The sequence below is a fragment of the Patiria miniata genome, unplaced genomic scaffold (assembly GCF_015706575.1).
Source record: "Patiria miniata isolate m_02_andy unplaced genomic scaffold, ASM1570657v1 HiC_scaffold_20, whole genome shotgun sequence".
Taxonomy (NCBI): Eukaryota; Metazoa; Echinodermata; class Asteroidea; order Valvatida; family Asterinidae; genus Patiria; species Patiria miniata.
The window spans coordinates 855,462-998,154 of record NW_024037059.1 but is presented as its reverse complement, the minus strand read 5'-3'; the positions used below and the strand labels follow the sequence as shown (position 1 = coordinate 998,154).

The 142,693-nt window shown below is 37.5% G+C and overlaps 4 protein-coding genes, 3 long non-coding RNA genes and 1 other non-coding gene across 28 annotated transcripts; 6 read left to right on the top strand and 2 right to left on the bottom strand.

Annotated features, from left to right (window-relative positions):
- The first annotated feature begins 6,676 nt into the window (after positions 1 to 6,676).
- LOC119727463 lies at positions 6,677 to 14,405 on the top strand. Its single transcript, XR_005270966.1, has 3 exons — positions 6,677 to 7,048; positions 11,489 to 13,158; positions 13,415 to 14,405. It is a non-coding gene; the product is annotated as an uncharacterized LOC119727463 (long non-coding RNA).
- Positions 14,406 to 31,797: 17,392 nt separating this feature from the next.
- On the bottom strand, positions 31,798 to 58,351 carry LOC119727464. Its single transcript, XR_005270967.1, has 4 exons — positions 58,205 to 58,351; positions 53,600 to 53,792; positions 37,762 to 37,896; positions 31,798 to 37,536 (listed from the first exon to the last, which is right to left on the bottom strand). It is a non-coding gene; the product is annotated as an uncharacterized LOC119727464 (long non-coding RNA).
- A 349-nt stretch (positions 58,352 to 58,700) lies between these two features.
- On the top strand, positions 58,701 to 68,208 carry LOC119727462. 13 transcript variants are annotated; one of them, XR_005270956.1, is made up of 19 exons: positions 60,509 to 60,548; positions 60,847 to 60,898; positions 61,410 to 61,469; positions 61,866 to 61,914; positions 62,170 to 62,206; positions 62,533 to 62,581; positions 63,071 to 63,130; positions 63,522 to 63,566; positions 63,827 to 63,863; positions 64,195 to 64,243; positions 64,725 to 64,783; positions 65,163 to 65,211; positions 65,463 to 65,499; positions 65,793 to 65,857; positions 66,179 to 66,207; positions 66,502 to 66,557; positions 67,040 to 67,066; positions 67,562 to 67,600; positions 68,026 to 68,208. It is a non-coding gene; the product is annotated as an uncharacterized LOC119727462 (long non-coding RNA). The 13 variants fall into 13 exon arrangements; XR_005270953.1 differs by having other exon boundaries at positions 63,522 to 63,570; XR_005270955.1 differs by having other exon boundaries at positions 60,512 to 60,548; positions 60,850 to 60,898; positions 63,522 to 63,570.
- LOC119729396 lies at positions 67,178 to 67,273 on the top strand. The gene has a single exon (XR_005271242.1). It is a non-coding gene; the product is annotated as a small nucleolar RNA SNORD14 (small nucleolar RNA).
- A 1,935-nt stretch (positions 68,209 to 70,143) lies between the features above and the next one.
- Positions 70,144 to 119,346, top strand: LOC119727352 (LIM and calponin homology domains-containing protein 1-like). Of its 9 annotated transcripts, XM_038199206.1 has the most exons (25): positions 70,145 to 70,570; positions 76,176 to 76,246; positions 76,811 to 76,880; positions 87,607 to 87,707; positions 89,303 to 89,351; positions 90,352 to 90,471; positions 91,495 to 91,974; positions 92,453 to 92,491; positions 95,958 to 96,100; positions 97,097 to 97,220; positions 100,253 to 100,456; positions 103,949 to 104,242; positions 105,355 to 105,487; positions 106,038 to 106,199; positions 106,303 to 106,534; positions 107,264 to 107,330; positions 107,744 to 108,304; positions 108,786 to 108,836; positions 110,055 to 110,198; positions 110,318 to 110,693; positions 111,373 to 112,644; positions 112,972 to 113,483; positions 114,493 to 114,672; positions 115,444 to 115,546; positions 115,723 to 119,346. In XM_038199206.1, exons 1-25 carry the CDS (start codon positions 70,460 to 70,462, stop codon positions 115,743 to 115,745), a joined length of 5,622 nt encoding a protein of 1,873 aa, XP_038055134.1. In that variant the 5' UTR covers positions 70,145 to 70,459; the 3' UTR covers positions 115,746 to 119,346. The 9 variants fall into 9 exon arrangements, with proteins under 9 accessions (XP_038055135.1, XP_038055134.1, XP_038055136.1 ...); XM_038199207.1 differs by lacking the exon at positions 92,453 to 92,491 and having other exon boundaries at positions 70,144 to 70,570; positions 115,723 to 115,745; XM_038199208.1 differs by lacking the exon at positions 100,253 to 100,456 and having other exon boundaries at positions 115,723 to 115,745.
- A 361-nt stretch (positions 119,347 to 119,707) lies between these two features.
- LOC119727349 (beta-alanine-activating enzyme-like) lies at positions 119,708 to 127,655 on the bottom strand. Its single transcript, XM_038199203.1, has 15 exons — positions 127,517 to 127,655; positions 126,950 to 127,231; positions 126,539 to 126,659; positions 125,990 to 126,228; positions 125,607 to 125,796; positions 125,000 to 125,247; positions 124,689 to 124,783; positions 124,384 to 124,568; positions 123,620 to 123,964; positions 122,609 to 123,312; positions 122,344 to 122,492; positions 121,999 to 122,162; positions 121,573 to 121,698; positions 121,002 to 121,133; positions 119,708 to 120,785 (listed from the first exon to the last, which is right to left on the bottom strand). Exons 1-15 carry the CDS (start codon positions 127,558 to 127,560, stop codon positions 120,096 to 120,098), a joined length of 3,714 nt encoding a protein of 1,237 aa, XP_038055131.1. The 5' UTR covers positions 127,561 to 127,655; the 3' UTR covers positions 119,708 to 120,095.
- Positions 127,542 to 131,507, top strand: LOC119727351. Its single transcript, XM_038199205.1, has 2 exons — positions 127,542 to 127,699; positions 130,025 to 131,507. The coding sequence occupies exons 1-2, from the start codon at positions 127,575 to 127,577 to the stop codon at positions 130,626 to 130,628; spliced, it is 729 nt and encodes a 242-aa protein (XP_038055133.1). The 5' UTR covers positions 127,542 to 127,574; the 3' UTR covers positions 130,629 to 131,507.
- LOC119727350 (sodium- and chloride-dependent glycine transporter 1-like) lies at positions 131,428 to 141,766 on the top strand. Its single transcript, XM_038199204.1, has 13 exons — positions 131,428 to 131,507; positions 133,431 to 133,665; positions 134,777 to 134,908; positions 135,068 to 135,290; positions 135,642 to 135,774; positions 136,142 to 136,276; positions 136,781 to 136,884; positions 137,178 to 137,302; positions 137,715 to 137,830; positions 137,977 to 138,108; positions 138,420 to 138,620; positions 139,443 to 139,619; positions 140,140 to 141,766. Exons 1-13 carry the CDS (start codon positions 131,499 to 131,501, stop codon positions 140,386 to 140,388), a joined length of 1,971 nt encoding a protein of 656 aa, XP_038055132.1. The 5' UTR covers positions 131,428 to 131,498; the 3' UTR covers positions 140,389 to 141,766.
- Positions 141,767 to 142,693: the final 927 nt, after the last annotated feature.

Below are 142,693 nucleotides of genomic sequence, written 5' to 3'. Positions count from 1 at the left end.
GCTATTATTTAAGGAGGATGAGATCACAAAGTGATCATACAGGTTGAGTCAAAAAAGTTGAACCCAAACCAAAAAAATATATATTTCACATTTTAAAAAATATGTAGCACCAAAATTAATAATGACTGGAAAGCCAATTTCATAAACTACTTTTAGATAAAAATACTGAAATTGCTCAATCCATTTAAAGTATATCACCATTTAAGCGCAATGACCCTAAAACATCTTTCGTCCAAAAATGCAATTTCAAGAATCGTTGTCACTGTTGTTTTCAAACATCACCAGCGAAACCCAGCTCGATAAACTCTCAGTTTAAAAGTTCAAAATATCAAAGAAAGTCCTTTTGAAGGCCCGCCTTTAAAAAAAAGTTGATTTTATAAATCATATTGTTTGCCTAAGCATGGTTGTTAATAAAGATATTGTGTGCTCAGTACAGCTCTGGACAGTTGTTGAAATAGTATTCTGTTTCATTTTTTTTGTCAGAAAAACAATAAATTGCTTTTTGGGGGGGGGGGGACAAAACAGGTTTAAGGTCATTGCGTTTAAGTGGTGATTATATTCTTTGAATGGATTGAGCAATTTCAGTAATTTTTCATCTAAAAGTAGTTTATGAAATTGGCTTTTCAGTCGTTATTATTTTTGGTGATAAATTTTTTTATATATGAAATGTAGTTTTGGGGGTTTGGATTCCGGGGGTTTGGATTTCACTCACCCTGTAGTACCGTTTGTATACACAAGTGCTAAAATTTGGGACTAGACAATTCAAGAAAATGGGACCCCTACTTTTCTGGCAGTATTTTACAGGCTTCTACAGCTTTTAAAGTAGACAAGTTGTGCAATTACATGTACATACTTTTGTCATTATCCATTTAGGCCCACATTGTCTACTGTAAGTTTGCAATTCATTTTGCCCTCTTAATGAGATATTGGAGCAATACATAATGAGTTCATTATTGATAATAACTATTTGAAGTACCAAAAAAAAAGGGGGAAAGTAAGGAAAATATAATGTACATAAGTTTAAAAAAATGTTCACTAAATGAAATGGTTAGGAAGTTGTAATATTTGTTTTAAGCTTTATGTTGTATTTGATGGAGCATTTAACTCAAGAAACATTTGTCTAACTAAGGGTTGAAGGCAGTAATCCAGCGTAGACGTGTTTGTGTATCTGGCAAGTGCCAGACCATACTATCATAAATTACAATAGAAAGGTTTCATTTTCTCTTGCTGTTAATTGGAGTCTTCGTGAAAGAACTTTTCTCCATTTATACTGGGGCAAGATCATCAAGTTTTTTGGGTCAATTAAAAAGGTGATATGGACAGTGTCTTTGCATTTACGATTTAATGAATCTGATGTCTTTAAGGTACTACTTGAGCTAATTAGTAATTGTTGTGGACAAATCCTATTTTTGATTGTATTAAATGAGTCGATTTAAAATGTAGTTAATTAAAAGTTTCAATGAGTGCCTTCAACTTAAAATAAGAATGATTTTGCCTGCTGTTTAAGATTGTCTGTATATAATGTGGTTAAGTGCAAAGTAAGGCCGTTATTAAACTGTGAAGGAATCATTTGTGTAAATACATGTACCTAGCTGCGAATGTTAAAAGTTGTGTCATTGAGCCAAGATTTATCTTGGGTGTCAAAGCAAAACCCCAATAAAAAGTATGGTTGTTGACATGACAAACTTATCTGGGTTTTTGTTATATTTAAATTTGTTCACTTTACACGAGAATGTCTTATACATGCAGGGGAAAGTGACATATCATGTGTGTCAGTCACAAACGAATTTAAGTTAGGATAAGAAATCAAAGAGCTCATGTTCCTTTACACATTAATTAAAAAAAAGGTTTTACAGTTTTCAAACTGGAAAATGGAGTAGGTTGGTTTATGAATTGGCAGTCTTATGGGCAAATGTAGGTCAAAACCACTTCGTTTTATTCTATAATTGTCTGTTCCTTTTTAATCAATATTGTGCTCCCACCCCCCCCCTTAAATTGTTGTTGATGACTTAAAACTTTATTTTTAGTTTATGAATAGAAAATGATACACAGTGTTTTTTTTATGCAATTTATAAATGACTATTGGGATATTTAAAAAGCCAAAGGTTTTCCATATGTTGGGTGATATAGAGGGCGCTGTTCTTTTGTTTTCTTTTTTGAATTTTTGAATCAGTGGAGGACTCGACAGAAAAAAAAGATACGAACAAACACATACACAACTCCCGCCATTTAAAAACATTGATGGCAGTGCTTTAAATTTTGTGAACATACCCGAGATTTAACAACAACCCTGCATGTAAGCAAAGGCAAGTTTCCCAGTTTTTCTTTTTTAGACTATAGGGTAACAAACAGTAGGGCGCTAACATTGTAAATAAATACTAAAAATCGAGTTATGGCGGAAATAAACGCTGACCGTGTGCCGGCAATAGATATCTTAAAAAGAAAAAAAAAAGCATAGAGCGCCCTCAATATGGACAACAACGTCAATGAGAAGGGTACTCAACAAACTTCGTGCGAGCATCTGTTACTGTGTGAAAAGGGACTCCCTTTTTTGTCTACTTAACATTTGTCCACTCTTTCAATGCACATTCCACTATTTCTTTCACAATCTTTCTTTCTTAATTCTTCGGGTTTTTTAAGTGGGCCTCCGAGTTTTTGGGGACCTATCATACGCTTTCTCTGGTTGTTCGTCACTAAATAAAAAAAAATGGCGAAGGTCCCACCATGTGTGACTAACCTGTTGCCGATTAAGCCAAAAAGCGCAGAAAGCTCGTAAACACCAAGGACCCCATAAGTTCTCATTGTTCCCCTAAAATCTAAGCTATAGTGTGCATGACCACATTTCTCGAAACAAATCCAGCAGGAGCCGCTGATTTGCTCTGTTGCTTCTATAGGTCACTGGCTCCGATCCTTTCAAGTATCAAAGCAACTAAGTCTTCATTCAAAGTGTTTCGGGTGATTAACCATATATTTCCATAGTATATCTTTGTATACTACTTCCCTTTCACGATGTTCCTCCACCCACGTAAATTCACTGTCTTGCTTCAGATGCAAAATAGACTGGTTGACTGATAAGATTGAAAGTTAGATCACAAGAGAGAAACTAAACTTCTACGCGCGTACATGACGTGTTCTTGATCGAAACTTCTTGGACGATTTTAAAGACAGGGTAGTATTGATGAGAAAGAGACAGAGCGAGAGACCAAAATTGATCGCAAGTATTGTAGCAAGATAGTCGTCGGGAACTATTGAAGAGTCTCTGCTTATCCCTGGATTTATATGAAAGGTACGTACTGCCAAAGCAAGACAGCATTAATTCACTGATGTCCTTCGATCATCTTTGCTTCTTGATTGTTGTCAAACGCTAACTAAGCTTGACTTGATTGATCAGACAGGGCTTTTATAGTGCTACCAAACTCATATGTCGTAGATGTAGGCGCTTGAAGTGGAAGCCATGCTCTTTCTGTGACTACTCTTCATTCAATATCTGTATTACAAATTTTGTCTTCATCAGGACTATGGGTTATTTTGGTCTCCAGAGAGAAAAGTGGTTCAGGATTGCCACAAGCATTGCGGCTCTCTATCTGTCTAGCAGTTTGCATGGAGCAGTTGTGCCACTGGTTTCGGAATGGGAGTGGGCAGCTACCAACATAACCTTTAACTCGGAGGAGTCGCCGACCAATGATGAGAACCTGGTAGAAACAAGGGCGACTTTCGCAGTGTCTTCGATCTTCGTCTCCACCGGGCTTGTGGAGATGTTCTTATCCCCCTTGACTGGCATGGCAGCTGACCGGTATGGGTTTGATACTGTGATTATATTCGGTCTCCTGGTTGCTTCCATAAAGTGTCTTCTTTATGGAATAATCAGTACGGATGTAACGATGGTTTTAACCAATCGTCTTCTGCAAGGCGTCATCAGTGCTTGCATGCAGACTATGGCCTTTGCTCGCATCAGAGACGTGTACGATCAAGCAACGAAAGAGTACATGAATGTAATGGCCGTGGCCTTGTGCAAATTGGCGTCTAGTTTACTGATATGATTTATCACGGGAGAGTTATACCACATCGCAAACCATTACGTGTTTTTCATATTTCTACCAATCATCTTGCTGCTGGTCATCGGGGTCGGAATAACATTCAGACCCGAGAATTTCCATTCGAGGAGCGAATCGAACACAGTAAATGACCGTGGACTTAAAAAGACTTCCAACCTGCAATGGAGGGTTGCATGCGATGTCCAACTCATCATCATTTCTTTGTGCTTCTTAGTTTCCAATCTCAGCCAATCTGCATTGGAACCCTCTCTTGCTGTGTGGATGAAATCTGCCTTCGGGGCGGGTCCTGAAACCACGGGTGTCGTTCTTGGACTTTGCGGGTTGGCAACGATTATAGCCTGCCTCGCCACCGCTCAGATCTTACCCATCCTGCAGGACCGATCTTGGATCTTCTGCATGGCTTCTCTCTGTACGGCAGGAGTTCCTTTGGTTCTTGTGAACTTCTCACCGAGCATCTTTCTCGCCAGCACCGCCCTTTGCACTCATTTCGTCGGAGCCACTGCGTCGAGATTTACCCTTTTGGTCATGTGTTCTACCATCGCCAACGAGCGGTACCCTCAAGCCTTCGGTGTGGTGTTTTCTTTGCTGAACATTGGCTGGGCGGCCTCAGACGTTTTAGGACCACTCCTGTCGTCGTATTTGTTCGGATCCGTCTGCGTCATCTGCGTAGTAGGAGCAACTTGTATCGTCTGTTCTCTCCTTCCCTTATGTCTGCGCCAGTTGGACTCGGAGAACGGACCCAATATTATCGACTGTTTTAAAACTGACCAACCGGAGTATATGATGGTAGTCGATCAAAGCAAAGTTGCATTCACGTATGACATTTCCGAGGAGACTATACCGAAGGATAAAACTGATGGCTAGTGTTGTTGATTCTCCTTTCGCGTTTATGCCCACAGTAAATAATATGAAAACAATAATAAATAAATCAATAATAATCATTTATGTTCGCTTTAAAGGAAAATGTACTTTTACATCTAGGTCTGTAGTTAACAGACCTAGATGTAAAATGTACATTTCCTTTAAAGCGAACATGAATACATTTATATTGATCCCCCCTCCCTCTTTTTGGTGTTGGATTTAAATGGTTAGGGCCTAATAAATTAAATCAGTCAGATTTGCATTTTATGCGTGACCCATGCTCTTCAAAATATCTTTTGTTTCTCTTAAATTTTTTTAATTTGTATGTTTTGTTTTAACGAAGCAACAAATCTTTTTCGGATTTTTGGCGTCTGCCCCTAAATGTGGCTTCAATTTGCGCACAAAATGAACCCGATCTGCGAAAGCCGGACTATTGTCTAGCAGCCAATAAATTCGAATATTATGACGAAATATATAGTTCAGCGACTAAACTTTGGCGGATTTTTTTCGTTCGCCGTCTCATTCAAAATTTAATTACTGTCCAATATTTTTAGGGGGAAAACAATTGAAAAGAGATATCTATTTTTCAATTTGTTTTTAGAACCGACATTAATGTTGCCGTATTGATAATTATTAATATCTGGTTATTAAAAAAAAAACACTTTTCGGCAGCCACTAATGTGGCTGTTGGCTGATGAGACTGGCTTACACTAAGTTTAACATTACTAAAATATATACATAAACTAACAAAATCGTTCAAAAGTACAATAAATACTGTAGATTATACAATATTTAGAACGTTGATCAAGTGTTGAAATGTTAATCAAAATTTGCTTTAAACATAATTATGAAAGGATAACATACAAACTGGATTAGGCTTATTAAAAAACTACAGTGATATAGTATGTCAATATCAAATAGAAATCGGAGTATTCAGAACAAATACATCTACTAACATTTTATTAAAATTTATAAAAACGTGGTATAGTTAAATATGGGTGAGGGCACTAACTATCATATTTTATAGCTTGTCGCTTATTATCACGTTGACGATAACGTCATACAAAGTCACTAAAATACCTTTTATTCACTTGCACGATTATTTGTTTATTTAATTCTTCTTGTTTGGAATTTTTCAAACGTTGTTTATTAATGTTTGACTTCGTAAATAATTCAAATCATTGTAACCGGAAATGATACTGGGTTTCATTATTATCATCACCACCAACGATGTCACTTGATTACAGCGTGCTAGGTAAATGTGTCAATAAATATTGTGACAGCAAATTTTTGAGAGCCAGTTTCTTTCCCCGATTATCATATATTAATGAACATGTAATTTTCAATCAAGTATACTAGTCTACAAGAGAAGCCGCGAATAAGGATAGATCATGAACGAGTACAATTTTTTAAAAGGCCCATCGTTCCCTCTTGCCTCATGCGCGAAATTTTTTTTTGGGGGGGGGGCGTCGGGAGTCGTATTTCACCCGCAATCTTCTGAATTTGTAACTTAAAATGGCCTTCAATGCTTAAAATTAAACTTTTTTTTTTGCTTCATAACATAATTATAATCAGTTATCCAGTAGCAGAAAATGGGGCCGATTAGTCTTGACCGATCTGATTCGAGTTTGCTCAGTTGAAATCACGAAACAAGCACATGAAGCCTAAGCCGGAAGGGCAGAACCAAGGTTTGAAAAATACCTCATGGCCGTCCGGAAAATTTAGATTAGGAAAGAATATTTTATTAAAATCTGCAAAATTTTGCAACATATGTTGTCTTTATCAAAGTCGGTTTGGAACAATCACGGTTCACTTACTTCGTGAAGGGCAACCAGCATGGCGGTGCAGTGATCCTGCCAAGGCTTGAATCGAGGCTATCACCGCTGCTCGCGCTCCGAAAGCTTTGAATTTCTCGATCAATTCCACGTGTTTCCCTGGTACGCATCAACCTGTTAGCATTTATGTGCATCCGCCAGGTACCAGGCAACCTTCGGCCATGTTAAATTTTTCGCGTGAGGAGTTTCCGACGACACGATTGGTCTTCGAATTTGGGAGAACATTTTACCGTGCGTAGATACTTTTAAGAGTCTTCAAATTATAGTAGTTTGACGAATGAATGGTCCGCCAACTTGGTGAGTGTAGAAGTAAACCTTGTTTAAAACTGATTTTGCCAAATTTTGTTGATGCAAAAATTGCATCAAACGTAGAACCATGTGCTTTGAAACTCCTGCTTGAGGTTGGGGGGGGGGGGGCGTGGTGTAAGACGGGGGGGGGGGGGTGTTACAGGTTACTTGTGTTTTTAATACCAAAGCTTTCAGTTCTTTATCCACACGGAGACATTCAGGAAATATATCTTTGTTTCAGTTGAGTTCCCATTTGTTCTGAATTTTTGTTGGTTTTAGTACTAGCCCCATTAGCCCCACTAGTGTGGCCGTCGGTATGCTGCGCTGAACCTTTGGCCACACACCGTGGTACCGCGCGCTACTGAGGACGAAGTTTTTCATAAAATTCAGGGCAGTTTCTTACATTTTCAGTTTCTTACTTTCTTATGGTTGTATTCTATGATGTCTCCTATCACTTCTGGGATGCTTAGCATGTGCTTAGGTCTAATGATGTTCCATTTTCCGAGATATTCTTCAATCTTTCTGGAGTCCATATGCACTCGTGAAACGTCTGGTGATGGCAGCCATTTTGAATGGGACAAGAGATGACCTCAAGCTGTGACGTCGCGTGTATGCAAATTGCTTGTCGAGCGCGCGAGGGCGCGAGTTGCAAATGCGACGGCTGTTTCCTGTACCATGCATTTATCGTCAGGGGGCCACGTGCACCGATCTCTATTCAGGATCTACGGCACAGGAAACAGCCGTCGCATTTGCAACTGGCGCCCTCGCGCGCTCGACAAGCAATTTGCATAAACGCGACGTCACAGCTTGAGGTCATCTCTTGTCACATTCAAAATGGCTGCCATCACCAGACGTTTCACGAGTGCATTATGGGCTCCAGAAAGATTGAAGAATATCTCGGAAAATGGAACATCATTAGATCTAAGCACATGCTAAGCATCCCAGAAGTGATAGGAGACATCATAGAATACAACCATAAGAAAGTAAGAAACTGAAAATGTAAGAAACTGCCCTGAATTTTATGAAAAACTTCGTCCTCAGTAGCGCGCGGTACCACGGTGTGTGGCCAAAGGTTCAGCGCAGCATACCGACGGCCACACTAGTGGGGCTATAGCCCCATAAATGTGGCCTATTTACTGGACTGCCTCCGTAAACATAGGCCACACATCCACATGTACAAAAAACGTGTCGACTTTGCACATGTGGACGTGTGGCCTATGTTTACGGAGGCAGTCCACTAAGTAGGCCACATTTATGGGGCTATACTAGTAGGATGGAACGCCGTATTATCGCGGTACTTATCACGTTTCTCATTCGGAATAGAGATTGCCCACTAACCTTCCAGAATTGTCCTGTCTTATGTGTAGTATCACTCTTCCTTTTTAAATTAATAAAAAAAAATCTGACGGGTAGTGTGGTTTATTCCGTGTACGATGCCTGTGAAAATAGACATGCGCGGCGTGTGCGAACGGAGGTGGACTCCCTATTATCGCGGTATGCGGGAAGTGGTTTTTATAATGATCCCAACTTTTTTGTTCATAGTTTATGTTTGACCAAAACACCCCCTGAATAAAGTCTGATATTTTCCCTGTAACGTTCAAGTTGATTAAAGACAACATGTCTGCAGGATGATTTCTTAAGACCCTGCCCTTCCCCCGAAAGGAGAACACAAATCCCTGAGGCAAGTCTACTGATCGGCGATTGAGGGCGCCATTCACTTTACACGGTGTGCCGTTTTATTTTCGCTAACGCGCGGTGCTTATTTTGATCCCGTAAAAGTTGTTACGATTTCGCGCTGCAAATATCGTCGTTCGACTTCATTTTACATTTGCAGCTGAAGAATGGGAACCAGACAATGGAACTTTCATGGACAGAGCGCAACTAAAGATTTATGTTAAAATATAAACGGTACCTTTTAGCAGACACGGTGAGGGAAAATTTTTCAAGTTTTGGAAAACGTTAATATTTATTAAAATCGTTAAAAGTCCCGAAAGACACAACATTTTTCAATCGTCCTTTTTATACAACTCGGTAGAAAATTCTTGATGACTGGTGAACTGGATAAAAATCGCCACTTGAAGGAGTTTTGACACTGTAAAAAGAGAAATTTCCCATGCCGCGATAATAGGGATGCCGCGATGATAGGGAGTCCGACTATACTAGCCCTAGTCCGAGTAACTTGGACCCAACTTATCGCCTTTTTTTAACATTTGGACATGGTCTGGCGATAGTGGGGTCCAAGCTAATACCGCGACCTGGACAACACCGTCATGACCGTCCCAAAAACCAACATTTTCCAACAAAAAACATCAGATTTCACCTTCAAAACGGCCTCCAAATTACTAGATATGCCACCTGAGGTACAAGTAGACATCAATAATTAAGATGGTTATACTGAAGTTTACTTACGATCCGGAAAAAGAGTGAAATTTTCCGTTCATTTCGGAGAGCTCTCCTCGCGATCTTGAACACGTTAAATTCCCGATCGTGTTTAATGTTTGAACGACGCGATTTCTTCTACATGCCCATGGTAGAAGTATCGCGTATCCCGAGTGCGATTCTGTTACCGAGCGCGCGCGATGCATCGATTATGATAATGAGTCACGTTTGTAAACACATACATGTGCATTTCGAACTGTAAAAGGGAATCGGGAACCAGCTTGAACTGGTATCCGCCATAAAAGCTGTGCTAGTTTTCGACTCCCTAATATCGTTTGAAATGCACATGTGTTTACAAACGTGATCCAGTCTACTCATTATCATAATCGATGCATCGCGCGCGCTCGGTAACGGAATCGCACTCGGGATACAGGGACCATCGAATGTACGCTGGGCATGTAGAAGAAATCGCGTCGTTCAAACATTAAACACGATCGGGAATTTAACGGGTTCAAGATTGCGAGGGGAGCTCTCCGAAATGAACGGAAAATTTCACTTTTTTCCGGATCGTAAGTTAACTTCAGTACAACCATCTTAATTATCGATGTCTACTTGTACCTCAGGTGGCATATCTAGTAATTTGGAGGCCGTTTTGAAGGTGAAATCTGATGTTTTTTGTTGGAAAATGTTGGTTTTTGGGACGGTCATGACGGTGTTGTCCAGGTCGCGGTATTAGCTTGGACCCCACTATCGCCAGACCATGTCCAAATGTTAAAAAAAGATAGTGGATATTTTGCCGGAGGTAATGACGGCAAACTACCGATTACTAAAGGTTTGCTGGCGGCAATCCATATCAACAGAGGGCGCTGTACTCTTTAAAATAGGGCTGAATTATAAGATGTATTAAATTCCCACCAAAAGTTGTGTAGCATGTTTGGTGTAGTGGTTAAGCAAAGGCTTTAGTAAGCGGGATGACTCGCGTTCGAATCCGACCCCACCACATTTTTAAGGTTTTTTTTCTCATCCGCAAATAAATAAGAATATTCTTCTTTTATTATTTTAACATGTCCCAAACATTTTTTGCAGAGTATTACATTTTCTTTTTCAGATTTGTGGCTCTGGAGGATTTTTTTTTAAAAGGGAAATAAAGTCCGAAATTATAAAATGGTCTGAATCCCATCTTGTGAATACGAGGTAACAACGATAATTTTGGCATGGAGCCAGACTAAAACTTGTCACCGGAAAATGTTTCAAGTACAAAAAAAAAGTAACTGCGCATGTTCAGTGCATATCCGGCAAACTAACGTTTACTAAAGGTTTGCCGTCTCCGGCAAAAAATACACTGCCTTAAAAAAAGGCGATAAGTTGGGTCCAAGTTACTCGGACTATACTAGCCCCACTAGATGAGACATCATAGTATACAACCATATGTAAGAAACTGAACGTAATTTTTAGGAAAACGCCCTCAGTAGTGCGCGGTACCACGGTGTGTGCCCAGAGGTTCAGCGCAGCATACCGCGGCCACACTAGTGGGGCTAGGCTAGCCCCATAAATGTGTCCAATTCACTGGCCACACTTCCACCTAGCCCGACTGCGTCTGGCTGTACAGTACTATCGCAAGCTCTGTAGTACGGCCAGATGCTTAATGCTTCCCCACAGACTGAATTTTTTTTCACTCTGATGTAGTGATTTTGCTACAGATTTGACGAGATTATCTTTTCATCCAGGACAAAAATTTCCAAAGTTAAGGTTCTTAGTCGTAGAGCAACTTATACCTTTTCGAAAAAACGTTCTTTGGTCTCAATATTTTCATCCATCTGGCCAAAAGACGAGTTTCAGTCATCATATTCCACAAATATCGTCCTGAAAAGTGTATGCTTTTTATTTACTGCCTACTGAAAAGGCCAAAATCAGGAAAAAAAATGACAGCTGTTTGAATAGATATTGTATTATTTTGTAATTTGTAATTTTCCCACCCCCTAATTATGACTAGTGTCCCGCCCCCAAAAGAGGGAGTTTGCCCAAATGTTGTGGTTTTCATGTAATTTGAGCTTTCATTTTTTTTTTTAGCTTACTGCACTGCAAGAAGTCTTGATAAATGACTCTGCTTCTGTGTTTATCTTGCCATGTCCAAACCCCACCCACAAAAAGGTAGGGGAAAATGGCTATTCAATTGTGTACTCTTGATTTATACCACAAGCAAACTGACTGATGGTAAGCTTACAGTGACTTTTTAGTAGTAACCATTTGCTTGAGTATATGGACCTGCAATTTGTTGAGTTGCCTCTCACCTGTGAAACGCTGGAGCTAGTCATTGCACTGCAGCCACAGTTGAGACAAGACTTTCCCTTACTCCCCCTGGTGATTCGTGACTGGCTCATCACCGTACATTCCCTCCCCATACCTCCACCCTCCTTCCCATCCTCCTTCCCCACCCTCCTTCCCCACCCTCCATCCCGTCCGTCATCCCCTTTCTATCATCATTTGCACGCACTGGTCCATTTCTGTCTCTCTTTCCTCTCTACACCTACTCTTTTCTTTTGTCACTTGCACGCACCGTTTCATTTCTATCTTCCTTTTCTCTTTCCTCTGTTTTCCTCCCTTCCCTCTCCATCTCTCGCACGCACCTTCTAATTTCTGCCCCTCCCCTTTTTCCTCTCTTTACTAACATGGGATCATGACAGCTACCTTCCCGGTGGTGATCCTGTTAAGGGAAGCTTTCCTGCTAAAGGGAAATTTCCTGAACTAAAGCTGTCAAATAGGGGATGTTAGTACACTGGATCATTTTGAACAATGATTAACTTTAAAAGTCTTTATGATGGAGATCATGATGATAATTTCATGTTTTCAAAAGGCAAAAGAAAGTTGCCAAATTTGAAATACACTTGAAAAGCATTCGGCTTGCTCCTGTACACTCTGCCGTACACTGTTTGCATGTGCCCTCTATCTAGCAAGGTCGATCCAGTACGGTCCACCAGCCCTGTGAGAAGAAATTGTTTTGCACTGCAAAAAGCTTGCAAAATAATCATTGCTTGTAAGGATTTTGACTTCAGAGACAGAGGCCTCATTGCCGACCAACGACTTGGCAAGGATTCATGGCGGGCTAGGACCACAGCGGAGTGCTTGAAGATGACAAGCCTGGTGAGAGTGAGACGGCTGTTTTGAAAATCAACCGCAATGACCGCACATCCATGACTACCACGTTCACTGCGCTCAAGTTTTACATGCACGGGAAACCAGTGAACTGAGATTTGACTGGTCTTTACTTTCAAAACCCAAACTTAGTTGCTCCATGAGTTGCTTGCGGTTCACTCTGTCTTGAACTTGAATTGCAAAGATGATGTTGATGTACATGTACCTTGTTGGAGTGTAGCCCTTTGGACTATTTGGGAGGCCGCTGCTTGAACTTCTAGTAGCAGTCTGCAGTACTTCTACTTCTACTCTGGTACTCAGTCGAATCCACAAGACTGGATGTAACGCTGAGGGACATCTTGACCATGAGCGGTGCAGGAGGTGCATACAACCTGCAACTTAAAGCTTCAGCAGTTCATGTGAACAACGCCATAACTTCCTTGGGGGAGGCTGTATCTGGACAGATGCTGTCTACATAGATGGTACCTATTGATCTTCTGCCATGGGAACCAAGGTGTAGACAGGCAGTTCAGGATGTCTGTGAGGGATAAGGCACCATCCTGAGGTCTTATCTGGCTTCTCTCAGGACGATTGAGAGTTCCAAACTGGTGAGTGTGTCAATGAATTCTTTGTAATAAACATTTATCAATAAGACAAACATCAGAAAACTTGTTGGACCGAAGAATCATTGTCTTGTCATTTAATTATGTCCACAAATGAACATTTTGATACCTGACTTTCTTATTAAAATGGTGTCTCTGATCCCTTTCGAACTTTCCCTGGTGATCTAAATGAGGACACACTCTCAATTAAAAATTATGATTAGCAAATTAATGAAGTTTGAATATTTGTTTTAAATCTCAGAAGAGACTGATCTTTGCAAACCATGCCGAGGCTGGATTGGACCAGACCAGTGCCTAGACTAGGCAGGACAGGCTGGATGACCATCACCATGGTGACTGGGATGACCTTAAGGGTGAGTCAAACCAAGAATACAACCTGCTCCATCAAAACTCATCACAATGTGCACCAAACAACCTCCTTTGTAAATGACCATAATTCTCTCACTTGATTCTTGTGAATTGGAGTTTTGTCCTCAACAGTCCGACTGGGAGAACTTTGACATAAACCTGTCGGCATCCTGGACGATACATTGTAATTTGAAGAAGAAAGAGAAATGAAAATAATTTCTCAACAATGATCATGACAGTCATTTCTGAAACACAGAGGAATTAAAAGTTCCCCTTATTAAATGCTTACTGTGTGATTTGATATACATAAATGTTATCAAACCAGAATTTTATTTGTGTGAACCGTCAAAGAGAAATGCTATTTTAAGATTGAATTATTTGCATTAAGTGTCCAGTGACTTTCATGGTGGTTTGCAAGCAGATAAAACTGTCACATTAATATTAAATTTAAGGCTTCTTTTGTTGCAAACCTCTTACAGTATGGTGCAAATGTTCATAATTTGATGGGGCAGGTTTTATATTTCATATGAGTGATTTAAGGGAAAAGTTACTATGAATAGAAGTATTTTTCTCCAAACTATTTAAAGGCATATAGGATCATTTGCATTTGTCCCCAAATTAGCCTCCCACATTATCATAAAATACTTACTTGGACTAATTAACGATAGTAATGATACTAAACACCCCATAAAATTATCGTGTCTGACATGCTGTCATTTCAAAAATATCAAGAAATGTAGGTGATTTCCAACAAGCAGTTATTTGCATGTTTTTTTTGGAATAAAAAGTGCTGACGAAACACAATCAAAAAGTCGTGCTTGGTTTTTCACTGTTTTCTTACAAAGTGTACTATTCACTGAACTGAAACTTCAACAAATTAGGTTTTGAACACTCTTCTTTTGATTTTGAGTGATGTTATTATTGGATAAAGAAAATGCACAAATAGCAAATGATCCTATATATGCTTTTAGTAACTGTTGCCATATAGTTTTCCGTGGCAAATGGTACACACATATGCCTACTCTATCTTTGGTTGCTAGAAAAGATTGGTTTTTATTTGTTTCATTTCCTTCTGCATGATTTCATATTGTTTTCAATATTCATGAGTTTGTTTACCTGATATCATTTGGTTCTGAGATCTTAAGATATGAACATTTTTTTCTGAGCATGTAAAATGTAGTTTCTGTCACTGCATAATATGCCACAGAAATAACAAATTTTTACCTTTCTTTACTTAATCATTGATGGAAAAATTTAGACACTTCAAATCTCTGAGCTGCCTGTTTTGACAAGGGTTGAATATTTTGGTCTAGGAAATGATCATAATATTGTAACTATTAACTTTGATATTGAAGATCATTTGCTGACAAAATGAAGTGAAAATGTTTCTTGTTTTTGCAAATGATTGAGATTGATGATAAATTTGAGAAAGCCATTCTGTTATGTTAGGCCAAAAAAAAGAATAGTTCTGCTTCCGGTTACCCGACCGACCCTATTTTTAGGCTGCGACCCTAAAATTTTTATCGGCAATTCCAAAAAAAAAAAAAAAAAAAGAATAAATAAAAATAAAATCTTGTCTTTTCTGTCTTCACAAAATACCTCTCAACAACCCATTTGCATCCAAAAAAGCTTGTATTTATTTGTTTTCTTACTTACATTCGCTTTTTTTCAAAAGAAACCTCCGTTATTACAAATTCGCTTCGCGATATAACTAGCTTCTCAATTCGATGTCACGGTGACTATAATCACGTGGCGACGACTGGTTCCTGCCGCGCCAATTTAGAAGACATAATGAAAATGCGGTAACCAGTCCATAGCTAGCTATATGCGACTGATAGCGCGCTATCAGTACAGTGCAGGCCACTGTCAACTGGTCGGATTCGACATCGTAAAAATGCCAAGAAAACACCGATGGAGAAAGAACATTTTTGCAAGTTAATTTACAGAATTGATCTAGCTTGTCTGTGTATGTATTTTCTGTGTTCAAGAGTTCATTTTGAAATCGAACTACTCGTATTTGGAGTGATACATGCCGCGTGTTTCCCGAAATTGTTGACCGTAAAAACAGGTCTGTCGGCCCATGGTGGGCTGCTCGCCACACACGCACGCATCACACACCTCGGAGTTTTGGCCAGCTCCCCGCGTCTTGACTAGCGTTGTGCATATGGTGCGAACGGCCTGAATTTTCCATTATTTTTTTGAAATTATCGAACGTAAATATATTGACAATAACTAAAGGTAGGTTTTACTCACTTTTTGTTGCCATTTCGTGTATAGCTTTCGTAGTGCAATAGAAATAGTTCAGGCTAAAACTTCGCAAATAATTGAATACCCTATTCAATCTGCATAAAAAAAATTGGCAAAAAAAAATTCCGACTGACCGACCCTATTTTTGAAAGGCATGTAATCGGAAGCAGAACTATTTTTTTTTGGCCTTAGTGAATTGTAGGTGCCAGTCTGGATCAGGATAACATGTAGCTGACAATTAGTTCCAAAAATGGTTGCTCTCCTTTTAAATTTATGGCTAACTTTTGGCTTCTTTTCTAAATACTCAAAAATAATTTCATAAATTCCTCACCCTATCTACATGTTCCTGCCCTTTTTTCTCCAAGTTTGCTAGACCTTTAAGTCCCTAACCATCAACTAAAAAAAACCAACTTTTTTTTAAAATCCTCTGCATATTACAGTGTTGCTATTCTACTCTTAGGAGTGTTTTAAAATCCCATCTTGCTGACACAGAAATACAACCAAAGCTAAGCCAAACTCAATCTTTTATTTTGTGAAGCTGGATCAAATCCTTTGCCTGTATTTTCTCTGCTAAACTATAGTTCTTTCTTCATCAAATTGCAACACAACAACCAAAAACTCAACTTTTATCACAAGCAACTATTCATGTGCAAAACTGTGCACTTACATTGTCTAACCAAAGGGTGTCTAAGGAGCTCTCAGAAAGAAAATTAAAGGCCATTCAAGCACAATCATTGGTCGTTATTTTCCTAATGTTAATTGAAGGTAATTGTTAAAATCTTTTAGCACTTCTCTGGATATGAAGGGGCTTTGTCAGTCTGACAAATGTTTGACAAATGATCTTCTTTAGTTAAGAATACCAAAAAACCAAATGATGTACAGCCAAAGTCTTCATTTGGTTTGCCATGTGTCAAAAGTCCTGGTTATTTAAATTAATGTTAGTAGTTGGTGCATGCTGTTAATTACAAAGTCCCTTTAACTCATGGCAAGTACATTGCTAGGGGTGTTCGCGTAGTTTGTTGGTCTTGTACACATCACTTTATTACTGAATGTCAATGGTCAGTCACATTGTGGCAGACCTGGTCATGTAAGCTGCTTGCTAGCCATCTCTGAGAGTCATCCCCTCCCTTCCTTTTGGGCAACCATTTCTTTGGTACTCTGCCCTCAGTATCTATTCTTTATTCGTCTCCATCTTTACGTCCATCTTTCTTGGACAATTTTGCCTCTTATTCTTTTCTGATCTTATTTCAATTCAACAGTAACTTTTATGTCCATCTAAAACAGAGTAAAAGAACCATGAGAACAATACGTTTCTATATAAAGATGGAGGCATTCTTTTAAAATCTGAAGCTTATAGGGGCATGCCTTACATAAATGCATTGGTTACCAATGTGTGTAAGGTTTTTCATTTGTATTGTTTTGATTATTATTATTGAACAATAGTTTAATGATTTTCTATTTCTATATTCTGATTGAAGTATTGCAGTTATTACAATTTTTCTCTGTTTGCTGTTAATGCAGTTAACAATTTGCTATACATGTTCATCTCCATACACATTCTTCTTTGTTCTTCTGCCTTGGGTCTACTTCTCAGTCAGTTTCTAGACTAAACAGAAGCCAACCTCTACACCTTGCAATTACTGTCCTTTCTATTATTTCCTCATCCTGTTCTCCCCTCCAAAGAAATGAATGCATCATACTATTTTGAACAAATAAATGAAGTGGATTGCGGTGTCCACTCCCGATCTGACTCTTTAAATGAAACAAACAATCATTGTTTTAAAATTGACAGGCTGTTAGGGAGATAAAGATTTATCAACCATGTAAGAAACTCTCACCCTCCAAAATGTCCCACTTACATGTATGTTCAAATGAAGGATACCCAGCGCCTCAATCCTTCAAGTTCATCAGACAGTCCCGCCTCAAACAATCCATTCATTCTCAATCCTCCAAAATCCTCCTTCTTTTCAAACACTGACTATTCATCCTCAATCCTACAAAATCCTCAAACACCATTCATCCTCAATCCTCCAAAAATCCTCCAAAACCACCAAGAGGATTAAAAGTTGTTTCCAAAGTGAAATTTGAGGCAAAAGTAAACAAATCTGCAAGTTATTGTACTGATGAATAAGCAAGCTTTATTGTAATAGGCATGAATCACAAAAATGTGGATTAATCACAGCTTTGAAGACTGCTGATGTTGTGACTTGTAGTTAGTTACTGATTGGACTTGCATCAAAATTTAGTTTAGTTCAGTGATACTTTAATAACTCAGCTTGAGGAAATTTTGTTTCCTTGTCGGTCAGCTTAATCGATTTTTAACATGTGGAATTAAGTGGAACTGCTGTTTTTTCTTTGCCGTGTTAAATTGAGAGAATAATTTTTATCAATTTTAATTTTGTTGAAACATTAAAGTTGCATGTCCTGTGCTGTTTTGAGTTTATCCCTAAACACATGTAGAGTACTTTTCCAGAGTGCATTTTTTAAATAGTAATCTAAGTTATTAACTTTTGAACGGGAAATGAATAAAAAAATTGGTCCATGGCTAGTTTGATGATTAATTATTACTTTAAGAATTTCAAATACTTATGGCCGTACAATATAATTCCATTCTGGTTGGGTAGGCTGGTTTCTGCCCAATGATCAGAGTTCATAATGTTCGGACAGCGTTCTGGTTTTTTTTTGGTTTTTTGGGTTTTTTTTGCCTTTATTAAACCTTTTTGAGGGTTGCAGATGCCCCACAAAAAAAGGAGTTTGTTGGATGGAATGAGAAATACAAACTGAACATTTATTAAGAAATAAATTGAATCTATTGAAGAGCACAGGGAATGCAACTTTAAATTTTGATCCAAAAAAGTTCTCAATCTCCAGACATCAATTATCACTAAGCAAAAACCTAGTGTAATTAGACAATTATTAGTCCAAGTAAGTTTTCTAGTCCCTAAAACTAACTAGATGCTAAGAGGTAATGATAGAAACTTTAAATACCAACTCCTATATATATATCCAATTTTTTTCTAAATTTGGTGGCATAGCCACTAACAATTCCACTACTTTTGCATGCAAATGTTTGTAAACACATGCACTTTGAATATGAAGAAAGAACATTAGATTTTCTTTCAATTTAAAGGTTTTTGGCAAATCTCAGTGGTTATAAGAACTTTTGAACACATGCAAAAATTATTTGAACTGGACTTTATCATTCCCTCAATATGCATCTGAAGGTTTAATTAGATAAAAACAATTAAAAATAACATAAAGAAACACCCCATAAATAAAACCAGAAAGTGCAATGGGTTAGGCCTATAAGGCCAATAATATAATTGTGTTTATTGTAACCCAACTTAGATGAATTTTTTTGCAGCCAAATTGCCAACTTCAAACTGTTTATTTCCACATTTTCCCAAAAAAATAAGGCGCATTTAAATATAAAAAGAGTCTTTTCTTTGAGAGTCTTTTTGTATGTTATTGGTTGATAAAACCACTTAATGGCTTCTTAAAGTAAACATATTAAGTATAAATGACGGACAGAAAAATAAAAAAAAAATTTACGAAATACAATTATTTCCTATCTGGATAGTTATTAGGGTGTTACCTTAAACACACAATTGTTGTCAGTCCAATAGCATTTGATTTTCAAGTGCCATGATGTTTATTTCGCCACTAATAGCAACGCCTACTATTTTATAAGGTTAAGGATGAAATAAAAACTTGTTTTGAAACATAAATGAGTTTATACTTTGCCACCAATAGCGACACTTACTGTTTTATGAGGTTGATGATGACAAAACTAAAAACTTATTTTGTAACATAAAGTTTATAAACTGATTTATCTCAATTCCCCAGCGACATAAGTTAATCACTGATTACAAAAGTTGGTCTCTGATTTGCACATTGATCACTGATGGAGAAGGGTATTGTGTTTGAGTCAAAGATTCTATTTCATTGAAAATATAGTTATCGTGCAAGTTGATGTTGATGAAGTAAGATAAAGCTTCCACTATTGGAAGTCTATTTGGGGACGCTAGTCAGTATTTGTGACAAAGTAGATGCTGATGTCAGTCAGTTACGGAGAAAGGATAAACTTGTTGTCACTTATTGACACTGTTTCACTGACGGAAGTTTTTCACTAATTTGATATGTGATTGGTGAGTTAAGAGAGCAGTCACTAATGCAAAACTTGCAGTTGAAATTAATTATTCAATAATTACAGATTAAGATCATCGTTGGGCAATGATTAGAAATTGATCAGTTGTGGAAAAGCAGTGCTTGGTAACGGATAAAGAGGTTGATCACTGAATTTCAAATGAACTGATCATAAATTGACCAGTGATGAGGGTGATGGTTTGTGGAGATCATTGCTTTGAAATCACAGTTTTGAAACTTCACTGGTCTGGGAAGCCAGTGCCAAATGGCAGTGGAACACTGTCTGAAACATCAGCATTGATAAAATGTTGATGTTTGTCATTTGTAGTGGCAGATATTTGTAATTGCTGGAGGAATCTGATGAGTTGTTGACCTTCCCTCTGTGGCTGGCAATCTCAACAAGGCCAGCCCAGCAGTCAAAGTAAATCAAGTGACTGGTTTTAACAGTTGTGTTCCCTGCTCTAAAGCGAGATTGACTGGCTGTGATTGTTATGAAATCTAATACAGCTATGCTTTGACTGCAGGAGATTGATCAGCCAGCTGTGCCTATTCAGTTACCTGATTTTGTCTGTTGATGGAATTTGACTGTCACAGTGCATATAAGAAATAATGATCTGACTGTTGGTGACTAGCCTGTGTAAAAGGCATGGCAGGGGAACAGAATCAAATTTTGACTGTCTGTGTCTGGTCAACAAAAGGAGGGTTTAGTGAGAAGATTATCCATCCAAAAAATGAAAAAAATTACTTTATCATTTGAAACATCACAGATCATAGATATTGATGTTGAACATGTTTGTACCATCGACAATATGAAATAATGATCATTCGTATTGAATCATTACTAATGATGAAAAGTAGCAGAATGTCACAACAGCTAGAAGTCAACAGTGGACTGACCAATAGCAGATAAAATGTATTGATTGTGGAGAAGGGATTGCTGTTTGTAATCATTGTTACTGGTCTGGATGATTACCAGAAAAGTTTGTCATTGAAGATACAATTGATTTCTGGTGCTGCAGAATTGTCAAAGCTGATCAGTTACAAGAAAGGTTCATCTCAGGAGAATTTGACTTTCTGGATTCCAGAAGTTGTTAAAAACAGAGGGGTTGTTAGCAGCAGATAAGTACAATGTGTACTCTTTGTCGACCATTGAGGAGAGACTGCCAATCAGTGTCATTGATCAGGCATTTTGGAACATAAAGTAAAAATCTGCAAAGATATTCCAGAAAGATATTCTGAAGCTGGTTCATGGTACTTGTTGTGTTTCTAGTGTTTTAACAGTGGTGAATGATTGTTCTTGGTCGTTCGGAGTATGTCATTATAGGAGGCGCCTGATCCTTGGAAAAACCTCACATCAGGGTGTTGCCTAGGTAATTATTACCTTCGTAACTGGAGATGGCGTAACCCCATACTGCGGTTTGGGAGCCCAGTTGGCATAGTGGTAGGGCCAGTACAAGTATTAGAATTAAAAAGCTGCTACATTTGTATAATTGTAACATTACAGTTTGAAGTTGAAGTGGTCAAAAAGTTCGAAGTTGACCATTTTTAGGAGCTATTTGTTCCTCTTAAAGATGCGCTGGTCTTTGATTAAACATAAATGCGGTATTTCTTTATGCTAGGGTACATGTATTTTATGTTAATTGGGTGTGTGAGAAATCATTAAAATTTGATGATTTTGGATTGTTAACACTTTTGAGTTTTCACACAATCACAACTACAAATACTACCAAGACATACAGATAGTTCTCAGGTTGTAAAACATTATTGTCTACCAATAAGTATTTTATTGTAACTAAAGGTTAAAGCTAATTAATTCAGCTTGCTTTGTACTTGCAAAGTTTTCATGTACATGTTTGGAATTGATGGGGGATGGTCTTGCAAAAACATCCTGCCATCAGCTAAAAATTTTAAAATATTGACATGAGAATTTGTCGATCTATAGTATTTTCTTCACAGTGAAATGGATTTGAAGTGTTTGTTTCCAAAATGCGATATTCGCCATTTTGTTCCCTTTTGGAATGCTGCCCTCTCCTGGCAGCTCAAAGTCAGTTGTCATGGCTGTTATATAGTCAAAGACAATTCATAACCAGTAATTTGAAGGAAAAAAAAAAGAAGTTTGGGAACAGCTTACATTAATAAAATTTATCTACAGTTTCTTTGCAAATTTTTCACTCATGTGGACATATGTTGTGTTTTGGAAATAAACTCTTTATTAATTCTTTCCATATTCTTAGCACTGTTTGCTTAGTGTGCCTGAGGTTCAGTGGGGGAACTTGGGCTTAAAGGGAAGGTGCAACATTTGCAACCATCAAAAAAGGAAATGATCAAATTATCACAAAATACTCTACTGCACTGTTAGGGGATGACAGTCTTAAAGCATCCTATAAAATCATGGCTCTTGGTGTGCTGACATTTTCAAGAAAACTTCCATTTTTCCAACGTTGGTCGGCTGACCAGCGTTTGAGAAAACTGGCATTTTTTTCAAAAACTGCTCCTTGTTTTTCATATAGTTATGCCGCATTTTCTTTTCAGTTGATTACACACCTGTCATGGGGTACAAGCAAATGTTGTACATTCCCTTTATCTTCTACTTGAATTACTGCTCGTGGAATTTCTGAATATGAAAAAATAACTGGGCTGTACTTAAGGTTTTTAATACAAAAGTTGTATTTTGCTTGATAAATATTGATGTCTGGATTTTCAAAGTGTTTGTTGAGAGAATATAAAGCATTATCATTAACCAGGCATGCAGCTTATACTCGGATCCACTGATTTCATTGGTTTTTTTTCCTTCTCATGAATGCCATTACTGTAAATATAAAAACACTGTACAAAGTGTTGTGTGGTTTGGAATTTCCTCGTTTTCCCCCCAAATTCCCAGTTGCATGCCTGGTTAACTGTAAGATTTTGTGAAAAGAATATATTTTTTTTTTATTGCGCTTTTTCGTGGGGGGGGGGGGTAACTTTTTATTATTTTTTTATGGATAGTCATCACTTAGAATACAATTTTGATGCAGTCCTTAACTCAGTCAACCTTAATGATGCACAGCAATCAGTCTTCAACGGTACTGGTAAATCCACATGGTCATGCGTGGCTTCTTTGCCAAATCAGGAATATCTTTGCATATGGTTCATGACGAAATATATGAAACTGTGTCTGTCTAAAGACTTGCTTGATTGTAACTACCATCATCAAAGACCCATCATGTCCTGTCCCAACTGTGTCTGTCTAAAGACTTGCTTGATCTTAACTACCATCATCAAAGACCCATCATGTCCTGTCCCAGCTGTGTCTGTCTAAAGACTTGCTTGATTGTAACTACCAGTCTTACCTATACTAATGACATAAATCACACTTATAACACATATTTTATATTAGGCGAAAGCAGAGCACTTTGAGCGCCGCCTGTTCCCGCCGTTTATTGCTGATGGCAAAGATTGTTTGCCCTCCGATAACAAGATTATACATATGTATAAGAATATAGCATATGTTGCCACAAATAATTTTTTTTCCAACTATGTTTCTATAAACTTTATTTCAAAAATAGTGTTGTCACTGTGGAGTGCTCGCTAGAACTGACTTCATTGTCACAATACCTCTCTATTAAACCTTACTACCAACGCCCTATTATATAATACCACCTGGCTTCTTAATGCACACTATGCATTGTCCAAAACTCTAAGACAAATATTTCCCGCTATACTGTGAACCGCGGGAAATGAATATCATCAAAGACCCATCATGTCCTGTCCCAACTGTATCTGTCTAAAGACTTGCTTGATTGTAACTACCATCATCAAAGACTCATCATGTCCTGTCCCAACTGTGTCTGTCTAAAGACTTGCTTGATCTTAACTACCATCATCAAAGACCCATCATATCCTGTCCCAACTGTGTCTGTCTAAAGACTTGCTTGATCTTAACTACCATCATCAAAGACTCATCATGTCCTGTCCCAACTGTGTCTGTCTAAAGACTTGCTTGATTGTAACTACCACCATCAAAGACCCATCATGACCTGTCCCAACTGTGTCTGTCTAAAGACTTGCTTGACTGTAACTACCATCATTGAAGACCCATCATGTCCTGTCCCTTGCTCTCCCCCTTTTCCCTTCAAGTTATTCCTGAGATCCAAGCCTGGCACACTACGACTAAATCAGTAATGTTTCATGAACTAGTCGATAGTAAAGTATTGAATTTTGGCTTCTCAAAGTACCATACTTTTTATCACTCTGTCAGTAAAGTGACTTGGTTTTTTTTACTAAACAAACAAAATCTTCTCATTTTAATTTTGACTTCAAAATCCTGGGTTCATTTTCCCTCTTTGAAAATAACAGTCGGTACCGTGGTGAATTGCAACCAAAATGAGCTATGTGTGTACTTTTTGTGTCTATGTCTTTAGTCAAATTGCTCGTGACATTAGAGAGGGCGTCTTCAAACGGCTGGTTTTGACCCTTGACCCTTTGATTGAAATTATTGTCTCTCTCATACAATGAACTTTCTAAACTTTATTTCAAATTCATGAAATGGATATCTTGCACCCAATATTTTTTAACATAAATTACAGAAAATCAAATGTGGTGCTAAGAATAATCATGGTTCTTAATAAAAAATAAAACCCAGAATGACTGTCATTCCCTTGACTTCATCCTTTACTGTAAATCTCAGGCTTAATATCATCATGACTTCTATTTCTTCACAATTTCCTGCAGACGTGAATTTTTTTTTGCAATATTTCTCGGGCAATCGAATAAAAATAAATCTTTTGCACGATTAGACAGTGTTAAAACCAGCCGTTTGACGTGCAAGTATTGTAACTGGATCTAACCTAATTTCAATGTTCAGGACACTCTGATGGCTCATAATTTGTTTACCCTCATCAGGTGACTGATCACATGACTGACATACTGAGTCCTGGTGGAGGTTTCCTTGCGTCTCATTTGGAAGACTGCTGACAGGACTTGGCTGGACTGGATCAAGTGGCTGCTGTTGGAGCAAACTTTGAGCAAATCCTTGGCAATGAGAGGTCCCAATCCAATCATACAAGAATAAATCACCCTTTTCCAATAAGATATGTTCGCAGTAGAACCATGTAACAAAACTCGTTTGTGAGTTTGTGAGGTTCTTCACAATGCAATCCTTCAAATCTCATCTTATGTTTTTCCAACTCTAGATTATTTACATTTGTGGCTCAGTACTTTCATTGCCAAGGATTTGCCATTATGATTGATGAGTTTGAATTAGGTGTCCAGGCACATGTCACAAAAGTCTGAAATGTTTTCAAAATTAACAAGAATAATCACTTTGCAACCAACAACCCCCCCCCCCCCCCCCCCAGTTTAAAGTTTTTTGTTAAGACAAGTTTGAACTTGTGAAAAAGTACAAACCTTCTTTGGAGTTTTTTTGTCTTGACGTGGATAAGACATGCATTATCTCTGATGCTGTCTAGACTTTTCATGTTTTACTCAGAGTGTTTGTAGCTCACAAAGAAGGTCTAAAACTTGTTAAACCAAACTCCCTTAAAAGTCACTTTGATTTTCACAAAATTAGACAAGTAACTGAAAAGTTAGATAATGTTAACTATGCTCCCAGACGAATTTGTTGACATGTGCCTGGGCTGTTGTCTTTAACTGAAAAAAAAAGTTAACTAGACAGACAATAAAAGCAATATTACAATTGTATAGATCTACAATGGCACATTATAAAGATTGATCAACTTAAATTGATCAATATGGCAGTGTTTATAACTGTTAAATTGTAAATAGAGATAAAAGTACAGATTATATTAATAACACATTAATATTTGAATGCTGATATAATGATGTTCTGTTTGATCTCTGCCATTTTATTCTTTATACTGCTGGAGTTTTGAGAATTTTGGATAGCAGTGATACCTTTAGTTAAAATATTGGTTACTTTGAATCGTTAAATATTTTGATTACATCAACTGTCAAGAATCTGACCAGACATTTCAGAGAAAAAGTTATATAAATGAGAGAAAAAAAATTACCAATTTTATTGAGGTAAAAAGAACGTAACATTTTTTGTTATGCCATTAGTTACAAATTGAATTTATTTGACATGGTTATTTATGTAAGGTAATATATTATATAATGTGCCATTGTAGATTCATTTGTTCCTTACATTAAAGTGAGGTTTTCTTTGGTGTGATGGTGTGTTTCTTTTGGACATATCTGCTGTCTGCTTTTACATGTTTGCAGCATAGAACATTGCTATCATATCTTGTCAGATCAATTCATTTTTTATTCTATGATTCAAAATGCTAGTTGGGCTAACTTGACAATTTTCTGCGGAATAGTTCAATTTGAACTGTTTTATTTTTATGCTGTTTGGATTGAGGTACTTAATTAGAGAAAAATAACAATTTGGTGTGTCTATTATTAAAACTTGAATAATTTTTGCATATGATTGCGAGAAGGAAAAAAAAAGAGTAATTTAAGACTTGCTGCAAATTTGGTCTAAGTAGACGGCAGATATGTCCTTTGGACTTAGTAAAATGAGTGGGGGGAGGGGGTCCAACTGAAGTTAACTAAAAACTAATAAATGGCGCCCTCTTGTGTTTGGTCTAACTCAATTTTTGCTGAAAGATGCACTTTTAAAAACTGAATGTCGCCCTCTTGTGATCCCTTATCTTACAAACAATTTAGAACCAATACTAAACAATTTTTGAGGTTAAATTGAACTTGACACAAGAGGGCGACGTTTACAATCATTTTTAGTTGAGATAAACTTGGCACAAGAGGGCGCCTTTCACTAAATGTATAAAATTGTTAAAGTTTAAATTGCATTTTGCAGAAGAGGGCGCCATTTATACTCTACTTGTTTTTTTAAATTGATGTCAAAAATTAAGGGCGCCCTCTTGTGTAAAGCGCAATTTTAACTTCATAAAATAAATGCTGTGTGGGGTGTGTCATAATTTTTAATGAAAACTTGTCATTTTAATTGCTATTGGAATAAATGAAAACAGAGACATGGCAATTTGTATTCGTGTTTTTTTTTTTTTTTTTTTTTTTTTTGGAACTTGAACTTGAACTTGAACTTGGCCTTGAACTTGAACTTGGCCCGGCCAAAAAAAAAGCCCAACGCATACAAGTCCCCCCGAGGCGTGCACGCATGGTGTTCCCCGCCCACAGACACCGACAAGTCCAGCGAGTCGCCCTCTATCTACATCAACTCATGATCAGTTGATCTTAGTGCGCACTAACTCCCCAAACTTGCAAGTCCAAATAATCGCAAATGACTTAGTTAACTCCAACATGATAAGGATCCTTATGAACTTTAAACAATCAATTTACTTTTCTGACAAAGTCGATGCCCTATTAACCATTTCAATTACCGAGTATTGCCATGGAAATTATATACCAACTATCACTCCAAAAATTGCCCAAGTAGAAATCTCTCTCACATCTACTCATGATTGTCTCACTCAACATTTCCGTTGTTCGCTGTTGCATCATGTTTCTGATCCATTTAAATGAAATGCATTACAAACAGGCTACAATTTGCCAGCTTTCTCCGATATTTCCAACGCAATAAGATTTTACGACATTTATCTCTGCTACCATTTACGTAAATAACTTCCATGATATAACTCTGAAATCTCCCTGCCGTTTAATCACATCAACATGTACAGTGATCAGTTCATCTCATGAGTGTGTCATTTCAAAATACATATTATTCGTAAGATTTTCACAAGAACTTGTAAGTATATATTTGGTTTTGACGGACATGCACATTTAACTTGAACTGGCAAAGACCAAAAAAACAATTCAGGACAAGTTTTACAGAAGGCAGACGTAACCTTTTAAGAGAAGGTAACAGTATTATCGTCAAATTTGATCTTCAAGCTCTAAAGCCTTGCCAATATTGGAAAGCTTCTTTGTACTTGGGTAGTAAGTACATGTACATGCTGTACATGTTATGTACATGTACATGTACATACTATGTACATGTACATGCTATGTACATGTACATGCTATGTACATGTACATGCTATGTACATGTACATGCTATGTACATGTACATGCTATGTACATGTACATGTACATGCTGTACATGTACATCACATTTCCACCAGATATAAAGCGTCGTTTTCTGGCAGCACTTACACAAGTTTTAAGAACGTCAGATTTTGCAGACAAGATATAGTTGTGCCGGGTAAATTCAAGTAATTACACCAATGTATTTGGACTTCAATTTAATTAAATATTTCAATTTGCACGTTCGAATTTACCAAAGTGTTCTTGGTAGGATTTACAGGTTTTGAGAAGTGAGATATTTCAGCCAAAACTTCAACCAACATTTAGGTCGGACAAGTCCAATTTCAAAGCAACTTGTTTCTTTATCTACTTTGTACTCAGAAAGATAGAATTTTGGTTATTGTTTTTGCACATTTTCCGCTTATTTTTCTCTTCTTTTTTTAACAAAGTTTGCGTACATTTTGTACAATAAAGAGTCAATTTTCGACATTTCTCAAACAGTCCTGATTTATATGGGCAAGTACACCAAAACGGAATATATTTTCTTTGTGCCATCATAAATGTCTTCAAGACAACTGTCTTTAATTTGTGCACTTGATGTACATAATGTACATACATGTATGTAACAATCTAAAACAACCCACACATTTTGATTGGAAGTTTTACGAGAGAGAAATTGGTTGGACTGAAACACATTCACAATTTTTTCTTGTGGAATTCTTTGGATTTCACACAGTATTTCAATACTGAGTGATCACTTTCATTTCTACCGTCATCTGGCCAAACTCTTCACAAATCTGTTTGTTTTTTCAAACTGACAATAGGCAAACCAAATCAACACACATTTTGTGCACGGAATGATTGCTAGCCTATAATGTCATATTCTTTGAAGCCGAACGCCAGCCTCGAATGAATTAGACTTTTGTCAAAGAACATTTTTGGGGTCTTTTTTTGGAGGGGGAGTTTTTTTCACCCCCCATTTTTAACCCGATGCGCGCTTCTGAAGAACCATGCTATTTCCTGGTTAATGTGCAGTGGCGTAGCTCATTGGGATGGGAGGGGCCTTCTAACATTTTGAGGGGGCTGTCTGTCCAATTGGACAAACTGGGATCTACATGTATCTCAATTCCATGCTCGGCCCATATTTTGGCCAACTCAAGATGGGCCCATGAAAATGAAGCTACAAACATGGCGACCAGCCATGTACATTCAAATGATAATGTCGAATTTCATGTTGGCCCCACATGGACAATTGCATGGGCTTCAATTTGCCCCCTCCTGTTTTCTTGTGGCCCCTCCTTCATTCTAGCTACGCCACTGTTGATGTGGTGGCAATCTGCCCCTCAGCATCCTCAGAAGCTGTGGCATCATCATGACACAGGGACAGCCTTGTCCCGCCATGGCCATCCATGGTCAAGTTTAATTGAAGCTTTCATTAATTCATGCACTGTACAATGACAACATACATCCTCATCTGTTTTGCTTGCTAAACCCACATGTGTATCATGGCATTTGGAGTAAACATACAGGGCGAGTCAAAAAGAAAGTGACCTGGATTAATGATTTTCTTCTTTCTTAAAAAGCGATCAAATTTTATACATCAATGAAATATGTCTTAATCACTGAAATTTATCCAGGCTACCAGAGGAACCTATTTCTATAGCTGTTCATGGAATGCCGTTGGAAGCTATTGAGTGGAGTGATAATTACAGATTACACACAGGCATTCAAATACAAATGAGATTTTGATCATTTGGGTGAAGACTGAACCATTATCTCTTTTTCTGTCAGATTTTGTGTTTTGAATCTGAGGAACAATTAAGTCAACTTTTTTATTTTCCTGAAATAGTGATGACGAGTTTTGTCAGTTTTTTTGCAAATTTTCGTTCATTCATCAAGGTGGGAAAACGTCCATGTTTCACTGTATTTAATGAGTATTCATCAGTTCGTAGAACGGTAAATGATCAGTGGTGGACAGCTGAATTTTGTGATCTTTTTATTAAAACAGACGTAACTTGGGAATAGAGTACGCAAAAATGCGAGAAATTTTCAGTTACTAGTCAATGACACGTACTTTATCCTATGTTATTTTTTTATGAAATGGAGCAAGCAACGTGTTTTAAAAGCCTTTTTTCTCATTTGGTCACTTTCTTTTTGACTCACCCTGTATTGCTACATGTCTACATTACAACAGATATTGCACATTTATGCTCACATGCAAACCTAGGCAGGCCCCAGGACAAATTAACGGCAGTTTCTGAGATTGATTCTGCAACGAGACACTTGCTACTGACTCAGAAGGAATTTCAGTGATATTTAGGCATGCAGCATGCAAAACTGGGCAAAAGACTTTCTTGGTTTCTCGACTGACCAAAACAGATTGGACTGAAAATTACACTCACTTTATCTGCTCTTTGTGTAGCAATTGAACTAGACCAACCGTTTTGTCTCGCAGACAAAATTGAGTGCTCCTGCAGGATTTGAAACACTGCCATAATTTAGAATCAAGATGACTGCGTATCAGAAGGATTGACACGGTCATTTTCGGCCAAGTGAATTGCAAGTTTAAGTTAGTCAAATGAAAGAGCAGAATTTCAAAATAAGGCTCTTTCAAAGTATGCATTTTGTCAGAAATCATTCAATCAGCAAAACTGCCATTCATTTTAAGATTTATCCTGGGACCCGCCCCTTACAACCTATAAGACAAGACCGACCTTTCACTTTTGAAACACTTAAAAGAGGAATGACAAAAAAGTACTAATTTTACAGGCTAAACCTATCTTTCTTGGGACAATGTTATAAAATGTATCCCTCTTGCAGTTGCACAGAGCCTGGTGTACCTACATGTACATGAACTGAGATTCAACCCAATTGACGTCAGCACAATTAATAAGTCCTAGTTATTTTAGATCTCTCTGAGTATACCCCAGTAAACGATAATGGGTATAAAGTTAGGAACACTGTAAAAATGCAATATTGCAAAAATATTCCATGGGAAAAAGGAACTTTTCCTGTCCCAGTTGGCTATCAAGTTTTCCAATTTCATTTGATTATACTGAGCTGTCCTGAGTTGTTTGTTTAAGAGTATATTTACTCCTGAATTCAGTCATTTCAAAGGCGTCTACTGAACATTATGTGAAGTGTTCAACATTTTTATTTTTTAGTAATTAGGTTTATCATTTATATACCTACATTTGTAATTTGGTTAAATTTATTTTATTTGCCAGTTTTTGACCCTACGTATGTACAATTTTGTATAATTTATTTATCACATCATGTTTAATTCACTGTTCACTGCATTGTACTCATTAATGTTCTCAGAGATGGTCTTTAGCTATATTTACATGAAATGCAATGAATCATTACATATGACAGGAAAAAATATTCAGATACTACATGCTCTGCTCAATTTAAAAAAATAATGCATTCAAACTTACTTATTTAACAAATTTATTTGCTGCAATATTGAATTAAAGAGGTTTGCTGAAGTTTGCCTTTAACAGAATTGTTAATATTACCTTTTAGCTTGTTGATGCAAATACTAAGAGTAGTTGGATCAATTTTAAAGAGCCTGAAGAAACTGAAGAGATTGCATATTTGCTTAGAAACCTGCCCTACATTTGTATGCTCGTGCAGCCCTCTTAGTACTAAACGGAATCTAAACTTGACCTGAACAATGACTCAAAAAACCTTTGACTTTTCTTTTTAACCCTTTAGTGACCTTAGCCACCAGAGAACTGAATTGCCTGTGACAAAGACCCACCGGCATTTTCAATATGATTTTTTTTTAATTGCTGATTAGCTATTTTAGTATTCGAAAAAAAAACCACCACATTTCGCAATATTTGCCTTGAATAAGAACTGCATTTTCAACAGGATTTTAGTTGGTTTAGCATTCAAATAAGTCCCAATTCACAATACCAGCCTAGTCTTCTTCAGTCTGGAAAATGCACTTGGAGAAGTAGCGTTGTACACCGAGAGAGGTATGGGTCACTAAAGGGTTAAAGCATGGAGCATAGCTAGTCTTCAGTCTGTGGCAATACCAACATGTGTCCTGAAAGATCTTCACCTTATTTGACAAATGACACACTACCGTTATGCCCCAAAGACCATATTTCTAGAATTTCAGTTTTGGTCAAGTTAAAATTAGATTCAAGTGTGTCAGTTTGATGCAAAATGCGATATCACTTTGCACTTTTTGTTTGGCAAAGTCATGAGATAGTGAGGAATAAATTTAAGTCCCCTGCTAGTGAGACATGATAAATTAATTTCAATGTCAGATTGGTTTCAGCAACCTTTTCAAAGATTCACAATTTTGAGTGTTTGTTTCTTGGCGAGTGGAACCAATTTGGTCTAACTCGGAGCAGACAAACTTTATGGTACATCTGTAAAATCTACTCAATGTTTGACCTCTTTGCAGGAAGATTTACAATTGTCAGATATCAGACTTGTATTCAATTACTGCTCTCTGATGAGATGTTGAACACAAACGACTTACAGGGAAAGTTTTTCAAGTACATGTTCTAGTACCGATACACTCACAGCATATGATAACTTTCTTCTGAATGGAAGTGTACAATACTGAATTTTCTTTTCTGAGGTAGCGTGCAAAGGTGCAAACTGGCCAATAAGACAAGATACAACTGAGTATTTCAAAGTTTTGATTTAAAGTCAAAGCTAAGGTGAAGATCTTCCAGGACTCTCAAAGACATTCAAAGTTAAATGTCTTCTTCTTAGTTGTTAAAATCAATTGAATAACGAATACTAACAGGTGGACACAATGGCACGACCTTTGTTTTAACGTCTCATTTCTCACTTAAAAAAATGCATACTGACAGGGAATGAGAATAAAACAATTTCAGTTTTGCGCTGAAAGGAGTCGTGCATCTGAGAAGAGCTTTTGCTTCAAGGCTTTTCAGCTTAATCTGTGTCAATAACAAAGATAGAACTGCTTTTATTGCAAGCCTAGATTTCCAAGGCTTCTTTTGAAAGTGCACGTTAATTTCCAATTGCTCAAGAGCACACTTTGATATGGCTCTCGATCACTGCAGACAAGTGAGCAGCTCAGATCACAAAGTCGTGATCACAAAAAGGTCCGCTTAAACAGACTTGGCAGGGGATTTCCCCATGCAACCACCTATCAGGTGGGTGATGAATGTATGGGGGGCTGCAGTGATTGCTCAAGCCCAAGGTTTTATCCAATCATAGGATTGGAGTGCAGAGGTCACAACATTTGACCACGAGTTGATTAGCAGCACTTTGAGTGCTTACAGTGAGTGTCGAGTCCAGAAAGTTTACTGAGATTGGTTGAGATGTTTGCGCACCAATACACTGGTTGCATCTCTGTATGATTGTAGGACTCAATGGGCACTCATAAGAAGAGTATTGACATCTCTTCGGCAATATCAAAGGTTTATGAAGACTGATCAGTTCCTAGAATTGTCATGTCAAAGCCTTCGTCCAACTTTGACTACAGATGACAAAAAGCTGACATTTCGTTTCTCTTACTTTATTTTTTCAAGTGCCAGATTGAGGCTAATTGGTATTGCCACAGACTGAAGACTATAATGCACAATACTGTTTTCCTGTAATGCAGACAGATAGCGTTTACTCCTAGCCATGAGATACACATGTTACTGTTGGGTTTAGCAAGCAATGAGGATGTACACAGTGCATGAATTCATTCTACAAACTTCAATTAAACTTACCATGGATCCATCTGGCAGGACTGGCTCCCTGTGTCTGACACCACAGCTTCTATTTGTTAGGATGCAGGGGGCTTTTTTTGTCCACCACATCTTCCATCTGGCCAGGAAGCAGCATGGTTCTCCCCCTCTGCACACCAGGACTTATCCCCTACAATTTGAAGAGTTTGGCCTTCTCTCCTTTTTTTCAAAGTTTCTTAAAATTTTCTCTCCGTTTTTTTCTTTCGTACTGCAGTTTTGATGATAAATATGATGGCAATAGCCCATTCTTTGCTTTTTTAATTTAATGAGAATTTGTTTCCTTTGTGTTTTTAAAGGAGCATTGAATTTTTAAAAGTCTCTTTTAAAGTTGCCTTGAAGTGAGGATGATTTTTTTCTTCGTTTTTTTCTCTTTTTTTTTACGACGCCAAAATTTCGCATTTTGAATATTTCAGGCAGAGAAGCTGCCTTTTTTTAAATTTGGGAATTTTGTATATCACTTGCTTATGTTTATCAAGTTAAGATTCGTATGCTGCCAAAAACACAAATATTATTTGCAAACTCATTTTTTAAAGTGATACATCAGATGCTGAATTTAGAGCAGATTTGACGTTTGATTCAGTTAATTATAACAATTTCCTTTTGATATTTCCTTATTTTTATCCGTGCATGTCTAAGATTTGAACACACTCTATGAGATAACTGATTGTACATGATGACACAATAAAAGGCATTGAGATTTCAGAGTTATACCATGGAAGTTATTCACATAAATAGCGGCTGAAACACCTGTCCGAAAATCAAACCGCATTGAAGAACATCAGATTTACCAACAACAGTACCCATTTGTTAGCAGATCATTTGGATCAACATGATGCCATGGAACTATTGAAATGCAAGCGGGACATCAAGAGTAGATGCTCGATTGATCTCTAGATTTGCAATCTCCAGATTGATAGATGGTACATAATTTCCACAGCAACACTCGGTAAAGAAACAGCCAAAAAGACATCTCCTTTGCAGAAAGGCAAACTAATTGTCAAAGTTCAAAAGGATCCTTACCATGTTGAAGTCGACCAAGTCATCCACGATTATCCAGACCACAAGTTCAGGAAGCTAGCACACACCTTGAACAACCAACCACTCGTCAATGCAGATAGGGACGACCCACCAGACAAGCCGGCATCTGCGGGCGGGGAACACCACACGTGCACGCCCCGGGGGGACTTGCATGCGTTGGGCTCAAGTGTATCAGAACATTGCCTGTTGGTTAAACGTCAAGTATATTGGTTGGTTACTCAACAAATTATCATAAAAGACTATGCAATGTACATGTATGTACAGCCAGCACTGGAAGCATCATTTTTTTCTGTTCGTTTTTTAGAGCGAGGATAAAGTTTTGATCATTGGCACTCAGTAAGTAATGAACAGTGGTTAGCATTTGTTTTTGTATTGCTTGACAAATGAACAAGTAAAAACTGCTTTCTTGAGGTAGTCAGCATACGCACTTGGTGCAAAAACAGCTTCGTGAAGAGGAAACTTTCAAATAACAGTTATTTTTGTGATTTTCTGAGTGTTTGTGCTTTGAAATTGAAAATACGCAGTTTGCAACTTTTTGGAAAATGTGTGATTAACGCCAATATTTTTCATTCGCAGCCAAACTTTGTCTTTCTACATTGTACCAGTGCTGACTATACTTGATAAACAAAAGCTGGGTACAAGATTGGCATGGCTGCTGATAGTAGGTAGCTAAGTTATGATGTACTGGAAAACGCATCAAGGATTTCGAAAACTCATTTCTGAAGACAAATTTGAAGATACAGAAACAAAAAAGTTAATTTTGTATATGTGTTGGCAACATTGGATTTTTGATAGAGTATTTCCAGCTCATAGTTTTACTGCAAGGAAATTTGGACTATTGAGAATCTAAAACATTTTTTGATTTGAATTTGAACCAAATTTTAGTCTAAATGAGAGATTTTGGGTTCAATACAGTAAATATCAAAAGTTTCAAATTGTGTGTAAACATAGTTTGTTTTGAAAGAATGTTGTTAAAGAGAAACCAATCTTGCACCCAGCTATTACCAATCAGGCAATGCCATAAAGAAATGTTTCAGATTAAAATATCAATTAATCGAACGTAACCAGCTCTCTCTGTTATAAACATTGTACCATAAACATTCGTCTACGACAAGATTTTCTGCATTTTGAGCAGTCCTTAGTTTTAGCGAATCTTGTCCAAGAAATTGTTTGATTCTTTCAAGAAAGCACAGAAAAAGAATGCAACTTTACGAAATTGAAATGCAGCGCTTTACTGTCCTTTTTTTTTGCAGTAAGTGACCGTTTCAAGCTAATGAATAGAACTGAATTTGGTCAATGAAACTAGTGCCTAATCACTTTTATGAACCGTGCCTGAACAACTGACTGCTGTGAGAGGCTGGTTACGTGTCACTTGTAGAGGCCTCTCCTCCATCTTCATGAACTGTGGTTTGATTTGATCTCAGCTATGAGTGCCATCAATCATAGATTCACCAAAAGAATATTATGGTTTGAAGGCTTTTGTGCAACAATTTTCTTTGCAGACAATATTTTAGAGTATCATGTCCAATTTTTTTTTTTACATGATGACTTTTGTGCTAATTCATCATCAAATGTTGTGAACGACAAATTTTGCATCAGCTTTTCAATATTTTTGACATCTTTCAAACTGTGGTTACCCGAGGCAACCCATTTTGCATAAAGGCCACAAAGGTGATTTATGAAGACCTCTAGTGAACTAAAGGAAAGAGAGACCTCTACTTCTTAAATATAATAACTTCCGTTTCAAAAGAGTTCCGTTTCAAAAGAGTTCCGTTTCAAAAGAGTTCCGTTTCAAAAGAGTTCTGTGTCAAGACTTCCATTCCAAAAGAGTTCCATTGCAAAAGAGTTCAATGGCAGAAGAGTTCCGTGTCAAAAGAGTCTTGTTTCCAAAGAGTTCCACTTCAAAAGAGTTCCGTTTCAAAAAGTTCCATTTCAAAAGATTTCTGTGTCAAGACTTCCATTCCAAAAGAGTTCCATTGCAAAAGAGTTCAATGGCAGAAGAGTTCCGTGTCAAAAGAGTTCCATCTCAAAAGAGTTCTGATTCAATAAAATTCCATTTCAACAGAGTTTCGTGTTAAAAGAGTTCCATTTCAAAAAAGTTCCATGCCAATATAGTTTAAGCTCAAGAGAGTTCCATTTCACGAGAGTTCCATTTCAAAAGAGGCTTTCATTTCCAAAGCGGTCTTTAAAAGTTTCTGTCAGATCGCAATCAATCAATTGAGTCTGGCAGAGACTGGCAGAGACTGGTAAAAAAAGACCTCTGGTGTATGACATGTATCATTCCCATATCATTTCTCAACAGTCTTTGAAGCCCTTGGTGTGACTGGCGAAAGCATGCAGCTCAAGAGTTGGGCATCCTTGGAGTCACTCTTTGTCCAGTTGGAGAAAAACACAGCTCTTCAAGCAGTTCCTGCAGACCTTCCACTTGTTCGGCCAAAAATGAGAAGCAGCAACTCATGGCACTGTGAGATTGAGAGTCTAAAGGCAACTGAGTTTTGGAGGAAGTCAATTCGAGTGAGTTCAGGTCTTGCGGTGTAGCTGCTGAATTCCATATAGGCAATAGGGATGTACAGTAGAAGGGAACATGTGTGTGGTATTGATCAATGGTACCCCACGACATCCAAACGAGACATATCTCCTGTTCGTCGCAGACTGTGTCCATGTAGCTCATCAGATCAACTGTTGAATAGTTTGCTGTTCAGTGAGCAGCCTGCTGCAGTGATGTCCGGCAGCGTGTGAAGAAGTAGGATTTCTCTTGACCATACATGTAGAGATAAGAGCGTCCTCAAAGTATATGGATGGGCTGGTGGGGAGCTAACCTCTGCTGATTTGCATGAGTGTTGCTGAGTCACAGAATCTGTGTGTCAAATCGGACAAACAAACAATAGAAGGATATATGCAATTGGTTTGTGTACATCTAATGAAATCTACCACAGTCTATCCTAGAACAGAAGTCTGTTACATTTTCTACCCATTTTTGCTCAAATGATGTGTTGTCAGACTAGTTTTGTACAAAGTTACCAAATTCTTACATCACATAAAAACTATCACCATTCACCAGCAAGCAAGAACATGTACTTACCCTGTGTCTTTGGTTCCTGTGACTGGCATGATACCGGACAGTTGATGGACAGTTGTGGAGATTTGGTGCCTGGATGGATACATCCAACAGCTGCAGGTGGGTTGGTGAATGGTGACTTTCTTGAGGATAATTGATCTGTAATGAAGTAAGTTCAAAACAAGAGTTTTTAACATTTACATGTAGGAATATATTGTTTTACAACCAATTTAAAACGCATACTTGTGACTTACATTGTATCCTGTAATTCTCAGGAGAAATTTGGAGAGAGTTTGTCTTGAAATGATTGCAGGATGTTTTGAGGTCATGATCCATGCACCTGTGAACTTTTTTTTTTTTTAGTTTTCCTTGTCATTATCTTGTCTGGTTCCCAGACCAAAAGATTCTGACTATTCCTGATGAATCTTAGGTCCAGTAGCCTCCGGTAATACATTGTATTACAATTTACATTACGTGACTAAAACGGGAGGAATTCCTCCGTTGTCTGAACATGTCCGATGTTTGCCGAATTCATTTCGTCGACAATCGGATAGCGCCCGAGCATTTCCGAGTATAATATAGGTTTAAATATCTGCCAATTGCTTATTAAAAACTTTTTAAAATGAGTTGACAATTAATACTCATTGCTTTCATTTAGAAAACTTGAAATTCAATGACAATTTTGTGCATCAAGTATACTCGGATCGTACGGGCGAACTTTTTTCAGCGTCATGTACTATTTTGAATTTGACGACTGTTACCGAGATTTCCAAAAGTCGGTCTCTGTTCAGCTCTGCCTGCTATCAGTGCTATTTGGCTGCCTAATTTTGAAGATTCCGGGTCAGCATTAGTCAATGTTATCTTACAGAAATATCAAACTGTATTGTCAACTGTTTATTACGAAGCAAGTGATTTACTTAAATATTTGATCAGAACATTAAAAGCGGAAATCAGAAACGAAGCCGAGCTTTGAAAAAGGGCCATTAATGTCGTCATGTTTATTTTTAGCCACGGAGGCTGCCTGACCTACAATTTAGAAGTGAGTGTCGGGAATTATTGTCAGGTCTGGGAACCAGACTAGTCATTATCCTGGTAAGTAGCTTCAATAGTGAATATACATGTATATGAAGCTTTCAAATTCAGGGGGAAACCAGGCTCTGTATAATTGACTGTGAACCCGTCCATGATATTTTTCTTTTCCTCTTGTGTGCCTAATGGCACTCCCAAGGGTTCTTCCATGTACTTATATGCGTATCAGCACAATACGCTGAAATTGCAGCCTGATACGCTGTACGTTTGCTGGAGTCTGATCGCAATGGCATCATGTACGCTGCATCCCCACGTGAAAAGACAAAGTACATTGGACACTACTCCCTCACGGAAAAAGATTTGCGATGTTCTTCATGCTACTTTGCGACTGTTTAGGCTGCGGTTTCTTATGGACTGGCCAAACAAAAGTTCGAGTTAAACGGAGTTACATGTCTGGGCATTTTGAGTTACGGGGGTATTCATGTACATAAATATCTTGTTCTCTTGACGGGAATGCAGCATTACTTTGAGATAAATGGAGTTTTGAGTTATCCAATTTTGACTTAATGAGAGTTTACCATATTCAGCAGCACAGCTCCTGACCAGAAGACATACATGTACATGTACATGTACATGCACATGTAAGAAAATAAAACCATTATCATGCATGTACATGTACGCTAGCCCAGGTTGGACAACGACGTCTTCATTGCATTACGACTGACGTCCGGGGTATAAATTCTACTACCATAGTGAAAAAACTTCTAAAACTTTTTTCCTTCATATTTTTACCTGATGGAGGAAATTGAAATTTCGTTAACGTATTCCTTGTGTCCAGAATTGTGCATTTAAGCTGGGTTCAGAAAAGGCAACTATGTCCATGGGCGGCGTGTTTACTGAAAATAAACCGTTTCGTTGAAAAACATTTTCAGTATGAACTCCCCACGTTAAGACGTACACGCGCGTGCCGTTTGCTGCAGTGGCGGCAGCGTGCTAGGTGTGCATGCGCGCGTGCGTGTAATCTTCACACGGGGAGTTCAAAGTAGCGTACGGAAAATGCTTACAACGAAAGCATGAAATGGCTGTTTATTTTCGGTAAACACACCGCCCATGGACATATTTGCCTTTTCTAAACCCAGCGTATGCACAATTCTGGACACAAGGAATATGTAAACAAAATTTCCGCTTCCTCCATCAGGAAAAAATATGAAAACTAGAGATTTGCGTTTGTTGTTACAAATGCAGAGTGGTCGGGTAGACAACTATTTTATGAAACACTGTCCAGTTAAGTTATGAATATTTTAATCTAAGAACAAAGTATTAGGAAATTAAATCCTTTCCAGGACAATCAATTAAATTTCAGTAAACATTCAGTGTACAGATACAAGTTATTTCTGGCTTGATAACGTCATTAGTCAAAAACGGGAAGTGAATACTGATTTAGTTTGGAGTGGATGTTCATTGTGAAGGTAAATAACGTATGAAAATTTGGAAAATATAAATGTATGTATTCATAACACCGAACTTCCGGTTCGATGACGTCACAGTTTTTGGAAGCAAAAGGTGAACATTGTAATGGTATCGTTATTTGGGCTAAGATATACATGTATGACATGGATTAAATGATAGAATTAAATTTAAATATGATCGTTTCAAATTCTCATAGAAGAAACTTCCGGTCTGATGTTGTCATGAAATTGAAACCTTGCCAAGTTATCAGTGGTTAAAGGGAAAATACAACATTTGCAAACATCGAAAAATAAAACTACCAAGCTGTTACGAAATACCTTACTAGGATGTTGGTAAATGACATGTATGCTAAAGCATCCTGTAAAATTATGGCGCCTGGTGTGAAGCCATTTTCAAGAAAATGGTATATTTGTATACATTTCCAGCACTGGTCGGCCAACCACCGTTGGAAAAACCTAACTATTTTCCAAATTTACCATTTTTTTAAAGTCTAAATTTGTTTTGCTAGCTATTGGTTCCATGTTCATGAACGGGTGCAGGCCAGCTAGACTGGTTCCCTTACCTTACAATTTTCCAGTATTTTTGATCCATTTCATCTTCAGTGGAGTCAGGGAACCAGACTACTTGAATTTTTTTGTTTTTCTTGGTTTTTCCAGCATTTTCGAACACAAAACGTCAAACATGTCAGTGCAACAATATTTGATCTATTATACCAACCCCCCAAATAGTTCATTTCTGAAAATTACAGCAAAAGCCAATGATGTACATTCCCTTTTTATATAATCAAAGAATAGCAAGGGTCGTGTGGTAAAATTTGAACCTATGGTTTCAAAAGTAAAGAAAAGAAACAATATTTTATGTGCTGCTAGTTGGCGCCCTTTCGGATGATGACGTCATCACACTGTTTTCGTGTGTTGCATTCCTCACTAAACACTTTCATAATATATGTGTCTGTAGTAAAATGCTTCCGCTTTTGAGTTATATTAAGTTTTTATTGGGCTTCCGGTAACACTGGAAGTAAAGGCCAAGCGGTTTTGTGTCTGGGAACACAAAATGTTTCTCACAGAATAATCTACAACCTCACGGAAAAAACGAACCCGATGATCTTTTTAGTTCAAAATATATAACGCAAACTATTTTGTCAAAATTTGCACTTAAATTGCTCGTAATTTGATACTTCATAACGTCATGATGACGTAACAAAATTTATAACATCTTCATGACATGGTACAAGTTCACACAAGGTTAAATTTGTGACCATAGGCCTACAGTGAACTGTTTGGAAGAAATGTTGCTTTGTTTTGATGTCAGGCTAACATCTTCATTTTGAATTCACTTAACTTTGACCTTCCGGTAGACCCGGAAGTAAAGGTCAAGTTAGTTTACGTACCAGACAAAAAATGTTTAGCGATTAATGGTCTATCTGATTACAGAACACGAACATCATTGACTGTTTAGTTTAAGAGTTACAGGTGAAAGTAATTGGTCACTTTTTCAGATAAAATCACTTGTAATTTGACACCTGATGACGTAATCATGACGTCAGAGTAATATGCACCACTTCGGATGAGGGTCGATATATTGAAAGTTACAAGTTCATACATGTACCATATATCCTTTAAGAGAAAACCCACGGAGAAGTATTGTCCAGAAGAAAAAAAAACAGAAAGAACTAGAGGCTCGCGTTTGTTGTTACAAATGCAGAGTGGTCGGGTAGACAACTATTTCATTAGACATTGTCCAGTTAAGTTATGAATATGTTTTTGGCACGAAAAAAGGACTTTAACATTTCCAGTACCAATTATTTTGTACAAAAGGAATATGTCTTTTAGGGTATGTTAAATTTCAGTAAACATTTAGGTACACGTACAAGTCATTTCCGGTTTGAAGACGTAATCAGTCAAAAAAAGAAGGGAGGACACTTTATTAAGTAGAAATAACGGATTGGAATATGGAATTTAAGTGTATGTAAAAATTACACATAACTTCCGGTTTGATGACGTCACAGTATTTGGAAGCAAAAGGTCAATATTAAGTGTAACAGATGTCAATTTATTCGGCAAGTCATGAGACAGCTAGGATCATATGATGGATTTAAATTAAAAATAAAATGATCAGTGTTGAATTCTCCCTACAGTAACTTCCGGTCGATGACGTCATGATTATGAAACCTTGCAAATTAATTTGTGGTTGATTTTATTAAAATTGGATTGAGGGTTTTAACATTTTGAAAGATTAAACTGTTTTGATGTGCCGCTAGAGGGCGCCCTTTTGTGCGATGACGTCAAAATGATGTTTTTGCGATTGACATTCCTCACTTAACACTTCCATAATGTATTTGTCTGTAGTAAAATTCTTCCATTTTAGAGTAAGATTCAATTTCTATTGCACTTCCGGTAACACCGGAAGTAAAGGTCAAGCAGTTTTGTGCCCGGGAATAAGAAATGGTGCTCAAGGCACCGTCTACAACCTCACGAAAAAATGATAAAGATACTCTGTTTAGTTCAAGAGATATAGGTCAAACTATTTTGTCAAATCGTGCCATCAAATCGCTTGTAATTTGATATCTGATGATGTCATGATGACGTAACAATATTTATTGTTCACACTAGGTTTTATGATCATACCGTATTCCGTTCTGAAGAAATTGTGCTTTGTTTTGATTTCAGACTAATTTCTTCATTTTGAATTCACTTAACTTTAACCTCCCAGTAGAACCGGAAGTAAAGGTCAAGCGAATTCACGTACACGACAAAAAATGTTTATCGATTAATGGTCTATCTGATTACAAGGTTGGAACATAATTGATCAATTTGTTCAAGAGTTATAGGTGTAAGAAGATCGTCATTTTTTAACGAAAACCGCTTGTAATTTGACACCCGATGACGTCATGATGACGTCAGAGTAATATGCACCACTTAGGATGAGGGTCGATATATATTGAAAGTTACGAGTTCCTATCATAAACCGTTTAGGAGAAAACCCGCAGAAACGTGCTGTACGGAAAAGAAAGAAAGAAAGAACTAGAGTTTCGCGTTTGTTGTTACAAACGCAGAGTGGTCGGGTAGACAACTATTTTATGAAACACTGTCCAGTTAACGGGAACATGTAATAGGATTTATATGACTTCAATACATTTAAAACAGCTTTCTTGCCATGTAACTATGAAGTTTCCACCTCCTTTGTAGCAGTAAAAGTGAGAAATTTCAACATTTAAGCTTTTATGCTAATGAAAATTTCCATATTCATGAGCCAAAGCGCGATGTCATTCAAGGCAGAACCGTAGTGTCTCCATAGCTTTGTGTATACAAATATATGTCAAAGTTTTCTTATTTTCTTGGAGTACATTCCACTTTATATTGTTTATCATGTAAAACAGCTTATTTGGACAATCGTTGTGGCAAATATTTCTTCAAAAAAATTTTGTGGGTAATTTTGAAGGACTAATTTTTGTACTGTTCATAACGCACCTTTGGCAAGGAGTACCTTGTGTGACAAAAGCAAAATAGCGCCCTCTTATATGTTGATGAAAGGATTTGCTAATAATTGAAAAACTACCACTTTCTTGTCACTTCCAATGAAAACAAGTATTAAGATCTTGTATGTATTGTTGCAACACATAGTAATGTGCATGAAAACAAGATGAGCTGAATTCCACTGCATGTTTCCTTTAAGTTATGAATATTTTTATGTAAGAACAAAGGATTTCGAAATAAAATCATTTTCCAGTAAAATCAGTTATTTTTATTTTCAAGTAAAAAAATACATCTTTAATGGTGTGATCAATTTCTGTAAGCATTTTATGTACACATGTATGCAAGTTATTTCTTGGTTGATGACGTCATTATTCAAAAACGGAAAGAGATGTTCATTGTGAAGTAAAATAACGTATGTATTCATAACACCCACCTTCCGGTTTGATGACGACACAGTATTTGGAAGCAAAGGTGAGCATTGTAATGGATATTTTTTGGGGGCTAAGATCGACATGGATCAATTGAAAGAATTACATTTAAAATATGATCGTTTTCAAATTCTCATAGAAGTAACTTCTGGTCTGATGACGTCATGAATTTGAAACCTTGCCAAGTTATATGTGGTTAATCAAAGAATATCAAGGGGCGATTTGGTAAAATTTGAACGGATGGTTGTCAAATTAAAGAAAGCTCACACTATTTTATGTGCCGCAAAGGGGCGCCCTTTCGAAAGATGACGTAATCACACTGTTTTATTTGTCTGACATTCCTCACTAAACACTTTCCTTATTTGATGTGTGTAGTAAAATGCTTCCGCTTTTGAGTTATGTTCGGTTTTTATTGCACTTCCGGTAACACCGGAAGTGAAGGTCATGCAGTTCAGAGATGAAACTGGCCTTGGCCAAAAAAATCTGAAATTGGACCTTGGGTATGAGATGCCACAGTGACCCGCAGTGCAGTGTAGCGCATCAACGTGGGACCCTGTTAATTTGTCCATGTCATAGGTCAGTATTTAACCTTTTCTCCAGGCAGAAAAGGATCTGATCAGTCTGCCAAGGAGTGTTTCTACCATAGAATCACTCCATTCACAACTGGTGAAAGAGATTAAAACTACTACACTTGTGAACATTTTTACATGCAGGTTTCATCGACTTTTTATGGACTTTTTTTTGGAAAGTATAATGAAAAGAATTTCATTAAATAATCATTAAATAATCATTTTTGTTGGATCATCAAAAAATCTGAAATTTCATTGGAAAAGTTTTAAAAATCTGATTTCAGATTAAAATCTGAAAAGTTTCATCTCTGGCAGTTTTGTGTCCGGGAACACGAAATGTTTCTCACGGCATAGTCTACAACCTCGCGAAAAAACAAACACGATACTCTATTTAGTTTAAAAGATATAACGCAAACTGTTTTGTCAAAAGTTGCCCTTAAATTGCTTGTAATTTGATACCTGATGACGTCATGATGACGTAACAAAATTTACAACATCTTCGTTACATAGTACACGTTCACACAAGGTTTTATGATCATACCATTAACCGTTTGGAAGAATTGTTGCTTTGTTTTGATTTCAGGCTAAAGTCTTCGTTTTGAATTGACCTAACTTTGACCTTCCGGTAGACCCGGAAGTAAAGGTCAAGCGAGTTAACGTACACGACAAAAAATGTTCATCTGTTAATGGTCTATCTGATTACAAGGTTGGAAAACAATTGATCATTTTGTTCAAGAGTTATAGGTGAAAGAATATCATCATTTTTTTCAACGAAAATTGCTTGTAATTTGACACCCGATGACGTCATCATGACGTCAGAGTAATATGCACCACTAGGGATGAGGGCCGATATATGTTGAAAGTTACAAGTTTATACCATAAACCGTTTAGGAGAAAATCCGCGGAAACGTGCCGTACGGAAAAAAAATAAAGATTAATCGGAACAATAATAGAGAGTGGTCGGGTTGTGCCCGACCACTCAAAGAAAGAAAGAAAGAAAGAAAGATTAATCGGAACAAATCCAAAGAGTGGTCCGGTTGTGCCCGACCACTCAACTAGAGGTTCGCGTTTGTTGTTACAAACGCAGAGTGGTCGGGTAGACTTTTTTTCTTCAATAAACACTGCCGTGTTAAGTTTTGAATATTTTTATGTAAGAACAAAGGATCACGAAATTAAATCCTGTCAGGTACAGGGCAATTCCACACCAAAGTGGACATGACACCAAAAAATTCAAATACATGTGACTTTAACAAATTTGGCATCAAATGAAAGCTAAAAGTCTATATTTTCAAGATTTGAAGTCAGAATTTTATTTTTTATACATTTCGTTACCAAAAAGTAGGATTATGTAATAATCCTGTTTTAATCCTAAAAATGTGATAAATAGTGATATGAAAGTATTCTACCAAAACACACACAAAAATATGTACTAATGCCATCAGTTTCTATCATGAGAAAGTATTGGTCTTGAAAAACCGACTAAAACTTGTTTTTAACATTTTGCGTAATTTGCTTCGCTTCAGTGACTTCTAATATTTCAGCCTCCGAAAATGTCCTTCCGTTACCGAAAAAATACATATTTTTAATTTATTTTTAAAACTTGCAGTATGAATGCATGGAAAGTTATTGTGCAAAGCAAGTTTAGGTAGGCCTTCAATATGACATTATAACTGACACTGCTGTACTTCTCGTTTTTTAATTACAATTAATTAAATCACGTCCTTCCGTTACCAAATCGGTAACGGAAGGACGGTAACGGAAGGACAAATCGTATTTTTATCAAATGTTACGACATTTGCGCTCATGTTTGAAAAATGAAAATCACTGCAAATACATGCATGTATAATGAGCATTGAAAGGACATTCATGTGACCCACCTTCACAAAAGCGGGATAAGCAGGGCAAGGTGTTTATTACAAAGGAAGGCACAGGCATGTACAACATGTACAATAGGCATGTACAACATGTACATTGTACATGTACATTATATGCTGATGTACTAGTACTTGTACATGTATGGAGTTGTTGCAGAAAATCAAATCATAAAGTTGCTGCCATCAGCATTCATGGACAATAGAGAAAGATACGAATTCTGTGAAGCCATTCCAGAAGCAAATTAAGTCAAAAGTGAGATGGCAGAAAGTACCGGTACTTTGGGGCACTTTCATTCAATTTACATGTGTAAGACATGTGAGGTGCAATCTTTGACAAATTATGCCCAAGTTAACAATTTCAGTTTGGATGTTTATAAATTAATTGTTACTACTCTAAATCATTGTAATTTGATTTCAAACATTGATTTTAGAGTTCAATTAAAAGCAACACCTAACTGAAGCCATCAGATCTACCGGTAGATGTTTTTACCTTAAATGTACATATAGGCTGGTCGCCCCCCCCCCCCCCCCCCTTTTGGTAAACCACTGAACCTACCGGTATTATTATTAAAAGTTGTTGGTGAACATGTAACCAATATACTCAAGTGCTCAAAAACTGTGTATTTAAACTTTTAAGGATTGAGGTGATGGGTTTGAAGTCCATTTCTGTAGTTGTCTTGTGTTCGTGAATTATGTGTTTTGGGTAGTTTTTGTTTTCTTTTGTTATCATTAATTAGCAGGCTTCTATCTTTATCTCAATAGTTTCTTGGGTATAATTATTTATGCCAGGTCTGCATATTGTTGATTTCACATTCAGTTACACATTTCAGCAATTTGTTTCACTCGTATAATTAGTGTAAATTCACATTTTGTTCATGCTGTAATTGAGTAAACCTTTTGTCCTTCCGTTACCGTCCTTCCGTTACCAAATCATAATCTGCTTAAAACGTTGTAATTATATTACCGAAACACTTAAAGTCAAATGAAAGGCGGTATAGTATAGATAAAGCTTCAGGGATTCCATTTCTTACCTTTAAAATATAATTGCCCCATAAAATTCACAGAGTTTACGCAAAACGCGAGTAAGTTGGAAAACCCTTGTCCGTTTTACCGTCCTTCCGTTACCGACCTCATTAATATTCATAATTCATAAACGGGAGGCATTCATGCCCCCCAAAAGTGTGGAAAATGAAAGTAGCATTATAGCAATACAATTTTGACATTTGTTTGCTGTAACTATGAACAGTGTCTGTGATACACACATTTGAAATTTTGTTTAATGAGTGAAAACGTCCTTCCGTTACCGTGGAATTGCCCTACAATCAATTATTTTGTGGTAAAGTTCAGTAAACATTCTATGTACACAAGTTATTGATGGCTTGATGACGTCATTATTCAAAAACGGGAAGTGAATACTGATTTAGTTCGGACTTCGGAGTGGATGAATGTTCATTGTAAAGTTTAATGACGTATGAAAGTATAGAAAATATACGTGTATTTATTCATAACAACTAACTTCCGGTTTGATGACGTCACAGCATTTGGCAGCAAAAAGTGAACATTGGATATCGTCAATTTACTTGGGCTACGAAGATATACGACATGAATCAATTTTTAGAATATGGTCGTTTTCAAATTCTCACAGAAGTAACTTCTGGTCTGATGACGTCATGAATTTGAAACCTTTTTGGTTAATCAAAGAATATTCAGCTAAAATCGCTTGTAATTTGATACCCGATGACGTCATGATGACGTCAGAGTAATATGCACCACTAGGGATGAGGAACAATATATTGAAAGTTACAAGTTCATAACATTTACCGTTTAGGAGTAAACCCGTGGAGAAGTATTGTCCGGAAAAAGGAAAGATTTATGAGACTGAATCCAGACAGTGGTCGGGTTGTGCCCGACCACTGAAAGAAAGAAAGACTAGAGGTTCGCGTTTGTTGTTACAAACGCAGAGTGGTCGGGCAGACATTTTTTTTTGCAATAAACACTGCCGTGTTAAGTTTTGAATATTTTTATGTAAGAACAAAGGATCACGAAATTAAATCCTGTCAGGTACAATCAATTATTTTGTGGTAAAGTTCAGTAAACATTCTATGTACACAAGTTATTGATGGCTTGATGACGTCATTATTCAAAAACGGGAAGTGAATACTGATTTAGTTCGGAGTGGATAAATGTTCATTGTAAAGTTTAATGACGAATGAAAGTATGGAAAATATACGTGTATTTTTTCATAACAACTAACCTCCTGATTGATGACGTCACAGTATTTGGCAGCAAAAAGTGAACACTGTAATGGATATCGTAACTTAGGCTACGAAGATATACGACATGAATCAAATTTTAGAATATGGTCGTTTTCAAATTCTCATAGAAGTAACTTCCGGTCTGATGACGTCATGAATTCGAAACCTTGCCAGGTTATTTTTGGTTAATCAAAGAATATCAAGGAGCGATTTGGTAAAATTTAAAAGGATGGTTTTCAAATTAAAAAGAGCAAACACTGTGCTATGTGCCGCTAGGGGGCGCCCTTTCGAAAGATGACGTCATCACACTTTTTTTTGGTCTGGCATTCCTCACTTAATACTATCATAATTTATATGTGTGTAGTAAAATGCTTCTGCTTTTGAATTACATTCGGTTTTCATTGCACTTCCGGTAATACCGGAAGTGAAGGTCAAGTGGTTTTTAGTCTGGGAACAAGAAATGTTTCTCACGGCATAGTCTACAACCTCACGAAAAAACGAAAACAATAATCTATTTAGTTCAAAACATATAGCGCAAACTATTTTGTCAAAATTTGCCCTGAAATCGCTTGTAATTTGATCCCTAATGACGTCATGATGACGTAACAAAATTTATAACATCTTCGTAGCATGGTACAAGTTCACATTAGTTTCTGGGTCATACCGAAAACCATTTGGAGGAGATTCTGCTTTGTTTTGATATCAGGCTAAAGTCTTTATTTTAAATTTACCTCACTTTGACCTTCCGGTAGACCCGGAAGTAAAGGTCAAGCGAGTCATGAATTTGAAACCTTTTTGGTTAATCAAAGAATATCAAGGAGCGATTTGGTAAAATTTGAACGGATACCGGAAGTGAGGTCAAGCGGTTTTGTGTCCGGGGACAAGAAATGTTTCTCACGGAATAGTCTACAACCTCACGAAAAAACAAACAAGATACTCTATTTACTGTAGTTCAAAAGATATAGCGCAAACTATTTTGTCAGAATTTGCCCTAAAATCGCTTGTAATTTATTACTTGATGACGTCATGATGACGTAACAAAATTTCTAACATCTTCCTAGCATGGTACAAGTTCACATTAGGTTTCAGGAATCAGGATCATACCGCAATCCGTTTGGAAAAAAATCTGCTTTGTTTTGATTTCAGAATGGTCTTCATTTTGAATTCACCTAACTTTGACCTTCCGGTAGACCCGGAAGTAAAGGTCAAACGAGTTCACGTATACGACAAAATATGTTTATCAATTCATGGTCTATCCGATTACAGAAATACAAACATCATTGATTATTTTGTTCAAGAGTTAGAGGTGAAAGTAATTGATCACTTTTTCAGCTAAAATCGCTTGTAATTTGATACCCGATGACGTCATGATGACGTCAGAGTAATATGCACCACTAGGGATGAGGATCAATATATTGAAAGTTACAAGTTCATAACATTTTGGTTTGCGGTAACACCATGTGGTAATAACTACTGCTTAGAAGATATTAGTTCTGAGAAGAACTTGTCCTGCTTATTATCAACTTTGCTAAGTAGACTGTCTCCTGACGATGACTAGAGCAGGCTAGTCGAAACGTTGAGACCAAAGACAAGTTCTTTTAGAACTTACAGCAGGACTGTTCTAAACAGAACAAAAACTACTTAGCAAAGTTGATAATAAGCAGGACAAGTTCTTCTCAGAACTAATATCTTCTAAGCAGTAGTTATTACCACATGGTGTAACCGCAAACCGAAACGATACCGATACCCCACCATGCAAAGCCTCAAATCTTATATTCATAACATTTACCGTTTAGGAGAAAACCCGCGGAGAAGTATTGTCCGGAAAAAAGAAAGAAAGAAAGATTTATGAGAACGAATCCAGACAGTGGTCGGGTTGTGCCTGACCACTGAAAGAAAGAAAGACTAGGTTCGCGTTTGTTGTTACAAACGCAGAGTGGTCGGGCGACACTTTTTTTGCAATAAACACTGCCGTGTTAAGTTTTGAATATTTTTATGTAAGAACAAAGGATCACGAAATTAAATCCTGTCAGGTACAATCAATTATTTTGTGGTAAAGTTCAGTAAACATTCTATGTACACAAGTTATTGATGGCTTGATGACGTCATTATTCAAAAACGGGAAGTGAATACTGATTTAGTTCGGACTTCGGAGTGGATGAATGTTCATTGTAAAGTTTAATGACGTATGAAAGTATAGAAAATATACGTGTATTTATTCATAACAACTAACTTCCGGTTTGATGACGTCACAGCATTTGGCAGCAAAAAGTGAACATTGGATATCGTCAATTTACTTGGGCTACGAAGATACACGACATGAATCAAATTTTAGAATATGGTCGTTTTCAAATTCTCACAGAAGTAACTGCTGGTCTGATGACGTCATGAATTTGAAACCTTTTTGGTTAATCAAAGAATATCAAGCAGCGATTTGGTAAAATTTGAACGGAAACCGGAAGTGAAGGTCAAGCGGTTTTGTGTCCGGGGACAAGAAATGTTTCTCACGGAATAGTCTACAACCTCACGAAAAAAACAAACAAGATACTCTATTTAGTTCAAAAGATATAGCGCAAACTATTTTGTCAGAATTTGCCCTAAAATCGCTTGTAATTTATTACTTGATGACGTCATGATGACGTAACAAAATTTATAACATCTTCCTAGCATGGTACAAGTTCACATTAGTTTCTGGGTCATACCGAAAACCATTTGGAGGAGATTCTGCTTTGTTTTGATATCAGGCTAAAGTCTTTATTTTAAATTTACCTCACTTTGACCTTCCGGTAGACCCGGAAGTAAAGGTCAAGCGAGTCATGAATTTGAAACCTTTTTGGTTAATCAAAGAATATCAAGGAGCGATTTGGTAAAATTTGAACGGATACCGGAAGTGAGGTCAAGCGGTTTTGTGTCCGGGGACAAGAAATGTTTCTCACGGAATAGTCTACAACCTCACGAAAAAACAAACAAGATACTCTATTTACTGTAGTTCAAAAGATATAGCGCAAACTATTTTGTCAGAATTTGCCCTAAAATCGCTTGTAATTTATTACTTGATGACGTCATGATGACGTAACAAAATTTCTAACATCTTCCTAGCATGGTACAAGTTCACATTAGGTTTCAGGAATCAGGATCATACTGCAATCCGTTTGGAAAAAAATCTGCTTTGTTTTGATTTCAGGCTAAAGTCTTCATTTTGAATTCACCTAACTTTGACCTTCCGGTAGACCCGGAAGTAAAGGTCAAGCGAGTTCACGTATACGACAAAAAATGTTTATCAATTCATGGTCTATCTGATTACAGAATACAAACACTATTGATTATTTAGTTCAAGAGTTATAGGTGAAAGTAATTGGTCATTTTTTTCAGCTGAAATCGCTTGTAATTTGACACCCGATGACATCATCATGACGTCAGAGACTCAGAGTAATATGCACCACTAGGGATGAGGGTCGATATATATTGAAAGTTACAAGTTCATTTCATGAACCGTTTAGGAGAAAAGCCGCGGAGAAGTATTGTCCGGAAAAAAAGAGGAAAGATTTATCAGAACAATAACAGAGAGTGGTCGGGTTGTGCCCGACCACTCAAAAATGTTTTAGAATGTTTTTGCTATGGAAGCAGACATTCATACCCTGGTCTCCGTTGCGTGTACATGTACACAACTGAGTCCAACCTGGGCTACATTACACATGTATGTGTAAACAGAGCCAGGACTCCAGATAATTCAATTTACAGAAACATTTGTAGCTAGATTTTGTTACAGTTATTCTCTGAGGTATTTTTTTTCAAGTGGTGACATTATATGAGGGTATAATATCCATTCAGCATCTTTAGCTCCATGCATGTAGATACATGTACATGTATATAGTATGCAGCAACAGCAACCATTCTTGTGATAAGGGCAATTCTGTTAAATCCAACGTACATGTACATCCAACCACATGATGTACACGGACAAGGTGGTACATGTACAGTCATTTTCCTAGTTCCTGATTTTTCCTAGTTCCGGATAGCTTCAAACAAAAACCTACCTCTTTTGGATTAGTCTCCAATATATTTTTTTTCTAAGGAAGTGCATTTTAAAAAGGAAAATGTAGGCCTAAGCTTCTTGATACATGAAGACCTTTTCGATAAAATCGTTAGGAGAGGAATTCCGGCCAGATTTCCGACTCGCACTTTTACTTGTGCAGAAAAATATTTCAAAATCATTTACATTTTTCTCTTTGTTAAATTTGGTGGAATTCTCTTGAATGAACTATTTTGGGAAAATAAAATAATACTTTAACAGGACATATGCTTGATTCGGTAAGTTCTGGCTGAAAAAAATTTAATTTTCTCGCGTGATTTTTTTTTTTGCACGAAACAGTTTTTGATCAATTCGGAATTGATTGAACCGATGCGGAACTAGGAAAAGTGACATTGGTACTTTTGACGTCGTAAAGTCAAAATAAAAAGAGCCTAAATTTGGAAAATTATTACAAAATGTATGTAGTATCTCCATCACTCAAGGTAAACTATTGAACCAATGTCACTTGAATTTGTGGAGTAATTGAGCTGAAAGCAGCCTGAATGATGTTTGCTATCCGGAACTAGGAAAACGACTGTACCTTAGTTTAGTCTGTTTTCTACTCATTAGAATATTATTGATGAAATAATTGATTATTATTAGTGATGTGTCACATTCACTTTTCCAACAGCAGCTCATCAAAATTTACGGAATTGCCCAAGAAAGAAGTTAGCATGGTAATAACTCACCTCTTTCTTGTCGTCCTGATTTCACTTGTCAGTTACACTTCCAATGAATCAGTGATGATGTTCCCTCTGGTCCACTAGTGCACCTTCTGGTAGTAGTGAACAACAGGTGGATAAGACTGGTCTGGTCTCCTGTATTCATCCGTTGGTAATAATGATAAGGGGACATCAGCATCAGACCAATTTTGCTCAAGTCCTGAAACAAAAAAGTAATTATATAAGTTATGAATAAAGAATGTCATTGTGGGCAGAAACAAAATGGGAAAGCAGTCTCATACTGAAAGTCATAAAAAGGTTCCACATTGGCCTCAAACTCTTAACGTCATTAAATGTTTTAGAGGCAAAATATGCCAGTTCTTTATTTCAACTACATGTACATGTGCACACATCAGGTATTTAGGTATTGACATTTCTGGGGAGGGGGGATTAATCCACCTTACAGATTCAAATCACTGGATTTAAAAAAGAAACAAACTTTTGGAACAAGAACTTTATATTCTGAAGTAATCAGAACTTCAAATACTTTGGAATGGGTTGCTTAGAGAGGGAGGGTTAACAACATAAATAAATGAAGGAAAAGTTGAGTCCTGTACATATACAAATATACATTACTTTGTTTGGCAATGTTTCATGCTTTCTCAATCACCATAGATGTGAAAGAAGAAATAGGAAAGTGGTCACCATTTCTTTTTATGCCGCCGTGTTACTAATAAAAGTTTGAACTTCGTGAGTACATTTGTACTAGTCTCACGTATCGCATTCCGCGAAATTTAGTTTGCGCACGCGCAAAATGGCGGCTGTACGCGCGCGTACACACGTGCCTCATTATCGGATTATGAATATTCATTTATCAAAACGCGAAGTTACTCACCAATTAAACTACCCTATATCAGTGACGACATCGCCCCTGGCGGTTTCTATGCACCCCAGTTGGTAAGGAGGCTTCATCAACATGATAAATATTTTTTTAATTATGAAAATATCAGTTTGCAAAATCGTTTTATGAAAGTTTGAATTTTAGTATGATTTTGCACGAAAATCGAACTTTTTTCTGATATCACATCAAATTTTGGTATTTTTTTAAAATCCGGATTTTTTAGGGATTTCTCACTTCTTAAATGTAGTGAACGAGGGTGTATACTTCATTGTTTTCCATACGGGAAAGCAGCTAATATTTTTTTTAATCGTCAAAATTCGTCCTTGAATATCGCATTTTCGGCGACATTTTGACTCAAAAACGCATGTGACTCGCGGTGAGCATCAGGAAATGTACACTGGGAAGTGGCTGAATGAGTACGAAATGCTGAATCTTTCAGGAAATAGAGGATTTTGTGCCTCTATTATGTCTTGTGGAAGTCAAGAAACCTCGGATCTGCCATTCTAAACCACGTACAACGACATGTCATGACTTGCATGCAAACCGATACTCGTGGGAAGAAATTTGACACCGCACGGACCACGCGGTGAAGTCGCCAGGCATCACGGGCACCGTGCAGTCTGCAACAGCGTGCCGGGAGTTGGAGCTCGCGCCCCCACAACACACATCGCTTTTGACTGGTGGTTATACCGTCGCTTTGGAGTCGAGTTTTGAGAGCTATACGGGTAAAAGGGGATTTGGGTCTGATCAGTAAAATACGAAAACTGATTCAATTGCAAGTTGCCTTTGGAAATTGGAGACTAAGAAGTAGAATTTAACATACAATTCATGTAATTCCAACGGCCATGACGGCAACACTACTATTTTTTTTTCTTTTTTATAAATTTAAAGGCCAGAAAAAAAAAGGGGGGGGGGGGCTCAATGAATTAAGTTTTTGTTGTAGAAGTCGTGTCTAGGCCTACACTAGGCCTACGATTTTTACCCACAACTTTACAGACAAAATATACAAATAAATTCATGTTTTAGACCAAGTCGTTTTTCACTGGGAAAAAAAAAAGAATAATAATGAATTTTTTTAAAGGTTATAAAGAATGGAAAGAGACCAAAGCAAATAATTGTAATTGGTCATACATGAGGCCCAAAAAATATAGGCTAGGGTTTTTTTCTCCATGCCAAACTCAAATCTGTCAAATTGTTTCTGATATCTATTATTTATTATGTTGCGTTTTGAAATATTTTAACATTGCTTATTTTTCCTTATATGTGTACGTTTTTTTTAGCTGTATGGAGATGCTTTGAGTGTCGTCCGGGGACTGTCGTTCCTTCTGATGATGATGATGCAGACTTCTACAAGGAATCTACAATGCCTGAATCTACAAGATGACATGATGAAGGACACTTTGAAGAAAAGAACTATGACCAGCCTTTAAAAAAATTAATTCAAAAATAACCCTTTTATATAATTGAAATATATTTTTAACTATTGTAATCATAATAAAGACCTTTATAAATTAAAATAAAATGTAAATTTTAATAAACATCTTGGGTCTAGCCTCTTCAAACGCTGGCATTGGAGTTAATTTAAAGATTGTAGTAAGAGTTTAATATTAAATTCCAGTGATTTACTAATAAACAATTGATTTGTTAAAGGGAATATACATCATTTGCTTTTGCTGTAATTTTCAGAAATGGATGGAATTGGGGGGTTGGAAATATAAAGCAAATATAGTTACACTAACTTTTTGGAGGTTTTGGTTTCGAAAATGCTATAAAAACCAAGAAAAACGATAATTTTCCTATAGTCTGGTTCCCTGACTCCATATAAGAAGAAACAGAGCAGTTTACATACTTTGGGGGAATTGTAAGGTCAGGGAACCAGTCTAGCTGGCTCGTACCCGTTTATAGGTTTGTAATCGATTGCAAACAAGTGCAATGGTCAATTGGGGCTAGTATTTGAAAAAAAGCCAGTTGTTTCCAACGCTGATCGGCCGATCAGCGTTGGAAATTGATACAAAAATACCACTTTTCTTGAAAATGACAGTATACCAGGTGCCATAATTTTACAGGATGCTTTAGACTGTCATTTACCAACATCCTATTAAGGTATTTCGCAAAAACTTGGTAGTTTTATTTTTCGATGTTTGCAAATGTTGTATATTCCCTTTAATTATTTGCGAATTCTGAGGGTAGGAGATTCATGAACTATGCCCAAAAAGGCAAAATACTCAAACAGGAGAGAGTTTGAAACTGAAAATTGCAATGGTGGACAAGGTTTGGCTTAATGTAAAGAAGGGGAAAATGGCAAATTTTACATTAAAAATGGTAGCAATTAAAATAAAAAGCTTATAATCTAATAATTACTATTTGTACTTCTCAATTGGAATGGATTATCTTGTGATTTAAAAGACCCCCAGCTGCAATAAACAAGATTCTCACGGAACTGGTTAAGCACTCGTCAATCTGCCTATACTTTTGCACGCAGGTAAGTTCCCTATACAATTACACGTAAACATGACATGGCAAGCGTGAAATACGCGAACGAGATGAACCTATCTTTCATTGCAAAAAATATTAGCTCGGTTCTCGCAAAATTGGAAAATTACAATAATTCATGGAGTATTATAATAGCCAAGGGAAAATCGCCAAAAAAATCCGGTTTATGAGAGAGAAAGCAGAATTCTGGGGCTCGTTTTTGCGCGCGCAAAGTTCATGCGCGTTTTTGCATAGAGACGTCACAAACGCGTGCGTAATGCGTCTTCTCGCGTGGTTTCGGATTACAATTATAATAATTAATGTGCGCATGCTCAGACTAAGTTTCCGCGGGTGTCATATTTCATTAACGTACGTGGTCTACAGGCTACCCTTTTTATTCATAAACTCAAATTCTAAAGACCAAACGACTTATCAAAGACAAAGACAAAAATATTACTTTTATTAAGTTTTACATGTCGTGACGTTTCAATAAAATGGCGACGCCCATGGTAAGACGGTTTCTGTGGAAAGTGCGAGTTGAGAGTTCGTTTTTAAAATACGTTTCCATCCAAACCAAATATGAATGCAAGTTTCTGAATTTATTCCAGGGATAAAAAAATAGGAGTCAAGTCAATATTCCTTATGTCAGGACACTTGACGACTTGTTTTGTTTTTAGAGCCATGCTTAATAGCTCTTTTAATTTTGAATTTGCGACGTCAAAATTACCAACACCACTTTTCCTTGTTTAATCAGTTCCAATCCAAATCGATCAAAAAGTGCTTCGCGCAAAACAAAATCATGTGAGAAAACCAGTTTTTCAGACAGAACCACTCCGAATAAAGTATTATTTAATTTTTCGAAAAAAGTTAATTCAAGGGAATTCCAGCAAATTATAAAGAGAATAAACATAAATGATTTTGAATCTTTTGTCTGCAACACGATGGCACAAAAATACGCAAATTCTGGACACAAGGAGTAGGTAAACAAAATTTCAATACTTTTTCCAATGTTTTTCCAAAATCAAAGAAACATTAGTCATTACAAGGAACCCTGTGGTGCTTATGTTCTCAATATAATAAAATACTTTAAATAGTAAGTTAAGTTAGTAAGTAGTCAAGTTCTTAAAAAAACAAAATGTCAAGACGGCCAGCGCCCTCTATCGACTAGTCGACGATGCGATATGCCTCTCTCTATTTTCATTTTAAATTAATCGTTTTTAAACCTTTTCGTGACGGGAAATTCGCTCAAATGTACTCACCTACACTCTATAATCTTTTCTCAAACCTCCAGGTTATCACTTGTTTCCTTACTGTTAACAAACGGCAGGTTTTCAAATTATGAAATGCATCTCGCAAAAACTATTCGTAAAAAGCCGCCATTTTGTCTCAATTGAGCTTCGCGCGCAATGCATCACGGATCAATGAAGCGCTGCGGCGCGGCGGACACGTGGGAATATAGCAAACCTCGGTTACACAAACATTTCGGCTTTTTGGTTGAACAAAATCCATCATTTCAGGTCCCTTGCATTTGATATTCAAAAATTTGTATTTTCTGTTATAGGAACATCAAACCATACAAGACAAGCCAAAGTTTGAGTCCTTTTTTGTTTGTTTAAGCCTGGAATGTGACAGAATGAATCCTAAGCTGGAGATGATACTAGGTATGAAAACGACATCAGATCCTACGGACCAACAGAGGGCGCTGTCATAACGTGTTCCTAGTACCCTGACGTTTTGCAGATGGACAATGCTGGTACTAAAAAAAAGACCATACTGTACAAATTTGCATGCTAATTCCAGCTAAGCCGTGAACAGGTGAATGGCGATAGCGTGTCGGCTTTTTCTCTTCAGAATTTGAAGATGTAAGTACTAAATAAATCTTTCAGATCTTGCAGTTTAAAGAATATTATGTGTTTAATAGATATAGTGAAAATCCATGACAGAATCTTGTGTTTTTTTGGAGGGCAATCATGCGCCGTTCTTCATCATGCATCGTCAAACTTTCAAAGCTAAACATGCATAGCCAGGGCCCGGGCGCGGCCTCGGCATTGGTTGTTGCATCGTGTGCAAACATCATGGTGCCGCCGACCACGTGCGTTCTTGCGTAAGTTTTGTACATTTTTGTAGACGTGGCTGCGGCGTGCAGTTGTGCTGTGCCGTGGATTGCGCGCACTGGCCACTGAATTCCTCAAAATCTATTAAATGTTAATTCTCAAAATGCATCATTTTCTAGTTTAACATGTTAAAAAGGTCCTGCTGTAGCTGTGTTGTAATGTTGTTACTGTTAGTTTAAAAAGATTTCAGATTCTATGTGTTTGGCAAATGTATCCAACAACTTGAAGTTGAAGTTACAATCCTGACAATGATAATGATATTGAACAAGACCATGATGAAGACACTGAAATGTAAATTCACTGAAACTGTATCACTAAAAACTCAGCACACACAATATGCGCACACAAGGTACAGTGTAAGTATTACAATGTGAATGAAAGTCAGTTGAAATGGGTTCTGCAGTTGGCTTGTAGTGATGATAGATTTCTTTCCCCAGCTTATCGATAGATGCTGATATTGAAAGCTACTTTTGTAAGCCAAACCAATCTGAACAAGCCTGTCCGTGCATTTATTGCGATTTGTCTTGTAACTTCTTTCAGAAAATATTTTGAGTGAAACACAAAGTTATGTGGGAAGCTTGCTGCCATGATGAAGGCATGTACATTCCATGTACACACAAAAAGAGTTGATCCAAGGTCGTCAAATGAGTAATTCCCCCCCCCCCAAAAAATTGAAAACTATCACAATGTTTCTTTTTTTTTTCAATAGGTCCATCAGGCATCCGAACCTTGGACTACATTTGCTTTTGCTTAGCATGGTGTTTATGAGGTAAGATTACACATTTTTAAGCAAAAATGCTGAGTGTTTCTGGCTTGTAATGATGATAGATTTCTTTCCCCAGCTTATCGATAGATGCTGATATTGAAAGCTACTTTTGTAAGCCAAACCAAATCTGAACAAGCCATAAACTTAGTATTCAGTCTTTGACAAACTACATGTACACCACCAAAGGTTTATTGTATTTAAGCACCTTTTTGTTGTAAACATTGATTTGTTTTTATCGTGCAGTAAGGAATTTTATTCTTGGGTTGGAACCTCTCTGACAAGTATTCTCTCGCATAGTTCTTGGACAGCCTTCAGCAAATAGTGCCTATTAATTTGCTAAATCAAACTATTCAGTAGCATTTTTGAATTAATTTCATTACAGTTGAAGGACCATAATGTGAGGAGGCTGGCTTCACTGCATGCTACAATGAATGAGTAAAAAGAAGACATTTTTGGTCTTCATCAATAAGATTTGTCACGTTTTAATTTGAAAGTTTAATTTGTAAATGTAATGCATGGTTATGATGATTTCATTCATGGCTGTTCCATAATGTACTTTGTGCATGGTGATGGGAATTTGTTCACTTTGGAGAGCTGAACCATGCTTAGAAAGAAATATTAATGTTAAAAATTGGTCTTTCGTAACATAATACTCATGAGATATTTTCTTCCTTTTTGTTTTACAGAATTGTGGAAAGTCAACATGTAGAGATCAGAGTCCATGTAAGTAAATAAGAAGATGCTAACAAAGTGATGTAATGCTTTTGCAGTAAAGTTTTGAAAAATTGACAACTGGCCATGATGATATTTTCTTCCCAAACCGCAGTTTCCACCATAGAGGCTTTCTGGCCTCAATGATGGAGCAATCTTCCTTGGATGTCTGAGCCAAAATCACAATTCTTCTATAAATCCTGGTAAATATTGAGGATTCTGGAAGGATAAAGGTTAATGTATACTCAAGAGTTTCATCTTGGATCAAAGAAAGATTCGTAAAATCTTCTTTTTTTCATTTGTTTTTCAGTAGGTTTGAAGATATGAACATTCAACTGATATGTCACCAACAGCTAGACAAGGTTTGTTTCCAACAATTATTTTCCTTGTCTGTAGTAATTTTTCAACAATTGTCCACACTTGTTGATGGAAAACCCCCAAAGCATGGTTATAATGATAATGTGTCATTAGTTCACATTTAATATTAAATGTAAAAAATTCTGGATCTCTGATCTTCTGCATTCTACTTTGGTTTTGTTAGTTCATTTGTCAAAGGCTTGTAGTGATGATAGATTTCTTTCCCCAGCTTATCGATAGATGCTGATATTGAAAGCTACTTTTGTAAGCCAAACCAAATCTGAACAAGCCTGTCCATGCATTTATTGCGATTTGCTTGTATTTTTTCACAAAATATTGTGTGGGAAACATAGTTTTGTGAGAAGCTTACTGCCATGATGAAGGCATGTACATTCCATGTACACGGGAGAGTTGACCCACATTCAGAAAACAAGTAATGCCCCCCTCCCCCCCCCCCCCACTTCAAAAAAAGTAAATGAATTAGAAAACCCTCATGTAATTGTTTTTTTCCAACAGCTCCATCAGGCATCCGAACCTTGAACTACGTTTGCTTTTGCTTAGCATGGTGTTTATGAGGTAAGATTACACATTTTTTAAGCAAGAATGCCGAGTGTTTCTGGCTTGTAATGATGATAGATTTCTTTCCCCAGCTTATCGATAGATGCTGATATTGAAAGCTACTTTTGTAAGCCAAACCAAATCTGAACAAGCCATAAACTTTAGTATCGAGTCTTCGACAAACCACACCACCGAAGGTTCATTGTATTTGAGTACCGTTTTTTTTTTTAACATTCATTACTTTTTATCATGCAGTAAGGAATTTTATTCTCGGGTTGGAACCTCTTCAATCAAATTTTGAAAAGGACTTCCTGTATTCTCTCAGATAGTTCTTGGACAGCTGTGAGCAAATACTGCCTATTAATTTGCAAAATCAAAATATTAAGTAGCATTTTTGACTTCATTTCATTACAGTTAAAGGACCATATCGTGAGGGAGCTGGCTTCACTACATGCTACAATGAGTGAGTACAAAGAAGATATTTTTGGTTTTCGTAACATGATTTGTCACGGTTTAATTTGAAAGTTCAAATGATAGATGTGATGCATGGTTATGATGATTTCATTCATGGCTGTTCCATAATGTGCTTTGTGCATGGTGATGGGCATTTGTTCACTTTGGAGAGCTGAACCATGCTTAGAAAAGATATATTAATGTTAAAAATTGGTCTTTCGTAACATTATACTCATGAGATATTTTCTTCCTTTTTGTTTTACAGAATTGTGGAAAGTCAACATGTAGAGATCAGAGTCCATGTAAGTAAATTAAGCAGATGCTAACAAAATGATGTAATGTAATTTAATGTAAAGTTTTTACAAATTTACAGCTGGCCATGATGATATTTTCTTCCCAAACCGCAGTTTCCACCAAAGAGGCTTTCTGGTCTCAATGCTGGAGCAATCTTCCTTGGATGTCTGAGCCAAAATCACAATTCTTCTATAAACCCTGGTTAATATTGAAGATTCTGGAAGCATTAAGGTTAATCGTTCTTTCATTAAAAATACATGTATAATCAAAGAGGTTCATCTTGGGTCAAAGAACGTTTCGTAAAAAATTTTTTTTTTCATTTGTTTTTCTGTAGGTTTGAAGATGTGATCATTCAACTGATGTGAAACAAACAGCTAAACAAGGTTTGTTTCCAACAATTATTTTCCTTGTCTGTAGTAAGTTTTCAACAATTTTTCAACAAAAAAGCATGGTTATAATGATAATGTGTCATTAGTTCACATTTAATATTAAATGTTAACAATTCTGGATCTCTGATCTTCTGCATTCTACTTCGGTTTTGTAAGTTCATTTGTCAAAGGTTTGTAATGATGATAGATTTCTTTCCCCAGCTTATCGACAGATGCTGATATTGAAAGCTACTTTTGTAAGCCAAACCAAATCTGAACCAGCCTGTCCATGCATTTATTGCAATTTGCTTGTATTTTTTCCCAAAAAAATTGTACGGAAAAGATAGTTTATGGGAAGCTTACTGCCATGATGAAGGCATGTACATTCCATGTACATGGAAGAGTTGACCCACATTCATAGAACAAGTAATGCCCCCCCCCCTCCCCCACACCAAAAAAGTAAATAAATTAGAAAACCCTCATGTAATTGTTTTTTTCCAACAGCTCCATCAGGCATCCGAACCTTGAACTACGTTTGCTTTTGCTTAAGATGGTGTTTATGAGGTAAGATTACATATTTTTAAGCAAGAATGCTGAGTGTTTCTGGCTTGTAATGATGATAGATTTCTTTCCCCAGCTTATCGATAGATGCTGATATTGAAAGCTACTTTTGTAAGCCAAACCAAATCTGAACAAGCCATCAAGTTAGAATTCAGTCTTTGACAAACCACACCACCAAGATTCATTGTATTTTAGTACCATTTTTTTTAAACATTCATTAGTTTTTATCACGCAGTAAGGAATTTTATTCTTGGGTTGGAACCTCTTCAATCAAATTTTGAAAAGGACTACCTGTATTCTCTCAGACAGTTCTTAGACAGCTTTGAGCAAATACTGCCTATTAATTTGCAAAATCAAAATATTAAGTAGCATTTTTGACTTCATTTCATTACAGTTAAAGGACCATATCGTGAAGGCGCTGGCTTCACTGCATGCTACAGTGAGTGAGTACAAAGAAGACATTTTTGGTCTTCATCAATAAGATTTGTCACGGTTTAATTTGAAAGTTCCATTTGTAGATGTGATGCATGGTTATGATGATTTCATTTATGGCTGTTCCATAATGTGCTTTGTGCATGGTGATGGGTATTTGTTCACTTTGGAGAACTGAACCATGCTTAGAAAAGATAAATTAATGTTCAAAATTGGTCTTCTGTAACATAATACTCATGAGATATTTTCTTCCTTTTTGTTTTACAGAATTGTCGAAGGTCAACATGTAGAGATCAGAGTCCATGTAAGTAAATAAGAAGATGCTAACAAAGTGATGTAATGCTTTTACAGTAAAGTTTTGAAAAATGTACAACTGGCCATGATGATATTTTCTTCCCAAACCGCAGTTTCCACCATAGAGGCTTTCTGGCCTCAATGATGGAGCAATCTTCCTTGGATGTCTGAGCCAAAATCACAATTCTTCTATAAACCCTGGTTAATATTGAAGATTCTGGAAGCATTAAGGTTAATCGTTCTTTCATTAAAAATACATGTACATGTATAATCAAAGAGGTTCATCTTGGGTCAAAGAACGTTTCGTAAAATCTTTTTTTTTTTCATTTGTTTTTCTGTAGGTTTGAAGATGTGATCATTCAACTGATGTGAAACAAACAGCTAAACAAGGTTTGTTTTCAACAATTATTTTCCTTGTCTGTAGTAATTTTTCAACAATTTTTCAACAAAAAAGCATGGTTATAATGATAATGTGTCATTAGTTCACATTTAATATTAAATGTAAACAATTCTGGATCTCTGATCTTCTGCATTCTACTTTAGTTTTGTTAGTTCATTTGTCAAAGGCTTGTAGTGACGATAGATTTCTTTCCCCAGCTTATCGATAGATGCTGATATTGAAAGCTACTTTTGTAAGCCAAACCAAATCTGAACAAGCCTGTCCATGCATTTATTGCAATTCGCTTGTATTTTTTCCCCAAAAAATGTACGGGAAACATAGTTTATGGGAAGCTTACTGCCATGATGAAGGCATGTACATGGGAGAGTTGACCCACATTCATAAAACAAGTAATGCCCCCCCCCCTCCTCCCCCACACCAAAAGAGTAAATGAATTAGAAAACCCTCATGTAGTTGTTTTTTTCCCAACAGCTCCATCAGGCATCCGAACCTTGGACTACGTTTGCTTTGCTTAGCATGGTGTTTATGAGGTAAGATTACACATTTTTTAACAAGAATGCTCAGAGTTTCTGGCTTGTAATGATGATAGATTTCTTTCCCCAGCTTATCGATAGATGCTGATATTGAAAGCTACTTTTGTAAGCCAAACCAAATCTGAACAAGCCATAAACTTAGTATTCAGTCTTTGACAAACTACATGTACACCACCAAAGGTTTATTGTATTTAAGCACCTTTTTGTTGTAAACATTGATTTGTTTTTATCGTGCAGTAAGGAATTTTATTCTTGGGTTGGAACCTCTCTGACAAGTATTCTCTCGCATAGTTCTTGGACTGCCTTCAGCAAATAGTGCCTATTAATTTGCAAAATCAAACTATTCAGTAACATTTTTTAATTCATTTCATTACAGTTGAAGGACCATAATGTGAGGAGGCTGGCGTCACTGCATGCTACAATGAGTAAAAAGAAGACATTTTTGGTCTTCATCAATAAGATTTGTCACGGTTTAATTTGAAAGTTCAATTTGTAAATGTAATGCATGGTTATGATGATTTCATTTATGGCTGTTCCATAATGTGCTTTGTGCATAGTGATGGGCATTTGTTCACTTTGGAGAGCTGAACCATGCTTAGAAAAGAAATTAATGTTAACATTTGGTCTTTCGTAACATTATACTCATGAGATATTTTCTTCACTTTTTGTTTTACAGAATTGTGGAAAGTCAACATGTAGAGATCAGAGTCCATGTAAGTAAATAAGCAAATGCTAACAAAGTGATGTGATGTAATGTAATTTACTGTAAAGTTTTGAAAATTGATATTTTCTTCCCAAACCGCAGTTTCCACCATAGAGGCTTTCTGGTCTCAATGATGGAGTAATCTTCCTTGGATGTCTGAGCCAAAATAAAAAATCTTTTATAAACCTCTGGTTATCATTGAAGATTCTGGAAGCATTAGCGTTAATTGTTTTTTAAGAATATAAGGAAAGGGTTTTATATTGGGTCAAAGAATTTTAGTAATTTTTCTCTAATTCTTTGTAGGTCTGAAGATGGGAACATTCAACCGACATGTCACAGGAAGCAAGACAAGATTACTGTTTAAAAAGGTTTGTTTCAAGCAACTGTTCCCTTGTCTGTAGCAAATTTTTAACTCTTTCCTAACTTGTTGATGGAAAACTCCAAATGCATGGTTATGATGATAAGACATTATCAGTGTACCCTAGTATACGTTGTTCACAGTGATGGGCGCTAGTTCACTTTGGAGATCTGAACTATGCTCAAGTTTAAATGTTACAATTTTGTCCAGATACGTCAGATTTTGTCAGCATTACAACCAGCATTAGCTCAATAAGAACTGACGTGATTTCTCACATGTTCATTCCTAACCAAAGTTAGAACGCCTTACAATTATTTTATTTTTATTTCAGAATTGAAGCTGAAGAAAGTTAATATTAAGGTAAGGGAAGATCACTTCACTTTTTTTTAAAATTCAGACAGTAATTTCAAATGTACAAAGTTTGGATTGGTGATCTTCTGCATTCCAAGATTTTAGATAAATATTTATAAAAGGCTTGTAATGATGATAGATTTCTTTCCCCAGCTTATCGATAGATGCTGATATTGAAAGCTATTTTTGTAAGCCAAACCAAATCTGAACAAGCCTTTCCCTGCAACTTGTTAGGCCCAGATTTGAATTGTTTATTTTTGTGCACCTTCTGGAAGTAAAACGTTTCCTTTCTTCCCACTACAGACCCTGCTGCCATCTTAACCTCCAGAAGTTCAGACTGTTCAGCTTGCTGTCACTAGGTTCGTCAACGGTTAACAATTTCTTGTACTTTCTAAGATTGAAACAATTGTCAAGCCTACCCCTCACCGATCTTTCAAAATCCACTCATATGTTTTAAAGGATTTTGCAGGATTGAGGGAGGTTAGCATCTACTATCACTTTACATTATTACCTTGCATGTTGCTTTTCTTGAATGTGTAGAATGTGCCTTTTGTTCCTGCACAGGGGAGGATTTTTGGGGTCAGGAATGAAAGTGTTCCTCGAGGAAGATATTCCTTGAAAAGCAAAACAGAAAGAGGAAAAGAAGATCAGAAGTTGGCTTGTAATGATGATAGATTTCTTTCCCCAGCTTATCGATAGATGCTGATATTAAAAGCTACTTTTGTAAGCCAATCCAAATCTGAACAAGCCAAAATCTAAGGTCCCATTTGGTATTCAAGAAATGTTTACGTAATAAAAGTGACAAATTTCAAGTGCATTTCTTTTCTGTCTTTCCTTGCAGCTGAAGCGTTGCCTGTAAACAATAATGGTAAGCTTTTATCTCTCTCAAGTTTGTCAATTCTACTCTTTGTGCTTCCTTCTGTAATGTTTACATTTGAACTACTTAGTCGTCAGACCTACAGCAATTGTCAAATTGTGTTGGCTATGATGAAACATTTTCCAAACATCTGCAGTTTCCACCATAGAGACCTGCTGGTCTCAATGATGGTACACACTTCCTTGGATGTCTGAGCCAATAAATATATTGAATATTTTCATAAATTTTTTTATATATAAAAGAATATTATTTCTTTAATAATTGATTGTCTGAATTTGATAGAAAGAAAGCACTAGTTAACGATGTTTAAGGCGATTAATACTTAAAGACATTGCCATGCACACAGAGTTGAGCAATACGAAATGCAGACATTATTCCTCAGGTTCATGTATTTTTTGGTTTTAATGTACTTCAAACATACAAGTTCTATTTGTTTGTATTGATTGTGTTATTCCACTTTCCGTTCATTGTTTTTTTTTATTTCAGATTTCTTGAAGAGTGGTCAAACAAAAATGTCTACTACAGGTGAGCGACTCCAATGTTGTCTTGAGTTTTACATGCAAAGTACATGTACAATACAGAGTTGGCTATGATGATATTTTCTTCCCAAACCGCAGTTTCCACCATAGAGGCTTTCTGGTCTCAATGATGGAGCAATCTTCCTTGGATGTCTGAGCCGACAAAACTGGGTTTTTTTTTATTTAAATGGACATCTTGATGGTGCTTATGAGTAAATTGCATAGTTGAATAATTGTTTTGCAAGGAGTGACTTTTTAATTTGTTCTGAGTTTCCTGGTTTAAGTTGTCAGCATTGTGCTTGTGAGGAAAATCAACCAGATGGTCTGACCACTTGAAAGAGATTGTTTGTCATTGCTGTATTGTTAAACAGTGTTTTGCATCCATGTGAACAAAAAAAAATTATTGCATCTTTTTGTTCTATTTGTTTCCAGATTGTGCTACGTATGACTCTCTGGTTACAGATCGGTCGAGAACGACTTCCTCTACTTCTCTTATTAACTGTTCATAAGTTTTAGCATGACTCCAAGTTAAATACAATTCATTATCCAACAAGAATTTCTGGACTATGGAAAAATAGAACATGACAAAATGTAGAAAAATATAACACCTTAAAGGGAATATACATCATTTGCTTTTGCTGTAATTTTCAGAAATGGATGGAATTGGGGGGTTGGAAATATATAGCAAATATAGTTACACTGACTTTTTTGAGGTTTTGGGTTCGAAAATGCTATAAAAACCAAGAAAAACAATCATTTTCCTGTAGTCTGGTTCCCTGACTCCATTTAAGAAGAAACAGAGCAGTTTACATACATTGGGGAATTGTAAGGTCAGGGAACCAGTCTAGCTGGCTTGTACCCGTTCATAGGTGTGTTATCGATTGCAAACAAGTGCGATGGTCAACTGGGGCCAGTATTTGAAAAAAAGCCAGTTTTTTCCAACGCTGGTCGGCCGATCAGCGTTGGAAATTGATACAAAAATACCACTTTTCTTGAAAATGACAGTATACCAGGTGCCATGATTTTACAGGATGCTTTACACTGTCATTCACTAACAGTCCAGCAAGGTATTTCAAAATGTTTTGGTATTTTTATTTTTTGGTGTTTGCAAATGTTGTATTTTCCCTTTAAAGACTGACTGAATATTGATTTAAATTTCTTGAAGCTAATATATCAAGCCTAGGGAAAACATTGAGAAAAAGTTTCTTTTTTAAGTGCAAGATATTTTAATATTTGTGGTAATAAATATGAGTACAAGTAGCCCTCTTTTGAAAAGAATCTTTGAGAGATGACACGTCCCAGATTTTTGTCTGTTTCTCGACTTTCAAAATATATTTCAATTCGCCCATTATGACCTTGTTAGATGATGGCAAAGAAAGAAAAACTATTGAAGCATAAGAATTATAATTTGATTTGTTGTATGTACTCCAATTTTAATGAACACAGATCAAGGAATAAAATTACCAGTTAAAGTATAAGTGAAGACGCTGTGAATTGGAATTCTGTTATGGATTGTGGACATGTTGTTTGAGATAATTTAGTAATAAACATTTCAAATTGGTAACTGTTTGTTAATCGTGAACAAAATTCTGTGCATGATTTATCTTGAGAGCCGATTGTTTCTAAAAAAAAATTGTGGGGTTATTGAGGTGGGTAAATAGCACTTGGCTGTCTTTGGTTGCAGAAACTTCACTACAGTGTAGCTGAATGTAATTCCTTAAACCAGTTCAGACGATTTTGACGTAAACTTCCAGGAAACTTGACTGTTTTATTGCGGTTGCCTACACCCACATAATGGCATGCAGCTCCCTGCAGCTTAGCGACAAAGGATGCAACTTGTGGGCAAAGGGAGACAGTCAAAGCAAACAATAGGAGGTGCAACAAAAGAGGGGGTATGCCATGGGCCAGGGGAGGAGGTTTGGGGAGTGAAGTTGAAGTATTATGTCTAGTCTATGTACCGGTACATAAAGCAAAATACATCACCAGAGATAAAGAATTTGCTCTTTATAAGCAGAACCTCTTTATAAAAGTGCTCTTGATAATGAGAGTCGACTGTAAATATGTTTCTGGTTGGTAACATTAAAAAGAGGGGATAAAACGTGCTGCGCAGCCAAGCGTAAAAAGGTGATAGACTTCCAAACATGAGAGGGATGCGTTTCGTACATGCATATCAGGTTAAGACAATGCACATAACCTCATGCCCTACATACGGTAATGCATTTGCCTGAAGTGGCAAGGTTTCGACGAGATATGATTATTTTTTCTTATCTGGATTCTGAAGCTTCTTGTCGATTCTGTTAAACCAAAAGTTCGCTATGACGAAAATGAAAGAGTCGGCGGCGGACCGTCCTATTTCTGCTAAAGGTTGCGGTTTTTGTATTGTACTAAATACGGTGTGATCAAATTAGCATTTAAACTTGCATGCACACGCCCGCATGAATAAACGTATAGTCACCCGCAAAATGCCATGGACTCCCCCACAACTTTGTGCCAGCGTTCCACCAATCGGATGACTCATAGGGCGTGACGTCAGGGGTGCACAGTAGCACCCCTACCACGCCAAGGGTGCAAAGGGGAATCAACATGCACTGTAAGACTTGTTGCACTGCGGACGCACACTACAAACGCTGACATGAAATCATCTACCCCGTAGAGCTGTGTTATGAGATTATGGGGTAAAGTGGTAGTGAGCATTCCATCAAATTTATCCTTGGGAAAAAAGTGAATGTGGTTCGCGTTGCCGTGGGATTGAACAGGGACAATTCAGCTGTACTCCATTGCTGGCTAGCGGTTAAATACTTTGAAGTTTCTACTGCTGAAGAAGGACTTTGATTTTGGAAAAGTCAAATCGAGATAGAGTTTGAAGATGATGGATGTAGACTCGGACTCGGAGAGATCTGCCTCGCTGAGGCACCCAGATCGTGGAGAGCAGACAAGTCTTGAAGATGCCTTGGTTGAGGCAAGGAGATGGATTGAGGTTTGTATACTATACCATGAAACAAAGTTAAAATTTGACTGTGAAGTGTGGTTTGATTTTACACGAAAAGTCATAAAAAAATATATTTCTGTAAAAACTTGTGTTAGTCTGATAAAGTTAATATAATGTTGACTCAAACTTTAATCTAAGAGATATGAAAGCTTTACTGTCTTCGGGGTAGGAAGGTACTAAAGATAGGAATATGCTTATTTATTTTTTGGTGTAAATCCATTTGCAGAAAAAAAGTTATTGTGCATGGCAAAGGAAAGATACAGCTAGTAGGCTTGTGTTCTTAACTTAAATCTTTAAAAATCTTCTTTTTTTCTCAAAACAAATTTATTTCTATGGAGATATGCTTATTGGAAAGAATTAAATCACAGATATTTTAATTCAGTTTTCAGAAATGAACTGTTGGCGTGTTGCAATTGCAATGTTTCTATGAGTTAGCCTTTGGATATGCCCCACACATTGCTGTGGTTTCATTTTCAAGGTTACTTACAGTTCATTCCTTTAGATTGAATGGTTGGATTTACAAAGTTCACAAGGCCACATATGCAGGTTGAGTTCTTTTGGTAACAAAATACTGATTGGATATAATTGATATGTTTGGTTTTCACCCCAGCATATTTCCAGTCTTCCGTCCCTTCTGGTAGTGACAGTGTCACATGCATGTGATGGATTTATGGTCTGGTGCTGCCGTGCTGGATTTAAATTTGGAACATGTCCAAGACAGAAAATACATTTTTACAAATTTGCCCTTCAATGAATCAGGATAATCAGTCATATGGATGGAGGAACAGAGTCACCATACCATTTTTGTACTTTCCAAATTCCATAAAAAGATGTATACATTTTAATCAAGATTTTAAGGGACCCCTCCCTGAATCACCTACATTCCAATTAAAGCAAATTGTATGATGAATCTTATGACCCGCTGGCTTATCAAACAAAATGAGAACTTCCAAGATGTGTAATTTAAGTTTACTTGTTTCATCCTTTCAAAATTCCAAATCACATCTTTAAATTTTTATGATGTGTTTCAGTCACTGAGTGAGATTTGAATTCTACAAAATGTTTTAAATACATCGAAAGAACAAGCACAAAATTGTGTTCAGTTTGTTGTCCATGAGGTTCTTGTAGAAACTTCTGAAAGCGTTATTCGACATAAATACATATTACAAAATACCTGTCACATAACTTTTGAACCAGTTAATGAAGTTCAGAAAGGAAAAGTTTGTTGCCAAAAAACCCCTTTCAACAGGCCGTGTTTTAAACATTGGCATCATAGCATACTAAGGATTTTTGGGTTAAGAAGAATTTAAAAACTCTAGTAAGAAGATTCATATCCTGATACTCAACAGCAATTTTTCACATTGTGAAAAAAAGTTTTTACTCAAACTCGCATGTCGTCAGTCTGTTGGCATACAAGGAAGCATTGCAGATATGTGGGACTGATTGTTGTGGTGTGCCCAATTCATGCCTGCGGTAATGCCTACAGGTACATACAGCCATGGTGGGGCTGTGATAATGTGTCGAGATCGAGCGAGAGGTAAACACATATTGTTATCCTCCGTTATTGTTTGCATAGAATTCCTTTCATAATTGTTGGAAGAAAGGTTAAAGGACAGACTAGACGAGGCTACATGAAAAAAGCACGTTCGCACTGTTGTAATGCTCACAACAAAATGGTGTCAACTCGTGCCGCCTTGCATGCAAAGTAGAACACTTTATCTTTTGAAGTTATGTGGAGTCACTGGAGTGGAAAAAATACCATCAGAACTACATATTTTGAATAATTTACCCGAAGGACAGAATTACCATATCACACACAGGCCATTCATCAATGACAGAATTTGAAAAGTTGTTCTGTTGTCAACAGTTTGGTGAAAATGAGGAAATTAAATTTGCCGCAGTAAGTGATTTGTTGCATGAAGATTAATACATCAACAGCGAAAAAAAAAGTGAAGCCTTCAGTTTATGGAAATAGTTGATACTGCAATTAATTTCATTAGATATGGTAATTGTTACTTTCATCATTACATCAATTGAATAGAAATGAGAAGTAGGTAGTAAAACTCTGCCATACTGTAGTTATGTACAAGGAACTATGCATGCATGTATGCCAATGTCCTTGTCTTCAGTTGCACTACCAAGGCAAATAAGCAAGCACTTTAAATCAATACTTGAAGAAGAGGAATGAGAGAACTAATCAATAGTTGTGACAATTACAGAGGCCTAGATAACACCTCCCTTAGAATGAGCGATGAAAACAAACTTCTTGACTCTCATTTGCTTGCCTTTGCAAGTGCATAGTCAAACATACTCATGTGAACTAGGGATAAAAATGCCATCTAGAAACCGCTCCTCAAGCCTTTGCCCCAAATCCAGTCGGACCTTCCAAACAAATGTCCTACTTTTCAAATATGCTCAAGATCATGCACGTATGTTTGAAGGTTTCCTGCACTTTATACTTTTTTGGGGGGGGGGGGGGAATAATACATGTACATGTACCATACTTGGAATTTTCGTAGAAATGTTAACGCATACTTTTCCAGGTCGTTGGTTTTTGTCTAATGCAGTCCAGACAACCTCACCTTTTTTTCAACCACCTGCCATGGCTTAATGCCTGGATGAGTCGAGTCATGCCTCAATGGTTTGCTTGAAAGATTAACTATTCATGAATACAGACCTGCATTTCTAAAGAATTTTGTAAAAGTAGCAAATACCTTACTGATGAAATCATACAGCTCAAGCTGTCTGTGTGTGTGAAGGCATGCTAGAGATTTGTCATTTTTGAGTCCTTTTGACATGTTTTGAATTGAATGAATTAGCAAACCATGCCTGTGGGAAATTGTTGAGGTTTTATTCAGACAGGTAAACCAACAGGTCACCATAACATTTCAAACTCCCCAGGAGAGAATTTTCAACTGTTGAGTTTTGAAATGAAATGAAAAACGTGAACACAGAAATTGCTGAAAATTAATATCTGATCTAGAAATTGTTAAAATAGGGCTTCAGGCCATATTTTGGAAAGTGAGAACTGACTGTATGTTGCGCACTTTGGCAAATTGTTAGAATTGCTTCTTTTGAGTTTGAGTTAACACATTTACAATGTACAGATATCACCAAACACTAGCCCAAATTAGGTTGACTTTGGACAATTATGGAAAGCTTTTCGGTGAAAAAAAGGTTTTTACATTTATTTCCTTTTGACAATACATGTATATTGCAAACATCTTTTGCCAAAACTTCAAACATGCTTTTTAGTGATTAGCAATAGCAACCAAGTTTTACAATCAAGAAATTATGGTGGATATCGCCTTGACCCTTAGCCTGAGTAATGGATGGATTCATAATCTCTAAAGTATTGTGAAAAGATATTTTCAAACTCGCAAAACTGCAAAGTGTTTGTCAGTATTAAACCTGTGGGCATTAACACTTTCTATTCTGTTATCTCAGTTCTCAAGCCACACTTCAAAGAAAACAAAAGTTGATCTCTATGAAATCAAACCAATTAACATACAAGATAACAAGATTGAAAAACTAAATTTCTGTATGAATGCAACTGTGGCAATTATATTTAATCTTTTGCAAGACACATTTGTTTTATTGGACCATTTTTTGAATGAAAGTTCCAGGGACACTGCACGACCAACTCAACTTAAGCACCCTTCATTCCAGAGCGATTGTGACATAATTGTGCCAACTTGCAGGAAGTAAATGAACCATCCCTTGGCAGAAAATCCCTTTTGATCCTTGGAATGGAAATCTCTCTGGCAAACTGTGACACAAAAGAGAATTTGTGCCGTGTCCTTGCTGAGTGGTTGGCATGGGTCTTTAAGAATACAAGATGACACAGGCTGGTGTCTTCCCTTAAATGGTTATGGTAGACTGTCATAAAGAGGAAAATTGTCTTTCAGAATGACAGATTTGTGATCTTTGTAAAAATAAATCATCGTAATGAAATGTGAGAAGATGGAGCAGTGTGGTTGGGACTTGAGCATGTTACACAGCCTTTCTCAAAATTGTGTGGTGAATCAAACAAATAGCATGGGCGTTCCTGTTTGCGAGTCTTTGGTTTTGGATGTTAGATGAGTTACTAGACAGCTTTCTGATAAATCTTGATTTATCCTATGCAAGCATCTTGATTAAGTTACACACAACTAATTCCCCCTCAGTCTCAGATTTTGATGAGTGATGTTTTATGGGATTTTGGTTTGACAAAAAAGTTCAAATGCTTGTTGCTTTCATTTATATGGTTGCTTCTTTTACTGCAATGAATGATGAGTAGTTCCATCAGTCTCTAAGCTGAAGATCCTAGAATTGGCTGAATGGTAATCCTATGGCCTTCAACTGAGCTGAGGCTGCATGCAGAAAGAAGATCCAGAAAGAGGATGATCTGGATTAGGGGGATGAAGCCTTTTTGGCGCTAAGCTTTATCTGGGGATGAATTTAATGTTGATAAGAGGCAGAATGGACGAATGGTTTTTGTCAGTCAGTAGCAGCAGTGTTTGGGACATGGCATCCACACTTGACTTGGAAAAGAAGTGCTAATTGCAATTTGATGAAAATTTGAGGACCACAGTTTTTACTGCTTTAGAAGATGGTTGGTTGGTTCTCTGCAAAAAGTGTCTATTCCAAAGTGCAGTAATAATTTGCACAGGATAAGCATAATTTTTTTTCAAACTGTGTTGAAAAATAGAAAAATATCTGCACAATTCAAACAATGTCCTTAAAATGATGCCTGTGAATCAAACTCTGACATTCAGAATCTGGGTGTCTTCCAATAACACAATTTACAGGAATGTTCCACCTAATTGAGCAATTATGTAGGTTATAGGACTGTAGCATAACTGACCATGAGAAGTTCATTACTCACTTGAGCACCATGTATTATGAATCATGTGTATAAGTGCAAGTATTACCGATACTTTTCTTAAAGTTGTCTGATCAAATTTGAATATAACTTCATGTACCAGTACTACTTCTGGAAGAAACAAGCAGTAACAACTGTGTTGAATTCTTGTGCTGTTAATTACCCCCCCCCCCCAAAAAAAAAAAAAAAAAAAATTTACAAGAATTCTAGTTGTGGCATTAAATTATCTTATTTTTCCGCATGCATGAATCATGCAAAACTGTTAGAAAGTATAGACTTTCCTCAGCTGGCTTGAGACGCTTCATTTTCATCTAATCCTTGATTCATTGATCTACGATTTAAGGTTTAAGACTTTATCCCTTGGAAGGTTTTGTTCCTAAATCCTTTCTGGAATGAGGAGAATGTGTGGGAATTAAACGCCATCACTTCAGACAAACTGTAAACAAATACTGAATAGCTAGTTGAACAAACGTAGGGCAATTTTGAATGTTTATTGTTTGTCCAGCAATGATATTGAGGAAAATATTATTATAGGATGTCACATTATGTTGTCTCTGATTCTAAAATTTCAGATGGGCTTTTGTTATAGTCACTTCAAACATCAGACAATCTTGAATCTATTTCAAATTACAGTTATCTAAGTCAAATCTTTGCAGTGAGGTCTTGCTAATAATTTGTTTTGTAATTTGGTTAAAAATGCTATTGTTATTATCATGTTTCTTTTTGCAGAATGTTACTGGAATGAAGTTCCGCACTGATGATTTCCGCAAATCGATGACGGACGGGATTCTGCTGTGCATGTAAGTCCACATTATTTTAACAGTCTTTAACAAGAGCTATTTTCAAATAGCAATTTTCAAAAACTAATTATACTATTACTAAGGAAAGCAAACTTACATTGTATTTCTGTAATAAGTTCAGAATTGATTGATACAATTTTGAGAAACTTTAAACCCAAAAGGCTCCCATAAAATTTCTGACCAAGTAGTAAAATGCACAGTGAGAATTAGAAAGACCACAAATTCCAATCTGTCACCAAAGTTGTAGGTGGACAAGCAATTTGTTAAAGCAACATATTGTCTGGTTGCCATGCCAACAGTCATAATGATCCCTTAATCTAACACAGTAAGCTGACTGTAGTGTTCTCCTCAGCTGGGGAGGTCTGCAGGTTAGCAACTTGACATATTTATTGTGGCTGACATTCACATTTCACCTTTTTTATCGACAGAAACGCCCATGTTCTCTGGGCCAGTTAAAGTTATATTTTAATGAGGCAGCCAAACAAGGGTTGTGTTGCATTCTTGTAGTTTTAAAAACTGTGTAAAAATGTCTTACGAGTTGATTCTTTTCTTCCATTTTATCAGGTTATTGCAGAAAATCAAGCCAGGATTAATCAAGAAGATAAACAAATCCCGCTCAATTTATGCTGGAGTGGTAAGCATTTTACATTCAGAAATTCCTTCGAGTTTTAAAAATACTCCCCTCCCTTTTTTTTTTGATGCATCTCAATGTCACATTAAAGATACAAATTCGACTCTATTGACACTTGAGCTTTGTAGAGGAGTTTTATTGTATAAGGAAACAACTTTCCACCTTTTTTGCCTCTCAAGCAATTCTGATCAGAAATTTAATCCATTAAATTCTTAATTCCATATGGTCCCAACTCCCAACTAGCTAGTAGAGAAGTTTAGTTCCTTAGATTATAGTTTGACCAAGAAAGAGTTCTTATAATATGGCTTGAATATAATAGTTTAATTTTTTCCTAGTGTGTATTCACCTATTGTACTGGCTTGTAGTTTAGGTCATTTGACTCAATGGTTGTTATGCTTGATGTGCATGCACAAACTTTATGGCTGTGGGAACTTTTGGGGAATAGAATTCTTTCTGTGTTTAGTTTTGTTGTTGTTTAGCTATTCAGGTTTGTCCGTCCTTGGAACTTAAGACCAATTGATGCATGTCTGTTACGGTAAAATAAGTACAAATTGAGCTGAATTTGGTGTATAATCGGTCATAGGTCACTGCTTTCAAAATGGCTTATGGAAAATTCTGAAAAGTTGCAAGTGAACTTTCTGCTACATTTTAAACTAAACTGACATGTTTTTCTTAAAAAATGAAGCTAAAAAGCTTATGGACCAATTTAAGTCTTTCATGCATTCATTTTTAGGAAAGATCGTTTTAGAATGTGTTTTCCAAGATTTAATCACAGATAACTTTCTAGATTTGTGCGTGGGGATTGTGTTCAATGGAATTATATTTATTTAATACGCTCAGGATATTGACTTTTACAAAACCTTGTCTTTTTGTCTGGTCAGATATGTTCAATAGCGCCCTCTATTTTCAGATATGAATCATCAAATAAACAAAAGGAGATAGGCCAGAAAGATTATGCTAGAGTTGAGTTTAATACACGGCACGCATTGAATACATTGAATACGAAACAAACACAAATTCAGTTTTGTCTTTCATGCATGTCTTTTCAAAAATTGCTATTGATGCGTGCCTTGTAAGTTTTAAAGGGAAAATACAACATTTGCAAACATCTAAAAATAAAACTACCAAATCATTTTGAAATACCTTGCTGGACTGTTAGTGAATGACAGTGTAAAGCATCCTGTAAAATCATGGCACCTGGTATACTGTCATTTTCAAGAAAAGTGGTATTTTTGTATCAATTTCCAACGCTGGTCGGCCGACCAGCGTTGGAAAACACTGGCTTTTTTCAAATACTGGCCCCAATTGACCATCGCACTTGTTTGCAATCGATTACACACCTATGAACGGGTACAAGCCAGCTAGACTGGTTCCCCGACCTTACAATTCCCCAATGTATGTAAACTGCTCTGTTTCTTCTTATATGGAGTCAGGGAACCAGACTACAGGAAAATGATTGTTTTTCTTGGTTTTTATAGCATTTTCGAACCCAAAACCTCAAAAAAGTCAGTGTAACTATATTTGCTATATATTTCCAACCCCCCAATTCCATCCATTTCTGAAAATTACAGCAAAAGCAAATGATGTATATTCCCTTTAAGTATATGATGAACTGTGCTGTGGGAAAATATCTGTGGTAACTGTGTTATTGTCTTATTTTGTGAAATTGACTTCAAAGTTATACATCCATGTCATTTTGTGCGGAAAAACTAGTAATGCTCTGGTGGGGATATGGTTGGGGTAGGCTCAGCCAGTGTGACGTGTGGGAATCAGTATTGGATACACGGTGGGGTCCATGACCGGTCAAAATAATGAGTAGCACTGAAATCCTTGTTTTAAAAATGCTACACAAACTATTTTTGGGGGTCAATTTTGAAGAATTGAAATACTCATGAAAAAGTTCTGTAAAATTGAATGAGTTAGTGTTCGAAACATTTCTGCTTGTGTTACTTTTGAGATAATAATGCAACATATTTAAACAAAGTTAAGAAATCCTTTGGGGTTTTTTCTAAGTTTATATTTACTAATAAATAAAAGCATGTTCCGAGCATTCTGATTGAAAAATGTTGGTTGAAAAACCCTGATACATGTTGTACTCCCCAATAGTTAAAATATAATCAGTCATAAATTTCCACAAGTATGACATCAGTGACCAAAATGTATATTTTTCTAGTTTTTTTCATGAATACTGCCAATAAAGTCATAGAATCAACAGAGGGCAGTATTAACAATTTCCATATGTATGCAATCCACTGTTTATGCTGATAATCCACAAACATCCTTGATAAAACATTGGAAATATTACACAATTTACATGTTGTCCGTTAAATACTTGATGCGTTTGTAATAGATGTCAACCTTATGTACACACAGATAATAAAATTGAAAATACAGAAGCAGATTGGTTGAGAAACAGAAAAATGCATGGTATGTGAAATGGTGGCAGGTGGATGGATCATTTCATTATCCGAAACAGGGAAGTAGGTCAATGAATGGGAGGGACAAGGTCATTATGTTTAGTCATTATGTTTTCAATTTTTCATCACTTCGATTTTTGAATAGATCATCATTTCTCAAAAATTTCGACATGGAAAATACAATGTAGAAACTGGCCTTTAAATGTATCAACGGACTGACAAAATATTATTGGCGCTCGCGCTTGAAATGAATTTTACCTTGTTTACTTTAGTTCCCGTGGGCCCATTAGCGCAGTGGTGTTACCGCTACTATGCATGCACTGCATCGCACGATGTACACGTTCGTAAATGAGTGCGGATTTAATTGTGCATGTTAAATTCGTCTGTTGCAAACAAATATCACTGATTAGAAGCCGATTTCTTGGATTTATAACCGCGATCTGAGGTATGTATCAGCAAGTTATATTGCCTAACATGTACGGATACTTTTGAAGCTGGATCGGTTTGATTTGGGGTGACATTTGAGAGCCAAACGGTACCCTTTGCGGGCGGGACCGCTTACCGTGTTTCACGACGCTATACGCGCCGGCAATCCTGCTGTGCAACCCCGAGGTTTGTCACCAAATTCCCGCTGCAAATCACGGTTCCACGACCTTATTATCCGTGTGGTATTTACTGCTTATGGAAATTAATTACCTGAGGCTTTTTTTGATACATACCAATGCATTGGTGTCCTTTGAAAAACGGAATGTCATTGTGTTTTTCTTTGACTTTCCAGGCAGTAGTTAATTACATTAACCAGTTATGATATTGTAAACACATGGCTATACACAACATGTCAAATATTTATGTTTATGTGGAAATGCTATCCGGAGTCTCTAACTTAGTCTAATAGGTTGAAACATTTTCAAAATACTTTTCATATTTTATTTCCACCAGGAACTGATCCTGTTCACTTTAAATATGTTTCTCAACCCAAAAAGGCTTTCGATTCAAGTATTTGTAGAGCCCTGATTGAAAAGACATACGTTGTATGTGTAATAAACTAATAAACCATATCTAGGGCTATATCATGATTAGTGACTTTTCAGAGGCTAACAATTTATTGTCTGTTGACATTCTGTATTTCTTTCCCACTTCATAGTTTAGTTTATAATTATAAAAGACTTTAAGTAATCAAAATAGTGCAAATCCCTTCTCAGTATTGTTTTTTAAGTGTAGGGCCTAACGTTTTTAATACTTTAAACAAATACAATTTTATGCAAATATCTTTAAGACCAGATGACAGTGATCTTAAAATTAATTAATTAATTAATTAATTAATTAATATGTTGAATACAACATACATCAATAGGTCATGTAAACCTACTGCACTGAATTCAGTTATTCATCCAAAATACGAATTCATGTGTTTACCTAGTCCGCAAACTTGGGACTCTCAATACTGTGTTTACCCATTGCGAACTGCAGCAGTGCTGTTTGTTCAAGAAAAGAAAAAAACGCGCTTTTCACTGCATGCATTATTCTCATAACTTACATTGTGTACATTCCAGCATATACCTTGTGTTTATTCTGTATGCATGGATGACTTGCCAATATGCATAGATTTCAACTTGTGAAAGTTTAGCACTGCCAACTCTTACACCAGACTGCACTGGATTGTAACTATTGTGTACAGTTGCCAGAAACGAATTGCTTGGTCAAGCATTATTCTAAGAATTTTTTTTTAAATGGTCAAATTTGATTTGCTGTAGTTGGACAAGTTGGTTGGCGTTGCAAGTTGGTCTGTGTGAAAAACATCTATTTAAAATGTTAAAAACCAATTTGTAATTCAGTTGTAAATACCAACACTAAAGGTAAAATTTTGTATGTCATCAAATACAATACCAATCAAACGGATAACAAATTTACAGACAATTCTTTTGATTTTGTGAGTGTGCTTTTTGTTCAACTACAAGTGCCAGTTTCTACAAGTTGCTTGTTCGAGTGTAAACTGTGTTTTGTGACTCACAACTTGAGTATTTGTTCAACTTTATTTTGCGTTTTGTTGGTTTATCAACGTTAATTTATGCTGCATGGATTTGATTAAAAAAATGGGTGTTTTGTATAAACACAGTGTGCAGTGCTATACATGTAGTTGTGTATCACTTTTTATCTTCCAGCAAACTTGAATCATTGATCCTGATTGGTCGATCCATGGCAACAACAATGTGATATTATACCTAATCGCACGGTCCGTATCGCACTGTTATGCTGTTCCAAGATGAGAGCGATATTACAGCTGCATGCGCTAAACCACTTAAAGGTTCATGTAAAGCGTGCTAGTTCCAACTTTACTGTGTGCCAAGTTTGCTTGAAGAGAAATTGTTATTGCGCTCATGGAACACAGAAAATGTAGTGCATCTGTGCCCCACTATTTCGTGTTCCACTTGCGTTTGCAGGATAACTAATAAATGTACAGTGCCTACATGTCGTACCTGTACGTATTCATAAATTGTTCGTGCACATATCAGCACAGTAACTCAGACCTTTCAGATGCTTTAATTAATTGACATTTTGAAATGAACTGTTAGAAGTCCTTGTCAGTCCGATAACCTCATCAAATGACATCAGCAGTGCAAGTAACACAGGAACTAAACCCCTTGAGACATTTCAATATTGACTGAACACTCAGTAATAAACGCACAGAGTACAGAGCGATTGATTGTGGCATCCTGATTCTAAATTAACTGCATCCCATAAGGGATGGCGAAGAATCAAACATGATGCAGCAATTTATGATTTTGAAAGTGAAATATATTTTCATCGTGAGACCTTGTGTTTGCAAGTCGTTAATCGTTTTAATTTTTGTTGATATTTCAAGTCAATTTTTGTGATATCCTTTTTATTGGGTATAGCTTGTATTATAAGTATGATTAAATTTTACGTAATGCGAAACCTTCCCAAAAGATAACTATAATATTCATGAAAGCTACATGCATGTCATGCAGTGGTTACATCATGGAGGTAGCGTCTTCCTATGTTCATATTTAATAAAACAGAAGAATGTAAAAGAAATGTAAGAGATTTAAAGGGAATATACATCATTTGCTTTTGCTGTAATTTTCAGAAATGGATGGAATTGGGGGGTTGGAAATATAAAGCAAATATAGTTACACTGACTTTTTGGAGGTTTTGGGTTCGAAAATGCTATAAAAACCAAGAAAAACGATCATTTTCCTGTAGTCTGGTTCCCTGACTCCATATAAGAAGAAACAGAGCAGTTTACATACATTGGGGAATTGTAAGGTCAGGGAACCAGTCTAGCTGGCTCGTACCCGCTCATAGGTTTGTAATCGATTGCAAACAAGTGCAATGGTTAATTGGGGCCAGTATTTGAAAAAAAGCCAGTTGTTTCCAACGCTGATCGGCCGATCAGCGTTGGAAATTGATACAAAAATACCACTTTTCTTGAAAATGACAGTATACCAGGTGCCATAATTTTACAGGATGCTTTAGACTGTCATTTACCAACATCCTGTTAAGGTATTTCGCAAAAACTTGGTAGTTTTATTTTTCGATGTTTGCAAATGTTGTATATTCCCTTTAAAAAAAAAAACCAATTCATCACAAAAATGTTGAGCACTAGTCATCAGTTATTATTTCATTGCCTAGGTTGTGCAAGTTTATATCCAGGTTAAAAAAACAACTTGTACCAATATTAAAGACTGAACAGGTTAAATCCTAATGTGTTAAGACTATTAAGGAAGTGTTAATTGCAATAGCCTGATTAAACAATTACCAGACAGCCCTCCAGGTATTCTGTGGTTTCACATGTGTTTCTCATTAGCTGAAAGCTGTCAAAGCGCTACAGTCATAGTTGGGAGGTGTGGAGTTGTTGGACTTGACCACAAATCGGTTGACCTGTGTGACCCCTGATTTGTTTTAATGTGTCTATGGGGGACACCTGCTGTGTTGATTGGTTTCTGAGTGCTGGACTTTTATTGGAGAGTGAAAGCTATAACAGGTTGAGTTTCTGTTTGGATATTAGATGGTGGAGTGAATAGAGTGATTGTCTGTGGAATGCTGTACATTTGTAGGTTTCTGAAGTTGCTTTTTGGACTAGTGTGAACAATTGATGCTTTTGATCGCCTTGATGCTGTTTTTGTATATTAGAGGTTTTGTCTTTCTTCATAAACCCAGGATGTCTATCATGATGACCATCATCAATGCAAATTTGTAAAACACAAGCCTGTAAATAAAATGGTATTAAAGGGTTGGTTTGGTTGTGAAGGTTTTTTCCTTTTTATCTCACACTGGAGCTCATTCATGAAAATAAAATTACGATTGAAGTAATTTAAAAAATATAAATTGACAAATTTATGTACAATTTGCATGATGTACAAATGTATATATTGCACATTTTTACAAAACTACTGCAAATCCCTCCGCACTCTTCTGGAAGGAAAATATCTCATGTTGCCTGAGTATTATCATGCTATTTCAACTTGTCCTGGGAATTTTGATAGCTGTAACAGCAGTTACTACTTCAATGATCACACTACTGTTCAACTTTGGACTCTGGCACTAGAGACCAAATTATGTCAAAATTCATACCTTGAAGTCTGGGTTTGTGCTCAGAAGCATCAAACAGGAATGATTTATGATTACTAACAGCCATAGGGTTGCCATAACCAATACAGTAATGGAGCGTTCCTATATGATGTATGGCACTTGTTAGTTTGATGGCAGCAGGTTATTCTGGGGCCTGGCATGTCTGGGTTGCGAGATTTCCATAATAGGAGTGAGGCTTTGTTGAGGTTCTGTTATTGGCCCAGTAATGTCAGGTTTTATGATGCTGTTAAATTTTTGTGCCCATTTTTTTTTTGGCATTTATGTTATTTTCACACATGTAAGCCTCTGTGTATGCATTGTGCAGACATTAATTCAGTCACCAGAGTGTTCCTTTACATGCCAGAGAATACATTACCAGGTCCGGGGAAAATACTGACATTGTAGTTTGTACCACACACTGTACACATGTTTATACCATGATTGAAGTAAGGAGTAGGAATGTTATTGTTCCGATTAAAGAATTTTATGGAAGAAGGGTGGGACAGGTGGGAATTTAGAATTGGGACGGTCTACTTGCAATACCGTTGAACCATAGAGCTTGGGTCCTTGCTCTATGGTTGAACCTTCTAAATTTCACCAAAATCTGAAGTTTTTGTGTGCTTGTATACACTTGCTGCAGAAACTAGTATAAGGTAAAAATAGGGTTTTTTTGCAACATTAATTTTTAGTGATCTACCGGTGTACTCTGCATTCGCACGAAAGTGTAGAGAATGGAGACAAACAATGATTGTGATTAATGGTTGAAAAACTCTAGAGCATTGTGTATTTGACCTTGGAATATTCAATATGGTACCACTCTTTGAAAAGCATTAAAAAAGGAGTACATGTCAAATGCATTTATCATAACAAAATAGATTGTACATTGTACACTGAACTGGTATTCATCAAGGGTTGAATTACACTGTATACGTGTAAGACTAAGAGCTTATTATGTACATGATCTGACATGTACTGTACATGTATGTAGAAAAGTGATGCAGTTTTCAGAGATACTCTTGATATAGTTACACATGTGTATACACAATTTTTGTAGATCATTTGCATACATCTTTCAGGTATGTGCATTTGCATGATTTGTACATGGAGAAATAAAACACATGTACAAGGATATTGAGTAGACCTCTCGTGCATTTCATTGTTAACCCTAACCCTGCTGAATCCATCAGGATCCAACTATGTCACATTCCCGATGGAGCCTGTTGGATTGAGCAGTTAACCCCTTGTGTACATTCCTCACGCAAAATGTTGGATTCAGCAGGCAACTGAACAGCATTATAACGCCATGTTGGACTCTGTTGGATTTAGCAGACAACTGAAAATGAGGCACAGTGGATTGAACAGGAAAGTCCGGTTGGACTCTGTTGGATTTAGCAGGGTAGTCCTGAGGAAGTACTAGGGGGTTAACATACATTGTAAAATACACCCAAGAGATGGCTGCTGAGTGTTGAATGCAATCAGTCTATAGGTGTTGGATGATGCAGCAGTAGAGACTCCAGAACATATTCAGATACACCATGGATACTGTGGCTTCCTGAGCCAATTGTGGAATGTCCAAGTACCACCTGTAATTTGGACCTTCTGTGTCAATATACAGGTTGCAAGGGGTCACTAGGACAAAGACAAAGGGTCACAATGTGTCATACATGTGTTGGATCTCATGCTTTTGGACACATTGAGCAAGTTATAGTTGAGACCATAGTGTTGAAAATATAGCCTCAAAACAAATAAACAGAAAAGAGATGTGAAACTTTACACCCTAGGTTTGCTAAATCATGTATGATTTGACTTTTACTTAAGAAAGTTTAGTTTTTAAGACATTGAAGTTTTAACATATGCACGGTATCCAATAAGAAAACTAGACAAACTTTATGAATTCTTGTCAACGTGGTTTCCGTCATTTTCTAGATTGGTTCGCATACACTGTAACAGTCAAACTAAATATAGTTCAACGCATTTTTGTAACAGTTATTAGGAGTAACCAGCAAGTCAAACAATTATTTCATATACCAGAATGTGTTACTTGTTAATATCCTTGACTAAGCAAGACTAATGGTTCCAATAGAATAGAAATTGGAGCTAGATAAGGTTGATTTTTATTATTTAGGTTTTTATTATAAGTTTTTGAATGTTAATTCTTGCATTTGTTTCTGTTGACTCATTTCATTAAACTACACAAAATAATTTGTTAGTCTGCTTTGTGCACCTGCACAACATAGTTTTGGCATTGCATGTACACGTACATTTTATTTACATATGTACCTGATAATTTGCGCGATAACATTTCCCCTGCAAAGAGTCATGAACTTCTGTGCAATAATCATAAACAACATTCCAGCAGACAGGAGGGCATTCTCGCTTAGGGGTTAAGGGGAACGGGTGGGGCTAGACCTCAAGGGGCCTATCTGAACATTATCTTGTAGTAATTATCTGACAAGTGTGATTGATGAGGCCTTAAAAATCTAATGAGCTAGTTAAGGGGAACATTAAGTGCTCTTGTATCATAAAAATGCCATGTCCCAATTTGATGTTGGAGGTCAAAAGGGCTAGACTGAAAGGATTCCTTGTCAAGTCTTTTTCCAAGGCCTGCACAATAGAGTGCCTGGCACTCTCATAGTATCTGGCACAAAAGTTAACAATGGTTTGTTCTACTGATATTTTGAGAAAAATTGTGAAGTTTCTGTCATGCTTGTCTTTGATTTGATATTTCCATCTCATCTTGATGTTTCAAAGCTACATGTAGGCCAACATGTACCTCAGTCTGATGGACTCTTAATGCTTCTCAGATCATGACCAATTCCTATCCCGTTTCCATACAACTGAACCACGGATTGATTATTTGATCCAATTCCAAGCACGCAGCAAGGAAACAATGCTCCAACTCATGGTGGGCCTTTGTGTGTAGGAAACCTAACATTTTAGGCAGTGACTGTTTTGAGAAGGCCCCTAGTTGTTTTCATAATAAAGAACGTCGATCCCCAAAACTCAATTGTGAGATATCAAAGACTATGGAGCACTGCCATGTTAAATGAATCGTCCTTGGAATAAGATGGCCACATTTAATCATTGGTGGATCTGGCCAAGGCATAACAAATCCATTCACAATGCAGTTATCAGCACTGAGCTTACAATCCTATGTTGGTATTAAGTCTGGATGCGGACCCTCCTGCCATGACATGGCACAGCTGCTACTGTGTTGTGTCAATAGCCGCAGCTGTTGTGTCTTTGCACTAGATGTGTTTGTGTTCACACTTGTTAGGAATGCAAGCAATTACATGTATGATGATCAGGTTGATTGTTTTATGTGCTGACCATCATTTGTTGGGTATATTAAATGTCATTATCAGATGAATCGGCGTTTTGGATTAAAAAGTGCATTGAAAAATGCTTGTAAAGTTTAAACATGTGCACCATGTACATGGAGGTTACTTTTTATTTCGAATGAATTGTAATTGTACGGTGGAGGTCTCTATGCAACTGTATTTTATTTTTCTGATAAGGAATTTATCATTTGTAGCATTGAGAAGTTAATGGCTATAAATGAAATTATATCTCAGGATGTGATGTGATCTGTACATGTATGTGCACTGATGATGAAATGTTACCTGAGAAGATGTAAATATGCTGGCTGACACAATCTGTTTTTAGAGAACGGAATTCTGATGCATACTTTGATTTTTTTTGCACTTTGATGTGTGTAGGATAATTTGAACGTGTTTCTGGGAGCCTGTGAGGATCTTGGACTGAAGGCTGCACAGCTGTTCCATCCAGGAGATCTACAAGACTTATCCAGCAGAGCAAGGTACATGGATATCAATGAATAATCTCAGCCAAACATAATGAAGTCTGTCCAGGTTTGTATCAGGTGGAGCAGATAGATGTAGTAACTCTGTTTTTGGCTATTTGCCAAATTCCATTGAGTAAAACTTGATATTTCTAATTTTGTAAGAACCTGGAAGGACAGTGATTTTCTTGACTGCGACAGTAAAACTTGAGAAACGGAGTTTTAAGTTGTTTCTTTTTGCAACAAAATTGTGTAAAGCTTTTTAGAAGTGATTTAGGGAGATGCACATTTTTGCCATACTAAAGGTACATGTAGCGTCAGGTTGGGTCTGGCCATTTGAGGTTTTCTTTTTGGCCAGACACAATTTGTAATATTACATGCACTCAGCTGATTCTCATTTGTGGTTGAGACCTCATCCACAAATTGACTGCTGACATTTCCCAAGGGGCTCTTTCCCTTTCTTTTCCAGTCTACTTTCTCAATGGTGTGACTGAAAAATGTTTTTGTGGTTAACACACCCTTACTAAGGAATGTTGCCTGGGGTTACTAAATAAAGAGGCCACTCTGTTGTGGTTTATAATGTTGGCTTGATACAGGAAGGCTGGTTAGACACAGTTCATCATGTTACATAGAATAATATACAAAGGCCCTCTCTTGTTTTTGTGTTTAAGTTTGCAAGTCATGCATGTCAATATTTCTCAACATGATTTATGTGTTAATGCGTTGCTGAATGAAATGGAAGTTCAGTTCCGGAGGGTTTTGGGCCTAGTTAACCCTAACCCTGAATCCTCCAAAATCCTTTTTGCAAATTGGAGGAATTTGCAGGATTGAGGTTACATGGCAAAAGTGCGTTGCTGATTTCGGAGTACGCACTGTGTCAAGGTCTTGGGCCGGACCTTGTGTTGTTTATGCTCAGCCGTGCATAAATTTAGTCCTTGATTATACTTGAAATCCTCCACACTGCTCCAGGATGTCACTGCCTCTGCCTCAGCCTATTGACAGACATAGCAGGAGGATTTTGCAGGATTCAGGCAGTGGTCATCCCTCCATGGACCATATTCAAGAAACAACGGAGGAATTTGCAGGATTGAGGCTATATGCTATTTTTCCATGAGGCCAGTTGGAGGAATTTGCAGGATTGAGGCTACATCCTAGCAAAAAGGCCTAGGGAGTTAGGGTTAATGTTCAATAATGTCTCCTAACATAGGACCCTTTCAGACTGCAATTTCTTTTAATAGGTTCGTGGTTTAAAACTAAGGATGTCTCATAAATATGCAGGGAGAGAATTTGCCAGATGGTGTGGTGTAAAAATAGTAATACATAAAATGGAGCTTTATGTAAATTGCTGGTATAAAAAATGTATTGGAACTTTGGTGTACATGTACATGAGTCATATTTCCAACTGCATGTACTGGGTATTTGCCGTGTTAGAATTCAGGACATGTACAATTGAATTTCTACATCACGGATAGTATAACATAACTATCCAAAGATATTTGAAGTTTATTTCTATTGAGTACGTTGTATAAAATTTTTTTTTAGCATTAATTTAATTTGAACAGTATGTATGGGTCATGTTTAATACACTGTTTCTTTTTGTCATTCCTCTTCAGTTTGTCTGTACAGGAAAGGAGGAAAGAGGAAGAACGCCGACTGAAAAGTGTGAGTTTTATCTTCAGATTTTGTATCATTAATACATGTACTATCAAACCTTATAACAACAAAACGAGGTACTGGTAGGTGTTTGGCTGCAGAAGCCTTAAAAAATGTGATTCAAGAAGGTAAAGAAATATTCAGTGGGCAGAAAGTCTCAAATTTCTTGGGAGACCCACCTATCCAGGTAGGATTTTGAAAGTTTATCCAACCTGTCAGCATGCAAGGAGTTGAAAACTGGGTCACGGAAGTCCAGGCAGGGAAACTACCTGACCATCTTGATATTATTTTTAGGGCCTGAAGAGAAAATAATCCACAGAGCTTTTGGCAAAACACAGTAAGCAGCATGAGGATTCCCTGTAGAAACTTTTGTGCAGTGTTTGCGCTGAGGTACCAACATCACTTTGAATTTCTGCAACTTGTTTGCTAAATGTGACTATTACAAGTGGTGTTGTTGACCTGACGGAAATGGACCATCTGTCTCTCTCCACCTCAGTGACCAACGTTTGGTCAGCTCTTGTAAGAATCTCGTTTGAACTCTAGACTCTGCATCATACATGTGATGACAGAAGTGTCAGGTGTGAGAGGCTGTTTGTCAGATTGGATTGGGTCTTGGCCCCTGGATGGGAGTAGACCCTTGTGGTACCATGATCGCGGTCCATTGAGGGTTGACTTCATAGCTGACAAGTTGTGCTTGTTACACAGGTTATACCTCAGCAGTGAAGCACTTGTCGCCATTTTTGTAGTTGTGTGCTTTGGACTGTTCATGCACTGCAACCTTTTTGGAAACCCTTCTGAATCACCCGAAATACCACGAAAATAACCGTATTGTCAGATTCAAAATTCTGAGAGTTGCAGTTCAAGTTCTGAACCCAGGCATGAGTGTTTTCAATTGGAGAAGTTAAAAAAAAACCTGCACATCTCAGTGGATTTTTTTAAAGAGGATTGGGCTGTTGAGGTTTAGAGTCAACATGAGGTTGACTTGATTTTTGGATTAATCTCTGCTCAGGTGTGTATTACCATATTCTGGCTGGGTCGTACCGCCAATCAGCTAGACACCTACACTGGTCCCCATCTCAATTTGGATGCATTTGCACCGTTGATTCACGGCTCCTCATCGCTAGTCAAGGTAGGAAACTTTTCATCACATTTTATTTTGAAGAAACTGAGGTCATGAATGAGTTCTTTTCAAGGGCCTTGGATCTGGCTTTAGAAGAAAATTGACAGACCCAGAATTGAAGTAACCGGACAGACACCACTGAATGTCATGTTTGACTTCATTCAGTTGACTAGACAAAAACTAGACAAAAAATTCAACTTTTGTTTGCCCACAGAGAATGATGATTCACTGTAATATTTGGCAAGGTTAAGTTCAAGTTAACAAACCAAGTCAGGTTTTATAATTAAGTTTTTTGTTCGTCCATCCCAGCCCATCTTAGGATTAATAAAGAAACTCATGTATTTTTTCCAGTTTTCGTTACCTTAAGTGCAGCTTGTTTCTAATTTTGGAGTCTGCCTACCCTGGGGATGTGATATCATAATATCAGCAGTGATCAGTCATCACCCACACACCAGTAGGTGACAGGACAGGCCAACTCCAATTATGTCACTAATCCTCTAAATGATGACTGTGACAGTAAGGTTATGTGACCATGACATTGATGGTATGCCCCAAGATCAGTCATGTCTAGACCCTCGTAAGGATGAAGAGAGTACAGCATTAATCACAGGAGCCACACACAAAACTTGTGTGATACAACAGTCCCTGGATATTTTTGAGTATCATATAGAACTGTTTTGGAACCACAGGAATCATTGATACATGTACACGTAGGCATGATGGATGTGTACCCTCAATTGCAAAACAGGTCAATACAAGAAGCTTGGCAAATCTGTTCCCTCCAGAATTGCCTCAAACTCTGAACTCATGTTGGAGATGTGGAGCTGGCCAATATTCAAAACTGTCAGGCACTGCCTGGAATCAACTCTCACAGAACACGAAGCGGCTTCTACAGAGGATCAGGTCCTCTTAAAAAAGTGGAGAAATGTTCCATTTGAAGAAATCCTATTTGATGAACTTACCAAAACCACTTTTATAAGAATATAAGTATCACTGACTATGACTGCATACTAAATTTTCTCATTTGTACAGGGCCTATCACCGGATAACGCAAGCAGTGGTGTTTCTTCCTGGGCCAGTGGTACTAGCACCAACAACAACTTCCGCTCCAGTCTAGGTTACAACGACGACGTCTTCACCTCAGATGGCATAGACCTGACTGCAATCGCCCCTGAGAAATACACGGAACCCAAATGGAAGCGTGATCTTAGGAGAGAACTGGATAGTTCTGTGCCAGGATTGTCTGATTATACTGGCAACGTTAATAGTAAACCAGTCTTAAGGATGGACAGCTCACGACGCAGACCGCCGCCCGTTGCAGCTAAACCTCTACACACTCGAACCAGGAGCATGCCGGAGAGGTCTAACTTGGAGCGACAGAACTCGGTGGAGGATGAGGACTCGCAGTCTTATCGTAGTGGGTCATCTGGTGAACCGATGAGTCCCACAACGTATGATGAGTTTGTCAAGAGTAAAGGAATGGTACAGGAAGACCAGGAAGTATGGATGTCGGTGAGTGAGTTTGCTAGACACAGAAAGTATGAAACTGGCTATTGTACAAATGGAGGAAAATTGTGAGAAATGGTTCCATTTAAGAAATACATTTAACGTTTCCAATTAGGTGTACAGCTTACATGCGGGTCATCATGAACTGCTGTTATTTGTGTACAACCATCACCCATCAATCACCATAGCTAAAATGAGTTTCAGTTAGCGCTTAAGCAGAAGGCTTTTTCCTCAAATTATGGCAAGTTTGAGGAAGATCCATACACTTGTAAATGTATTTGTGTGTCGACAATACTATAATTTAAATTGAACAATTTTGAAACCCCATCTACCCACATAGGGTGCGAAACCTGTACCGATTTTTGTTGACTGTGTTTTCGTTTGAAAAAGTTCTCGCACGGTCCAATCTGCAATTTGTTTTGGTTTTGTTAGCATGCTTAAACCCCCAATTTCTTTATATATGTGTGTGTGTGTCCCCTCTAAGATGGCTGATACTGCAACTTCAGTGGTGTCTGTTCAGCGGGTGAGTCTTTATACATCACCGTTCATCACCTCGGGGTGCCATGGTGCATTAACAATTAATCAAACCATGCAAATAATCCAACAATAATAGATTAGTACGCTTCTCAATTTGAGCTCAGACCATTGTTAGTTGTAAATCGCAAGGCCTATGTGATACATAGGAAGGTAAATAAACTTATCTTTGCACTGTAGATGTTCTAATAACATTTCTTCAAACTGTAGAAGAAAGCGGGATTTGCAAGATATTGGAGTTTATAGTTCCCTACCCCATCAAATTATTTCCACTTTTCATCTGAGGGCAAGACTACATTGCACGTAGCTTTTAGATTAGTCACAATACAAAAGTCCGGTAAATCCATACAAGTAGGCTGTTTGCAATTTACAACACTAGACTAGATTCCAGAGCTCTTAAAAGAAGCAGTGTACCGGATTTGTGCACCGTCCAACTGCATTCTTTTCTGTAATCACTCATTCCGTAAGTGGAAAGGAGTATCATTTCACACCTGATTTACTGCCTTACATCACAAGGAATGACAGATATGACAGCACAGGAAGTACAACATGATTGGAGACAAATTAGCTAACATCCTGTGGCAACCAAGACATGGTAGTTACTGGTAGACACATTGGCTGTGGCTATGGATTACTTGATCACCAGACTAAACTTGATTCTAAGAGTTACTAACATCTTATCATGGCAGCTTAATGTAGGCACCAGACTGTCCATATTGAATGGCTGACTGACTGTGGCTACCGGTACAAGCACAACATTCTATACAAACGCACGCATGTAGCAACTTGCAAGTGCAAAAGAAAATATGAACACTCGTCGAAAATGCAATGAAACCAGTCATGTAGAAGCATGTATACATATAGGTGCACTGAGGTTTGTAGTGGTACATGCACATACATGTACTTTGTAGAATATATTCATCATACCGTGTGGTCGTTTGGTAAAGTTTACTGATGCAAAAAGCGCACATCCATAATGCATGTAATCTCTAAAATAATTTTTCAAAGCTTGTCATAACTAATGCTTACAGATTTAACCCAAAGGTGCTTCCTACAAGGAGAAAACTTTTTCCTTTTTTGTGCTAACACATAAAAACCCATCAGATGAAAATTCTGATTAACAGCCAAAATGCGTAATATGCATAGCTTTAGTGTAAGTTTTTCACCTGGTAAACTGGGACTTTTTAAAGTGAAATTAAACGTAATCCCTCAAAAAGACATTGTGTGAGTCAAAGACAACAAACAAATTCAACTTCTAGACTTTTCACCTCCTCCAAACGTACAGACATAGGTATCTGTTTATGTTTTTCACTAGGGAACACAAACAGTTCAATTTATTTGATGAAAAGCAATTTTTGGGTCATGTGTGTATTTTGTTTCAACCAAAGGTACAGGTATTACACATCACTATCACACACAAAATTCCAGCTTGAGAAATTCTTATGCATGCGAAATATTTACTTGAGTGTCTCATCAGAATGAGTTAGCTAATTCACATGAAAGAAATTTAAAAAATATGATTCACAAGCGCAATGCAGCAACATGCTTGAATTTCTGAAATATCTGATAACAACTCCCAGTTGTGCAAATATTTGTTTGTCAACATCATCGAAGTGACAATGAACTGGGTGGACTTTGTGCATATATCTTCTCACATCCTGAATTGTAAAGTCAAGGGGCGATGTAACGTCGTTTGGTGGTGCATATTAAATCAGATTTTATGCTGGCCTTAATATCATTACAGCCACTTTCCCATCCGTGTCTCTGCTTCCTATCTCGCTGTAATCAATTTACTTAAATGGTCACTAACATTAATGTAATTAGGCGGCATGTATTGGATTAATTCATAACGTGTGGGATTAGGTTAAGCTGCATCAGTGGGTATGGGAGGCAACTCTCATGCCAAATTGAAGGGAATATGAACTACAGAGTTACCGATGTGTGAAATAGCTCACGGTATAATATTGCTGCAAGCAGGTTTGGTGGCAAAATGGTTACAGTATAAAGAATCTTTGTCAGTATAGCGCAGTCAAAGTGAATGTAATGTAAGGGCTGAGTACATTATATTACAAGTATTACTCTGGTACATAGAATTGGTTAACTGGATGAAGCTGAAAGTAACGGGCTTCCAAGCTACAGCTACGTCTGTTGTCAGTATGTTCCATGCAGTTGTAATTGTCAAAGAGAGACTGTGGGTCTAGACAAGAGATTTGGATGCAGACTTATTGTCAGAAAGAATCTCTCAATTACAGCCAGTCTTGCTGATGCTGCATGCAATAGTCTTCAACTAACAGTGTACTTGCTTGGAAATTATTGCAACATATCTGTAAACTAAAACTTTCTAACATATATGTAATTTTGCATTTTTAGTTTATCATTAATAAGAATCATTTCATCATGGTGATGGTGGATTAATCTCTTAACTTTCTTGCAGTCAATGTAAATATGGTCTCATAAATGGCATATTTGAAATCCCCTTGAGGTGCCATGGACAATTGAAAATCATAAATATTTCCATTCTTAAATCGGGTTGAAATAGTCTTGGAGGATTAAAAAAAAAACTTTCCATTTGTATATCTCATCACTTAACAAAATATTCATTGTGTTCTGCCGACCGTTACTAATGACCTAGTCTCACCTGAGATTAGGTGTTGTGGAGGTGTAAAAAACAATTAGGCCTACGTGAAGTGGATGATTCAATAGACTGGGGAAATTCCGGTTGGAAGGAAATATAACAACCAGGAAACGTGCTATTCATCACTAAGGACATTTTTTATACGTGCCCTTTTGGTTATATACAGCCTACAGGTACTTGTACGTTTTTCAAAAGGACAAAAAAAAACTTGTACTGGTTCTGAGCTTTTTTCTGCCAAAAGAGGGTGTACCCTTACACGTGTAGGTATACATGTGCTGATTAGGATAGTGTGCAGTGGAGATTGTAAGCAAGTACAGTCATGATTTTCAGACAATGGTTGAGTAACATTTGATCTACAGTCATCAAATTATCATCAATTGCCGGTTTTTTGGGGTCAGTTATCAATGTTTACCCAATTCTCAATCTTTGAACCTCTTCAGACTGTTGTAATCTGTGGTACACTCGTTATAAATAAATGGAAGTACAAAAATTGTGAAAGAACAGGCTACATTTCAAAAAATTTACGTATAAAGGCCGCCATATTAAAACTGTGATTTGTATTCCGGCACAGGTAAGACAGTACTTTTTCCCAGTATGTGTTTTGTGTTTCCCCCAAAAAAGGGTTTTTCGGTAAAGATATCTTTTTGTTTCTACTGTGACATATTTCACACAGGTGTCTATATTATGATGTTGATTCATTATTCGGGTAAGTATATGCAGAACTTTGCACGCTGAAGCTGCGTTGTACCAGAAGCAGAAGTGGTTTGCACATGAATTAATGGTGAGAGGTTCACATCCACTTTACGTTTGTTTTTGTCAGAGTTTGGATTCCTGGAAGTCACGTCGTCGGCGCGCCACTCACTCCGCCTTGGAGAGGAAGGCATCCAGGGAGGAGGTTGAGCAGAACGAGCAGTCCAGACAGAGAAGACGCAGCAAGACGTATCAGGAGATGATGGAGGAAAAGTAAGTGGGTCTGTCAAGACAGTGGCTAATGGAGATAAGGATGTGATCTTTTAAATAAGGAAACTCATGAAGGCGTCCGGGAGAAGTACAGGTGTGAAATTGAACAATTACTGTTGATGTAGGATAACTCCCTTTGTATGCAGGATTTTTGCTGTGTGATGTAAGCACATTTAATCCACTTGGTAAGAGCTCCATCTTCTAAAACTGGTTCCACCCCTCCTTTTAAACGTTGAAATATAATAAAGGCACCAGGGAATCAGTGAGCTTAGACCCATTAGGTGAAACCTCCCTTTACATTTGTGAAGCTAGAAAAGACATCATCTCTTTAAAACTTTGGAGGAAAAAATAACGACACTCCAGTGGCATCATAATTTATCACTTGCAATTTTAGCTGTTGAGAGACTTGAAACCCTTGAGAATGTGACAAGCCTCAGTCGTCCTGACTCAGCCAGACTCTAAACAAAAGATAACCTTTGACCTCAGTGGGGGATTTACGTTCCCATAATTCTCTGGTGTTTGTTTTAGTAGGAAGGAGGGGATTGAGGCTCATTTCTTTTCCAATTTATACTATAGGGACACGTTGACTTTTAACTCTTGAAGTACTGTTGACAGATCGGCAGCCCTTGAATGTTTAGTCGCACTTTTGACATTGAGTTGCCATGATGACATTTTCTTGTTTCAGAAATTCAGAAAATTAAGAATTTTTTTTATAATTATAACATATATTTTTTAAAAAGTATAAGGGAATTGAAGCTTTAAACTTTGGCCTTTCGATATTCTATTGATTTTTTTTTTTGCAACTATAACAAAAAACATATGAAAAGTAAACCTTCAGCTTCATTCGTTCTTGATGCATAAATAATTCATGCCTTGTTCATATTTAATTGCTGTGTGCAGATGAAGTTGAATTGCGCTAGCCAGCAACACTGACCATAAATAGTACAAGCATGCCCATAATTCTAATGTCTTGAGCCTCCATTACTGTTTGCATCCCAGGGAGAAACGTGAGAAGATCCTGATGAAGATGGCCACCAAGAACAAGTCGTTGGATGCTGAGGATATCGTACACATCCTCACCAAACCCTCGCTGTATGAAGATGAAATACAAGATGTGCCTGAGGTGAGTTAAGAAGTCCCAACAAACAAAACCACTTCTCACACCAACTTCTCTCTGTCTGTCCTGGTTGTGTCTGGAAACTTTACAGAGGGTTTGGGGAGGTTTTTTTTAACCATGAAAGGCCGTAAACTTGCTCCTTGCTGAAGTTTAGGGCGCTCTTGATCATTATCAGTTGAGTTTGCATTGGAACAAGTTTGATGGTTGATGCAAGAGGAATTTTTGAGATGCATGCAGAGAATTGTTTAGGATACGTTGATACGCACTGCCTGTCTGATGCTTACTCTTATGAGTGATTAGTGGGTGCCATTTTGCAAGGAGTGGGTACCGGTCTTGTTGAAATGCACTTACAGGATAGCCTCAAGAGGGTCAGGAACAGAAAGCAAAACCAGCCTATGAAATTCAATTTGTCAAAGTTCAGCAAAGAAAAGTTGTGAAAAAAATAAGAGCCCACTCTTGCTGCCACATTTGGATAGAGGTAGCATTTGTGACTGCCAGCCAGATTGTGATCACTTTGCCAGTGGTTTATTTGCTCATTACTTTAAGAATGGAACCTGGGTCATATGCAAATTACCCTAGAGGTCATCCTGTTGGTCAGGTCAACTTAGGGGTTGTACATAAACTTGTTTAGCTAATTAGTGGATGTGTTGATTGAAAATTCTGGTCATAGGGTTTATTAATGAATGTATTAATTGTTGGTGCAAATTATCGTCACTTATCAACTAAGTATTAATTTACATCAATTGGTGCTCTGAATACTCTTCTTTGGAGAATAATTTGACTGATCCGTTTGTTCAAACTGATCAGTTTATTGAGCTGTCGCTTTCCTTAATAATTTTACTCTGCATTTGGGAATCATTGCAATCATTGCTTTGACTTTGTATCCATGCCAAAACATGATCATGTGTTCTACATCATTGCCTCATGTTCATTGCAGTGTGAGCATCCTAATTCATGATCAAATTCAACATAAGGTTTGCTTTATGAAAAAATACATGCTTAGGGTCCTTGTTGAGGGAGGTGCCATTCTTGCAACTCCTAGGAAAAGTGCAATTTAACAATTTTGATTGGTTATTATTTTTCTTGATGTGGATTTAATAAGTACGTTGTAGGCACTAAAGCTTTTGCTTTTGGGTTTCTGGTTCAAATTTGAGGTAGGCAGCTTGCTTGTATACATGCATGTAGCAGCATTGGGGTATGTATTTGAAATTTGTGAAAATTTGGTTGTTGTTAGTGGCTTTTTAACAAGCAGTGAAGTTTTATTTCACTGTCGTATGATTGATTTTTATGAAAGTTAAGGTTGACTGTAGATTCTACTGCCAGAATATGGGGTTGGAGTTCAGGATTTTTTTAATTGGGTTCAGTGTCAAATCCTGATTTTGGATGTCATTGAATCAAAGGAATTTTCTTGGTTTTTTGGTAAAGTGTTGTGTTGTGTCCTGTGGTTGAGTTGGTGTATTGCTTTGTGCATGATTTTCAAGAACATACAGACAGTGTCAGGCAGGGTTGCTGTACTTCACAGCTACATGTATTTACCTTGAAAGATAATTTTGGTAGTTATGGTGATAATGTAAGGTTTATTGATTGTTAATTCATAGAAACGAAAAATGTTAGCATTTGCTCATTGATATCACTGTATTTTCATGATGTGTCATCAATAAATGTAAAAATATGAAATTAAACAGGGTCTAGATTATCACAAAGATTATCAAAATCTTCAATAATGTACAAAATACCCCACCGCCTTAAAATAGCATCAATATATTTGTACTAAATATCATCTATATTTAGCTAAAAATTGAAAATATTTACCACACAAGCATTTGATAAACAGTTGTTTGTTTTCTTGCGGCTTTGTAACATTCTTTGTTGCACAAAATTATGTCCTTAGATTTGCACACAGGATTTAGATTCGCATACAGTGTATGTTTTGGATGAATATTGGAAATTGAAGTGGTTTCTTGAATTTTATAAATCAGACTTTTGTATTCACGGTAAAGCCAAAGAGTGAGACATAGAACTGAGTAATGAGTGGTTAAATAGTTCATATCTTTAGTTAGTTTTGAGAAGGCTGATCTACAGGTATTTTGAATGTGTATATCTGTGATTCTAGAGCGACAATTTTTTCTGTTAAAAGGTTAGGCACATTATGATGGTGAAGAAATGGCAAAAAAAAGATAAATTACAGAACATTCCTGTAAAATCTGGTTGTGGTTGTTGTTGAACATCAATGTTTCCCCACTTTTGTAGTTCGATAATGTGAAAATCAGTGTTTTAATGCATTCATGGAAATTATCCGAAATAAATTGTTAAGCAACAAATAAGTTGCAATATTTGTGTTTGAGGGCTTATAAAAACACATTAAATTTGAAGTGTTAATTATACATTTTAAGGTTTCAACGGGAAGCATAGGTGATGTTGAATTGTAGAAACAATAATTGTTGTCAGGCATCTTTGGTTCTTCAAGTATATTTTCTAAACTTTTTGGGGAGCAATCAAAATGTGTAAGGCTTTTCCTCCTGATGTTTGTGATAGTAAGGCATGATGGACCATTCGAAGTTCCTCCGTGTATCCAAATGAAATTTGCGTGTTTTGGTTTTTGAAATAACTGTGTTTGGTCTCCGCATGATGGGCAGTTTTTGTTGAGCCTTCTTGCCGATGGTTGATTTGTTTTCTGTTCAACTTGAGTTGCAGCGTCATTTGTTTTCAATAGCTTTTAGGTTTTTAAATTTCAAGATTTCTGTTTCAAAAGGACTTTATGTTTTGCTTTTGTTGGTTGATTTCATTCATGTTTATGCGGTCTGTTTTCCTTATTTTATTTTTTTAAATTTTGTTTACATGTTTTTGTCTTTCTTTGTGAGTTTTTTTTTTGGGGGGGGGGGAGGGGGGCAGGCACATGTTTTATTTGTTTCAGTTTTTGTGTATACCTCCCTTGTAACATTTTGTTGTTTAATGGCGCTGCTATTTTGTTTTGATTTTAGCTTCATTTTCATTTGTGCATGCTGTGTTTTTCCCCCTCCGCATTTTTCCCAACCCAGCGACGGCCCCGGTCTAAGTCCATACCTGGCAATTACAAACATGGGGAGTCTAGCTTCCCTACGTTTGACACCACTAACCCCTCTCATGACACCACTGATGCCCCCTCTCTGAGCCGGCAACCCCCTCCCGATGTCTCCCCCAAGCTTAAAGTCAGACGGAGTGGTGTAGGCAGTGCTTTTGCCCCTTACCAGCGAACAGACAGTGTCAGTATTCAATTTTCACATGGCTTCTCTCAATTCCATTTTTCCTTTTTTTTTTTTATTTCATGCCTCTCTCTCTCTAACTAACACTGCTTTACTAACAACACCATCATGAGGAAAAGCTGTAATGGATTTTGCTAACCGTAAATTTTGTAGAAAAGGTGGAAAGTTGAAGGTTCAGTTCAGTCAAGATGCAAACTATGGCAGAATAAATAACTTTGTTATTTTAGGAAAAAAAACTTGTACACTGTTGGATAAAAACTGCTGAACATCACATTGTGAATGTTTGTTTTCACAAGGACTGGAAAGGATGCATTGCCAGTGACTTTTCAGTCATTAATCTTCAGTTTTTGGACATAGCATCAGTGACTGAACTTGACCTTTAACTTCTGACAATAGCCTGGGATCCATCCTGCTTTATCTGTAATATTATAGTTCACTTGTGGACTGGATTGCTCTTTCAGTTCATTCATGTAGTATGACCATCATAACTTACTAATAATTTTCTCTGGAGTGAAATTTCTTTTTCTTCTGGGTCAAAATTTGGACAAAAAAAAACAACACTTTTTAATTTCACAAATTTTAATGATTCAAGTGAAGAAGTGTAGTAATCTTAAAATTTCATAAGCAAGAAATAAGATTGTAATTTCTGGAGTAACCTTTGTTTCAAATTTGAAAAGTATTATATTCGTAACCATGGTTACCCACAAGTGTCATTTGCTTCTTCCAACTATATCCGTACTTTGAATTAAAAATAAACCTGCATTGTTAATATGGTACAAAGTACATGAGGAATTATCAGAAGCTGTCATGTTATAAAATTCTGAAGAATTTGTCAATTTTTAGATCTGAAGAATATTGTTGGGTTGCACAAACATTGTTAGTTGCATTGTACCGGTAGATTCCACCATTGTTATCATTCATAACATTTAGTTCTGTATTACTTGACTAATCCTGAGCCATTCATAAAATGTAGAGATAGTATTTCAATTCTCATTCTTTGAAGCACTGCTTTTGAAATAAAATCAATTTCTTCAGTCAAAATAAAATAGTTCAACGAGTAGTGCTTTGTTCGAGTTGTATCAAGTACGGTTTACTTGCATGAAATTCTGCTGTTTTAAGCAAAGATTGCATAAGTCCCTCTAAAATACTTAATCTCCAAAAGTTTGCCAAAATCTCCATGACTTTTTTTTTATACTCATAGGACTAGTTCCTTAGGTCTTGAAAAGGATTTGTAAATTGCTAGTAGGCATTTAGATTAACATGGCACTTGGTAGGAATTCCCCTGAACACTTTGCCAGATGAAAATGTCAGAGGTTCCCTGAGCATGCTGGGAATTCTTGACAACTGCATCCTGAAGTAACTTGTCCGACCTTGGTATTAATGAGACAGAGTGCACATCATGGATGAACTGACAAATGTCAAGGGATTTAAGATTCATTGCTTGAGCTGCAAAAACATTTCCTCAAGTACAATATACATTAAATTGTTGATATGCATTGGAAAAGATTCGGGGAAGATATGAATTTACATGCAATCTTAAGGAGTAATTCTTGCTTCTTGCAACAACACAAAGTGAATAGTAGACTTCAACAAACTAAAATATTCAAAATGAACTTTTTTTTATGGGGCATAATCAAAGAACCGGCTGTAATCTCGTCTGTCATTCAGTTTATTAGGAAATTTGAGTGGAGAGGGGGCCAGGAAGAGAGGACTTTCAAACTAAAAAATAATCTATGAGCCTATAAAGCTTTACAAAGGATTAAACAGGCATGCAACTTTTCCTCGGATCCGCTGATTTCCTCGTTTATGAATGCCATTACAAATTGAAAAACACTGTACAAAGTCTTGTGTGGTTTGGAATTTCCTCGTTTTTTTTTTTTTATTTCCAGTTGCATGCCTGATTTAAGTTGTTGTATTTAGGTCAATACAACTTGAAATGTAAAGTTGATTTATTATTTTGGGAAAACTTCACTCCACCTAGCTCAAGGTTGGAACCTGGGGTCTATATGAAGGAACAACTATTACTAAACTCTATGTAGTGAAGTAAACTGCATCACTAACAAGGATTTGCTGAGTATATCAAACTGGGAAACAGCCAAACTCAATTATTTTGATTTTGTTAATGCTGTTTGCCAGGTAGATATGCTGAGTATAATCATCTCAATACGCTTATCTCTAAGCACATTTCCTTACTGATCTGCAACTGATTGGCGGTGATTTCACTTTTTTCCATGGGAGGTCTAACTATGTAATCATCCACCATGCACACAACTAATGCTGCACACACTAATCACAGCATTAAGAGGCTTACTTCAAAAAGATGAACTTCGTGATTATTAATGATTGACGGATTGTTAATACTGGACACAATGTTTAAAATTTAATTTTGCCGAATGATCAAATCATTCTGCAGAGCTATGGCGCCATGTTGCCAACATTAATTAAAAACATACAAAATCCAGCCAATTTTTTAGCAAATTTGAGCTATGAATTTCCATCACTGTGCCATGTTTATCCAGAAATTAGAGTCATGCTGTCTGCAGTGCTATACTTGTAGAGGTTTTGTGAGCTCAATCAAACATGCGATTTCCTTTTTCCTGTTTGGCATTGTTATGTAAAAAAGTTTTGAAAAATTCAATAATATCTTCTTGGAATTATAACAATATTGGTTTAGTTGAGAGAAATACTGTACATGTACAAACTCAATTTCCAAACCTGCATCCATCCATGAAAGAAAATTGATTTTTTTTTATTCTGTGGCCTAATGGCTTAGGTATTGAGTGCCATTCTCCCTCACTAAGCAACAACAGCTGTAACTGTCATTACTGCATCTCATTCCATTCCGTTCATCATGATTGAGAGTGAATATCTCAGGGCTGCATTGAATCTGAATCATGGCCACAATATTTAGTCTTAATTAAAATGTGAAGAAAAGAATAACACATCCATTCAAAAACATGAGATAAGTGCTTAACCAACACTTGTGTTCTGGCGATATTTCATTTTTGCTTGCAACTCTGAGTGCAGTCGACCTCGAGGGTTTCTGCATGCAATTTGCAAATAATAATTTCTGCCATTTGTTTTCTTTTTTTTGGATTGAGCAGATGCCTGAATTGGCATCTGAAAAGAAATTGCCTTTTGGCAAATCATTTCTTTTATATTGGATGCGGTTGGGCATGACCAAATTTTGCATATTTCGTGAAAAGCAAGCCCAAAAATTGGAGGCAGATGTTCATGTGAATAATTGACTTTGATAAACAGTAGGCTGCACAGCAGAAAGATGTTTGTACGTGTTGAAAATTAGCCAAATTGGAAATTTACTGGATTGGTTGCCATCAGTGAATTTGCTAGTTGCTGAAACTTTTATCTGGATATTCATGCTCCAATTTGGCACAAAAGAAATTTCCCAACAATACTAAAGTTATCCTACACGGAGTTCACCTTTTTCAAATTCGCATGAAAATTGAGTTTTGTGATATAATGCACAAACAGCGTGGATCCAGTAACGGGAGGAAAACGATGCAGAGCACTCAACGAGTGGATGACTTCACAGACCTGCGCCCAGGACATGTGGAGCCCCTGACATTCCGAGAGAAACTTCTCCGTGATCGAGACCGGGAGATTGGCCTGTCGGTCCAGCAGAGAGATTCTAAATCTTCAGCCTGTTTGCCGCAGAAGAAACGGCTGAGCATGGGCATTATGGGAAGGGTGGCTGCGTTCAACAAGGGTGAAGGGGAGGATGAGCATAAGGCTAAGCCGCAGCCTCCCAAGCCAGCCCCCAAACCGGTAAGGTTGAGAGTGGAATGGAATGAGTAGAAACAGGCCAAGTAAGCCACTGTAGTAGCATTCTTAATCTATAGTGATTTAAAAGCCAGGATTAATAGATTAATACACTTTGTGATGAAAAATATGCATTTATGAATGCTGTCTGTTGTTTTTGAACTGTTGCAATTGTAATTACTTGTAACCGTTTTAAATTTGGCAAAGTAACCTGTGATTGGGATACGTTACCCTCATGTGCACTTTAGTTTTAGCTTGTTATTGTGAAAACAAGCTATGTGTGTTTGACGTGGCAGTTTTGGGCTTTGATTTACAACTGGGGTGATGCGAGATGATGAACACTTTGGAATTAAATAGTGCTTCAATCTTACAGTAGCTGTACATTTTTTACAAAAAAAAATATGTATGCAATGTACAAGCATATAACACAATTGAGAGCTTCTCTTTGTGTTCTTTGATTGACTAAAAATTGTGTAGAGCATGTAATTTAATGTACATGTATGAGTTGAAGGATAAAACCATTTATGTAGCTCTGACTTGACCCCCTGAACTGAAGATAGGAATTGAAAATAGAAGAGCATACTGCTTCCGTTCACAGCGTCTACCGTTTTTACTAACCAGTTTTTATGTAACTCTGTAACGAAAAATCGTAATTAACAGTATTTTCTCAACATGGATTTTTGTATGTTCCTATGCATGGTGTTCCATGGTCCCGCTATTGCACATTGTGATGACAGTACATGTCTTTAACGTGTGCAGTTAGGGAATTCATGCACACAGAAAAAAAGAGAGAACAACTACATGTACATGTACTTTTTCACTAACTCAGCCTTACCGCAGGTGGTTTCTGACTTTCTTCCAGTGTGGTATTTTGCATGAATTCATTTTGGGAACAGTACCTTGCTGTGCAAGTACGTGTGCATGGCTGAGCCTTCTTTAGATCAACATTTTGGTCTGTGGCTATGGATTTTTTTCATCAGCATGCTATTATAAAAAAAAAAACGTAGCCGAAGCCAGAGTCGGACATCACTCTTAATTGTATATCAAGCTTCTGAGGCAATCAGTGATTAATCACGAATAAACTCTTTCTTCTCTCTTTAACTTGTTTTGCTCACTAGTCAAAGGAGCCAGAATACACGGAGCTGACCATCAAAATGAAGCAACGGCCTAGAAATGAGGATGGATTTGGATTTACTATCTTCGGAGGAGCGGATAGCGGGAGATCGATTGTGGTCACCAGCATCACACCAGGTTAAATTCACTTTCATTCTTTTTTCAATTTCAGTTTTGTGGTTTATTTGTAAATGTTTAGTGTTGAACCCATTTGCTCCTTTGCTATATTGTATAACATTGGATTTATTCCCTAGTGAATCCATGAAACCATACAGTGTTGAGGTGGTGTGAGCGGCACAGGGGGCAACAGGCAAGGTGGTTTGGGGATGGTACAGTGATTAATAGGTTAAATATTCAAAGCATCTAGAGACTTATTGCTTGGTGCCTAAATAAATAAAATCTTTCCAAATTGGACAGCTTTGTAATTAGGTAAATTTTGGTCACAGTGATCTAAAAAAAACCAAATGGGTGCAATAATTAAATAAATAATTATCAAAAAATAACAGCAAGATTGCAGATTGTTTTGGAGACTGTGTAAACAAGTGTAAAACCTGAAAGATTTGTTACTGAAGCACCAAAAGATTTTGAGATAATATGTTGCTACTCCTAATAAGAGCTACAGATTGTCAAAAATGCTACAGTGTCTACCTGTGCTAGATTGATGTATTTTCCCTTACCTTAAATGCAGGCAGCACAGCTGAAAAGTGTGAGCTGAAAGTAGGAGATGAAATCGTTGCCATCAACGGCGAGACAACTAAGATGGTTACTTATGACCATGCTCTGTTCTGCTTCAGTTCATCAGTACTAGATGGAGAGCTGACACTGAAGGTTCATCGATATGAAGACCTGGGTAAGAGAATACAAAGGTTGATAAAGCCAAGGTCCCACGTACACGAGAGGAGTTGAGAAGGTTGGGGAAATAAAGTTTAATTGATATTTTTATTTTGGTACAGGGAATAGAGCTCGCAGTACTACAAGCACCAGAAGCACTGAGCGCAGCCCAGCCAAGTCAGACCCCTCAGAATTCTCCAAACGTCGAGCCATGTCGCAACCCACAGATCCTAAGAATCTGTCTCAGGCAGCTAGGGCAAGGAAGATCCTTGAACAGATGCGAGAGGAGGAGCAGAGGATGGAAGACATGAGACGGGAGAGGGAGGAAGAGAGGATGGGTGTAGCAGTCAATGGGTTAGTCAAGTACTTGACATTATTTTGTCAGCATTGCAGTTAAGTTATCACAAGTCACTATAAGTCATTGCAAGTTGTCTCATGTTGGTCACAAGTCGACCACAAGGCAGTCACAAGTCAACCACAAGGCAGTCACAAGGCAATCACCAGTCAATCACAAGGCTGTCACAAGTCAATCACAAGGCAATCACATGTCATCAAGTGACAACCTACAAAAGCCCTTTTAACACTAGACAAATCACGGGGTTGACGCAGGGTTGAAAACATGCATCGTTTCACACTTGAAGAATTTCAACCCTGCGACAACCCCGAGATTGCTTTCGCCCAGGGTTGAACTCAACCCTGCTCCAGACCAGGGTTGAGATTTTCAACCCGGGTTGAAATTCTTGCCAGGGTTCAAAACAGTAGTGACTGAGCATGATAAGCTTGATTTGCATGAAACAAGAGTGAAACGATGCAGGGTTAAATGCGGGGTTGAAAAATCAAAAACTCAACCCGGAGCGGCACTGGGTTCACCCAGGATTGAGTTCAACCCGGGTTGAGAGGCTCTAGTGTGAAAAGGGCTTTAAATGAACTGTGACACCAGCATTTATCACTTTTATCCTCAATCACTTATGACCTGACTTGTGATTTGACCTGTGCTTGACTTGTGATTGACTTGCGATTGACTCAAGTAAAGCTCTGCAATTTCACCTCTCAGACTCGGTCTTGTTTTTCATTATCTTTTAGAAACCAGAATTGGAACCACAGTGACAACAAGCGGGATCCTTTGAGGGCATACTACGATGAGCCAGAGGTAATTTTTTCACTCTTCGTTGGGTATTGACTTTCTAAAAGGTCATATAAACCCATAAAGAAATTTGTCTTTTCATATTTAGTATGAATTCTTCTTGGGTATTATTTTTAAATTGCTTTGCAGTGGTAAAATAAGGTGTGAAAGGATTGCAGTATTCTTAAGTTTTCCAAAGATAAAAGCAAAATGAACAAAGTAACATTTCCTAAATTGCATTGTTGATGTATTCGAAAAAGGAAGTCATTTCTTCACGTTTGTCAAAAATGTGATAATTTTGCATGTTGCACGAAAGGTGTGCTACTTGTCACTGTATTAATTATGCCTTGTAGTGGCTAGACTGTTGTATACCCTTAATTTCACAATCAGATATGTACTGCATGCTGATCTTTCCTCACCCAATCCTTTAATATAAACAGCCAGAAGAACGACATCTAGGTGATGCTATCCCATCAGGCCCGGCTGCCCCCTCTGTATCTAAACCCAAAGACTCCGCCCCCTTAGGCGGCCCTGAGCAGACCTCAGTTGTTGAATCAGAAATCAAGCAAGAAGCTGTCAAGCCAGAAGAAAAATTAGATCTGTTATTGAATCTCACAAGAAGTTCTCCCAATGGGGAACAATATGGAAAACCTAGCCAAGTTGGGGTAGACGTACTGGGTGATGAAATACCTCTCAAACGGGATGCAATATCACCCGATGCAGGGATAGTTTTAGACAATGACTCAAAAGAAGATCTGGACAGAAAGTATCCCAGTGAAAATGGCTCCAAACCACAGGTCGTGGATGAAAGCATAGAACCTGAAGATAATTTGGTTATTGTTGGGGAACAATCAGTAAACCTCTGGAAGCTACTTGGACATGATGCTTTAGAAACTCCCGAATCTGATCCCCTGGCAAAGAATGGGAATGTACCAGAGGAAACTGGGCCTGATGGGGGTATATTAGATGGTTCTCCAGACAGGGAGATTGGAAGGTCCAAGGTGAGTTGAAGCGGTCATGTTTGCACTGACAACTGGATGAAGTGCCTGCACCACTAACCACGCACCCGCACCACACTAATTACTGTATGAAAACTGTTGCCATCACTAATGCTTTCTTGCACAAGATTTTGAAACTTGTTACTACAGGCTTGTAATCAGGTTATCATGAATCAGTCATATATTAGTCACAAGTAATCTAGACTCAAGTTGAATCATAAGCTATTTAAATAAAAGTGACAAGGGGAATTAAATAACCACAGTCCATACCCTTGTTCTTGTGATTGACTTGTGATTGACTTGTGATTGACTTGTGGTTGACTTGATTGCAACACTTGGAATTCACTAGTTCACAATCGTGGAAATTTCACTAGTATTGCATATTTCCCTTTTTGACAATTTAGAACGGTGTCTTACAATGTAGCGTGTTTAACAAGGTGGAGGAATCCTAATATTTGTATCTTTCTTTTCTTTGAATAATAAGCCGCATTCACATTGGATTAACAATTTGGAAAGATTGACTATGAGTATGACTGTAAGTAGCAATGTGGTTTTTGCCCCTGTGGATAAATGTAATCACTGTTTCACCTATTTTTTTATGCACTGTTTTCTCTATGTTTTCTGTGTGTTTTTTTTCAAGCAATGCTGCTTTTTAAAATAGGTACAATATGAAATTGTCAAAGTTATGTTACAGTTTGTATACATGGATAGCTGTTATTATAAGATGGAATTTTGCGTTGGGGTGATGTAAATCAAATTAGGTTTTGCCCTTCACCGACGTTTTAATACACTGAGTATACAGTGTTAAAATGTCGGTGAAGGGCAAAACCTAATTTGATGGATAGCTGTTGTGAAAAAAATTGATCTTAAAAAGGGGAAGGGAAGTTAGCATTTTAAAAGTGATCGACATTCTGTAAAGCGGTTCGGACTCATTTACATGCTAAATTACTCGTTTCATGTGCTGTTTCAACTGGGTATGCATGGCCATTTCTTGTTTAAGCCCTGGTGTCAAAGTTTGTGCTAAATATCTGTTTAATCCGGTAAATTTTGAAAGTATATTGAGAGGGGAACATTAAAAAGAGCTAAAATACTTGTCCTTTGTTGTACATGTACTCATCTTTCAAGGTGGTGGTTGAGTTCATCTGTGCATTGAGTTCTTTGAGTTGTTTATGTTTTTCATTTAACCCACTTAATGTGTTCTTTTTACTAAATATTTGTAGTTTGCATCATTAGCAAAATGCACAGCATGTCATGTTTTCTGGCTAATGCACCTTGTAAGGGATTGAAAGTCCAGGAAAGCACTTTTCATATAGATGTTTCTGTAACTTTTCAAAGTTTCTCATCTGCACGTCACAATTAAAACAAAATCCTGTTTTCCTTTCGGATATCTGAAACAGCAGCAGATTTTTTGTTTTCTGTAATTTCTGTCGCTTCTTTCTGTTGAAGCATACACCTTTGATTGTCATTTTGGTTTTGTGTTTTGCTATTATTCATAAATAAGAAAATGTAACGAGGATATCTTCTTTTTTTAAAGAGATGTTTGCTGTACGCTAAAGCGACTGCATACAAAATACGTGGTAATTGATTGGAAGAATTAATAATGATGAAGTAACAATTTAAGCCATGGGCAAAAGTTGATGCGTATCGTAAACCTGTTTTGTGAAATGCCTTGCAGTTCCCTTCTTGACACCTAGTTTTAGTTTAACCCCTATGCTGTTGTCTTATTATCATACGTCTTGCTCTGATTTGTTAGATGGAGAGTGATGGAGAGATGTTTTCATCAGAGGATGAAGAGAGAATGGAAGAAGAAATCATGAATAGGATGCAGGAGGAGCAACGAGCTGAAGAAGAGGCAGAGGCCAGGCATCGGCGCATCCAAAATGATGAGAAAAACAAGGTACAATAACTTGCGTTAAATTACATTTTTTCTAACAAAGAACTTAACATTCATAAATCAACCATGCACTGTATCATTGAATACTTTGTCAAACTGTTGTACAATGATTTTTTTAACAGTCGCCCATAGAAGAGGACTTCATCACACCCCAGTCTAAGCAGGCTGAAGAAGCACCAATCAGCTTCAAAAGTATCCCCTCTGAGGCAAGTGCACCTGCTCAGATGCCATGGCAACAATCTGAGAACCTGCCCTCTTCTACCTCCACCACAACAGTTGATAGCAGTAAACCACCCAAGTACCATCCAGTGAAATTCACGTCAGGACCCAAGCCGTTCTCAAATCGGCGCGGACCAGAGCCCTACAAGCCCCCGACATTCAAGCCAGTCAGTGTGAAGGATAACGGGCCTGGTGTCAAGCAAGACATGCTGAAACGGAGATCGGACTTCTTTAGTAAGCCACCGGAGATGGACCAATTGCCTGTCTTTGGTTACTCAGGTAGTGAACCAGACTAGTGGTTTGCATGTTGGTGTGATTTGAAATTGTTACCTCCAGTTATTGAAAGGCTGGGAAATGGTGGTCAGATTTTTACCCATTGATCCAATTACGTGTATAATGTGAAGTTCTTTAACTTATTGCATGACGAAAATTAGTATTACTGGCTCTGTTATTAGAGAAATCCCAGAAAACCTGAAATGAAATAGATTGCATGTTCATCTAACAATTCTTATTCATTCAAATTTTGACTTTTTCATAAACTTTCCTTAAAATTTAATGTCAAAACAAAATCTAAATGTTGTAGTTCTGACCACCAACACTAATTTTGAACAAAATAATAATTGACACAAATGTAACAACTGTTTCCATTTGTTCACACCATTCCCGCATGCTACTAGCTGCTAACTACCTCAGTGGTAACGGAACACAGGTATTTTGTCACGTTATTAACATTATATTAATATTGTAAACTGACATGACATGACTACATGTCACACTAGTCCTTACCATGCGACCAGCAGGATAGTAGTTTAAAATGCTCTAATAAAACATTTGAGTGAATCCTAATTTTTGTGCTAATTTTGGTTTGAAACTATTTTGTATCCCAAAAAGTGCAATTGTGATGTGAATTGCTTTGTTGTTACCATTTACATTTATGCTCTGTGGTGTTTATTATCAGATGATGAGAGAGACATGAATAACCGAAGCGGCCAGTCTAGTCCGGTTGTTGGTGAAAGTGTGACTGCTGAAGTACAACAACCTATCGAGGCCGCCATTGAACAACAAGTCCAAGAGCCTGTTGAATCATCCGTCAGACCACAATCCAAACAGCCTGCATCACTTGCATCTCGGAAGGCATTCAATGTCGAAGAAGAGAAGAAGAGATTAGAGCGATGGCACGCTGAACAGGAGAGGATTCGCCAAGAACAGTATGAACAGGAGCAGAGGAGGCTGCGAGAGCAGCAGGAGAAAGATCTTGAGAGAGCTGAATCAGAAGAAAGAAAGAGGAAGATGGAGGAACAGCAACGGCTGATGGAGAAGCAGAAGATACTGCATGAACAGGCCGCGGAGGAGAGGAAACGTCTTGAGGAAGAACGAAAAGAGAGGGTGAGGAAAGAGCAGGAGTATCTTGAGAGGGCAAGACTGGAGAGGGAAGATGCTGAGAGGGAGAGATTGAAAGATGAAGAGGAGCAACAGAAGATGGCTGCTGAGAGAAAGATGAGAGAACAGGAACAGCTGAGGAGAGAAGAAGAAAAACGGAAGAGGAAAGAGGCGGAGAGGAAAGCAGAGGAAGAGGCACAGCGACGGAGGGATGAGGAAGAGTTGCATCGACAAGAGTTGGAACGACAAGATCGTGAAGCAGAAGAACGAAGACTTGAGATCAACAGACTACGGGAGAAGGAGGCTGAGGAGCGAGCACGGAGGAAGGAGGAAGAAGAAAGACTGGCCCGGGAACAGGAGGAAAAAGAAAAGGAAAGGTTTGCTCGTCTGCGGCAAGAGGAGATTGAACGCATCCGAGCAGAAGAGAGGGAAAAGCTGCAGAAAGAATGGGAGGAGCTTCAGAGAGAGAAGGCTAAGCAAAAAGAGAGAGAACAAGTGGAGCGAGAGAGGTTGGAGCAACTCAGAGCTGAACAGGAGAGGCTACGACAGGAACGCATCAAACTGGAAAAGCAACAAGAGGAGGAACGACGGCAACTCCAGAGGGAGAAAGAACGATTACTGGCACAGTCAACCAACAGCAAGCCTGATGCTGATAAAATACCATACAACAAATCTGACAAAAACCCAGACGTCATTGATAAGGACAATCACTATGGGGAATATGGAGAACCTGTTAAAGAGAGAGAGGTAATTGTGAGCGAGGAGAAAAAGGATGTTTATAGCGCACCTCCTCAGAAGAACAATGATTCTTACAAGGTTCCTGGACAAGCTTACATGTCACAGTTCAAAGGTGAGCATTGATGAGCTCTAGTTACCATAGCAACATCGTGCTTGTCTTACTTTTAACCCAGTATCAAGATTTTCAACTTTCCACCGTGTTGTTAGTTTCATTTAGCCACTTAAATGTTCCCCAGTTTATTGGGCTGAAAAATCTAAATCTAAGCAAACAGCAGCAGTAGATTGACCTTTTATTGCTGAACAATCTTTCTTTCTTTTCCGGTAAGCTATTTCCTTCTTTACCTTTTTGCAGCCCTCGATATCTGTTGATTATTGTATGCTTTATCTGCAAAGATTAATCCATGAGTATTTGATTTTGATTTCGTACAATTTTTGACAGATGGCAGTATGGGAACTCAGCACTGGATGGTTGAGGAAGCTGAGAGAAGACGATTGGCAGAGAAAACCGGAACCTCCCATTCCCACGATCCTGTTGAAGTCCACACCCGTCCAATCGTGAGGCAAGATCTTGACTTGGAACCAGTGTTGGAGAAAAAGAACTACGCCCCGGAACATTTAGCCCCAGTACGTCACATGGATAAGCGAGTCAGTCCAGAACCGATGAAGATTAGAGAACAAGATGTGAGACAGCATCCTCCACCCTCACAGAACCCCAAGAGTCAAGCTTACCGGGAGGTGGCAGTTGATGTCCCATCAGACTTCCAACCGGTCCCGCGAAGGTTGAGAGCACCAGAGATTGAAGCAGAGAAGAAAAAGAAGCAGAATCGACAGTCCATGCCAGATATGGGCAACCGTGTGCCAGATGTGGTCAGGAATGATGTGTATGCACCGCCAGTGCCACCACACAGCTCTGACAGGAACAGTGCACGTATGCCAGAAAGAATCCCACAAGTAAGTTTGATAACTTGGAAGAGGGCTAACACTACTTTTTGGGTGTAGATTGATGACTACTTTTGTGCACATATTAATCATTCCAAAAAAATTGTAAGGCTCACATTTAAATAAATTAAAAAATAAACCTGAACTTAAGGGGCATGATACGTACATGTAATGTCGTGGAGTATCGGAATGAAGAATGAAACATTTTTTAATCACCAGACACTTTGAAATGATCAGATGAAAAACTCAATATTCACTACCTCTATTAAAGCTGTTCTTGATATTTTAATCTTCGGTTTTGCCAAAACTGTATTAAGAGCAACCTTTTGTGTACCAATGTAAAATGCACTGCACTCTACTGATGGGTCACAAGTCTTATGAAAAATAACCAACTCAGTAAAATTCAACAGGAGGCAGCAGAAAGGGAACAATCCTTGGTTACCATGGAAGGTGACCCTATCAGGTACTGACCTCATGAATAATTTAACAGCCACATGCACATGCATAATTCATGAGCTGTTTGGCTGAAAGGAGTGATGTTGGCAACTGAAGAGCAAGCAAACGTGTGTTTGATTTTCAAATTGAAGTCTAATATTTCTCTTTTGTTGCACCCTTTGCTTTTCCTTTTGTGCCACTTTTTTCTACTTTCTGTGATCCTTTTTTTTTTTTATTATTATTTCCATATCGTCCTCTTGTTGCATGTCACTCACATCTTTTTAACTGTTGCACATTTGTTACCATCAACATCTTTTCTCCTCTCTTCGTTCATAACTTCATCCCATTCACTGAAACATTCTTCCAAACTTTCAATCTCATCTATCTACTTGTGCTTTTTTCTTATTTTTATTTTTATTTTTAAATCAAATCCATTTTTGTCTTCCATCCTATTCTTTTTGCATCCTGCTCACCTTTCCTATATCATGTTGACTCTTCAATCATCACATGTCCCTGTTTCTTCACCTCATCTCCCCATCCAATAACCCATCTCACCCCCATTTCTTTTCCTCTCTCCCCCTCTCAGCAGCCTCAGCTAGGCCCCCCGGGTCGCACCTCCGCCTTTCAGCAACCTAGCAAAAAGCCTGCCCCTGGCCGCTCAGTCAGCGGTAAAGTCGTCTGCAGCAACTGCAGCAAAACCCTGGGCAAGGGGTCGGCCATGATAGTTGAATCTCTGGGTCTGCATTTCCACATTCAGTGCTTCCGGGTGGGTAGTTTGTTGGAGAACTCATTAACCTTCTCATTCTTGCTGTGTTGAGTCTTGGGGAATGAATGCACTGAAAACTTGCACGCTCATTGAAACCCTTTGATTGTCATTGATCCTTTTTAAAATGCAAGACATTCCCAAAAAGAGTGTTAAAAAAAGAGAGAATTTTCCCGACGTTTTGAGATGTTTGTTACCATAAGGTTGTACTTTCTGTCATAGTTAATAGCTTAGCAACAGGCCTCTTTAGAACATTGTTACCCTCTTGATATGTATAAGGAATGATTACAATTGCAAAAATGCTTACAAATATAGCATGACCTCTCCTGCTGTTGCATGTCAACTGCATGTTCTTAGCCAAATTTCAAAGCACCGTCAAAAAACCTAATATCTATTTTATGTTTGTATATGACTAAACAGAGTGTTAGCTAACAAAAGCACGCGTGCAGTTTGCCACACAAATGTGCTTGTTGGTGTGCCTTATTAATAAGGATATTATGCGCTGTAGATATAAATGTGTGTATTAAATAAATGTAATAGTTTCATATTGGATATGACTGCACTAGTGAAAGATTTCATTATCCATAATAAAGGTCCGAACCTGTGTTTTGTAGTTGTCATGGTTTTTCACAGTTTGCATTTCAGGAATTTTGGAGCACTTATTAAAATATATTATACATAGTTTTATGGTTTTGTTTAAAGAGATTTAGAGATCTACCGGAATGAGCTAGTTTGTATTGTGGTCTGATAAGATCATCTTTTTAACCCATTCAGTGCTGTGTGTGCAATGTCCAGCTTGCAAATGGAACCAAAGGGACAGATGTACGAATACGGGCCTCAAAACTCCACTGTCAAAACTGCTACAGCAATGATGCAGGTAAACATTCATAGATTTTCATGTAAAAAAAACCCTCTTTGGTGATCCTAACAGTTTGGTGTTCAACAGTCTCTCTGGTAATACCAACAAAATAAAAACCAAGAAAAGTCTGAAGTCTGCTGGGTTGCTGCTTCGCGTCAGTAATGTATTTTGGTTTTGGGTTGATTGTGTTGCAGGATTCGAGTTCACAGAAGTCTGATGAAGATGAGGGAGCAAACAACGAAAGCAGCAACGATGTCTAATGTAAGGATGAATGGAACTTCCTATCATAGCGATGTTTCAAGAACAGTTACTGACCAAGACTACAGAGCAAGCCTGTGATCTTATATGATTATCTGGAGACTTTGTAACCGTTACTGACTGAGCTGAAGTACCTGCTAATTGACCTATCGCCGTTTGCGAGTTAGCCAAGATCTTAGACAACCCTATGGAATTTTGGACGTTAAGTTTTGTTTGTCTCACATTTTGCGTGTTCCGCGTCCATTTGTATATCATGTCATTGCACAACATTTCACAAGCTGCGTTGATGCAATTCTACTGCGATAGGTCAATTGCGCTGCTTTTGGTGTTCCTTAAAAGGCTAATTAACTTGACAACGTTGTACATTTACTTTGTTTTGTCACACTGGTTGTGTTAGCCTAACGTAGTTTGCCTTTTGTTTTATTAATAATGTTAATTCTCACTGTAACATTTTGGGATTTATTCCTTCCAACTTATACTCAGTATTTCACGTGTAAAAATATGTTAAAAGATATTTCCCGTAGTAGATTTGACTTTGGGACAGCATGCTGTATTAAAGATATAAGAGCTGCAAAACTATTTTTTCATATTCTTACTTTTAATAAAACTGTACTTCTAGGTATCAGTGTTAGTTAAATGTTAAAATGGTAAACATTTTCTAAATTTGGGTTTGTTTGTTAGTTCAGTAATCATGTGTTTCGATAAGTGTCTCAACTGTTTACAAATTTAATGTGAAATGCTTGATCTGTATTATAGTGTTTCTGTTGTTGCAAAATACAAACTGTTGATGACAAAAACTTTGTGTCCAAAAGACTAAAAATGAACAGTCAACAAAAATGAGTTGTGCTTTTGAGCAGACAACAGCTGCCTGCATTATAAAGGAAGTATTCATTCATAATTGTTTTGGACCACAGCTTTTATCAAATCTTCAAAGTTCTCAAGCAGGAAAATTATTCATGTACAAAATCAAGGTTTTTTTTTTCCTTTTAGAACTATCATACTCTTCTGTAAATGCTTCTGTTATTAGATTACTTCAGTTGTGTATGTAGGTTTGACCTGTTGATGTGTCTTAAAGTTATACATGTTTTTTTTTTCAAAATTTTGATTTTCTTTTCCAAACAAAATTTAAAGGAATATAATGTCCTGTTAAAAAATAAATTGGCTTGTTTGTTTTGCAGACATTTATAGTTTTAAAAATTGGTTTTAAATGGCGCACTCCAGTTCAGAAATTGCGCACAAGGTTCAGAACAAACTAGGAGCGCCTGCTCTTCATTCAAAAGTTGAAATCAATTAATTCATTACTTGTCATGCGCCAATTGTTTTTGCGTGATGTCTCATTGGAAAGCTCATAACTAATGTAATGCTAGAAAATTATCAATTCAATTTGAAAATGTATTTTTTCAACGTGCCGCACCCAAAAAAGCACGTATACACCAACTTTTAAGTTTGTGTAAAAACTCAAAAGACAAAACCAGCATTATGTATTAAGAGGAGAGGAGCTACCTGTTGTTTACAGTTAAAGTTTGTATTCTTCTGTATTGAGATATGTATGTATTTAGTTGTCTGCATCTTCTGCTTCTAGAAATGAACCGAACAAATCTTGTTTGAAATAAATTCAAAGCCTACCATTTCAGTGTCATTAGGCTATTTTGTAAATAAACAATGTAAAGTGATGGTGGTTTGCAAAGAGAAAAATTGTAGAGTAATCATGGTGGTAAAAAGAATTTTTTTAACTCATTAATTTGTGGCTACGAATTGTACATATTTGAGCTGCTCTTATTATAGAGAAAAGTTCACAAAAATAAGGTGAATTTCTTCCGAAATAACCTTAAAATTCTCAAGTACATTTAATTATTTTGTATTCTTCAGATCGATTGGTAATTTTGTTGCCAAAAATAATGCAGCTTCAGAAAGTATTCTCTTAAATTACTAAAATCGCATTGAGGGATGAAGTAAAATTAGGTGTACATGTAGTTACAAAGTTATGTTTTTCGCTCATGAACTTACAGTAACGGTGTTAATTATCATTAAGCTGTCCAAAGTACCCAAAACAAAGTATTCCGTTAACCTTATTTTTCCCCCTCTGGTCAAATTGAACAGAGTAGGCCTAGTGCTCATATTGTATTTTGTATACTATTATTGGAGGATTGTGTTCATTTGTCAGATCACATTGATAAATTCACTGTCTTTTAAATTTTTCATACGATGTTTAAGAAAAAAATTAAGATGTTGCATAAATGGAGTGGACAATGAATGACTCAAAAGTTAAACCAAGAGCTATACAGAAGTCATATTTTTCTACTTTCTGAGTTCGTCAGACATTGGTAACTTGTGATGAAAAGGAGAACGCTGGTACCTACGACATTTGGATTCATTTCACAGCAATGGCTGAGTGGAATATGACCAATATGGCAGCCATATGACAAGATTCAAAAAATACTTCCTGAATACTCATTGCGGTAACCACACAACGTCACAGCTATGGTATAACTATATTTGACCATCAACAAATCACGATTATCTTTATGTGAACATGTGTAGCTTTGTCAGTTTTCGTTTCAATTAATTTAGCTACTCACCAACGCAATACGACTGGATGCATAACACAAAGCTTTAAAATAGAATAGATGTCCCGATTAAAATTTGGTTGACATGAACAAACTCTCACTTTCCCAATACTTTTGAAACGTCTTGGTTCGAAATAGAAAGGTAAACTGACAAACAATCTTACCTTTCAAAATCCTCACACCCAACTGGTCAAGCTCGAAATAAGTGGTCTATTAATTTCCTGCTCATCCAACTTCAGAAGTTGAAAACTTCCGTGAGATTTGGCAAAATTCTGGTGGTTGATACTGATAGATTCTGTCAGCCGCCGCACTTTATCTTCAAAGTCATCATTTCGTTCTTCTTTTCTGAAAGTTTTAGTTTCAGTTGTTATGTTGGCTAAATCTCACATCAAATTATGTTTTGGTGTTTCATATGTCTGCAGACTAAGAAAGTTGTTTTTGGAACACTACGTTTTTTAAGTTGATGAATAATGAGAAAAGAGCAGACGAAAACGTACAAGCGATATTCACATTACTTTTTAGGCTCGGCCAGGCAGATAGTTTTATCAGTAAGTTTAAAACTATTGTCAAAACAATTATAAAGGAGTTGCTGAAGGAAAAAAATCATTTCGTCAGAAAAAAATATTTTGGCTTTAAAACCAACCCATTTCCCGTAAAACATGACTTATCATGACTTTACCAAAAATCATTGTTACAATGCGATCGTCACATGTTCAGGGGCCACAATTGGTTGGTGCGCGGTTTTAAACAAATCACGGCAGCACGTGACAGGCCGGTCCTCACTTGGGGATTATTGATATTAGCAAAACTATCTTAAGTAGTCACAAATGTTTAAATAAGATAGTGTATTCTAACCTCGGCCAATCTGCCTTCCAGAATAAAGATCAATATTTGAATATTCTTGTAACAAAAACACTTTGTACAGAATGCGGTTGTATATATATTTTTGTGGATTTCTAATGATGGAATAAACATCACATCTGCTTAAAAGGATTCCCAGATATATTTGTTGGGTTTTTTCTGTGTGTTTGACCTGAAGTCAGAAAATAAAATGCTTGGGACAAGGCCAAAGGGAATTTGCACCATGAAAAGTTTTCACCGATATGAAACATGCACAACATAAAATATTCTGTGCGTTTCATATCAGTCAAAAAATTACATGGGTACCACAGAAGTTTAAAATGGGAATTATTCCAGAAGAGAGAAATCTTCAGTGACCTTGTTACACCAATGTGACAAATTTATATCTTAAAAAACTTTCCCTAGGGATGGAGACACTAAACATCGAACTCCGCATCACCCCCCCCCCCCCCCCCACACACACAATATCAATGAATGAAACACAAACAGAACATTTTTTTAATTAAAAAAGATTTTAAAAAATAGATTTTATTGCCACTTCCTAATTCTAACCTTAAAACAAATGAAATGTTAAGTACAAAATATAGTTCATTTCATCATCTTCTACATCTCAGTCTTCATCTATGTTTCAGTTTATAACGTATCTGAAATGATACTTTTATGCTAGAGATTCAGAGATTGATGGGTTTTCAAAGAAATTGGTGACATACATGTACAAGTAAAATTAATTTAAGAATATAATTTGAGTAAACAAGGCCAAAGATGATAGTACAATAAAATCCCCTCAACCAAAAAAATCAAATTTCTATGACACTGAATACTTGTTTTTATTTTACAGTCAAATCAGTCACAAATTTGTCTTAAAATGTGGTGTTTTAGTTTTAATCTTTTGGCCTGGTTTGTTGAGATTCGGTCGCAATTTCTAAGCAGTAGACAAAATCATCTCTACAGCCTATAACTACACAGTTCCTGAACACAACAGGTGATGAAAAGACCTCCCCGGGTAACTGACAGGAAGTCACGACCTCTCCTGACCCAAGGTCAAGGATCACCACTGACCCCTGAGTGGAGCAAACAATCACAAATGCATCACCTCGGCAGCTATGGTGGATCTTTGAATTACATCGATTTGATATACAATGGTATTGTGAGTTGTGAGGTAGTTTTGGTGAGTTGGGAATTAACTTTCCTGAATTGTGAGGTAGATTTGGTAAGTTGCTGGATGGCTTTATAATAACTTCAAAAGTTATCTCAGTTTTTGGACTGGCAAGATTGCCATCCGTCTGGAGTGCATCACAGCTGATGCAATGATCGTGAGGTGCGATTTGGCAGAGTCGATCACTTCGGAAAATAAACGGTGATGTGTAGACAGCGGCAGGCATTTTGTGCTTCCAGCATAGTTGTCCAGTCTGGAGGGACAGACAATAGACATGGTGATCATGTGACCCAAAGACCACGCAGGAGTCTACTGTGGAGGGATGTTTGGTGGGGTTGAGGGTCCCTGGAGACTGAGCGACGGTTGGAAGACATGGTGAGGAGAAGATGGGGGCATCAGCTGTGAATCTCCATAACTGAAATAATAGGATTGGGAAAAAAGGCATGAATTACTATTTATCAACATTTTGATAAGCTGAAAGAGTTCGCGTGCAAAAAATAGAGGGAAATTTTTGTTGGTGCTCAAAATGCCTCTGCAAGTGTGTCAATTCTAAAACAAACATTTCACAAGAAATTATTTTATGACCAAGTCAGGAGTCTCAATTTGATATTTATTAAGAAACATTTCACACCTGTAGTCCACTGTGACTGATGCAGTAAAAGTTGCCGTCCACACAACCAAACACAACGCTATCCAATGATGCCATTGGTGATGAGAAGACAGGCTTGCTACAGTTGAAACTCCACTTCTTGGCTCCAGTTTCCTTTAAAACAAATATTAATAATCAGCAATATTCAGCATCAACAGTACTGTATGCTTTAATCTGTAACATAAGTTTTATTTGGTAAAGTACAGAGGTCTTGGGTTCATATCCCACCCAAGCAAGCCTATGAAGATTAATCCACCTGCTCTTAATACTGAACATTCACTATTTGAAAGGGAAATCTGTCTATAATACAGATTTATATCACCAGTCATTTGTCATGTGATGTAAAATTCTTGTAAATGAGGTCTGCATAGCACATACATTTGCTGGGTTCTTTATACTCGTTGGGTGCTCCGTGGAGTGATGAGTATGATTTTGCCGCACCAAGAAGTGAGGGATCATTCTATGTACTTTGTGCACATGATACATCACTTTGTGGTGCGACAACTATCATTAATTATGTCCCTTTATGGTACGACTGATTATGACTGACTACCTTATTGACAGCTATCAGCAATCCAGCAAGTGTTGCCACATAGACTGTAGATGAAGGGTAGTGTATGATAGGAGAGGAAAACACAGAACCACCTCCACAATGTAAACTCCATCTGCAGCTCTGATCCTATAACAATGAGCAAGCAAAATATAACGATCAGAAACATCAATACAAAGACTGTATTCGTACACTTACACTTTGTGTAAAGATGAGACACCTTAACAGAAATTTGAGAAAGTTTCCAAAAAGTTCCTTAAGCTTTGAGACAAAAGTGTGAACATAAGTATGTGAGCACAACATGATAGTACACTAGGTTTGCTTCCATGGCCAATTAGGGAAACTTTTGTACGAAGAGACTGAATATTTTGGAGACTTTTAGACATTAAACAAAATTGTTCAAGATAATAAAGAGGCCGAATAAGTTACCTCAATATCCAAGGCATAGAGTTGATGATCATGTGATCCAACATACACAAGAGATGAACTCGTATCCACTACAGGAGAGCTTTTGATTGGTCCGTTGGTTTTGAATTTCCAATGGACAGTTCCAAGTGTAGCATCCAACACGTAAAGGTGGTTATCATAGCAACCTGTAAATAATAACCAACAAGAAATCTCATGGAGCTAATGTAAGCACCAAACTTTACTAAGCACAGAAAAAAAAAGTTAGCAGCCAAAAACTCATGTGAAAAGTACTGTTTGTGACTGGTTCTTGAACGAGTTTAGCTTTGAGATATAAATTTACGATTTTACTTTTTAAGTTTGACCTACCAACAATCACTTTCTTTCCACAAGCACTAAGACACGCTGAGGACTCCACTCGGTCGCCTAGCTCTGCTACCCACAATGCATTGCCAGTTGCCATGGAGACTGCTGCAAACTTGTGAGAGTGGGAACCAATGTAGATGACGGGTGCTGACCTATGCACAGGCAAAGAAAGCAGTAGATGGTTGAATTCAGTGGTTGTTACATTTTTTTTTCTATCTTTTAGTAATTTTTTGACTTTTTTGTGGAGATTATACATTTTTATTCTTACCGAGAATGTGTGACCAGCAATGGTGATGCATCAACACACTTGCCAGTGTTGTACTGCCACCTTTGAAGAAGACTGACGCTCCTACCAACAGAAGAATCTTCTGCCTGGTTGCCCCTAGCAACAACCCCATCACTTTTATCATTGAGTTCTGACAAGAAAGCGTCATATGATACTGTTCTTTCTTTGGTTGCCATTAGCTGAGAACATCTCCTCACAACAACACAGTCGGTAGCAACCGGAGGATCGACGGCTGAGGCAAAAGGCTGACAGTTAGTCTGTGATGTGTCATGGCTGTCGTTCACATTAGAAGCTTGAGTTGCCACTCCTTGGAGAGATACGTCACTTTCATCAAGTTCTTCTGGTCTGTGACATTTATTTTGAGAAAAAGATTTCGGCAACTTGGCACAAGTTTCCATCTCACTGTCTTGTACTGCAGTGGTTTCAACGATGTCATTTGGAACTGAAATCTTTCTTCTCTTTGATTTCCGAAGTTGGTCATCTGTTGCTGTATCTAGGCAGCTTCGGATGCATTTCAGAACAGATTTAAAGGTCTGGTGGAGTATGGTATCTAGAAGATTTGGAATGGGTCTTCCGTTCCATGATTCTATAGCATCTGTAAGTCTTACGGCTTGAAATGAGTCTCCACCGCTGTGAAGGATGAATGAGTGATTGTCTTGTGGTTCTGTTGATGATGGGGCTGCTTCCTGTCACAAAAAATCATTAAAAAAAATTAGGATAATGTAAGGTCGAAAGCTACGATGAAGGATCAATTCAAACTCATTATTATTTTCTGATCCTTGACAAATTTCTCAGTTCCTTGTAATAAAACAATTACTTTTTTTAACTTGTTACTTCAAAACTCCAGGTAATATTTTCACGACCTTCAGAGAGTTCCCCAAAAATATACTGAATTTTGAAAAATATCAAATTTGCCTTTCAACAAAATAACCACCTAATATTTTTGGCCTAGAACAAAACCTAGCTAGTAATTGTTACAAGATGTAAGTTTACCTTCCACAAAATTGCCAGATCCTCTTTCTGCATTTCCCCTTTTGTGGGCGGATTCCAGACCTCCCTCTTAAGCCCTTCCATCTCTTCAGCGTGCCTCATCAATGCCTTCTTATCAACCTTTCCATGAAGCGTCACTGGAAACTTCTCCAAGAAGTAGACTTTATCTGGAAGACAGTGGGATGGAAGTATGCCCTTCAGCAAAATCCGGAAGGACTCTTCATTTCCAGTGGATAGAGATTGATTTGGTTCTCGCTTGACTTGAAACGGAATGCAAAAGAGGAGCAGTTTCTCTTGGTGTGTCTGGAGGACTTTGCAGGATTCTACAACTTGAAGGGCTTCAATTCTCTGTAGAAGCAATGAAAGTAAGATTATATCACTGTTGAGGGCATTGTCTGGTACATACTGTATTCACAAGTTTGTCCATGGCATGCAGAGATTTTTCTTCCTTGATTTTTTAAATTTGTATCAATGATCAATAACGAAGTAAGTGAACATTTAATGAAAGTTTTCGTATGAACTTGTTCATAAATATTTAAGCAGAGAGTAGCAAAAGTGTATTGACATTTCAGATACAGAGCTTTAACAAAATGTTCAAAATTAACTTTACACAGATTCTTCTTAGAACTTAACTCCAAAAAGAGATAGATATACATGTATAGTCACAGGGTATTGCCACAAACTTTCGCTTATTGCTCACCTAACCATGCAAACCTTCAACTCTTAAGCAGGAATTTCTTGGATACTTTCGTTCTGATGTTTCTTACCTGTTTAACCTGTATCAGATTGACTCGTATGCCATTCCGCTTGACTTGGTCTTTACCACGACCAACAAACATCAAGCCTCGATCAGTGATGCGCACCCGATCCTTTGTGGATCTCATCACCCCCCTCTCACTTAATGGTATCGGCCAAGTCTCGTCATTCAGCAAACATACCCTGCTCTTGCTTCCTGTGTGGATATATGCAAATTTAGCATAACTTAGATACTTGAACATTTTCATTGTTACGAAGTGCTATCATTTCTATAGCATTAAAGGAATAAGTTTGCACATTTTATCAAGAGGCTCACCAATGAATACTTGTCCTTCTCCTTCTGTGATGGTTTGACCGTTCTCATTTCTTACCTCCAGTGTGGTTTCCAGAAGTGGCTTACCTAGGAGAATGCTTTAAAACAAAAACAAAATTACCCATAAAATATTATCCATATTAGTATGATATAATGGAAGAAAGTACCTGTAAACAAAAGAATAGCAAATACACATCGTTCAAAATCAGAAGTGGCATAAGGAAAACGACTTTGAATCATCTTTTCGATATAGGAAAACTTTGTTCACACAGAGCTGAACCATCACGTACATCATTTTTAAGTGGTTATCTCACCTTTCATGACATTCCTCCATTTTACACTGTGTGTCAATCTTTTGGCACGATGCCCAACTTGACACCTCCGTTATGCCATACAGGTTGTAGAACTCTGTGGTATTGTCTGCTGCCCTCATTTGGTTGATCTGAGCCACTGTGGGGCAGGTTTCCCCACCAAAAGCCAGGACACGGACAAGTGAAGTTGAGGTTAAGAGATGTTGACGCACCTGGTCTTTCCCAAATCGGCTGATTAGGGTTGGTGTAGCCTGGTCAAATAAAATAAAGCAAACGTAAAAAGTCAACAAGTCAATATGATAACAAGATCAAGTCACTCTGGTCAAGTCATTTTGGCATAATTTCTAAGTCAATGACTTATCACATATCATATACTTGTATTATGTAACTAGCACAATCATTATCAAGTCCACACAAATCAATCCCAAGTCAATCGCATGTTCTTCAGAAATTGTCTCAATCAAGTTTACAGTTATTCAAATGGACTGTGACAAAGGCATTCCTTTTTCTCTCTTTATTTGTGAGTTATGACCCAACTTGCGTGTGACTTGCCACTTGACTTGCAATGGACTTGTGATGGACTTGACTACAGTACTTTTTGCATCCATACCTGCAATATGGATACTTGATTCCTCACTAGTATATCCAGAAGTGCTCTGGGCATTGCTTTGATTGAGTCTGGAACTAAGACTAGACTTGCTCCCTTGGACAAAGCAAGAAACATGGCGACAATGCTGGGGTCAAAGGTCAAAGTTGAAGCTACAAAGATGACATCATCTGGGTTGATGCTAAAAATATCACTGGAAGAGAAAATCAGAGTAGAGATGTAATACACTGGTTAACTAAACACCTGTAACTATTTAATACAACCCTTTATTTTTTCAGTTTCACATTTGTCCAAACATTTCACAACTTGAATGTGACTGAATTGAAAAATTGAACACCAAGTGCTCCACAAAGACAAAATGTTTTTAGGACTTAAAAAATACTTACCTTAAATCGGTAATATTTGGCACGATGCACTGATGGGGAACACGCACATTCTTTGGCCAGCCTGTTGTACCGGAAGTGTGCATGACATAGGCAAGTTGGAAGACAGGGGATTGGCTGAAAGTATTATGAGGTTTCTGATTGGTTGAAAGTTTGACCAATCGGAAGCTGATGCCGTGAGAAAGTGACAGGTCATCTGTTGGCTGGGCGTTGTGTGCCTGGCCATAGTTCAACATAAAGTTCTGTAATTGGGATCAATTAAAGAAAACTTGTTAAAGAGCTACAATTAAAGTTTAATTGTAATATCATCAATATCAGTGGCTAGTCTATGAGCTTATATAGTTACATAAATGTTGTTTGAAGTTATAACTGAAAAGAGAAACATGCTTTATTCTTGTTAAAACACACAAGTTGTTTGGAATAAACAATTTCACAAAATTATAATCTGTCAAAATTAGAAATTTTCACAAAATACTTGGTCTTTAAAGAGAAAAGAAACAGGTAATACTTTGCAAATTTTGTGAAGGTGTTGGAAGTCTAAATAAAACTAACCTTCTCTAGGGACTTTGGGACTAAAATCCACAGCAGGCTTTGCGACGTGATCAAATATTCATTCATGTCATGAGGTGCTCTGGGGTCTAACGGGAGAAATGAAGCACCGGCCTGAAGAATGCTTGTAAACAACAAGATACAAAACAAAATATAATTTCAATTTTCAGCACTCTTCAAAAATGTATTATTTAGAAATTTACTTTTTATCAAATAGCACATTATTTTTTGGCAATGTAGTTGGAATCATTGCAAACATGCCCACTATATTAGCTTGAGTAACTCCAGCTTAACAAGCGCATCAGGAATTCACATGTGAATTTCTGATGAGCTTAAGCTGGAGTTCAATTACTCAAGCTTGCCCACTATAATAAAAAAAAATGCAAACTTGAAAAATTAATGCATTTATCTTACCCAAGAATGCAAGATGGTAGCATCACAGAGTTCTCATAGTACAAGCCAACCACATCACCCAGCCCGCATCCCACATTACGCAGCATCATTGCCATGCATCCTGCTGCCTCCTGCATCTGCTGGTATGTTGCCACGGTAACCTCCTCTCCATCATCAAATACAACTGCTCTGTTGTTGGCGTGCTGACTGGCCACCAAATCTACCAATCCATGAAGGGTTTGATTGACTATGTCTGCCATTTTTGCAGCGTCAACCTCACCTTTTAAGTTGAACTTGACAATGCTTGAGTGAGTGAGATGAAGACATTGACATTGTCAACAATGAATGAGAATGTCACGGACTGGTATAAACCATATAGAAACCGGCTTTATTCTAACTTTGTAATCAAATATTTCAGTTATGTTTCATGTACTTAAAAAAACACCTGAAGATAGTATTCTTCATAATGACAATGAATGAAGTTCCAGGTTTAAAATAAATAAAGTTTATGCCGATGTGGCTCAGTGTTTGTTGGGGCATGGAGGAAGGAAAGGCAAGCAGTGAAAATTGTAGTCAGATTCCACTGACCTGGGGATTACAAGCGTTGCAGTCATTGAGTAGTCTGGGAACATGACCAAACTTCAAAATGGCGGCGCCCATGAACAACAAGCCAGGCGATTCATCGGACAATTCTGACGCAAAATGCGCCAGCTGTGGCGAGTGCCAGAAGGTCATGAAACGTTGTACTCGCTGTAGAAGCACTGTTTATTGGTTCGTATGATCTTCAACATTTTGTGTGTTCCTTGTGACTAAAAATTTGCCCAAAATTTGCAGCGAAAACCGGCGAACAAAACAATGCGGTTCCAAAATGCATGAGGGCGCTATTTTCATGCAACGGTTGGCCATACTCATATTTTTTTCTGTTGACTGTTGGTCTTTTTAGTTGTATAGTATTAGTAATAAAAGGTAATAAATTATGAGATTTTTCTTTTAAATTACGGGCATCGTCAATCGATCTTTGGTTGGGGCATACTTGCAGAATACCCCGTCACTCGATCTTTGCACCTCGTAAGTCGTACTCGACTCGTAGCTGGCTACGGAGTCACGATTGATTGCCCTCAACAAACCTTCTCAGTGCTACCTGTACGTGCCAGGCCTGTACACGTCTAGCCCGACTGCGTCTGGCCGTACAGTACTATCGCAAGCTCTGTAGTACGGCCAGACGCCCGATGCTTCCAAAAAGACTGAATTTTGTTGGCCGCCGATGTAGCGATTTTGCTACATCTTTCGATCGCGATTATCTTTTCATCCAGGACACAAATTTCCAAAGTTAAGGTTTGTAGTCGTAGAGCAACTCGTACCTTTTCGAAAAAACGTTCTTTGGTCTCAATATTTTCATCCATCTGGCCACAAGACGAATTTCAGTCATCAGATTCCACAAATATCGTCCCCCATGCGATCCCCCATGCGATTTCAAAATGGCGGCCGCGCTGTAATGTTATGCAATATGCAGGCGCGCCCGCGCAAACTCATGAATATGCATAAACAGTCTGTGACGTGTGACCTCGGGACGTATGGCCCCGCACGGGGCCGCACGCACGTCCAAAAACACGAGGTCACACGTCACAGACTGTTTATGCATATTCATGAGTTTGCGCGGGCGTGCCTGCATATTGCATACATTACAGCGCGGCCGCCATTTTGAAATCGCATGGGGGATCGCATGGGGGACGATATTTGTGGAATCTGATGACTGAAATTCGTCTTGTGGCCAGATGGATGAAAATATTGAGACCAAAGAACGTTTTTTCGAAAAGGTACGAGTTGCTCTACGACTACAAACCTTAACTTTGGAAATTTGTGTCCTGGATGAAAAGATAATCGCGATCGAAAGATGTAGCAAAATCGCTACATCGGCGGCCAACAAAATTCAGTCTTTTTGGAAGCATCGGGCGTCTGGCCGTACTACAGAGCTTGCGATAGTACTGTACGGCCAGACGCAGTCGGGCTAGTACACGTCATGCTCCACTGCATTCCTACTCTGCAGCCGCATAGCCGGCAACAGGGTAGCCCCATAAATGTGGCTTATTTACTGGACTGCCTCCGTAAACATAGGCCACACATCCACATGTACAAAAATCGTGTCGACGGAGCCAAATTTTGATTTTCACATTTAGGCTTAGTTTGTATGTTTTTTTTGCTTTAGAAGCATACTCACCCTCTTTATAGGCTAATCAGAAAGTGCTGCCTTTTTCAGATGTATATTTTTCGTGAAATTTCCAGATTCATTTTTACACGTTTGCGTATCAAAATTTCAACATGAAATTTCACAAAAATTAGACATCTGAAAATAGCAGCACTTTCTGATTAGCCTGTAAAGAGGGTGAGTATGCTTCTAAAGCAAAAAAAAAATACAAACTAAGCCTAAATGTGAAAATCAAAATTTCGCTCCGTCGACACGATTTTTGTACATGTGGATGTGTGGCCTATGTTTACGGAGGCAGTCCAGTAAATAGGCCACATTTATGGGGCTAGCAACAGGGTAGTTGGTTTGGACTTGGTTTGGAATTTTTTCAGCAACTCTCATTCCCATTTCCTAGCTTCGTTCTCAAGTGTTATCAAGGGGACTACCAGTACCACTCCGCGTAGCCGGCAACAGGGTAGTTTCATGGTTTGGACTTAGAATTTTTCAGCAACCCCCATTCCTTTTGTGTTGCTTCTTTCTCAAGGGGACCCCAGTGTCCGCGTAGCTAGCTGGCAATGGACTTGAATTGTTTCTTTTCCAGTGATTCCAACTGCGTAGCCAGAGATTTTAAGGGTGTATTTCCGGGTGGCGGGGTATTCTGCAATTACTCCGATCTTGGCTTAAGTGTATTTCAAAAGCTTAAGAACATCACAATGAATAGATTGGTTTGGTAAAATGGGGAGGGAGGGAATTTGTGACAGTTTGGATCGCTAAAAATTGATTGAACTCTGATGTGAAAGTTGTGTAAAACTTTTAGCTTTTATTCCCTTCATTTCACACAATAAGTTAAGTGTAATCACATATTTTTATTGAAATTTTGAAATGTTTTTTTTTCTTTCTTTTTTGTTCAGCTCAAGAGATTGCCAAATTATAGACTGGCCAAGACACGAGGCGGTTTGCTCCAAATTGGCATCATTCTGTGCCAAAGGACAGGAGACTGATCATGATACTGCAACCAACAGCTCTACTCATTCTCTCACTGAAAGGATACAAGATTCTCTGAATATCAGAGACACTGCACAGACAGCAAATCAAGACCAACCAGACGCAATGTTGCACACGTCCGAACCTTTGAAAAAATCTACACCTTGCCAAGAACCAACTTACAGGATCACTGTTAAATGCCAAAGAGACAAGCATCAAATTCATGTTAACTCGGAGTGGGAGGCTTCCAGAATGTTATCCCACATTAGCGAGGAAATCCGAATTCCCATGGACAAGCTGAAACTGGTGCACAAAGGGAAGCTTGTGAACAAGCAGAACGCGAAGGACTTTGTGAAAGACAAGGCCGTTTTTCAAGCCATTGGTGAAATGTCGGAGAGTGAGGAAGGCTTGGATCCATCTCAAATTGACCGCATTATGTCTAAGATCAGAGTGGAAAGAAATGAAGCCATCCGAGCCCTAAGACTCAAGGGTGATGTCATAGATGCAATACTGTACCTTGGGAACAAATAAGATTTACCACAGGTAAACACAGGAAAAATAACAGTGTAGCGAATCTATAGACATTAATGGTTGCTACAGGTACACATGTAGCATGATGGGGATAGAGGATGCGGTTGCCAAGCAACGTTGCTGCATCCCTCAGTCATTATAGGAAAGCAGTATTAACAATAACATGGAAACAGCATCCTAGAAAACTCCTTCATGCAACCTGTTTGTGTATGCATTTGGTGTGACCAAATACCACATAAAAGTAAAACTCAACTGTGTTCATTTTGTTAAAATAATAAACTGTACATGTGTATACTCACCACCAACTGCTGCAAAATACCTGGTTTTGACTGTACCCTGATAGAAACTCTCCAAAGATGGAAAAATCAGATTGCATATTTACACTTTTTGTCCATGTTTTGTTTTACTTCATTCTTATGAATTTAACTTATTCAAGACAAAATTTAACTTGTAAAATTTCCACAAATACTTTACAGAAGAACCATCCCATCTAATAAGTACCCAAACCCAACCTGTAATAGAAACTTGTACAGGAAACATGACAAGAAGTCAATTTCCCAGGACATCTGTTTGAATTGATTCTTGTACTAAATATTCTCTGCTGTAATCCATACTTTGTAAACATTTAAACAAGGCCCGTTGTTATACTACTTGGCCGATGCTGCTCAAGTTCCCATAAAACTCTTCACACTTCAGGCGAACTAAATCAAACACATGAATAATGCAGGGTAAACATTTGGAGGAGGGTGGTGTGAAATCTCTCATCTCAATTGCAGAGGTCCACTTTTTGTCAGTTTGTCGTGGGTACTAGTTCGGGTCGTATCTAACTACTGGGAGCTGGAGAAACCTTAAAGGAATACGTAGTTAAGCATGGATGAGGTATGTATTAAGATATCTAACACCTGATGTAATGGCGTTGTCTGCTCCCTAGTCTATCCATTGGGCTCGTTCATTGTACAAGCTAAAAGTCAACATGAAATTATCTAATCCGTAAACGTTTTTTAACCATTTATTTCATTAAGAACCACAGATTGGAAAGATTGGGTTTTGTTTGCAGGTGCTTGCAGATGGTGTTTAAGTGGAGTGCCGTGGCCTCGTGGTCTGGAGCATTGAATTCGTGGTCTGCGGGTAATTCTGCAGGTTGTGGGTTCGAGTCCAGCCTGGGGTTATGGTGCGTGTGCCCTTGGGCAAGGCACTTTGTCACTCGTTGCTTCTCCTCACCCAGGAGTAGATGGGTACCTGTGAGGGCAGAGATGGTTTATTGTGGTTGATTTTAGCTGCTTTATGTGCTGAAATGGCAGCATCAAGCTGTATACTCCCCAGGGAGCTGAGATAATCTTTGGAATGTTTCATTGGCGAAATGAGCAGGGTAATATAAATGAGTTAGCGCTCTAGTAATTTAATATAGCTCTGTGGTACCAACTCACAGTAGATTTCTTTTAACTTGTATTCTCCAAGTATCAAGCCTTGTGGGACTTACACATCAACTGCAGAATTATATAGCTTCTGTGTAAATAGATTTTGTCACCACTGTGAAGTTAGATGACTGGTCAGAGAGAAAAGTTCAGTAAAGTTCTGAATCTGACAAGGGTACTTCCTTTGCATGCATTTGTAAAACAGTATATCTTGTATTTCATGCATATAATGAAACAATAAACCTCTATTTACTCGGATTGTACAGATTTCTAAACATTATTGCCTGATAGTGATACGATCGTGTTACTTATGAAATGCTAATTCATTTGAGTACAATACATTTAGTAGTTTGGTACTGTGCTTTAATTTGAGAAAGAGACGTGAATAAATCAGCCTGAAGTTAAATATATTGAGACTTTGCTTTTGGAAGAAAACTTCTGTAGGAAGCATCTTTTATTTGGTTTTCAGACCTAACTTGAATAATCAAAAAGTCTTTGAAACCACTCATGTAAAAATAGAAATCCCTTCCTTTCCACTTTCCATTATCATATACATGTAGTGTAAAGTATGCTACCATATAGACAAGCGATTTTCCATTGAGACTCTGAAATATTCTGAAAAGCAACAGTTTATTAGAATTCAGCTTTTGGAGCAACCCTGGTGTGTGAGTAAAAAAATATTAGAATTATGCTTTTCGATGGATTTTTATTCAGTGACGTTTTTCAGCGCATAACACTTTTCTGCAGGTTAGTACTACATGTATGACAAAATAAAATGGAAAATTTTTGAGATTGAATATTTTATTACCATGAATTATGTCAAATACTTTTATTACATTTGCCCACTTTTGTGTTGAATTCTTCATCCAAAATTGTTAGCTTTGAACGTCATAAAACCCTACCTGTGGAACTGAGATAGATTAGACCCAACACGATGTACAAATTTACCCTGTCAGAATTGGTTGTTCAGGGGTAAAGATAAACAATCCCTGTGGTCTTTGGGTGTATATTACCTCCTTGTTATTGCACGTGGTGATAACTTCAATTCATCCTCTATTTGTCTATTTGTTTGTAGTGTATATTTGATGGCTTTACGCCCAGATAATACAAACAAATAACCTCATATAGGGGTCAATTTATGCCAGTGAGAATTGAAACACAATGTACAGTAAAATGCCGCTATAATGAACACCTCTATAACGAACATTTGATTATAATGAACATGCCATAGGGCTCCCAAATTAGCAAATTATATTTGAATGCACTATCACTATAACGGACAACCACTACAACAAGCATCATGTTCTACTGTAGTCTTGTAAAGCTTGCAATTTCCTGATTAATTTGTTTTAGCTCCTGACAAAATGTAAATATCAATCTCCAACAGAAAAAAGGAAAACATTTTGGTGAGGCAAATGGTGGAATTGATGGCATCTACAATGGAGGGAAAGATGTCACTCATAGTGATAGCGAGAGTAGAAGCTCTGAGTCTAGCGATGGTGGGGAAGGGAAGAGAGAGACGTGGAGTAATCAGTTGGACTTCCTTTTGTCTTGCATCGGGTTTGCTGTGGGGCTTGGCAATGTCTGGCGATTCCCCTATCTGTGCTATGATAATGGTGGAGGTAAGATGAGTTTAATTGAGTCAATCACAAGCCAATCACATGTTAAGTCACAAGTCGGTCACAAGGCAGGTCACAAGTCAGATGGACATGATGAAGGAACGTCTTTGTCAAATTTCATTTTTACAGCTTGTCATTTCCCTCAAGATTAGATGGCTTGTGAAAAATTGACTTGTGATTGATTTGTGATTGTCTTGTTATTGATTTGTGATTGACTTGTGATTGATTTGTGATTGATTTGTGATCTACTTGTATTTGTGATTGACTTGTGATTGACTTGTGACTGATTTGTGATTGACTTGCAATTGATTTGTGATTTACTTGTGATGGATTTGTGATTGACTTGTGATTAACCAAAGATTGACGTGATAATGATTGCAATGACTAACAGTAACAGTGACTTGATTAGAATTCTGTACATAAGATATCAGCTACCATCTTAAAGGGAATATACAACATTTGCAAACATCGAAAAATAAAACTACCAAGTTTTTGCGAAATACCTTAATAGGATGTTGGTAAATGACAGTCTAAAGCATCCTGTAAAATTATGGCACCTGGTATACTGTCATTTTCAAGAAAAGTGGTATTTTTGTATCAATTTCCAACGCTGATCGGCCGATCAGCGTTGGAAACAACTGGCTTTTTTTCAAATACTGGCCCCAATTGACCATCGCACTTGTTTGCAATCGATTACAAACCTATGAACGGGTACGAGCCAGCTAGACTGGTTCCCTGACCTTACAATTCCCCAATGTATGTAAACTGCTCTGTTTCTTCTTATATGGAGTCAGGGAACCAGACTACAGGAAAATGATCGTTTTTCTTGGTTTTTATAGCATTTTCGAACCCAAAACCTCCAAAAAGTCAGTGTAACTATATTTGCTTTATATTTCCAACCCCCCAATCCCATCCATTTCTGAAAATTACAGCAAAAGCAAATGATGTATATTCCCTTTAAAACTTACAATTTTTATTAAAAATTCAGTGTTGTAGTTGAGGCTGTTAGGAAGTTTGCGAAATATTACGTGGTGTATTAGAAATGAATCCCAGGAAACTTTGTTTGGGTATTTGAAGATTTTGATAACTTGAGTACTACTTTTCTACATTTCAGGAGCGTTCCTGGTGCCATATGTCATCATGTTGTTTGTCGCTGGTCTACCATTGTTCTATCTGGAGTTGGCTTTTGGGCAGTTCGCCAGCTTAGGAGCTGTTGCCATATGGAAGATCAGTCCAATTTTCACTGGTAATGACAACAACAGTTCAAATGTATACGTAACTCCATCTTTCGACCATCTACTATGGATTTTAAATACAGATCCTCTTTGGATGAACAATCTGAACTGTCTATCTTCTAACCCAATTCTTATCACAAAATTGACATTATTCTGTCTCTTTTCCTCAGGTGTTGGCATTGGTATGATCATCATCGCAGCCTTGGTTGCTATCTACTACAACGTCATCATTGCCTGGACTATCTATTATCTTATCCGTTCCTGTACAACTGAAGCTCTGCCATGGTCCACATGTGGTCATGAATGGAACACTGCACAATGCTTCAACGAGTCTATGAATTACACCAAGGAAGAGAGAGCGAACCTTACAAGACCTAGCGATGAATTCTGGCAGTAGGTTCCAAGATTGAAAAATTTCCTCATAATTTAATTTTCTGTTGTATCCAGTGCTGACAGGAACAAAATTAGCTTTTACTTCAAATTTCATGGCCCATACTGTTATTTCGTGTTTAAGGATGTAGATTTTAATTAGTTTAAACTCAATACACTTCTCTTTGGGAAGTCTTCTGGAAAGAATTTCCTGAACCTTGAAAAAATCTTTGACTGAAGGAATCAAATGGTAAAATCGTGACAAATCGTTTTCCATACACCTTGATGCTTTTGAGGATCTGGGAAGATTTGGGTAAAAAATTTAGGTCTGAAGCTTGTTGTACATTTGCCTGTTTTTGTTGATTTAATTTCTAGCCATCAGGTTCATAAGATAACCGATGGAATCCACGACTTGGGTGGTATAAGGCTGGAGTTACTGGGCTGTCTGGCACTAGCCTGGATCATTGTCTATCTGTGTGTCTTCAAGGGGATCAAGTCTTCTGGAAAGGTAATAGCCCAGGCTAGGGGAATCCTGACTTGTGATTGAGTTGAGATTTGACTTGCTAGTGACTTGTGATTTGACTTGCTAACGACTTGTGATTGACTGATAATTAACTTGACTACAACACTGGGAAACAATGTGGAAAATAATTTGATAATTAACAATTGTTGACTGTTGCGACGCTAGCAGGTTCCACATGCACGCGCAACATGCACAATGAATGCAATGCGATATCACCCTCAGTGTGTGACATGCCGCATATTTATTTTCCAGACACTCGGCCGTCCGACACCAATGAAATTACAGTATCCAAGCACACAATATAACAATTCAAGATGTTCAATAATTGTTTGACATTTTGTGTTCTGTCCAGGTGGTGTATTTCACAGCCTTATTTCCCTACGTGGTTCTCATTATACTCCTTGGTAGAGGCGCCTCCTTACCAGGGGCTGGCAAAGGAGTAGAGTTCTACATTAATCCAAAATTTGAATTTCTACTGGATGCTAAGGTAATACATTCAAGATAACCATCCCAGTTTTTAAAAAGCCAGCAGGAGTTTTCAACGGATCTTCACCTGATAGGTCCCAGCCACTTTTTACTTTAAATGGTTGTTTCCCGTCGAAAGTTGAGGTGTTGAGAACACCTTATTTGTTTTAAGTACTCTGATTGGTTTAAGAGTATTTGAAAGGTACTGACATGCGTAGGTATTTGATTCAAAACCAGACCCTTCCTGCCAGTCAATTAAACTGCACATTGACCAATCAGATCACAACTTTTGGTCAGGTGACCATAATAGTTTTGTCAAACTTAAGCACAGGCAATGTGAGAAATGTACCGTACACAACCAAAGGTGGGCGGGGCTTAACAATCTGGAACAGTCCATTGTGGTAGTTCTGAGTATTCGGGAGGTGGGGTTTTTTTTTTTTCCAATAGAAACAGGAAGTGTAAATGATGCAGTTGAATTTCTTTTCGGTGTACACCCCCAATTGTTTCTTTGCTTGTTTCTCTTCAGCCATGGAAGGACGCAGCCAATCAGATCTTCTACTCTCTGGGGATTTCTTTTGGGTCACTGACGACAATGGCCAGCTACAATAGATTCCATAACAACTGCCAGAGGTAAAAATAAAATTAAAGGTTTTTAGGAAATCTCAATTGCCCTTTCAATTTGCTCATTTTTCTTGATCATGTTTCACATAAAGTAAGGAGAAAAGGCACCATTTGTGCTTTCATTGAAGTAGCTCTTTGACTACATAATCAATTGCCTTAATAAGCAGTACTACTTCAAGATGAATACATTTTCTCCTGGTTTCCAGTAACCTTTCAGCATGCAAAACTTTTAGAGCTTTTAAATATTTGAATTGAAGATTTCACCTTTTGAACATTTCACCTTTTCTTGTGTTTTTGACCAGGGATGCACTGATTGTGTCTTTCTGTAACTGCGGAACCAGCATCCTAGCAGGGTTTGTTGTGTTCTCTACTCTGGGTTTCATGTCAGTGGACAGTGATAGAGACATTTCTGAAGTTGCAGCAAGTGGTAAGCATCACATTGTGCCATATTATTTATGTAATTGTCAGGGCAATGGTCATTTTGTTTTGACCAAGAAATCCTCACAAGTCCCTGAGTATTTCTTGGGTGAATGTCAAGTATTCTAGTGACTTTGTTGTTCTTTTTTAAAGACCGTGAACATATACATAATCCTCAATTCTTTTAATTATGGTTACCTTTCTTCACCTTTCTTCATATATTCTTTAAAGCTATTATTCATTTGTAAACACATTAAAATTAATGTGAAATAACTATTAAAAGAAAAGGAGAACATAGCTTCATAGTAAAAATTTTTTGGAAAAAACGCTCCCTGTTCTCAAAACTGAAGTTTTTTTGCTGTGTATTTTTCTGCTGTTTCGTGCACGAAACAATAATACGGATTTGTTTTTCCTTGCATCAGGTCCAGGTCTAGCGTTCATTGTCTACCCAGAAGCCTTAGCTAAGATGGAACCACTTCCTCAGCTCTGGGCTGTTCTCTTCTTTCTTATGCTACTGACGCTCGGTCTGGACAGCATGGTAAAACACAATTTATAGCCTAGAACCTTTTATAGATCTATAGATTATTTATCTCAAAGTGTGCCTTGAACGTGGACAAATTTACTTTGGTTTGTGGTACTGCTTAGTACTGACGGTTTGCAGTTTTCTATCATTTCATATTCCAGTTTGCAATGATGGAAACTGTGACCACTGTCATCATGGATGCGTTACCTAATCGCTACAGACGCTGGAAGTGGTTGATCATACTGGGAGCCTGCTTTGTCGGATTCTTGCTGGGAATTCCACTGGTAACCCAGGTAAGTGTTCATTCGAATGGCTTATGACTTGAAACTGAATGACTTGTGATTGACTTGCGATTGGTGTTTGATTGACTTTAATCGACTTGTGATTGACTTGTGGTTGACTTGTGATTGGTTTGTGATTGACTTGTGATTGGCTTGTGATTGGCTTGCGATTGACTTGTGATTGACTTGTGATTGAATTGTAACTGACTTGTGAATGACGTATGATTGACTTGTGATTAACTTGTGATTGCTTTGTGATTGAAATGTGATTAACTTGTGATTGAATTGTGACTGGCTTGTGATTGGCTTGTGATTCTACCCAGGGTGGCTTGTATGTACTGACCATCATGAACGACTATGCCGGAGGGTTTTCCCTGATGGTCATATCCATCTGTTACTGTGTGGCCATCTGCTATGTCTATGGACTGAACCGATTTGGTGGAGACATCAAATCTATGTTAGGATCGTTGCCCAATATCTACTGGAAGGCTTGCTGGGCTGTTGTGTCACCACTTGCTATGGTGGTAAGTAGACTGTAAAACAGGGCTACGTTTGAGAAAAACAAAGCAAAGTATAAATAAATTGATGTACCAGATGTACATTGTACTTGACATCAGGGGGCGTGTTTTCGTGATCGTGACCAGAAACATGTTTGTGATGTCAAATTGATAACCAAAACATGTTTACACATGCGGGCAAAAACGCTAAACCGAAAACAGTGTCAGAAAGTTGTGAACAGACATATGGCGGACATTTTGACAACATCGATAATTTTTAGGTGTTGGCGGCCAGTCCCAGCGAAATTCGGGATAATACCTTGTGGGCTTGTAAGTTGTATAGACATTTTATTACAGGCCACTTAAAAAGTACAAACTTACGATGTACGTATTTTTCCTCAACACTGTTGTGTTACATGTCGTGTATTTATCTTTCTGCCATCTTGAAATGCACTCCGTAACCGACCCTTTACCTTGGTTTGGTTTTAATCGGAACAGTGACGTCACTCCAGCCAACCGAAGTCACGAAAACGCTCAAGCAATAAGCCAAAGGTCACGGTAGCGAAAACACGCCCCGTTGATGATAACTCTATTACATTAGTTCTGATTATAGCAATAACCACTTCAAGAACTGTATGTTCGATCTTGGAGGAGGTCATGAGTTCTAGTTCCTCATGAGCAAGAATTTGAGGTGTTTTTTTTTCACAACTCTTTATTTGCATTGCTTACAGTGCTTAAAAACTACATGTATGCAGTGAAAGTCTAAACCAAACGGTGATATTTACATCTTGCTGCAAAACGTTAAGATTGAATTGTAACTTTTGTACCATCTTTCTGTTACTGTGACAGGTTGTTGTGATAGCTAGCTTCATTTTCTACGCGCCATCAGGATATAACAAGCAGGTCTTCCCACCGTGGGCTCAAGGCATCGGCTGGGTGCTAACACTTCTCTCATTCATCACCATACCACTGTATGCTATCTTTGCTATCATCTTCAGGACTGATAGCTCATTCTCCATCTTAGAAGTGAGTGTCACGATTTTGTAAATTTGTGCTCATGTGGATTCAAATTACACATGCACTTCTGTATCTATGATGAGTTTGCTTTGTTCTAGAAAAAGTGGTTTTCCAAAAAGATGATTTTTCCCAAAAGCTCTCTAGGCATAAAATATAATTATATGAACCTTTCTCTCTGCCTTAAAAACAAAAACTTGAAATAACATTTGTATTTTGCATGTGAGACAAGGTGCCAAATTAAATACCTAAAGTCCATAATTTTAACCCCCAAAACACCTTTTTTGGACAAAAATATATTTGACTGTATTCCACCTCAATGGCACACCACTGAAATGTCTTGTTGTCCCCTTTAATGTTATACCACATTTGAGGTTGTGATGCTTTTAGTTCTGAAGATTTCATAATTTTTCAAATTTTCAGCCATGCATGTCCACTTTTGCGTGGAATGGTGGAACATACTGTGTATGTATTAATTGAATTTGTGGGTGCTCAATACTCATGTTCTCATCGTCATTTCGTGCCTTAACAGCGCATCAAGACTCTACTGAGGCCCACCTGGGATTGGGGACCCGCAATAGACAAACACCGCATCGAGGCAGGCTACGACCCGTTACCTGCAGACGGTGCCCCACCATCACCGCTGGAGATGAAGTCTAACAGCGTCTTTGAAACCAAGAAACCTCACGTTGCTCTGATCTCAAGTGCTTCCATGGTGGATCAGGAAGACAGCAAGGATCTTTACTGCTATGACCAGTCTGTGCAGGTGGATTTTGATTAGAATTGGGGGGAAAAACACTGTTATCTTATTTCAGACATCAGCTTCATCCTCAGGCAACAATCAAGGGTTGGTAAATGGCCTAGCTTTATTAAAATATTCCACGTTAATTTCATTCTTTGTGAAAATTTGCAGGCATGTTGGCTCATTTAAAAATGAATTTTCCAAAAGTTGGTCAGTATTCTGTCATTATGTCAAAGGCATCACACTTCCTCTCTCCCAGTTCAGGAAAACTTTGAATTAACATTAGTTAATGCGGACGAGCTTGTCTTTGCCTTTGACACTTGAGACAGTTTTGAAGAAACTGAACTTTAGTTGGGATTAGAAAAAATCAGTGTTCATTTTATGGTGTCTTAACGGGTAGCCTTTGTGCGAAAACATGCCTTTACCCTCTTTCCTTTATATGTGTAACTAACTCGTCATTCCTCGTTGGATTAGTTTCATAGTTTCTTGTAAGCAGCTGAAACTTGTAATGGGTCATAATTTTATCTGTGTATTCCGTCCTCCCAATTGCACATCCAAAAGTGAAGAATACCCTACAAGTTTGTTGAAAAACAAGATGAAAAACCCAAAGGTTGGAAATTAATGTAAATAATATAAAAATCACAATACATGTTTCCTTGCTGCCTTTGGCTGAGTGAGGTTAATCTATTTTACCACGTAATAAGTTTTGTATGTTTAAACAAGTGTGATTATTAAGCTAGGTTTTATGTGATTTTCACTGTAATCAAATAACTTTTGAAGTACCTCAGATAAAATGTAGCGATAGCATTATTGTTTATTTCATACCGTATATATTTCACTTACGGTATACTGAGTTGGCTCAGGAACGGTGTGTGTGTAGAACTTTTTACTGATTGTTGTCATGCAAAGATGTAATTAATTTTGTTACAAAGGACAGCGATGTAAATACTCGGGGGGGGGGGGGGGGGACTCCCATCAGTGGGTGTTGAGTCACCTTTGTTTAGAAATGTTTACTGAAATGTTTTTATGCACAAATGTCGTTTGTTACAAAGGACAGTAACTACTCAGGGAGGGGGACATGCCGCCACCCCCAGGTGAACCCCCCCTCATCAGTTTAACCCTAGTTACGGCTTTGACTGTTAGATTCAGTTTAAGGTAAAATAATTTTCTGTATCAGAGACGTTACATTTTATTTTCTCAGTAATTGAACCAAATAAATGAACCGTTTTTCAGGCAAAGTTAAGTTGATATGGATGTTTTATGCATGATGATGATAATAGATAATCATTTTTTTTTTTTTTAGCTAATTAAGTCAACATTAAGGAAATGTTTGCAGAAATGCACGATTGTAAATTTTTTAATTTGTTAATCTGAAGTCTGTTTAAATAAATTCATGTTTGCCCATGTACTGCATCAAGTTTTGCTTTCGTGCATGTTTGAAGTGTCATTTCTTTAACAGTATTCAAGTAAAGACTAAATAAAATGGGTTATGAGCAAAATATCCCATTCTTGGGGGGGAGGGGAGGAGGCAGTGGTCACTATTACTATTTAAAGAGAGAAAATAATGTTGGGGTCCGGATTCCTTGGAAAGCCATGCCAATTACACAAACATCTGTATCTGTCAACACATCTTCAGCTTTAATTTTACTTTTCTTAATTTCAGACTTTTTTTCTTTTTCTTATTATCGAAAAATATTTCCTACCCCTAAATGCCAGTCTAAATCCATAATATTTGGGTGTGAGTGTATACTGAGGCCTAGTGCTATTAACAACCCTGGATCTCGTGCTCAAACTGACTCCCCTAGCCCTGCGAATTGGACCCTAATTACGCCATCTTATCTCGGCTTAGTTTCACAAAACTCAAATTAATTTGATTGGATTTTTGACATTGCAAAAATCGTATGCAGCTTTCCTTCCATTTTCATTGCTTCATCCCATTACGTACCGTCCTTTGCATATTTTTTTTCTGGATAATTCTGCGACTTGTCAAGTCTATGGAACCGGTTGGCACGGAATCTTGGCTCAATAATTCTGTTGCATCCGGAGAAGTTTTCCCCCCTCACTACAATGTATTTCGCCGTGATCGTGAAAACATCAGAGGAGGAGGAGTTTTTATCGCTGTGAAAAATACATTCATAGCTTCAGTTGAAACAAATCTACAAACTAATTGTGAACTTTTATGGATAAGCATCCATGTTAAGGGATTGTCACCAGTGTACATAGGTGCCTTTTATCGACCGCAGTCTGCAGATTGTGAAGTTGTCAAGGAGCTGGACTTATCCCTCTCTCGTATTCCACCCAACGCTTCAACCTGGCTCCTGGGAGACTTTAACTTGCCAGATAT

Coding starts and splice junctions, on each gene's coding strand:
- LOC119727352 (XM_038199206.1), top strand. CDS start 70,460: ATGATGGATGTAGACTCGGACTCGGAGAGATCTGCCTCGCTGAGGCAC. Junction 110,199..110,317: donor AAAATGATGAGAAAAACAAG/GTACAATAACTT, acceptor TTTTTTTAACAG/TCGCCCATAGAAGAGGACTT. Junction 115,547..115,722: donor CTGCTACAGCAATGATGCAG/GTAAACATTCAT, acceptor ATTGTGTTGCAG/GATTCGAGTTCACAGAAGTC.
- LOC119727349 (XM_038199203.1), bottom strand. CDS start 127,560: ATGTTCCCAGACTACTCAATGACTGCAACGCTTGTAATCCCCAG. Junction 125,248..125,606: donor ATCAAGTATCCATATTGCAG/GTATGGATGCAA, acceptor TTATTTGACCAG/GCTACACCAACCCTAATCAG. Junction 121,699..121,998: donor TCTATGCCTTGGATATTGAG/GTAACTTATTCG, acceptor TCATTGTTATAG/GATCAGAGCTGCAGATGGAG.
- LOC119727351 (XM_038199205.1), top strand. CDS start 127,575: ATGGCGGCGCCCATGAACAACAAGCCAGGCGATTCATCGGACAATTCT. Junction 127,700..130,024: donor TGTAGAAGCACTGTTTATTG/GTTCGTATGATC, acceptor TTTTTTGTTCAG/CTCAAGAGATTGCCAAATTA.
- LOC119727350 (XM_038199204.1), top strand. Junction 133,666..134,776: donor GTGCTATGATAATGGTGGAG/GTAAGATGAGTT, acceptor TCTACATTTCAG/GAGCGTTCCTGGTGCCATAT. Junction 139,620..140,139: donor GCTCATTCTCCATCTTAGAA/GTGAGTGTCACG, acceptor GTGCCTTAACAG/CGCATCAAGACTCTACTGAG.